The sequence below is a fragment of the Patiria miniata genome, unplaced genomic scaffold (assembly GCF_015706575.1).
Source record: "Patiria miniata isolate m_02_andy unplaced genomic scaffold, ASM1570657v1 HiC_scaffold_24, whole genome shotgun sequence".
Taxonomy (NCBI): domain Eukaryota; kingdom Metazoa; phylum Echinodermata; class Asteroidea; order Valvatida; family Asterinidae; genus Patiria; species Patiria miniata.
The window spans coordinates 8,772,263-8,916,441 of record NW_024037063.1 but is presented as its reverse complement, the minus strand read 5'-3'; the positions used below and the strand labels follow the sequence as shown (position 1 = coordinate 8,916,441).

The window sequence follows — 144,179 nt, the reverse complement described above, 5'->3', positions numbered from 1 at the left end:
TATAAATGTCGTGTCTAGTCAGGTTTTATTATACGGCAATAAATACGGTCAGCGCTCTTTTAAGACGCGCCTTCGGAGCCCTGTAGTTAATTTCTTTATCATAAATTCATGATGCACCGGCATGCTTCAATTTTGGAATGATTTCGTTTTCATCAAGAAAATGAGCCGTCTTGCTGTACGATGGAGAATATAGGTACAGGGAAGTGTATGAAGAGAGCCCTAGGGTGGTTGGACATTTTTAATAGTTTTACCAGATCCAGATGAACCTTGCTGAGGATGTGCTAGCTATCATAGCATCGCTGTTTGAGACAGGCATGCGAACAAATTATCCAGTGAGTTATTGTGCAACTGAGCAGAAGAGGGAATTAAAGGGAAAATACAACATTTGCAAACATCAAAAAATAAAACTACCAAATCATTTTGAAATACCTTGCTGGACTGTTAGTGAATGACAGTGTGCACCTGGTATACTGTCATTTTCAAGAAAAGTGGTATTTTTGTATAAATTTCCAACGCTGATCGGCCGATCAGCGTTGGAAACAACTGGCTTTTTTCCCCAAATACTGGCCCCGTGACCATCGCACTTGTTTGCAATCGATTACAAACCTATGAACGGGTACGAGCCAGCAAGACTGGTTCCCTGACCTTACAATTCCCCAATGTATGTAAACTGCTCTGTTTCTTCTTATATGGAGTCAGGTAACCAGACTACAGGAAAATGATAGTTTTTCTTGGTTTTTATAGCATTTTCGAACCCAAACCCCGCTCAAAAAAGTCAGTGTAACTATATTTGCTATATATTTCCAACCCCCCATTCCATCCATTTCTGAAAATTACAGCAAAAGCAAATGATGTGTATTCCCTTTAAGAAAACAATGGTGGAAGGAGATTAAGCTTGTTGATAGATTTATATGAACCAGTTTATCTGTTGGAGACAGAGATCCAAGGGCAGGCTAATTAGGTTCACGTGCTCAAAACAACTGAGCAGAAGGGCGGATGGCGGATCCAGGCATTTTTGCAGGGGGGAGGGGAGTCGGAGGTCAGGGCCGTCAGGTTTTTTTTTTATGTCCAATTGTTGTGGACAGGCGGTTATAAAAACTAAAACCTTACTGCCTGCAAGCTATCAGAGGGGGAAGGGAGGGGGGGGTAGGGACATACGCTTTAGAACGGCACAGATCATTACAGACTTAAATTTTCCATGTGCCGCGAAAGACAACGAATTATTTCAGGAATGATCGGTGGGTGGCAAAGTGGGATGGGATTAAGAATTAGTGGAACAAGAAAAGTACTAACAGGTAGTGTGGTTATAGATCAGTAAACGTTTGATTATGATCATGTATAATCCTACAAGACAAATTGAAAGTGCTGAATATGTCAACTTCTGTAATTAACTGGTTATGTCCCACCTTAGTGATCGTAGTAAGTATTGAGGCCTTTTAAAATCAGATTGTCTTGACTAATAGTAATATACCTATGAACCGCTAACCGTGTAACTGGTCATAAACTTGTCGTGCTATGAAAGATTCTTAATACCAATTAACAAATTGAGATACATTCTGTATATATATTTATCCTTTCGATTAGAACTTTCATAAAAATAGAAGTATATTATTCAGATTAAAGAAAGAAAGAAAAAGCGCCTGGAAATTTAGTGGGGCCTAAATCATCTATTATTAAACGATATCCATTTATAAACACTGATAATCACATGCAGTTTATAATTTTCTTAAACAAAGAAATATAAAATTTGCTTTAAAAAAATTAATTGATTTTTTTTTACAGCACGTGTCTATCCTGGCATAAGTGCTTTACAGTCAGGCAGCTTCAAAATGAAGCTTTTTCAAAACTAATCGGCTATATTTTCAAATCAGCCATATTTTTCCGTCAAAATACTTATATTACAAAATTCTGCTTGCTCTTTAACGAAATCGATCTGCTAAACTTTGTGTTTCACTCGTTTTGGCCCGAAATATTCTGTCAAATTTAGCCGAAATTCAGCTAAAACGGTCACCCTGGCTCCCGAATTATGTGATGTAGTGAATCTATTATGCGGTGTTGTCAATCCATTACGCAGTAACTCCACGTAAATGGGTTGACGATATAATGGACTGACTACATCACGAAATAGATTGACGACATCACATAATGGATTGACTACATCACATAATGCATTGACTACATCACATAATGGATTGACTACATCACATAATGCATTGACTACATCACATAATGCATTGACTACATCACATAATGGATTGACTACATCACAAAATGGATTGACGACATCACATAATGGATTGACTACATCACATAATGCATTGACAACATCACATAATGGATTGACTACATCACAAAATGGATTGACGACATCACATAATGCATTGACTACATCACATAATGCATTGACTACATCACATAATGCATTGACTACATCACATAATGCATTGACTACATCACATAATGGATTGACTACATCACATAATGCATTGACTACATCACATAATGGATTGACTACATCACAAAATGGATTGACGACATCACATAATGGATTGACTACATCACATAATGCATTGACTACATCACATAATGGATTGACGGCATCACATAATGGATTGACGACATCACATAATGGATTGACGACATCACATAATGGATTGACGACATCACATAATGCATTGACAACATCACATAATAAATTGACGACATCACATAATGGATTGACTACATCACATAATGGATTGACTACATCACATAATGGATTGACTACATCACATAATGGATTGACGACATCACATAATAGATTAACGACATCGCATAATGGATTGACGACATCACATAATGGATTGTGAACATCACATAATGGATTGACGACATCACATAATAGATTGACTACATCACATAATAGATTGACGACATCACATAATGGATTGACGACGTCACATAATGGATTGACGACATCACATAATAGATTGACTACATCACATAATAGATTGACGACATCACATAATAGATTGACGACATCATCATATTACGTTTACCCGGTAACATCATAAATTGGTACGTTTGGCGTTCCATACAAAATGGGCTAGAAATCATTTTAAGATCGGGATCCATCAGTCTATTATGTGATGTCGTCAATCTATTATATTGTAATCAATCCATTATGTGAAGTCGTCAATTCATTATGTGATGTTGTCAATCTATTATGTGATGTCGTCCATCCGTTATGTGAAGTCTTCAATCCATTATGTGATGTTGTCAATTCATTATGTGATGTAGTCAATCCATTATGTGATGTCGTCAATCCATTATGTGATGTCGTCAATCCATTATGTGATGTCGTCAATGCATTATGTGGTGTAGTCAATCCATTATGTGATGTAGACAATCTATTATATGATGTAGTCAATGCATTATGTGATGTAGTCAATCCATTATGTGATGTAGTCAACCATTATGTGATGTCGTCAATGCATTATGGGATGTCGTCAATCTATTATGTGATGTCGTCAATGCATTATGTAATGTAGTCAGTCTATTATGTGATGTCGTCAATCTATTATATTGTAATCAATCCATTATGTGAAGTCGTCAATTCATTATGTGATGTTGTCAATCCATTATGTGAAGTCTTCAATCTATTATGTGATGTAGTCAATCCATTATGTGATGTAGTCAATCCATTATGTGATGTAATCAATTCATTATGTGATGTAGTCAATTCATTATGTGATGTAATCAATCCATTATGTGATGTAGTCAATCCATTATGTGATGTAGTCAATTCATTATGTGATGTAATCAATCTATTATGTGATGTAGTCAATGCATTATGTGATGTCGTCAATCCATTATGTGATGTAGTCAATCCATTATGTGATGTCGTCAATCCATTATGTGATGTAGTCAATCCATTATGTGATGTAGTCAACCCACTATGTGTTGTGTCGAGTGCAGGGGTCAATGCAATACGCTGTGAGCTATCTCTTTATATGGCTCCTGCCAGGGTGACCGTAAGGTAAAGGCAGCATTCTGCTACAGTTGCACTTCCAATATCTGCTAGATTTATATCCCAAAACTGCTAAATCACCTATTATTACTCGAAATCCATTATGAACACTTATAAACACATGCAGTTTATAATTTCCTTAAACAAAAGAAATATAAAATTCCCTAAAAAAATTAATTGATCTTTTTTTATTGCACGTGTCTATTTTGGCATAAGTACTTTACAGTCGGGCAGATTTCAAATTGAAGCTTTTTCAAAACTAATCAGCTGTATTTTCAAATCTGCCATACTTTTCTGTCAAATCACCAATGTTACAAATTTCTGCTAGCTCTTTAACGAAATCGATCTGCTAAACTTTGTTTAACTTGTTTTTTTTCCCGCAAAATTCTGCCAAATTTAGCCGAAATTCAGCTGAAACGGTCACCCTGGCTCTCAAATTATGTGGTGTAGTGAATCTATTATGCGGTGTAGTCAATCCATTACGCGGTGTTGTCAATCCATTATACGCAGTCACCCCAAGTTTGTGAAGCTCCCTGTACTAGTATGATGGGGTAAACTCACGTGGAAGCATGCAGGCGCACGTGTGACTCTCGATATCAGACGTAATGTTATCCTAATTATCAGACACAAATTACCATGAAGACATTTTCTGTTCACTTCGGTCATTGTTATTAATTATAATACTGGAACAAAGAACATGTTTGAATTATCCCTTGAGCCCAATGTCAAGTACCAAGCACAATGTGTCACAGAAAACAAGCTCGTGCCCAACAATTTTGTTGGTGATAATTTCTAATAACTTTTTGTGTAGATTTTTGTTTTTTTGGCTTGGGCAATCAATATTGGCGGCTTTGATTAAACTTTTATTGGCAAATTCATTAAAGACAAAGGCCTGGGTTAGGGATAATCAGTATATTAAAACAGGCCCCACTAAATTTCCAGGTGCGTTTCTTTCTATCTTTCTTTAATTCTTAAATTCGAATATATACTTCTAATATGAACAGTTTCTAATCGAAAAGATCAATATATATATATATATATATATATATATGCAATAAATTCAGAATATTCTCTTTCTGAACAGACTGTTTCGTACCATAAGGCACTCATCAGCAGAATGACGAAAAATAGAATACAAGTAGCATCTTACCTTATTTCGAATCAAGCGCGCGCACGCGTTACGCGCGTTACGTCATTGAAGTTAGTACGCGTTTACGTCACTGAAGTAAGAACACATCTGTCTGAAAGCACTGCCATACTCTAACGTAAACAAGAGATGCAATTTGTGTATAGCAGAGAAGTACATAATCATATGTAGGCCAGATCTAGGTACGCTGAATAAGAGAAGCGAAATCGTCTCCAAGTGCAGGCATCGAGACAGATGTGTTCTTACTTCAGTGACGTAAACGCGTACTAACTTCAATGACGTAACGCGCGTAACGCGTGCGCGCGCTTGATTCGAAATAAGGTAAGATGCTACTTGTATTCTATTTTTCGTCATTCTGCTGATGAGTGCCTTATGGTACGAAACAGTCTGTTCAGAAAGAGAATATTCTGAATTTATTGCATGTTTATAGCTCTACAGAGATGTATCGAGCACTGTGAATTGTGATAGAAGACGATTTCATTGGATATACTAGCTCCTATTTTTATAGTTGAGCACTCTCCTGACGTCGCACTTCAAAATGGAAAGAGTGAACTTTGAATATTCGACGAAGAATATTCCGGTAGCATCGAGAACAACATACCTCAAGCGCCTGATCGAGAAAACGGAAATGTTCATCAAAAGGATTAGATGGAGATCATTCTTCTTTCTGAATCCGGAGCTGAACAAAGACAAGGCGGAGAAGGAGGAAACGTACGGATTTAACTCGCGGAAAACACCACCAGTCATTCCGGAACTGAGAGAATTCGAAGACAATTTGGTGAGTCTGATTCAAAACGTCGAATTTGAGAAGACCACTAGCCAGTTCCAACGCAAATTAAACGAAGACATAAATACGATTAGGAATGATGATAAGCTTACCGTCAAGGCTGATAAGACTACAAATTATTACAAGATGGAAAAAGATGACTATGTAAATCTTGTCAGGGCGAATGTCACCAAAACATACAAGAAAACCGAGCAAAAGGAAGTAGCGGAAATCAATCGCGAAGCGAAAAGAATTGCTAAAAGTCTTGGACTGGGCGACCGCATAGATAAATTGGCCGAGAGGGAAGTCTTCATTACTTTGAAGGACCACAAGGACAACTTCGATAACAAACCATCATGTCGACTAATCAGCCCAACCAAATCAGAGATAGGACATATAAGTAAAGTGATCCTCGACAGAATCGTCGGTAAAGTCATAAGCGCGACAGGATTCAACCTGTGGAAAAGCACGGACGCCGTACTGGACTGGTATAAGAAAATCCCAAACAAGCAAGAATCGAGCTTCATAAATTTCGACATTGTGGAGTTCTACCCCTCGATAACGGAAAAGCTTCTCCTGAAGGCCCTAGGGTTCGCGGAAAACTACGAGAACATTAGCAGCAAGGAGAAAGATATCATCATCCACGCAAAACAGACAGTGGTATTCAACGACCAGGTACCGTGGAAAAAGCGTAATGCAGACAGCAAATTCGATGTCACGATGGGCAGTTTCGACGGCGCGGAGTCATGCGAGCTGGTCGTAGCATATCTGCTGTCGATCTTGAAGCCAAAGTACGGAAATAGAGTGGGACTATACAGGGACGACGGTCTGGCAGTATTCAAGGAGACCCCAAGAAAATAGAAAACATCAAGAAGGAAATATGCCAAGTATTCCGGGAAAATGACTTAAAGGTAACGATCGAAGCCAACAAGGCAACAGTAAACTTCCTTGACATCACATTAGACCTGCGAACGGGAGGGTACAAGCCATACATGAAACCAGGTAATGTACCTCTCTATGTACATGTCCAGTCAAACCATCCACCCGCCGTCATCAAACAGATACCAGAGGGAATCAACAAGCGACTCTCCAACATCTCGTCGAGCAAGGAGGCATTCGAGAAAGCTGCCCCGGCCTACCAGGAGGCTCTGCAAAAAAGCGGGCACAAGTATCGGTTGACATACACACCGGGCAATAACACCAGGAAAAGGACTAGAAAAAGGGAGGTGACATGGTACAACCCGCCATACAACAAGAACGTACGTACCAACATTGGAAAGAAATTCCTTCAGATAATAGACAAATGCTTCCCCAAGGAACATAAGCTTCACAAAGTGCTCAACCGGAACACAGTAAAGTTATCGTACAGCTGCATGCCGAACATGAAGGCAACGATCCAGTCAATCAACAAACGGAAGGTAAAACAGGAGGACGACGTCGGTGGTAGAACATGCAGTTGTCCCCGCAATGCCGAATGCCCGCTGAACGGGGAGTGCCTCAGCAAGAACATAGTGTACCAGGCCACCGTCACGAGCGAAGGCAGGAAGGAGGCATACGTCGGGCTAACGTCCACAACCTTCAAGGCGAGACTGGCGAACCACAAGCAGTCATTCAGATCCGAGAGCAAGAGGGCGCAAACAGAGCTAAGTAAACATATATGGGACTTAAAGGACGAAGGGAAAGACTATGAAATCAAATGGGACATAGTTCTGAAAGCACTGCCATACTCTAACGTAAACAAGAGATGCAATTTGTGTATAGCAGAGAAGTACATAATCATATGTAGGCCAGATCTAGGTACGCTGAATAAGAGAAGCGAAATCGTCTCCAAGTGCAGGCATCGAGACAGATGTGTTCTTACTTCAGTGACGTAAACGCGTACTAACTTCAATGACGTAACGCGCGTAACGCGTGCGCGCGCTTGATTCGAAATAAGGTAAGATGCTACTTGTATTCTATTTTTCGTCATTCTGCTGATGAGTGCCTTATGGTACGAAACAGTCTGTTCAGAAAGAGAATATTCTGAATTTATTGCATGTTTATAGCTCTACAGAGATGTATCGAGCACTGTGAATTGTGATAGAAGACGATTTCATTGGATATATATATATATATATATATATATATATATATATATATATATATACATGTATCTCAATTTGTGTATTGGTATTAAGAATGTTTTATAGCACAAGTTTTTGTCCAGTTACACGGTTAGCGGATTCATAAGTACATGTATGATTAGCGAATTAGCCAATAGTAAAGACAATCTGATTTTAAAAGGCCTCAATACATTCACAGACTTACTACGACCATTAAACAGCTAATTACAGAAGTTGACATTCAGCATTTTCAATTTGTCTTGTAGGATTACACAAGACACACACACCCATGCACACCCACAGACGTACTTTTACACCCATTTAACAATATTTACCTATTATTTTTTATGATCGTGAAATAAACTGACGGTCCTGTGGAGTGAACTCCGAGCCACCCCCATGTAAAAAAAAAAGATACTCCCCCACCTCGGTTGTTTTTAGAATGTTTACACATTTGTTATAGACCATCCCTGGACAATTAGCTTTCCCTCAGATCTCTGTCTCCAACAGCTAAACTGGTCCATATAAATCCATCAACAAGCTCAATCTTGGAATAGTAAAAAGTTCCCTTCCACCATTGTGGAACTGGATCAGTTATATAACAACTCCCTGGACAATTATTTCTCTTTCCTGTCTCAAACAGCCCTAGCACACACAAGTTCGTCAGTAAGGACCATTTGAAAAACTGTTCAAATTTCCACCCACGCCGGGCTTTATTCTCCATCGTCATTATATCTGCAAGAAGGCTCATTTTCTGGATTTAAACGAAATCATTTTTAAAAATTGAAGCATATCTCATGAATGTACAGGACGAAGCACGTTCGTATTTCAAATATTTTTTTGAGGGGGGGGGGGGGGGTGGGGGAAATAAAAAATATTTTGAAAAGGGCACTTGCCCATCCATGGTGCATTGTCATGATCACGTTTTTTACCTCAGACACTTTGCATCCGTAAAATCAAATAGTTTGGGGTGTCAATTCTGGTGAAAAAAATGGCATATATTAAATGTAAAAGGCAGTCTTTACAAAATCGTTGGGTGCGTTTCGGGTAACAAAAAATGCCCCTTAACCCCCCACCCCCTGCCGCCTACGGTTCACAATAAAATCATCAGATAGGCTTCAAAAACGCTGACTGTAATGTCTGTATATATAGTCGTATAATAGGACGTAGCTGGACATGACATTAATACATTGTAATTTGACTTCGCCAATGATGAAATTAAAATATGTTACGTTAAGTATGAGCGACCTAAATCACGGATATGCTATACGCTATAGGAAAGAGGGTCCTGAAACACATCATGGCTACGCATCGGCATATGGAAAGGAGAGGGGTATATGGTCGATTCGGTTCCTGTCCTCAAGGCTCAAGTTTATCGATGATGTAGCACCATATTGTGCTTCCTCGATTTACAATATAAATACGCCCAACCACGCACGTAATAGTAAGAATAATAGTGTATGTCCGCCTATCCACAACAATGGGACATTTCAAATTTACCCCCCCCCCCAAAAAAAAGGTGACTGACATGAACCGCCCCTTGAAAATGCCTGGATCCGCCCCACCTCGACTGCTAAATCACCTATTATTACTCGAAATCCATTATGAACACTTATAAACACATGCAGTTTATAATTTCCTTAAACAAAAGAAATATAAAATTCCCTAAAAAAATTAATTGATCTTTTTTTATTGCACGTGTCTATTTCGGCATAAGTACTTTACAGTCGGGCAGATTTCAAATTGAAGCTTTTTCAAAACTAATCAGCTGTATTTTCAAATCTGCCATACTTTTCTGTCAAATCACCAATGTTACAAATTTCTGCTAGCTCTTTAACGAAATCGATCTGCTAAACTTTGTTTAACTTGTTTTTTTTCCCGCAAAATTCTGCCAAATTTAGCCGAAATTCAGCTGAAACGGTCACCCTGGCTCTCAAATTATGTGGTGTAGTGAATCTATTATGCGGTGTAGTCAATCCATTACGCGGTGTTGTCAATCCATTATACGCAGTCACCCCAAGTTTGTGAATCTCCCTGTACTAGTATGATGGGGTAAACTCACGTGGAAGCATGCAGGCGCACGTGTGACTCTCGATATCAGACGTAATGTTATCCTAATTATCAGACACAAATTACCATGAAGACATTTTCTGTTCACTTCGGTCATTGTTATTAATTATAATACTGGAACAAAGAACATGTTTGAATTATCCCTTGAGCCCAATGTCAAGTACCAAGCACAATGTGTCACAGAAAAAAAACTCGTGCCCAACAATTTTGTTGGTGATAATTTCTAATAACTTTTTGTGTAGATTTTTGTTTTTTTGGCTTGGGCAATCAATATTGGCGGCTTTGATTAAACTTTTATTGGCAAATTCATTAAAGACAAAGGCCTGGGTTAGGGATAATCAGTATATTAAAACAGGCCCCACTAAATTTCCAGGTGCGTTTCTTTCTATCTTTCTTTAATTCTTAAATTCGAATATATACTTCTAATATGAACAGTTTCTAATCGAAAAGATCACGTTTTTTACCTCAGACACTTTGCATCCGTAAAATCAAATAGTTTGGGGTGTCAATTCTGGTGAAAAAATGGCATATATTAAATGTAAAAGGCAGTCTTTACAAAATCGTTGGGTGCGTTTCGGGTAACAAAAAATGCCCCTTAACCCCCCACCCCCTGCCGCCTACGGTTCACAATAAAATCATCAAATAGGCTTCAAGAACGCTGACTGTAATGTCTGTATATATATAGTCGTATAATAGGACGTAGCTGGACATGACATTAATACATTGTAATTTGACTTCGCCAATGATGAAATTAAAATATGTTACGTTAAGTATGAGCGACCTAAATCACGGATATGCTATACGCTATAGGAAAGAGGGTCCTGAAACACATCATGGCTACGCATCGGCATATGGAAAGGAGAGGGGTATATGGTCGATTCGGTTCCTGTCCTCAAGGCTCAAGTTTATCGATGATGTAGCACCATATTGTGCTTCCTCGATTTACAATATAAATACGCCCAACCACGCACGTAATAGTAAGAATAATAGTGTATGTCCGCCTATCCACAACAATGGGACATTTCAAATTTACCCCCCCCCCAAAAAAAAAAAAAGGTGACTGACATGAACCGCCCCTTGAAAATGCCTGGATCCGCCCCACCTCGACTGTTTTTAGAATGTCTACACGTTCATCGGACCCTCCCTGAATAATTAGCCTTCCCTCAGATCTCTGTCTCCAACAGCTAATTAGCTGTTAAACTGGTCCGTATAAATCCATCAACAAGCTCAATCTTGGTATACTAAAAGGTTCTTCCCTTCCACCATTGTGTAACTGGATCAGTTATTATATAACAACTCCCTACCCTGGTCATTATTTCCCTTCCCTGAATCTATCACCGGAAGAAGCGTACATTTATGAACAAGGTGTAACAACGCGGGCTATAAACTTCAATCCCAATTAGTTTGAATCACAACACTACAAGAAGCACTACAGATGTTCATGGGGCTGGACATGGCAGAATTCAAAACTGAATATTTGTATGAAATAAGTGTCTCGATCACTTCTGCCTCAGTAAGCAAATATCAATTGCCAGTTTAATATACTGTGTTACTGTGAGTTTGAACATACTATAGTAGGAGGCCTGTTGATTATGATGAAACTGGACCGAGTGGATCGAGTCATGCTGAATGGGTCTTGCAAGTACGTCTGTTCATGGAGCTATTTTTATAGCTCCATGGTCTGTCTAATGTACCGGTAAGTCTGAATTATGATGTCTCTAGCTAGTGCCAATGTAGGAATTTGTTTCAAGACATTTATGTGGATCAGTAAGGAATTCCCATTACAACTTCATAGAATCAATTCCAGTTTGGACAGTTTGCATCCTCGCACATTCAACATGGAAGCTTTTTTGAAAAATCCCATGCTCTTTATAAACCGTGTCACATATGACTTGATGACAATGCTGTATTTGTTCAGCGCCATCTTTATTATCAGATCTGCCTCATCAAAAGTATAAACTGTTTGTGTTCTTTGTGTCAAATTGGAAAACTTTGTCTTCAAGTGATTTGACTGGGAATTTAAAGGGGTAAGAAGATATTGTTCATGAAATGATACCAAACATTCAGATTTAAACATAGTAAAAGTTAAATGCAAACTCATTACTTTGAATATCAAGTATGGAACTTGGACGAATTTCAGTAACACCATCTGCTCATGACTATGGGAAATTACTCGCCTAGTTTAACTTCTGCATTCGTAAATTACACACAAGTTAATAATCAACTCAGAGGATGTTACCTCAAATATTCCATACGTATACGTGATTCGTTGTTGCATGTACTCTTTGGTATTATTACAAACGTTGACTGTTAATTTTTTTTAATATGAAACGTATATTACAGACATGTACAAAAATGTTTTTGAGTTTGACTGCAACTAAAACACAACTTAAAAGGGAAACTACATCTGCTCATTTTTTTTCCTTTGTTGAACACCATATTGATTCATACAAACTAACAAGTTTGTTTCTTTTCTTTTCCAGCTTTCCTGACTTATTTCCCACCAAAGATGTTGGTACATGTGAAGAAGAAACCATGAATATTCTACCTCAAGGATCCCGTTCAAGTGGAAATAATGGTATCCCATCCAGCAATTACCACAGGAACATTAATACCGCAGGAACATTATCAAATATACATTAATACCACAGCTGCAGGAACAGGTACTACAGAAACTAACAAAGGAACATTGCCCCCCCCCCCGGCAACATTGCCACAGGAACATTATACCATGGTCATTTTTACCACAGGAACGATAACAAATGCTCCGCAGGAACATTTAGTTACCACAGGAACATTTACCACAGGAATAATATCAACGTACCACAGGAACATTTACCACAGAAATAATAACAAATGTACCACAGGAACATTACCACAGGAACATTACCACAGGAATGTACCACACACAAAGTACCACAGGAATATGTTACCACATGAATATTACCACAGGAATGGTACCACAGGAATGTTACCACAGGAACGTTACCGCAGGAATTGTACCACAGGACTGTTACCACAGGAATTGTACCACAGGAATGTTACCGCAGGAACAGTGCTGTGGTAATGTCCCAAAAAACCACAAGAACTTTCCAGTGGTAATGTCCCATGGTACCTTTTTTGTGGTAATACCACAGGACATTTTTGTAACCCGCCACCGCGATAACCGGCCACCGCGAGAGGGCGCTATCACGACCAACCAGTATCACCCTCAAACCTGTCAGAACAACGTCTAGGGCAATTGCTATTGGTTGTGTAATGCGCGCGCATCTGCTTTGCCTAATGTATGTAGCGCGCATTATGTTGCATAATTACCCCCCAAATACATGCATATTCATAGTATAATTCCCTGACGTACCATATCGCACCGTATCCCGCGCCGTATCCCACGGATTGAATCATGATGTACAATATGTGTGTATACATGTAATGGTGCATGTGTACCAAAGTGGCCGTTTTAGCCCATTTTCGGCTAACTTTGTCAGAATTTAAAAAAAAAAAAGAGAGAGTTTGACAGAAAATTTGACAAAATGGATTTTTGGGGGCAAATTTCTGGTAGAATTCTGCAAAAATGGTTGTAAATTTAATTTGATGAGAACAGCAAATTTGAAGAAAAAATGAACAAATCTGAACAACAGATTTGAACAAAAAATGATACATATTTGTTTCAAGAGGTTGTGGAATGCTGAAAATCATTTTATTTTTTATATTTTTATATTGTAGAGTAGACCCATATATTTCATAATGACAAACTCCCATTCTTTTCTAATGTGCATTTATATGTTTATAAAACTGAAATTCATGGAGTAATTTGTTGGTCGGCGAGCGCATAATTGAAATCAATAGACGTCGGGTTCTTCGTAAAATCAGAAAAATCGTGACGTAATAAATAGGACTCGTTTATACAACGACTGTTTACTGGTGCCCAACCCACCCCTTCAGCACGTGCGACTCGCAGTCAAGCAGTGAAAAAAAACAACATTTTGCAAAAGACTCGCGGAGATTAATATTCCTTCCCTTCGCTTAATTTTTTGATGAGTATATTGTACAAGGAAACGGTGACCTCTGAGCTGTTCTTCCATATAAATTTGAGCCCTGACTGCCCGAAAAAAGACCAGCGAAAACACGGATACTGCAACTGGCCAGCTGAAAACGCCAGGCAACGCGGCTCTGATGAGTGGTATAGTAGGTGTGCGACGTTTCCGTAAAAAAAAACAAATGTGTTTTATCCAAGGCCTCAAAGTATTATGTTCATTATAACATTTTTAGATGAGCATCAACAGTCCTACCGCAACTTTCTTCGTGATTTACAGACAATCTAATTCGTTATTCTTGTGAAGATTCATTCCAAAGAGACGACAAATCGTCAGGTTGTTTTCGAATTATACACGTACGGCACGCATAACGCATCACGGCAGTGGATGTGGTCGACCGTGTCCAGAACTAATGTTATACGGTTAGCAGCGTCGCGGGCCCCGGTCAAGTTCCTCGCGTTGCCTGGTGCTTTTTATGTATACGTTCGCCACAAAAAATAGTCCTCTTCTCTTTTCTTTCCTTGTGCATTTTAACCGTTTTTTTTCTTCATACGACACGATAATTACGAAGTTACTCGAATTTTGAAATTGTTAACTTTATTGTTAACCCCCCCCCCCCAAAAAAGCCGTAAAACAACGCCAGGAGACCACACATGCATGACATGGGACTTCCGCTTCACCTCGACCCGCAAACGTGGCTACAAAAAAGTTTCATAGTTATGCTCCGTTCATAAAACAACAATCTCTGGACTTACGACATGTTCTGGATCCCGGTTGAAAACAAAATTCACTGGTCCCGAAATTTACGAGCACTATCATTATTTTCAGTACCTAATTAAGACTTTATTCGAGAAATTCCAGTGGTAGAGAATATGTCATTCGATCAAAAGAAGTTCTAGGGAAAATGGAGGCCTGTCACGTTAATCAGCGCTAACGTAAGGAAAGCAACGCGGTCGTTTTTCTACGCATTTACCTTCAATTTGTGTGTGACAACGCTGACAACGATAATGGAGGATCGAGGATACATTTGAACGGGTCTAAGGTTCTTCAAGATTGGCAAATGGTCCAAAACAGTCTTCCCTATAAACCATTAACAAAACATATCTCTATTATTTCTTGTCCAATTTTAACAATTGTACAATGAATTACCTGAACATTGAAGATGAACAAAACATACATGTAGCTCTCTTGTATGCACTTTGAAAAATGGTGTGTGGTCTCGTCCGCGGCCCCGTTCTGTGGAAGGGGCCGGGCTGGCCGGAGAAAATGGCTCATCACACGGTCGCCTTATACTGTCGCGATCGCGTGGCAGTACGGCACCATTGTTTTTCTGTACAGTCGTAGCAATTCCAAATTATCTCTTGAGAAAAGAAGACTCTTGCAGTACAAATGTACAGTGCATGATCAGCGCTCTATCCATTAATTTGGCTGAAATCCGATCTCGTGTTTCGCACGGAACCCTTTCGGACAAACTGCATGGCTACGGAGGAGTTATTCCTCCATGCTGGACGGGAAAACTGGAAATTTATTGCAAACAAAATGTGGTGTGATTACAGCCAGCGACTGACACAATTGGCCTAGTGCATTCGCTACTCGTACACGTATTAACAACGAATTATTTTGAAATTCCATCACCGTTTACCGGTGTCAAAATCTACGGTCCCAGCGGCCGGGCGAGCGGCACAAGTACACCCGTGAACTTCCAGCCAGCTTTACATAGCGTGTCACGGTGATGTGAACGATCGAACGCACGATGTTGATGTAACAGACGTTTCTTACAATGGTTGGCCGTTAGGACAAACACAAAAGAATGATCCCAGATCTATAAATAAAATGATGTGTAACTATCAAAACACTTAATAATCAAAAGAAAGTACCAAAAAGTCAATGGAGATATCTTCCTATTAAATTCTGAACTTGCCCATTATAATTTCGGGGGTGAAAGCTATTGCCAACTACGGTTGAATTTATGGAGCATGTGGCTGCCCATACAAAATGTCGCCCAGTGTAGATGTGTAAACAAAGTCATGTCGTTGCGCGGAACGATTTGCAAAAAGTTTCGCTGGAACTACGCTGCATCGGGAGTGATATGGTGGCTCTTTATTAGCTATCCAGTCTTTATATAGAGATCAGTGATCGGGAGTCCTGTTTATTACGTCACGATTTACTGTGTTTTGTTTGCTGCCCCCAACGACGACTTTAACACAAATTGCACGTTCAGGTCGAAACAGGAACTGAAAAACAGCTCTCAAAAGTACCTTTTGTATTCATTTCATGACAGAAACAAACTTCGTTTTTATTTCACCACACCTTAGGCTACATATACCCGAAAAAATGACGGAAATGTCTTTGAGCATTCCACAACCTCTTTAAAAGCTTCAATCCTTTCAAACAAACCCTGGCATAATGGGACAAGTTGGCTGGTCTAGGCAGAGTTGTAATGAATCGAGTCAATTACTCGACTTGAGTCCGACTCGAGTCACATTTTTTCGTGACTCGACTCGACTCGAGTCCCTAAGGGTAAACGACTCAACTCGACTTTAGTCACTGCGAGCACACGACTCGACTCGACTCCAGTCCCTCATCAGAGGACTCGACTCGACTCGAGCGAAGGCTGATAATTAAGACTCGATCGAGTCACAAAAATAAAAATGGCATCTTTGCGAAAAGTATTCGCAATGACTTACGGTGCAAAATGTATGCTCACTTTACTTCGCGAATAGCAGTCATGTACAAATATACAAGTGTCTCATGGTTCTAGAACGCACAAAATACCAACCGGGAACCAGATTTTTAAACACAATTTCTAATTCGCTGTTTCATCATCGGTTTTTGGCGATTTATTATAAAGCTTTTGGATTTGAACGCTCGCTAAAGTTATGGCCTCCTTTTATAAATTTTGGTATACATAGTTTTCAAATAATCATGACTCGAATTGACACGGCCGGCTGGCAACCCGCGGCTTAGCCGACCGCATTCAATTATTCACTGTATGTCCGAAACATCTAGCCAGCAGTATAGCTAGCTATCAAACTATTGTGCAATTTTACGGCAGATCCGTTTCGTGAGTGCGCATGCGTGAAGAGGAAATTACATACACAATTGGCGCACGCGCACTAGTTTCCCCCATTTTTCGGGGGTAAATTTAAGCAAGTACCCTAGACGTTGTTCTGACAGGTTTGTGGGTGATATTGGTTGGTCATGATAGCGCCCTCTCGCGGCGGCCGGTTATAGCGGTGGCGGGTTATCGGCGTAGCAAACAAGAACAGCGTCTAGTTCTGACAGGTTCGTGGGTGATATTGGTTGGTCGTGATAGCGCCCTCTCGCGCGGTGGCCGGTTATAGCGGTGGCGGGTTATCGGCGTAGCAAACAAGAACAGCGTCTAGCCCCTAGACTATTGAAATGCTTGAATTGAAAGTTGCCCTCATGAGTCTACGACCCTGCAAGGTTTTAATGGCCCTTAAAACCGAGTCTCTTCTCTTATTTCCATTCATAAAGGTTTGTTTTTTCGTTGAAAAGCGTAATAATGTAGGAAAATCTATAAAATTGATCTGTTTTGTAAATTTCCAATTCCCTTCACTTGCTCATGCTCCGTTTCCAATTCACGAAGGGTCAAATTGCATATTATGCGACGTTCAAATTTGGTCCGCAGTGAAAAAAAAATCACATCCGATATGGAATGTGTGCATTTCTATGAGAAACTATTCGGATACCATTTGCACGCATTAGCTAAATGCAGCTATGTCTTTACATAGGTCATATCGCATGATAAGTTACCAAAAATGACATTCCCACTTCCTTCATATGATTTTGTGAAGCTCATTAGCCCTTCCCAGCGCCCTGTTTGCAGGGTGGGTGGGGGGGGGGGAGGGTGGTACGAGCGAAGGTTTGTCGTGAGCGTGCGCGCCGACTCGTTAACGAAGTAGTACACGCCACTCTCGATTCGAGGAAATCAGATCAACAGCAGCGAAAAAAATCCCACACCTATCTTCTCAGCTATTATAGTGCCTATAACCCACACATTTTACACAGAGACAACAAAAGAGAAATCCTCAAACATTTACCAACTATCCAGAAACGGCGGATCCAGGGGGAGGGGGGGGCAGGGGCCATATGGCCTTTAAAACAAAACGAACCCAATTTGTTTTAAGTGACGTCGCACAAAAGGCAGCCACTGCGTACAGCATGAATATTGCGCCACCGTGACCATGCACCAATGTCATAAAGAGTCCTAGTGCCCCCCCCCCCCCCCAACTTGATTTTCATATTAAATCTGGGGCGGTCAATTAGGACCCACTTTTGAAAGAACAAACACAATATTAATCTTCTTACTGGGTTACAACTCTGTATTTCTTTTTATTCTGATCAGCAATATTATGATTTTCCGTGTGGTATGTACAATTTAAAATTTATACATTCAATTGTTTCTCATTTGTTTTTCATTAAATGTTTGTATTAATCCATGTTCAAGGGGATCTCTACTCGACAAGCTCCGCTTTTTGGGGATCCCCTTCCACCATCTCTAATTAGAAAATAATGCGTCCAAAGTGTACAAATATATTTTGTAAAACAAGCTCGAACTTTATAATACCCAAAACTACATGTACGTATTTATGCCTTGTCACAGAATGAAATGAGATGTGGAAAAAATAATAAAGAATGAATGAATGAATGACAAGTTGTCGGTTCCCCGTTATTGTGTTCCTGACAGTCCCGTCGCCTGGTGGGGCCGCACCCCTCCCCCCCCCCCCGGCGAGCCATAGCCCCCCCCCCCCCCCCCCCCCCCCCCCCCCCCCCCCCCCCATCGGCAAACAACATATATGTGTATATGCTTTAATGGCAAACTGCTCTCAATTCGACCTTGCGGTGACTCGGAACACTGGGCGACTGACGGCGTTTTAAGATCAAGCTCTGCCGGAGCTGGGGGAGTGTGGCCTAGCGGTTAGGGTTCGTGAATCATGATCAGAGGGTCAGGGGCTCAAATCAAGCTGCTGGTCATATGTTGTGTCCTTTGGCAAGCCACTTCACCCCCACTTGCCTCTCTCCACCCAGGAGTATAAATGGGTACCGCCATGAGCTGGGGAGTAACCTGCGATGGACTAGCATCCCGTCCGGGGGGGGTAAAAATATTCTCAGTCATTTCATGCTACTGAAACCGGAGATAAACGCTGACCTGATGGGCCACATTGGCTCGTGACAGACTTTACCTCTTTTTTTACTCTGCCTGAGCGACGACCATAGGAAACATTTCAGTCGCCGATTTTTGGCGACATAGAGTGTAACTGCAACGATATTAAGACAATCGGTATCAGTCGGCGCTCAACAAGGTCAACAGTCACAAGAGTAGCAAAAGTTTCAACTCCTGTAACGTGTTCCCGACAGCACATGCGGGATCAATCGCAGTCGTGTAGCCAATCAGCGTGTGGTGAAAACAGCTGAATGAACAGGTGTGGCAGTGCAGTGGAATGTCGTTTGATTGTTATCAGAGATCGTATATTATAATGGAAGATAGGACAGTCCGCTGAAAAGAAAAAGTGAAGCAGGAGTACTTTTCGCCCGTACCCCCGCCCTGCAAACATGGCGCTGGAATACTCTGATGAGATTCACAGAATCTTGTGAAGGAAGTGGCCTATGACCTATGTACAAAGCATCTGGCTGCAACTGTTTAAGACCACAGTTAGCCCATGCGCGCAAATGCTATCCGAAAACTTTCCCATTAATGTGCACATTCCGTACCTGATGTGATTTCTGTTTCATTGCGGACCATGTGGACAAAAGTTTGAGCGTCGCATAATGCAATCCGACCGTTCGTGATTCGAAACAGAATCTGAGCAAGTGACGGGAATTGTAAATTTACAACACAGATGAGTTTTACAGCAGGGTGGGGGGTACGAGCGAAGAAGTACTTGTGCAGAGGTCATGATGGGGAGGACGCCCCTTGCGGTAGGTAGGTTAAAAACAGATTTCGCTCGTAGCCTCGCCCTGCAAACAGGACGCTGTGATGCGCTGGTGTGATACGCTGATTGGATAGATTTTGCGTGACCTGTGACCTGCGCGGCCACGACCCTGCAAGGAATTTAAACGGCCGTGAGACTGAGTCATCACTCTTTTACTCCCATTCTAAATGGGTTTTTTTTTCGTTGAAAAGCGTAATAATGTAGGAAAATCTGTAAAACTCTGTTTTAGAAATTTTCAATTCTCGTCAAATGCTCAGGCTCTGTTTCGAATTCACGATGAGTCAAAGTGAATGTGTTATGTAACACTTCCCCCATGGTCTTGCAAGCATTCTGATTTGTGTTCCCAGCGTACGTCATGCATGTGTGTGTGTTCATGGAGTAATAATTAAGAACGAATTCCTAGGTCCGTGTTCCTTGCTCGTTCGTGGTCCATTTTGTCTTTATTTTTGCAACCATGCGGCTTAAATAAAATATGCATTTCAAGTCTTTTTTGGTTATTGGGAGTTGTGCGCGCCACGAAAATTCTGGATCTGACTGGTACCCTGTAACTATGCATACAAATATCCTATGATATTACGTGCACCGGTACAACCCCGAAGAACTCAGCACACAAATAAAGTTGACAAAAAATGTACACCACTGCGCAATTTTGTGCATGCGTGTTGAAGCGAAATTTCCCTTTCGGAGAAGCTAGCACGCCGGAAATGTGAGACCGTGACACCGGACGCGATTTTTGTTTTACCATACCACATTTTCGCTATAAAATTATGCTGGAGGGCGCTAAACATGCAATCCTGTAATGCTTAAAACTACCTCGATGAGCGAGTCGCTTGTAATGTCGTGGATATACTGCACTGATTTTTAATCGATTAAAAAGCGGGATCGATTCCCGTTGGATCATTTTTGTTTTTGTTTTTATTTTCTTTATTTTTTCTTTGGAATTTTATTTTTTTTTAACAAATTTGTGGTTTGGAGGATAAGTGCTGCAGTTGTTTACTGCGAGTTTGTGGTATGGAAAAAATCGCCTGACAGCCCACATCCGCTTTAAAAACTTTGCGATCCGCGCTCGGCGCAGGCCTAGAAATTTGAACACCATGTTTTTGCCCCCCCCCCCCCAAAAAAATCAGCAAAGCTCCCACTTTAACACATAAAACATTTTAATATTGTTTTTGTGAGATTAATAGGCGACTTTTCCAAACCGCGTAAACGTATCCCGTACCCGCACAACACTGTGTGTGTTCGCTGTACCTGTGATTTAGTAATAAATAGTGCATGTTCTATAAGTATGTATGTTGCCATGGTCTAGTCTATTATTTGTTTTGTGCGTTCCTATAGCCGATATTTCTTTAACATTTAATTACGCCCTTCATGTGAATATTAACGCCCATTTTTCTAACACACCGATCGCCATCGCACTCGCAAGGCGCAAGCACATTATACTTCTCCAAAAGGTTCTCTTTTATGTATCTACATTTAGCGAACATCACTGATTGAGAGATATTGATTTATTACGTTTCAAGACTGTGCATGCCATTCACCAAATACTTTGTCTAATCATTTTTCGAAATTATTTGCGACATCTCGGGTGCACACACACGTGTGCAGCAATAGTACCCCCGCACTGAAAAAAAATGCCTGGGTTAATTCTACCCAGGAAAGGGTGAAATCTGGAACTACCCGGCCAAACTTGGGTTGTTCTTATTATTGTTTGGGTTAGAATTTATGTTAAATCCAACCAAAAGTTGTAGTCATACAATGACCACAAGTAGTGTCAGTAATTATATTGCAGATGACAACCGGGTTTAGTTATCATGATCCTTTTATTTTTTATAGTTTTATAGATCGTTGTCCAGGGAAGACAGGCCCCGCAACAGGCTGATGACAGCATCGACCTGGCATCACCCTCACGACTGTCAAGCTGGTTGATACGACTACATAAGCAGAAGTTCCGTGAAGTTGAAGGCTGATTAATACGTGTCAAAGCCAAATTAACGGTGCAAGAGATGGAGGGCGCTAGACCAACGCGCAAGAAACGCAAAAAGGGAAATATAAGGTAAGAAAAGGAAAAATGAAGAGAAGAGACTTAAATTCACTTTATATTTCACTGCACATTGAATGTATATTTAATACAAGAAACTCGTGCAAATTGCCCCAAAACGCGGCTATATGGATAAATTCGTTTAAATGACCGGTTTTTAAAAGCGCCTCTATATAAGATTCAAACGATGTCCAGCATCCCCCCCCCCTCCCCCGCCCTCCCGCCCGGGACCTCCATGGAATCACTGTCATCGCAAGGACTCAGTTCAAGGCCTCAGCAGTGAGAAAGTGTGGATGGAGCGTCTTCGGACTATTCAACCACACGGACTCAACATCCAGAAAGGAAATACTAACCTTTTCATAGTTTTTTTTCCCATTGTTATTTGCTAGATAATCCTCCTGCCTAGCCCTCATGGGTTTATTATCTCTTTTCTCGTCCTCCTTTTAACTTCACCCCTTGCCCAGTCCATCTGCTCCCCTTCTAATTCACCTCCTCATCCCCCCTTGTACACTAACTCTTCGTGCACGACCACACCCCATCATCCCTAACCCAGGGGCGTAGCACGGTCATTTGTTGTGGGGAGAGGTAAACATTTATTGAAAATGGCACTTGCACACCCGTACTGAAATGTAGAAAGGTTTATGTCTCCGGACACTTGGCCTCCGTGAAAAAAAATAGGGGGAGGGGAGGGGCTGGTACAATCTATTGATGGGGGCGCTGTTCAAATCCGATGATTATGCACACTAACGGACAATATATGGTGCTTAAAAAAAGGGGGGCACTTGTTCAGAAAAAAAGGAATTCTTTACAAAATATTGAGGGGGGTAAGTGCTTGTGTCAGAAGGGCATTTGAATAGAAAACGGCAGTCTTTACAAAACATGGGGGGGTTAAATACCTCCCCCCCCCCCCCGCTGGCTACGCCTATGCTACCCCCCCCCCCCTCCCCCTTTTCAGGCTTCTCTATCCCCTTCGATTATTACACTAGTGACCTGTCCCCTATTTAATGTTACTTTGTTTCTTGTACAGTAGTTTTCCTAGTTCCGGATGGCTTCTAATAAAAACCTACCTCTTGTGGATAAATCTCCAATAGTTTTTTTTCGGAAGATGTGCATTTTGAAAAGGAAAATGTAAGCTCCTTGTTACACAGAGATTTTTCCGATAAAATCTTTAGAAGAGGAATTTGGGCCAGATTTCCGACTCGCACTTCGACATGTTTGGACGGTTTGTAGAAAATCGCGGGAGCTGCGAATCGACGATAAATTTTCTCCTCAGTATATCACTTGTACTGTGTGATTTCGAATATTTTTATCATACACTATAGTCGTATAAACTCTTCCATCGAATGCTTGTTGAATCCAAATAAGTAGTAAAGTCCCTAATTTTTCAAGATTTGCCAACGAATGACCGTATGCTTTTGCCTAGTTCCGGATAGCGCGTGCACTTATGACCCAACTACATGCGCGGATCCAAAGAGCTATATGAAATTACTAGCGTTTGCAACAACAAATTAAGCTGAAATTCTGAATATATTTAGATGATATAGTGTTCAACTACTCGTGAAATAAAAATTTTAAGAAATTCCTAGAAATAGATATAAATACAGAGAGTTTGGAAAGTTTTCGAACGATTTCTTCCAGACTTGAAGGTCAGCTATACCCAGTAACCAGTATTGACGTTTCGGCATCGATGACGGCGATTTTTTTTTCACTGACAAAAAGCTAAGAATTTCTTCTTCCGTCATAATTTACCTTTTCAATCATACGGTGCATATTTTCTGAGAAACACAACGTTCAAAAGGCCATTTTTTGTGGTGCATGAATTTCACTGCTCTGCTATAGCGTCTAAGTACGTAGTCGGATTAGCTTAGCCTAAAAACGGCAGACGCTTTTCCTCAGCAACCACATGACGGTACAGGTCGGCTTTTTATCTCTAACTCGTGAAGTACTCGTAGCCAAAAAACAATATATTGCGTTTTCTGACAGTTTGGAACAACAAAGAAAATGACATAGAATACTCGTTTAAACAACTGTCAACAACTGTAGTACAAAATATCTTTATGTTAATGAAAATATTGTGTACTACAGTTGTTTACTCCGACAAAAAAATAAAATCCACTTTTTTTTCAAAAGACGGGCCTTCAATAGGACTTTGTAGAATTTCTTTAGCTTTTTAACTGAGTTTTTATGTTTAAGACAATTGTGATGACGATTCTTGAAATTGCATTTTTGGACGAAAGAGATTTTAGGGTTATTGTGTTTTAATCGTGGTATAGTTTGAACTGATTGAGCAACTAAAGTAATTTTTATCAAAAGGGGAGTTTATAACATTGGTTTTCCAGTAATTGTTTTTGGTTTTTGGTGCTACATTTTATTTTTTATATGAAATATAATTTTTGAGGTTTGGGTTCCGCTTTTTTTGACTCACCCTGTATTACAGTGAAAATCTTCAACAGATTATAGGAATGTTCATAAGGAAATACAATGAATAAGTTTGTCTTCTCAATATTTGAATTTATGCACACACATCAAAACAATAATTCACAAGATATATAGTAAAATATGATTCTGCACAGTCAAAGAACACCATCCTTATAGCAAACTACAGCTTAGACCTTTCTAAAACAGCTTCAAAAGCAATATCTAATTTACATTTGACAGCATGACATGTTAATTTCATTAGACTATATACTATTATACCGACATCCAACATTATTTTTAAAATATGTGGATTGATTTTTTTTTCTTTCTAACTGCTAAGGCACTTATACAACAATGTTGTACTACAGTTACAATCTTAAAAGTTAGATATGTTTGTCAAAAAGATTTAAGGAATGTTCCAAGATGATAATGACATCATTTTGAGGTTAAGTTTGTCTTCTGATATTAGATTTAATTCATACATGTACACATCAAAACAATTATTCACCAGACATATAGTAAAATGTTCCTGCACAGTAAAGGCACAGTATGCTTAAAGCAATTTACAGCTGATCAAAGCCCTATCTACAACGGCTTTACAAGTAATAGGCCTATCTAACGTACAGGTAATAGCATGAAAAAAAATGATTTCAAAACTGTGTAATATGAAACAAACATCCAACATTATTATCTTTAAAATAGGTAACCCAACCCAATGTCACAAGTCGCTAGAGCTAGTTTATAATGAGCCTTTTCACAGAATCTTACACAATGACAATCAATTCAGCCGTGTGGTTGCTTAAAGGTACGTTCTACTTTATTTATAATGAAACAAATGCACACAGAAACGTACTCATTCGCGGGCGAAATCTTTGAAAATCAATCACTCTTGCTTAGAATACCGTACCTTCATGCAACTTTTAGCACTTGTTTCCCATACAATGATCCACCTATGTGTTAAAAATCATTTTGATATGTTCGTATACTTTTCGTTGAAAGTAGCAATAAAGGTCCGGTTAAGTGCATTTTTAAAAGTTGTAACACTGTTGTTCGCAATATGTGTCAATCTTTTCATTCATTCAATTTTTTCATATTAATGAGGTTCCTATTCATTACGGTTGCATTAGAAATTTGCAGAATAGCCTCTTTTAGGAGTTATTAATTAATAGAAATCACCATTTTTGCCGGCTTTCATTGGTCGAAAAAGGGGCGAATTTGCTAATTGCTGTTTTTTTTTCACTAACAGCCACTTCTTTTAATTGATTAATGTTGCAAAACTAATCACCTATTTTTTTAAAAGTTTGTTACATTTAGGAAGATTGCAATCGCTTCTTTCCTCCGATACCTAAATCTTGCATATTTTATGCACCTTTAAGTTTCAAATTCTTAAATGAAAAAAAAACAAATTTAAACGCGATTATCTCGAATGTTTGTTTAGACAGTCAAATACTAAATTCGCCTCTTCGTGAAAACGGTGACGACTTTTAAGGATAATGGATAAGAAATGTATTAAAATTAAATTTCATGCACACATCTAAAAAGTAATTCATAAGATATACATGCACCGTAATATATGTTTCTGCAAAAATAAGGCAAACCATTCTTACGGCTGGTCACAGACCTTTCTAAAACAGCTTTAAAGCAATATCTAATTTACATTTGACAGCATGACATACACTCTAAAAATTAATTCGTCATTGAGGCCTCTTTGTTTGTCAAAATGAATAACTTTGTTTAGTAATTGCTGAATGACTAATTATCTGTCATGGAAGACTAATTTGCCGTCAGTGATGACTAAAATAAGTTGTCATTTTGACTAATGTACATTAGTTACGTGTATAAGAAAGTCATTGACTAACCTAAATTAGCCATCATTGGTGGTTTTGACAAATGACGCACAGTCAGTGTCTCTGAAGAAAGATCGAATACTTGTCAAAATTAGTCATATATTCCTTTTGACTAATGAAGTTTGTTATTTTCCCGCCGTTGATGTGTTTAAAAAAAGCTGGACTCATCGATGATGCTTTATAAGGCGTACGTGTATACGGATATGTTACACTCAGTTTGTCAGGCAGCTATTAAACGGACATCTTCCTTCCTCCATTTCAACCATGACGAAGGTAGGAAAGCTATGATTTCGTATGAAGTTGTTAATTGACATGTGTTATGAAATGAGAGTACGGTTGTGAGGGAAGTGGGTTGAATCAGTAAGAATAAGCTGTAGCCTATAGATACCGAGTGAGACTCTTACAAAATTGTATGCCTGTACTTAGGCACATCTTTATGCTGCAAAACCGTATGCGGTAGGCCTAATAGATACGTATAAGCCATGTCGTTGTGCAATTTCTTTGCAACACAACAACACAGTTCATGAAATATGAAATATGGACATTAAATTTTGAGTAAAAAAAACTGAGGAGATATATAAATAATATGCAACAAATAAAGAAAGATTTTCTCTGTGTGTTTCTTTTGCAGGTGTGATCATGATCATGCAGTGGTAGATGCAAGGAGCTAAACACTGGCCCTGATCCAATTGCACAACGAGTGAGATACAAGTCAGCTGTGACCCCATTGTGACCCGGAGATGTACACATTATGGTGTACCATTAAGGACACTAGAACGGACACAAAAAAGTGCTAATTCAGTGGATATTGTCTGGACTAAAGTGTGATTAGTCAGAAATTCAGTAACAAATTGCGCAAGTCGCTTGACTACAGATTAGTGGTATCAAGCAGGTTTCTATTCTTGTCATATGACTATATTTTCTAGTCTGAGTCTGACTCTTGACTAATCTATAGTCATTAGTCATCGATGCTCTGTGACTAATTTAGGTAAGTCGTACGAGACATATCACTGGACAATATTTTTTTTAGTCAAAATGACAAATTAATTTTTAGAGTGTATTAATTTCATTAATCATGTCAGTATATAGTGTAAACATGAGAGGAATTACACAATCAGAGTGATTGTAAGTACTGAACAGGTTACAATTATATATACAATGAGCACCAAGAAGTGAAACATTTGAATGTGATGATCACGTGGAAACTTTAAACTGGCGCCGCAATTAGCTACAATTTAGCAAAATCACTTAAGGACGGATCAATAGAGGGCGGGATTCCAAAAATCACAGAATGAACAGAAAACTCACAGAACAGGTCACTGATATTTGTATTCCATTCAAGCTTCGACAATTTCACACGACAGAGACACAAAACATAATATACATGCATAAGCAGCATATTCTAAGGTTAACATAACATTAGAAAAGCTGTGATGAGTCACACAGGGATCAACTGAAAAGATTTATTTGGACGAAGTGAGATGAAGCAGAAAACAGAAGTCAAGGAAATAATACAGAAAAAAACCTAGAGAAGTCAAACACAGTGGATACCCAGAACATATCAGAAGGAGAGGAAGACAAAGAAGAAGGTGAATTGCCAACATCAGAGAATATGCCAGTATTATAATTGAAAAACAGCATAGGGCACTATAATTAGTATGGACCATTGATGAATTGGTCTTCCTTCTGCAGATGAGTGAAAAAGACTAGATACACGTGAAGATAAAAGTCGAACTCATTTCACAATATAGCAATTATATATTGTATACATGTTTAGCTTGACAACCATTTAAAATGGTTAAAATAGTAACATTTGACATAATATGTGTAGGTGTTGACCTACACTTTAAAGAAATATGCCTTACTGCAGGTGAGTGAAAAAGAGGTTGAACATATTTCATTTGTTTCGGTTATAGTAAAAATAGTAAAAATAGTAACATTTGGAATATACCTCTCGTGAAAAAAAGCTAAAATCAAAAGAGCTGCTCTGCTGAGTAAAAACCATTTACATTTCACTTCAGTATTTTACACTTGATCTGCTAGGTCACGTCTGCCCGCCTTTATTAGTGCATCAATGAGCTCGTTTTGCATCTCTTCACCTCTATTTTTACAATTTTGCTTCCACAGTACCAGCATTTTGAATATTTGCTTTTCGACTGATTCTATATTTTCTTTCACAATCTTGTCAACGTCTACTTTTTTGATGCCATGGTAGGACGCTAATTGCTTCCACTCATTACCGATGTCTTTTGCTATCTCTCTCAAACGGCACTCACTCATGGGCCCATTATCTTTCGTGCAGGCTAAACAATAAAAAAAATTGAACATTGCAAGAATATATTCAATCAAATAGCTATTTCAGTTAAAATGTACACATTAATTGACTAAGCATATCTCAACACATTATGATGCACTGAGAAAGCAAGCACACACCATTCAGAGAGCAACAAATCGAAAAACGGTTTCCCTCCTTGTGGGAGAGTGTATGTTTCTAAAAGGTTTTTATAAATGTCTGACATGATCAGCAAAGTTACAAAAGCGGCAGCACCAGTATAAAGTTACAGTATAGGGGACACAAGTTACTTGGAATAAGACAGCAACACCACTATTGTGTTTTGTTGTTGTCATTTTGACGTCATACAGTGTATCCCAAAATAATAGGTTTATATGAAAAAGTTATGAACTTTAAAACTGTCAAAGTGGCTCCATCTTAAAGGGTAGTTCATTAGCTTTTCATTAATATCTCATTTAATTCGTCTTAAATATTATTGCAACTGTTTGTATTTTTGTGATGGCATCGTAATTTCTAGTGTTTTGTGAAATAGTATATATAATACTAATTATTTTTTTATTGTAGCGGTGAGCAAATGCAATTTCCTTGATCGATAATTAAAGTATTTTTTTAATTGAACTGAATTCAATTCAAGTTACTGCGTGCTGTAAAGGGGAATGTGAGAACTTTCCACCAATGACGGCCAGCCATTTACGCGTTCAGCGTGTGACGTATATCAGGCCCTGATATTATGCAGCCTGCTTCGATAGAAAAGGCGATCAACAACCATTTTTAGTTTTATTCGGTCAGATAAGACTGTACTACGAGGTTCATGCCCGAGCTGTGGATCAGGGTGCACTAGGCGTCGTTGACATTCGTCTTATAATGTGATAGTCTTTTTGTTTGGAGTTCGAGGTGTGTGTGGGATGTGGATGGTCCCCCTTTTTGGTGACTTTTTTCGCTACGTAACGTCCTGCCTGTTGAATTTCGGTCAAACAGCAGGCCGCACGCCTTGAATCCAACTTCGTATTATTCCAATGTTTGCAAGCTGGTTGTGCTTGTTTTTAAGTTCACTGCTAATTTTGACTTAGAAGTAGGTTCTTCCCGTCAAATGTATTACATTCTTCTTGTCCGTTAGAGAACCGTTCTTGGTTCTGCAAGACTTGGATTTCTTTTTTAAGTTTGCTTACCATCCGAGACTGTATCACCGCCTCCATCAGGATCTTCATTAGCTGGAGCCACACGTGGACCAGCGTCTGATGTTTGCCGCTGTACAGTCAGGTTGGTGTTGGACGTCAGCTCGAGTTCTTCCAATGTTAAGTTGAAGTCCTTGGAAGTGAATGACTTTTTGAGATATGGCTGCGGAAAATTGCAAGGTTAAAATAGTACCAAAAATCTCTACTTACGGTGGCAGAAAAATGTCCTTGGCGAGGATGACGTGCTTACAGAACAACCACAGATATTAACTGCTAGCACAAAATGGTGATCGAAGGCGCAAAACTCTGCGGTTAATAAAGCCATGAAATACATGTAGGTAGTATCATCACAGCACGTATAGCAACCAAGAACAATGCTGGAAGATAACATTGCATGTTCTAATATGCATGAGGTCATGCTCGCAGCTCGCCATCTTCTGTTATCTTGGGATGATCCAATATCATAGGGCTAGCTGCTCAGAAAACTTGCCAGGCGTAGAAAGTATTTGCTTAGCACGAAAGCAGGTGACCACTCAAAAATGTCGTGGAAATTCATATTGGTTGTGGCTGGTGTTCTGTGGCTTTTAGATTAGAGCCTCAACATGCGATGTTTCTTTTCTATATTAAGCAACTACACGAAACACACAAAGTGAGTAATTTGACTCATTTTCGTAAAAAATGAGTCAAATTTCAATATGGCAAATATTTTTGCCAAAAAACACTGTGTGTCATTTTTGTAAAAAAAATGAGTCATTTTGACCGTGTAGTGACACACTTTGGCTCAAAGAATGTCACTACACGGACAAAATGAATCATTTATTACGATAATGAGTCAAATTTCTCACTGTGGGTTTTCTGTGTAGTGTTGGACAGATCAACTCAAAGTCTGTACCTGTATCAGATTAATGTGAATCAGGTCCGAGCGTTGACTCTTGATGAAGTCCACCACAATTTGGAGAGTGGCTGTAGAAGGGAACTTCTCCTCTATACTCTGCTCCGAAGATAATCGAATCTATAATCATCAAAACAAAACACATCTGAGCCTTTAGAGAGAGAGAGGGGGGGAGAGAGAGGGGGGGGGGAGTGCTGGGGGGGGGGGCAAAGAGGTTGCTCCTCTCCCCTACTGTTTTCCTTTTCATGAAAATCCCAGCCCTCCTCCTTAATCCTCCAAAATCACCCAGGCAGTTTCGAAACATTTTAGAGGATTGAGATTGGATGACAGAAAAGTATCAGTTATTTTGAACGATGCATTCTATTGAGGTCGAAGGCTGTACCCTGCGGTGTTCATTTCAGCCGTACATAATTGAGGCCCACATACACTGAATGTATACTGGATACCATACGTACTGCCTCTATGTATTAACAGCGATTGTTTAGGGATTCAGGATTGAGGCAGGGGTCATCACCCTAGTCTGAGTTTCACCCGTTATCCACGGAGCCAAGTTAAGTCTCCTGTATTTACGTCTGATATGTCTAAACATGCAGATATATGCAAGCCGCGCGCCAGCCAATCGGATTCGACTTTACTAAATCGTGACGTCATTTCATTCCCAAATCAGGACTAATGGTTTGAATGGTCAATTCGAATGCAGTGTTTTGTAATACAACAGCCGGGTGCATATCGCGTAACATGATACAGAGCGCATGACACAGGTTTTGTTTATCCATGTCTATGACGCACAACAGGTGAATGACCAAAAACCCGATATAGAAAGCGCCCGCTGATTGGTCACAAACGAGAGGTCAAGATATGGGGTTATCTTGCATAATTAATGATCGAATCTGCTCCAATGTAATAAATTGGCGAAATCTGTTACATAGACTAGGGTCACCCATCCACTGAACAAACTCGAAAAATAACAGATGACTTCGGAGGACTAAGACTGTATCCATTTTTTTACATGGTGTCAATTGGAGGGCTTCGGAAGATTGTGGATGGTTTTCAGCTGAAAGGGCCTAAGCTGTGGAAAATTGGACAAGTGGCATTGATTTAAAAACAATCATCTTCACTCCTCTTCTGGTTGAAGTACAACCCCTGTTGCCCCTTCCGATGATCCTTTTGGAAGCTCCCGGTGTTTCTTCTTCACTTACCTTAAGCGTGCACGTGGTCGGAACATCCCCTGTAGCATCCCCTGCAGAATGAGGGAAATATGGGGTTATTAAAGCTAGAGGACAAAAAAATATGAGATTACGGAACACACCCCGCTATACACACACATGTACCTGGCAGGATGGGCTAGGCTGGTTTTAACCACTTGAGCCAAGACGTGCGTACGAAAATCGCATTTTGCACCATAAAAAAACTTTTCCAAATTACAAAAGCAGGTGTCATAAGGATTCAGAGGAGTCAACCTCATGTCCGCAAAGGTATTTTGAAATGATCAAACACACCTGACACTTACATGACCACAACACAGAAGTCCTAAACTTTACAATATCCGAAAGTTCCATGTCTTTTCATGTACTGATTTTTCTGCACCCTATAATTGAGCACTTTTAAAACCGATCCACTTCCCACTTGGCATACTCTCAGACCCCAATCTGAAGAAGCCGTGCGCGGAATCATGACATCACGATGACGTCATTGCTTGTCACATGACACACCAGTAAAGTTGCATTCTTTGCAGGCCAATAGCTCCTGAATTACTTGTCCGATTAGGTTACCTATTTGCACACATACGGTACTTTATCAGGATGTGCTAAGTGCAAAATTTGAGGCTACTTTATGTTGACGTCATCATATGGATCATTGAAGTGAATTGCTTATTCACAATTCTTGTTGTAATAGATTTGTTTGGTGATGCATTTTAAAACTTACACACACAAAGTGATAAATGTGTGACGTCGTGATGAGGTCATCGAAAAGTAAAATGGCTAAATATGTACACAGTAAGTCCGATTTGACGCTGTTTTTGAGTGGATCATGAAGCCGAAGCTTGACACAAAAAACACATATTATTCATGTAAACTTTGTGAAGTGTGATGATATTATAATACATTTGTAAGTGTTATGCGACGCGATCTTAAAGGTGAATTTCTCAAAGTCGTACACCTACAGAGCTACATGCCGCATTAAATGGCTTACCGGTACTACTATTTAGGTAAAAGTTGGGCAAAAGTTTAAAAGAAAAAGGCACAATGGAGAGACGTCATGATGAAGTCATCAAGTGATTTGATACAGATTTCAATTCTTTTGCATTTTAATGAGATAATAATAATAATAATAATTTATTCATTTATAAAGCGCAAATTCCAATATGATGTTGTTCAAATGCGCTGTACAGTAACATATTAATTAAAATACAAGAAAATACACTCTAAAATGTACCATGACGCGCTATTACACACATTAAAAATAAAAAGTAACAGCAAAAAATTACTCGCAAGGAGCTTAGATTTAGAACGACCCACCATTTCACATGTTAAAATACAAAGAAGTAACAATAAAATCAGTAAAAGGCCAACTTAAAAAGATGAGTTTTTAACAGAGACTTGAAGTTATCAACACTGTTAGCTCTCCTAATGTGAATCGGGAGGGCATTCCAGAGTGTAGGGGCAGCATTAACAAAAGCACGATCCCCAAGGGTAACTTTGGTACGGCGAAAAGGGTAGCCCAGGAGAGTGTCATCGTGAGAACTACGAAGATTGTAACGGGATGAGGGATTCTTAATGATCAGTTGGCAAAGGTAAACCGGAGCTAAACCATAAAAACATTTATAAGTCAACAACTGAATTTTAAAATTAATCTTAAACCTCACTGGAAGCCAATGAAGATCAACCATTAATGGAGTAGCATGACAAGACTTAAAAACAAGTCGAGCGCAGGCATTCTGTACTCGTTGAAGATGATTAATCTGACAGTCAGTTAAGCCATATCAAAGATTAAACAAATAAAGAAAAACCCTCCGGAGCCACGAATCTGACAAAGAAAAAATAAATTGTGACAAAAAGATAGGATCCGACTGACAAAAACAATGGGTTTTACAAGAACAAAAAACAATCGCAATTGCTTACCCGAGATTCTAACTCCGGACCTTTGGTATCACACCATGTACCAGGTGAGAGTTTTAACCACAAAATCACGCCACTCATATTACGCAGCCGGGAGGAAAACAACATGCACGTGTATTTATCATCAATTGTAGGGATAACCCAGATTTACATACACTTTTGCCTCTGAAATTGGCATTCATGTTCTGTCATTTTACTATTAAATTCTCATTCCTTATTCCTTACAACATATTTATTAGGGCAATTTTTTTTAATTTATTTGGTTTACTAGCTTATTTTCAAGGCGTAGGCGACTAGTGAATTTTAATAGTCGCGATTACTACTGCTAGTGGTAATATTTGAATTTTGTTTTAAACAATCTGTGGACTTACCACGGAGCGAGTCTTCCAAGATGGTTATTGATCCTCCAGCCGCCTGTCCATCATGCGATGCCTCAGCACTCAAGGTTTAGGTGGTGAAATAGGTATCGGATCCAGTAAGAGACTAATCCAAGAGATTACAAACCTAAAATCAAATCAAATCCAAGCAATGTCCATAGCTACAGCACTGTGACCGCAAGCCTCGACCATTCATTGCGTGACTGCAAGCGGCCTTTGAACACGATGATTGTCACCGCCTTTGTCATAACAAACCTCACTATAGCTCTTTTTTGGAAAAAAAAACATTTTAGGTTTTAACAACTGCGCAGTTTTTAGATGTGAGTTATGAAATCAAGTTATCGATGTGCAGTTGTCGGTCCTTGAAGGCGCTATCTGTTCCTGTTATTTGAAGACAAATTGGTTTTTCCCCCGATCAGTTACCATGTCTTTTCAAAACAAATTTTATTTGCAACACATCATTATTTGAAATATGACATTTTGGGAAATTTTCTAAGGTTTCCTATGAAAGGTGTATAGAATATTTTGTTCGCCCTGAAATGGTTGTTTCAGTGATGTTGACCACATTGTGAGCCAGTACTAGCCAGCTCTAAACAAACACTTTCAAAATCGTTCATTTTGGGCGATGTTTGCCAACTGCACCTACGTATGACCTGGCGCTATCCACAAAGCAATGCAAGCTCTTTGAGCACGGACCTCAATAGGATAGTGAGCAACTGAGTAAGCTGGCCGCCAGGTGCTTTCTATTGTTGCTTTCGAGCGCGGTGACGATCATAATAACTTTGAAGTAGGATAGCTCTGACTCCTGTTCCTTATTTTATGGTCAAACCCACACCCAGGCTTGAATTGCCAAGTACAAACTTCAAGTGGCTGATTAATCCATAAATTAAATAGGATATGCAATAATAATTTTAAAGTTGAACCAAATAATTCACCATGGGCGTCGCGAGGGGGGAGGGAGGCCCCCCCCGAAAAGTTAAAAAAAAAAATTAAAAAAGGGGAAAAAAGGGGGGGGGGGATTTAAAAAAAAAGGCGCGCAGTCATATTGTTGTTAATTTAGGGGGGGGGGGAATTTAAAAAAAAAGGCGCGCAGTCATATTGCTGTTTATTTATTTTCCTACCCCCCCTCCTCGAAAAATGATAAATCAAAAATATGCTGGTGTGACGTAACGTCCCCAGAGTGCAAGTCACTATAAAGAGTCGCCACGCGGACCGCACTGTACCGGAAGATTCCACAATGGTTAGGAACATATCTGTTCGGAAGGAAATACACCGGCCCAGTACTGGTTGAATGTACACTCCTAAATAATTGGCAGACATATAAATAAGGAAACCAAGAACAAAAATCTTCAGAACAACTATGCCATTTTTTTAGGTCAAAATGATGGATAGTACTTACTCACTTTCAACATGAGATACAATTTTTAAAGAAATAAAATAATGTGTGAAGATGTGATATGGTGCTCCCCAGTAGGCCTATTATGGTTTCACATACAACATTTTGTGTCCCCGTTACGTGTGAGCAATTCTGTTGTGTGAAGTGTCTTGCATGGTCACATTGTTTACTTTTCCTTGGTATTTCACAAATTCTGTCCATTAAAGAAAAGGATAAAAAACAAGACAGCAATGCTAAGAAACAAAAAAGATATGACCATTTGAAATAGCATAGAGCAAGGACCCAAGGAGTTCGTACTACAAGCCTTCAAAAGTAAAATGATGGTCGCCGCGCTCGAAAGCTACAATAGAAAGCATCTGGCGCCAGCTTGCTCAGTTGCTCACTACGCTAATCTCGACACAATAGAGATCCGCGCTCACTAATGCCAAAAAAGGAGTTTGCATGGCTTCGTAGACAGTACCATGGTAAATACGCATGCGCAATTGTCATACATCGCTAAAAATGAATGATTTTGAAGTGTTTGTTCGGAGTTGGCTAATACTGGCTAACAATGTGGTCAACATCACTGAAACAATCATTTCATAAAGAACAAAATGCTCTGTACCTTTAGTGTGAAAACTTGTGAAATTTTCAAAAAAAACCACATTTCATCAATGATATATTGCCAATTAAAATGTCTGAAAATACATGAAAGCTTATCTGAAAGAAATCCAATTTATCTCCAAATTACAGGGACAGATAACGCTTTTAAGCACCAACAACTGCACATTGCTAACTTGAGTTCATAACTCACATCTAACAACTGCGCAGTTGTAAAAACCTATCTTGTCGTAAAATATATTTTTCAAAAAAGAGCAGCGACGTGACATGACTTATTATGCAGCATATAGGGAGGTTGTTGGTTACCAACTAAAAAGGCGGCGATGATCATCGTGTTCAAAGGCCGCTGGCATTCACGCTTTGAATGGTCGAGGCTTGCGGTCACAGTGCTGTAGCTACATGTATAGACATTCCCGAGGGATTGGTATGTTAATGGTCAAAATGTAAATCGCCCAAGAGTTCTGACTCTTTGGGTCCTTGCTCTATGGTAAAAGGGAGTATATTTTGGTTACTTGCTCCCTTAGTCCTTTCATCCCACAAAGTTTAAAGAAATTCAATTTTTTGAGCGTGGACACTTATATGAAGTATTTACACGAAATTACTCTTAATCATACGCACGGCAGCCATCTTGGAAATATGCAAATTAGAGCATCATGGGACATTTTGTTTGCCGGCAACATCAAAATTCTTTAGGGTGCATACCTGCAAATAAACTCCCATAGACACTAGTGCTAAATGCCCGTACTTCAAAATTCTTTTAAAAATACTCAAAACTCTCACAGGTATTCAAGCTGCACAGAAAAATGATGATCAATGTGTCATCTTTCATTTTCTTTTCAATTTATGGTGGGTTGACCATTGACTTTTCGAGATATTTTCACGCAAAGAAGACGACCCCTATAATTCCCCAAAGCGGAAAAGTAGCCATCTTGAAAAACGATCCCTCCACAACATGGCAAAATAGCGCCACTTTCGAGCCCAATAGCATCCAAAATGCTCAGAATTGGAAGCCCCAAGTCCGGGCCAGAGGTTCACTACCATATCCCTTCAATTCCCTAATTTTACGGCGCTCAGAACTCTCTAATATAGAATATTTTGAGGGTATAACTTTTATTCATGAGCTTGGCGGATCGATTTACCGGTGTGTACCCTATAATAGCAGGCAACTTTTAAATTTTAGCACAAAATCACATTCAGGACAAGCAGAATATCTCCAAAGTCAATATTTTGAAAAAAAAAATGAAAGAAAAATATTATCCGAGGTCGATATTAAGCCCGAAAATAGTGATTGTTTTGCCCCTGCTAAGCTGTAGAGCGCCCCCAGCGACAATAAATTGAGTTCCAGCTCCTTTAAAGCTCAAAATGCCCCCCCCCCCCCTTTTCAACTATCAATTGTTGTAATCGGGTGATAGCCTACTGCTCCCTTATGATTTGGAAGCATCCGTTACGGAAAAAACCCTTGTTGGTACCTTTAAAACAGCTTTCCCCCCTCCCCGTAGGTTCCGCCCACTGAAAAGACCACTGCCGCGGCACAGCGCATGCGCGAAACGGCCATCTTTGTGATTCTTTATAGGGTGCATACCTGCAAATAAACTCCCTCAGACACTAGTGCTAAATGCCCGTACTTCAAAATTCTTTTAAAAATACTCAAAACTCTCACAGGTATTCAAGCTGCACAGAAAAATGATGATCAATGTGTCATCTTTCATTTTCTTTTCAATTTATGGTGGGTTGACCATTGACTTTTCGAGATATTTTCACGCAAAGAAGACGACCCCTATTTTCCCCAAAGCGGAAAAGTAGCCATCTTGAAAAACGATCCCTCCACAACATGGCAAAATAGCGCCACTTTCGAGCCCAATAGCATCCAAAATGCTCAGAATTGGAAGCCCCAAGTCCGGGCCAGAGGTTCACTACCATATCCCTTCAATTCCCCAATTTTACGGCGCTCAGAACTCTCTAATATAGAATATTTTGAGGGTATAACTTTTATTCATGAGCTTGGCGGATCGATTTACCGGTGTGTACCCTATAATAGCAGGCAACTTTTAAATTTTAACACAAAATCACATTCAGGACAAGCAGAATATCTCCAAAGTCAATATTTTGAAAAAAAAAATGAAAGAAAAATATTATCCGAGGTCGATATTAAGCCCGAAAATAGTGATTGTTTTGCCCCTGCTAAGCTGTAGAGCGCCCCCAGCGACAATAAATTGAGTTCCAGCTACTTTTAAGCTCAAAATGCCCCCCCCCCCCCTTTTCAACTATCAATTGTTGTAATCGGGTGATAGCCTACTGCTCCCTTATGATTTGGAAGCATCCGTTACGGAAAAAACCCGTGTTGGTACCTTTAAAACACCTTTCCCCCCTCCCCGTAGGTTCCGCCCACTGAAAAGACCACTGCCGCGGCACAGCGCATGCGCGAAACGGCCATCTTTGTGATTCTTTATAGGGTGCATACCTTCAAATAAACTCCCATAGACACTAGTGCTAAATGCCCGTACTTCAAAATTCTTTTAAAAATACTCAAAACTCTCACAGGTATTCAAGCTGCACAGAAAAATGATGATCAATGTGTCAGAACTCTCTAATATAGAATATTTTGAGGGTATAACTTTTATTCATGAGCTTGGCGGATCGATTTACCGGTGTGTACCCTTTAATCCCATGTCCTAGGGATTCTAAAAATTATCTTTCTTTTTTCAACCTTTCATGAAACACTCTGGCATTTCAGAGAGTAGGCCTACATGTATTTCATCGCAAACTTTCTCTGTCTCCTCTCAACGTAAACACACAACATCATGTAAAGACACAGCACATGTTGAATTACAACGGCTGTTTATTGTTGGCTAGTTTAATTTCTTCGTCACATATGAATCTATACAGTGCAACATTTGACTAATTCCTTAAACAGCCATTTTGTAAAAGTAGGAGGCTGTCATTTACGTTAAAAATCTTTTGAAAAACTAGTCAATTAGCTACCGTTTTAGAAGGTCTATTATTTGTCTGTAGTTTTCATAGTTTTCTCACCTGAAAAAAATCATGTTAGAATTATTCCCTCGAAATGGTACCAATAAATTTGCTGTCTCATGGACTATTGGTATAAGACTTCCGATGCACGCTACAGGTTGCAGACCAGTAAATAAACTGCCATGGGGGGGGGTGCTTTACCCCCTCTAGAAAAAAATCCTGGCGACGCCCATGTAATTCACTAGAGGGTTGGGTTTGAACCCGACACCAACTGAGCTTATCCTGCAGGCAGCCCTATAGAATTATGTTTGCAGTTCTCCATGAAGTGTGTTTGCTCGAGGAACGCTATACAGAAGTAGCCAGGGATCATGCCCCATTAAGTCACGATTCCACTGGTAGCAATGCTGCAAACCTGGGATCACTCAGAGAGAGGTTTATTTTCCTGCGGTACGAAGTATAGCAGGAAAAATTTGTCTCTGTTACTCACAAGCTTGATGCTTGAGTGAATAGGATGAAGAATAGGGTTAATTTGAATAGAATGTCATTGAGCACGTAATAGAGTAAAGAGCGTGTGTGGCCGTGGTATGGCCATTCTAGCCTGCGTCCACCACGCGCTAGGTCGGTATTTTTCATAACGACCATAATACATGGTATATTTCATTTAAAAGAAGAAGAGACACTTTGAGTATGTATATGTACCAGTAAGTTATGCATTCAAGAATTACACAATGTATATGGGACAGGCCACAAGGTTTTCAAGAGTTTTACCTCATAGAGTTTTATCTCTGGTTTTTCACCCTGGGCAAAGTCAGTTATAGAGCGAAATCATAGATCTATACTAATACAGTACATGTATTAATTAAAATTTAAGTTACAGCAGCGTTATTGAAAGTGAGCTATATACGAAGACCTCAATCGTGGAAAAAGAGCTTCCATCGAATGTTTTTGTTATTACAATGTATACAGCAATTTGAATGTAAACATGTGATTTTTGAACTGTATTAATGAACTGAAAATAAATCAGCCGACGCTAGCCATGGCGACGGGCTACATGCAACTAATTGTGATGTTAGCATGTATAATTATTGAGTGGTGAAAGGGACTATTAGCGCAAGTAGTGCGCATAGAACAGACGTACAGCTTTTTATGACACGTCTTGCTAGCTGTACGGTACTATGGAACGCCAAAGAGGCATTTAATGTGATCATCGAATCGGTGATGCACTTTTGCAATTGGTGATGCATATTCACGAGCGGTGATGGACTTTCGTGATCGGTGAAGGACTTTGCGATCGGTGATGAACTTTTGCAATCGGTGATGGACTTGCACAACCGGTGATCAACTTTGCAATCGGTGATGGACTTTTGCGACCGGTGATCAACTTTGCAATCGGTGATGGACTTTCGCGATCGGTGATGAACTTTCGTGATCGGTGATCAACTTTGCAATCGGTGATGGACTTGCGCGATCGGTGATGGACTTCTTGATCGGTGATCAACTTTGCGATCGGTGGTGGACATTTGCGATCGGTCATGTTGGTCATGATATGGACTTTCGCGACCGTGTGATAAGTTTTGCAACCAGTTGTGTGCGGCGTCTAATCATTTGCATTTATCACACTGATTTTTCCGTTCCAAGCTTCATGATATCACCATGGCTTTATGATATCACCATCTTTAGAACTGGAGCAATTTTTAACAGATTTACATCATTTGTAGATTTTATTAAACTAGTGAATGCATTAATGTGGCCATTGCGAATGTGCAGAGGTGCAAAGACTTAATTTGTCGGTAAGGTAGGTTACTGTTGTAGTTGTAGTCCTATTGGGAAATTTTATTTCGCTTTTTTTTAACATTATACAACGTTTTCCTTTGAAAACTCCGATATGTAAATACCCCCAAAAAATTAAAAGACTATGCACACCGCGGTGAATCATTATTTATTAGTAAAAGAATATGTAACCATTTGCGTTGAATAGCGAATGTAATTTTTGTTTGTTTGCATTACACGTAATTAAACATGCTCGGCCAAAATAATGATGACTCTGGGTACATGTTGAATATTTCTGGGCTACTGAAAAAAATCCAACAATAGCTGTCATACAAGCAAGGGCATATTACGTTACCATATCTTGGAATGTAAACACAACCACACATATTTGAGTTCAAATTTCCACGCGTTAATTAAGTGCAAAAATTGAGCTCAGTCCTTTCTCTTTTGTTTTGTTTACAAGTAAATAATGATAAGCCAATAAAAGCAACAGGTGATTTATCCGCATATTAGGAGGCGGAAGCCTGAGTAAAAAAAAACACGTTTATTTGTCGGTATGTGACGTATGTGTATGGGGGGTGTTTTAAAGTTAACAACTTCCAGTCAACTTTATCGTGGAATATGAATTAAGAACGATTTTGATCCATGACAACAGAGCGCAGCCAGTGCTGTAAAAACCCTTCCCTTTTAAGAAACACCGTGTGTTCTGTTGTTGGTGGCTAGAAAACCCTAACTGATATTACACGACCCGTCCACTTGATGTTTGCTGCATGGGCCTCGCATTCCTGGGCAAACCACAAAAGGATAATGCAGAGGCCGGGGTGGTAAAACAAAGTCAGTCAGCTGGAAGAAAACCTTATAATGAATAATAATGAAGTAGTGAAAGTTGATATGGAAGTATTCTGCAGAGAATTGCAATGTTGTCTTAGACATACAATGAATACTCATTACGAAATGTACACGGTATAAAAGTTGGATAAAACACTGTTGGGCAATGTAATTTACACAGCATGAAATTATACCTCATATTGCGTGAATTGGGTAAAAACTGTCAAACATTAGCGGGGAAGAATTTGACCAAGACTTCACTACACAATCGGAAAAAATGAATATTAATTGCAAATTTTAAAAATGAAAACAATCTAAATTCTTGCAGAAAAAATACCATTGACTATTGATACATTAAAAATATAAGCAATTAAAAAAACTCTGCATCCAGGTTATATTATATAAATTAACGATAATGTAGCTTGTAGCTGACGTTGTGAATTATTTTCCTTTTCTTATGGTTCGTCTTTAATTTGTACCATAATCATCTCTAGGTTTAGAGAATATGTTTCCCTTATCTACCATGTCTGCACAATTTAGTGTAAGATCCCTTGACTTCAGTCCCCGATCCCTCGACGACCTTCAACACTCTTCCAGGCGCAGGCCTGGGTGGCGGTCCCTGTAGCAACCTCTCCAATCAATCCCGGGACATACCGTTATTTCGTTTTAGGCCTACCGTTTTGCATTTCCTCAAAAACAAAAACAGTAAACGTACCGTTGACCGTTTTTTCGTTTTACAGTTTTGTAAAACGGTCAAACGGTATTAGGTCACAAAAAAACAATGACCTTTTGTTGTTTTTCTTAATTGTTGAAAGCGATAAACGGTTAGTTGCTTCATTTCAGAGTGTTGTTTTAAAAGAACATGACAATGAAAAACGGTCAACAGTCCTGTCGACCATTTTTTGATTTAGGTTCGGCAATTAAGCAATGCACCTAGGAATGTTAATGCGTCCTCATGGGATCGAGTCATTGCCTGGGACCCAAATTACCCTCCTCACATTTCGTTTCACGACATAGTTTTCGAACTGGCTATTGAAGAGCCACGCCGAACTCCAATTTCCTTCAAATATCTGCAACTTCTTCGAACGTATTACCATCCTGTATCCATTGTAAAAACTAATGTCTCCCAACTCCAGACCAAAACATGTCCCTAGTGTACTATAATTCATCCTGCTAGGGCACTGTGCATTTGACCACAGTTTTAGCCCTATTCCCAATGTGACAGAGTCCAAGTTAACACATCCATGCTTTTATACACATAGATACCTAATTTTGGCAACACCCCAACGTACACAACCTTCCTTTCATCAAATCTTCCATCAAAATTTAATTTCTTCAAACATTGCTCCAATCCATGAGTCTTTAACCCATAAACAGTTTTCAATACTGAACCGTGTTCAACTGTAATAAAGGAAGCGTATAATTATATTGTACCATGGGACCAAATCTAATTTCTTCATAAATTTACCTGCAAGTCTGTAGACGGCTGTACAGCTAAAATCGCTTATTGATGCCAAATATGATTCGAAAATTCCATCGGTTATGTACTCTCATGAAGTGACTTATCACTAGCGAAATGCATGAAAAAATAGAAGAGCAAACTATATAAAGTCTCTGCACATTTGCAATGGCCACATTAATTAATGCATTATCTAGTCTAAAAATGATATAAATTTGTAAATTCTTACAAGTCAGTGATATCATGGAGCAAGGAACTGATAAATCAGTGTGAAACGTGTCAGTTGACTGGACGCAATACACAACAACCGATTGCAAAACTGATCACACGGTCGCGAAAGTCCATCGCTGATTGCAAATGTCCATCACCGATCGATAAAGGCCATCACTGATTGAATGCCTCTTTGGCGTTCTGGACACCGGTCATTTTCAGTGCTGTTTATGTCATATTGAAGCTAGTCTGGTTCCCAGACCAAAAGATTCCGACTATTCCTGATGAATCTTAGGTCAGGTAGCCTCCGGTAATACAATGTATTACAATTTACATCACGTGACTAAAACGGGAGGAATTCCTCCTTTTTCCGAAACTGTCAGAAGTTTGCCGAATTCATTTCGTAGACAATCGGATAGTGTCCGAGTATTTCCGAGTATAAAATAGGTTTTATTAACTGCTAATTGCTTATTAAAAACTTTAAAAAACTAGTTGATAATTAATATCCATTGCTTTTATTTAGAAAACTTGAAATTCAACGACGATTTTGCACTCGGATCGTATACGAGGGGCGAACTTTTTGCTGCGTCATGCACTAGTTTGAATTTGACGACCGTTACCGGCATTTTCCAAAACGCGGCGTGGTCTCAATTCGGCTCCGCCTGCTAACAGTGCTGTTTGGGTGTCCAACTTTGAAGATTCCAGGTTAAAATTAGTCTATGTTTTTTTACAGAAGTATTAAACTGTATATCACAACTGTATGATATATGAAGCAAGTGATTTATTTTTAAAAAAATTATCGGAACATTAAAAGCTTTATGTAATAAAGCGAGTTCGGAAACGAAGTCGAGCTTTGGAAAAGGGCCGTCAATGTCGTCATGTTTATTTTTAGCTACGGAGGCGGCCTGACCTACAATTTAGACGTGTAGACGTCGGGGGAAATTGTCAGGTCGGGGAACCAGACAATATTGAAGCTAAAGCGCGCATGCTCAATGACGCAAACAATGCAAGAAGGACCGGTGTGTTTGCTGCCACCAACATCACAAAGTCTCCCATTGTCAAGGTTAAACTGAATGTAGGCCTCTCCTATGAAAAAAAACAGCAGCCTGAATAATGAAAACTGACAGTTCACCATGTTCACAATATTCAGGATTGAATCAAGTTATGAAACCTTTTTAAACCTTGTTTTGTGTGGCAATGACACCATATGTATTATGTGTAACAACCACCTTGTGACTCGTTTTTGATTAATTCAGACAGACATAGAAATTGCATTTTATCACAAAATAGACATTTAGCAATTTGGTATATGGTATATTTGGTATACGGTATATTTTATTCACATTATCACATTGTAACCCGAAGGTCAAATTGCATGATAATTTACAATATTAAAAACATCAAAATCACTGTAAACATGAATTAAACAAATTAGCCTAAGAAAAACCCATACAGGTTGGTTGAGAATCTAAAAAGAAAAAATTAGTACATTGCACATACCTGTAGATTTGAATCTGAAATACACGTCAAAATAGCAACTTTGAAACTTCTTTATTTCAAAAACGTTTGGCCAATATTGATTATTCAAAAAGATTTGTTCTTTTCCCCAGACCTTTCCATAATATTGTAAAGAGAAAAATCGGTTGTTTTTTTTACTTGTTTTCCTTGACGTTGACAGTCATACGTAAATAAAATTGAGAGTCCCAAATTTTCGGACTATAGAAGTATAAGACTATAGACGTAGCTTTGCCATTGGAAATTCTAGCCCTATACAACTAGTAGGCCTACTGGCTATCTTTGCTATGGGCCTACGTCTATTCTTATTTACAAGTGAAGAGTGGAACTCTAGGATATTCACATTTCGACTACGGTCGATCGTACTGAACGAACAAAGTCAACATTGTGTTGAAAGAGAAAAAAAAAAATTATATAGCGCCCAATCATGTTGGTCTGGGTTTGATAACAATTTGTTAAAAGAGAGCCATATTACACTCCTACTTCTAGGGTATGCTAGACTATTCCTCCATGGCTAGACCCTTATTTCGTAAACATGGCAGTATAAACCGGTTTTATACCGCCACGTTATGGTGTTAATACTAATGCCGCCCAACGGGAGAGGTCTAGATCGTGGCCCTTGGCTTAGGCTACTCACCGTGCACTCCCCAGCCGGCAACTTGTCCACCGCGCACGGCCGAGCAAAATCAAAACGAGAAGACGGTGTTTCTTTTGGAAGAGCACGACGGCGACTATCAAAACAAGGTGGCATGAGCCAAGTATTCCAGGAAGTGTCGCTAAGGCCAAAAAAAAGTCTCCGGTTTCTGGTATGCGCCAAACTCACTGGTTTGACTGGAATCCTGCTGCTGCACAATTTTAACGTGTTTTTAGATGGGGTTATGATCGAGAATAAGCTTTATGTGGCCTCTCTGGACTCCCATATATTTTCACTAAGTTTAGACAGGCACCATTTGCAGTCATCAGCCGACATTTGAAGCAAAAAAGTCAGGTAAAAAAAAAAGCCGCGTCGCCGCACCACTTTTTGGACAAGCTCCATACTAGAAACCGGAGACTTTTTTTAGTTGGCCTAACCGTCACACTCGTAGTCGTACCGTACGTACAAACTCTCGGGCCGTTTAGGTTCGAACGAAACCGAGGCCGGGGTTTTCCACTGTAGCGTGAATTTAGGACTCAATAAAACACGGAGTCATTGGCAGTATTGCGCATGCCTCATTGAAGATTGTGAACGTTCAAGCAACTAAAGGATAGACGGGATAACACTTCATAGGAGTCCGATTTTCATTATGACACCGCATTCCCCGCCAGATTCCTGTGCCCAGCCTATCGATGACCTCCATTACTCTGTATTAATGGAGATCAATAGAAGTGCCAGCTCCCTAATAAATTCAAATTCATGCACGGGATACGCATAAATGGGCCGTGAGTCAAAGAGCGAAGGCAGCCCATTGAAAACTAGAGGTCCAAACAGTCATTTTTTTCTCATTTTCACCAGGATTTGTCCTATCTTAGGAAAAGTCCCTGAATTCGTCATAGGTATTACTTTCTAGTCTAAGTGCTTTTTTTATACAGAAATATTGGTTTTGTCACATGCGCACAAGGTCCAGGGTATGGAATTCCATCTCTGCCAAGTTACACGGCGCATGTTTGGGAGATCCAATGTCGCATTGTCGCATTGTCGCATAGTCGCATTGTCGCATTGTCGAATTTTATAGGGGCCTATCTTGAGTTTCGTCAAATGAGGGCGCGCTCAGCCTTGGTGTTTTTCTCTGCTTGCTAGCCTGAGCTGAGGCTGTGCTTCAATCATGGACGATATTTTACGTCAATGTGTTTAATAGGAAGGGGCGTAATCATACATGTCGCCACTACATTTTAAATTAAATGGAATGGAGTTTGGCCGCCACCATGCGTTTAAATTTTTATCAGACTTGTGTTTTCTTATAAAGAAGTGGTTTTCTGGCTAGGAATATAGCAAATAAGAACCGGTTTTGTGCAAGCAAAATTCAGGGAACAATCTGTTGATACTAATAACTTGTTGGAAAGTTCCAAAGTCATTCCAAGAAAGTTGCCGCAGTGAATTAGGGTTTAAAACAAGGGAGGAGGGTGGGATTTGCTATCAGCATCAGCAGGTCCGTTCCTCATTCCTTTCTTTTTATGGGATGTATGATAAAATTGGAGTACGAGGGGCTCTGCGAGCTGATGAATTTTTTGAAAACATTGTATTTGCAACCAGCTAGGGAAGATTTCCGTTTAATTAAGACTTAGTAGCCAGGAATTTGGAACAGGGGGGGGCCCAAGTCCAACTGGCCTTTACAAACCCCAACCAGGGGCGCGGGTGGAACCAGGATTGTCCTAAAGGGGGGGGGGGGGTTGAAATGTAACCAGCAGCAATGCTGAAGGCAAGTTGTGGCGGATACGCTGAAGGCCAAAGAGGAGGGGGCATTGATGAAAAGTATGCGAGCGCGTGGCGCGAAGCTGTAATGCCGCCCTGTGTCGGGCACGCTTAAAAGCCCCTGAAAATTTTGGATTCTAGATGTTCTGTGGTGCGATCTCAGGCATTATCAGACCACTTTAACCATTTTTTTAAGCAAAAGATCATTATTTAAACATCGAGTTTGGAGTCATTGAATCAGCTATCCTGAGAACTTTAAAATCAAACTGTAGTACATGTAGGCTACAAGATTTATTTGGGGACAAAAAAAGTGAGTGGGACAAACCCCCCCCCGATCCGCCCTTGGTACTTGACGACATTATAACCGTAATGCCGCGGAGACGCAAAATTCTAACAAAAGTTCCCAAACATGTTTTCCTTGTTTCGGACCTACGGGCAAAATATTAAAAAGTGGGGGATGATTTATAACACATTGATCATCCCCCAAGGTCAAAAAGTGTGCGTGTGTGGGGGGGGGGGGGGGGGATATCCCCCATCCCTACGGTAGCAATAGCCTATATTATAAATAGGCCTATTAATAGGAGAGTGACCTGTCACGTGCGCATGCCAGAGGGATTAACCAATACATGTTATAGGGAAAAGGAGTTTTGAGATGGTCTTGCACTTTGCACTTGAACTTTGAAGGTAAGACCTTGTTCAGTAATTATGTGTTTGTAGGCTAGTGTTTGACTTAAGTTTTGTGCAATTCGAGTGCACGTCGTCGATCGAATAGATGCGAGTTGGTTTGTGTGGTACCGAAGTGGACTGGGGCTACTAACGCAATCCACTGCATCTCTCTCAATCTCATATAGAGCAAGGGTCCTTAATCAATCCCGGTACATACCCGTTATTTCGACAAAACGGTGAATGGTTCTTTTACCGTTTTTGTTTTTGACTAAAACGGTAAAACAAAATAACGGCATGTACCGGGATTCTATACATTACTAGGGTCTGCCATTAATTTTCGTTGTTCTGGAGAAGGTGCAATTATAAATTTGGTCAAGTAGGCCGTCAATCGAATGTAGGATTGTATATCTTTGTTTCCGGGTACTAGTTTTCCAGCTGAAATTCGGTTTATGCTGAGCTTATTGGGACATTTATTGATCAATTCAGGATCGTTGACAGAATAAATAAAGTACATGTACACCCGTACCCATTGGAAGTCCGGCAATATTATTGTTTCAGTCATAAAAGTTAAAGACTGTGTAATCTTATACATGTATACGTATCCAAAAACATTTAAAATGCACAAATGCGGATTCATTTTTGTTTGTGCAAATAATGCATTTCTACAAAATGAACTGCAGTGACAATCTTTGATAAAATGTTCAATTCATAGTAACAAAAAGGAATGTTCTCAGATAGAAATTATAATCACTTCATCCTGATGTATAAGTTTGTCTTCTCAATATTTGATTCCATTCGAACACATCCAATCATGCACCAGATATCGGGGTATACAGGGCGAGTCATAAAGAAAGTGATCTGGAGTAATGATTGTTTTTCTTCAAAGGCAATCAAATTTGATGCACCAATAAAGTATTTCTCAAAACATCATGCTCTTCCACTCACCTGACTAAAATAAATACTGAAATTGCTCCATGCTATCAGAAGTTATGATGTTTTTACTAAAAGAATCTATTTTTATAGCTGTCCATAGAGTGCCATTGGAAGCTATTGAGCTGAGTGGGAATTACAGATTGCACACATGCTTTTAAATACAAATGAAATTTTAATAATTTGAGTCAAAACCGAAATATTACTTTTACTGTCAGATTTTGTGTTTTTAATACGAGGAACAAGTTGACCCTTTTTCCCCCTGAAATATTGATTTTTGTCTTTTGCCTTTTGCAAATTTTCATGAAATGGAGCAACGTAATTAAAAAAATACTTTCTCTTGACTCCCTCTATATAGCGAAATATATTTCGGCACAATAAAGGCACATACATGGTTACGTTTCATACCTAGTGTGGACATTCCTTTTTCTTCGTGTAGACTCATTGTACTCAAACTGTGAAAACTCTTTCAACCCATTTTCCCCCTATGATTCCCTGGAATATTTCTCTTCATTTTGCGACGGATAAACCTCTTAACCTGTTTTCCAGAGAGGGGAAAACCTTGTGTGGACGTGAGCAAGTCCACATAGCGTATCTGAAAACTGGTTTATGTTGACATCTGTTGATCGGAAGTCCACACAGTGAATGTAATGCTTGTACACCATCCATGCAGCATAGTACATCTGGTCAGAGCCCTTTCTAAAACAGCTTGGCAAGTCATATGTAATTAACATTTGACATCATGACATATTATGTTCATCAGTGATGGCATAATCAATACAAAGTACTGGGTAGGTACATGTACACTTAGCTGCATCAAGAAGTGAAATATTTTAATGTTATAGTAAAATAAAAACTTTAAACTGGTACTGCAATGAGCTACAAATTAGGAGAAGAAAAAATCGACCATGATTTTCGCTTTGGAGAACTAAAAGAACATTGACAACTCATGGTCAGCCATTAGTCATTGGCCCCTACATTGGGAGTCCAACGCATATGTTGACCAGAGACTTAATCATATCCACAAATGCCTAAACAGTGGAAGTAATAACATTTCACAATGTACCAATTAAAAACTAATCATGACAAAAAAATAATTAATGAGAGAAACCTCACACCCTGAAGAAGGACGTGTCCGAAAATTCGGCTACAACTTCTCGTGAGCACTATGCTTAAATTTACATTTTCTTCTTCACTAGTGCTACGCAGCACCCCATTTGTTAGTACATGTAATCATACAATATTGCAGATAGATTGTATCTTTTATGGAATGACTCAAGCGTCATCCAATATTTTAAATAAGGCACTTCAACAAATCACAGAAAATTCACAGATCAGGTGACATTTGAATTTCATTCTACATTTGAAAATTTCATACGACACATAGACACAGAAAAATACAAAAGATATAAGTATATGTAGTATATATTAAAAGTTTGGTCACACACCACGTTCGAAAGGATTTGTTTTTGGCATTACAAAAAAATAAAAAATAAACAAACAAACAAGACTTCGTGCGAGACCGATGATGGCCCCCTTTTGTATCCTCTTGAAAGCCCAAGTGGCAGGGGGAGTCGCCACATTCGCGTACTGGTTAATGTAGTAATGGCTCAAAGTATATGCATGACTAATTTTATGCAGTGTGCAAAAACCATTGATCTTCATTATGTATCTGTTATGGAGATCAATGGCAAAAATCCGTAATGCCTAGCGCGAGCGTCAAGCGCCGACAGTAATTCGTTCGAAGGTATCTCCAAGTGGTCTCCCTAACTTTGTATTTGTTACCATTGAGGGTGTAGGTTAACAGTAGTGGACACCTATGTTTCAGAGGAAAAGGTCTACAAATAAAGCAGAAGGTGAATGGACGACAGAGAACATGCCAGCGTTGCATGGGAAAGAACAGCACAGGACAGAGTACAATGGGGAAAATTGTTGAAGAGGCCTAGCTTGCTCCTGCATGTGAATGAAATAGATATACATGTACCGGTATACGTTGAACTTACATAATTTCACAATGTTTCAATTGTACACTTTTACACGGATTTAACCCGACAATTCAAAGTGGTAAAAAAGGTCATATTTGGTACAATATTTATTTGTGTGGTTTGATTGTTGACCTACAAATTGCTGAAGAAACCTTCATTTTGCACGCGAGTGAAATTGAAGTTGAACTTATTTCACATACATGTATTTTAATTATACAAATTTAACCCGACAATAAATCCATTTTGAATGGCAACAACAATATTTGGCACAATATTTATTTGTGTTGTTTGATATTTCACATACATGTATTTCAATTATACAAATTTAACCCGACAATAAATCCATTTTGAATGGTAACAACAATATTTGGCACAATATTTATTTGTGTTGTTTGATTTTTGACCTACGAAATCGTTACCAATGATTCTATTTCAGTGGTTTACATGTACATTTATCTAAATTATTCAAACACAGACCGAATAATGGGGTCGAAATAAACAATCAAAGACAATTTTAGAATGCACCAGATTTCTAATGATGCACACAAGATTTTGTTCCAGTCCTGAATTTTTAATTGGGCGGAAATTAAATGAGAACGGGAAAAATTTAATATTGCATAAACAAAATCGCACACACGAAAAAAAAATATATATTTTACGATATAAACATTATGCAAATCTGAGACAAGATTATTTAGGAGAGTTATGGAAGACTTGCAACTTTTTAAAAAGTTTTACCCACACTGAATATGGTTAAACATGGGTGATGAACAAATATACATAAGTGAATTAAACACCTGAGAGATGCTTTCTCATGTGTCACGCAAGTTGTAATTGTCGAAGCTGTTTTTCAATTAAATATCCCTATCATGCATGTCAAGCAAATGCCTTTCACACATTAGTTATTAATTTATAGTCTTCATAGTCTGAGTTATACCTCTCTTAAAAAAAAACTTAAAAAGAAAAGATCTCTTCTGAGTTGACAGATGCACATATGTTGGCCGCAAAGAGTTACATTTCAGTTCAGTAATTCCACACTTTATCCGCTAGCTTAGGTTTGTCAACCTGCCTTAATGCACCGATGAGCTCTTTTCGCATCTTGTCCACCTTATTTCCACTTTTTTCACTCCACTGTACCAGCATTTGGAATATTTGCTCATTGACCCCTCTATGGTCAATCTTAATCTTGTCGACGTCTTCTTTTTTGAACTTCAGGTATGAGGCCAACTGCTCCCACTCTCCCCCGATGTCTTTGGCCAGCTCTCTGAAATAGATATCACTCATAATGGGCGGTCTATCTTCTGTGTGTACAAAACAACAGAAACCAAAAAAGTACACATCACAAAAATATACTACATGTACATGAAATGAAATGATAACTTCAGTTCAAATTTACTCACAAAATTAAGCACTTGGCAACACTACTGATGATGCAGGAAGGCAAGCAGACGGCATCAAGTAAGCAAACAATGAATATTAAAGTTGATTACAGTCAACTCTCATTAGTACAAACTCTGTTAATACAAAATTCTGGTTATAACAAACATAAAGCCTTGGTCCCGACCGTGCATTTATGTGCACAATGAATGGGACTGATGTTCCTCTTAATACAAAATTCTGATATAACAAACAATTTTGCTAGGTCCGAACGAGTTTGTTATAATGAGACTCGACTGTACTGATAATTTATCAAGGTTGACTCCCCCCCCCCCCTTCTTGTGGCAGAGTTTCTGTTTTCAAAGATTCGTGTCTGTTGCACATGATCAGCAAATTTACAACATGGTAGCACCAGTACAATTATTGGATCTGTACAGGAGACAAATGTGCCTCAGAATAACCAGGCAAGTCACAAAACTAAATGAGGAAATTCAAATCATGTCAAGACTCTGTGCCGTGTTTTTCAAAATTTTATGGCACACATAGAAAATGCAAAAAAAAAAAGGGAATCAGCTGATCCAAGGAAAAATTGCACTCCTGAATAAGACACCAACATCCATTTCACCAATAAAGCAGGCCTCGGGTCGAACTGCGTTTTTCTTGCGCCGCAACACAACTAGCCCTGGTCAAACCATTTAGCAATAGTGTCCGTGATGGTATCTGGTTGTAAAAACTTAAACACTAGCCGTGCCCTATACATGTACACAGCAATGATGTAGTGCCTTGATGCTGGGCCTTGGCCTTAAGGCTGCCTTAAGGCTGGATTTTAGGGCCTTGGCCTTGGCCGCGAGGCTTGAGGGCAAAAGCCTTGGCCTTGGCCTTGGCCTTGAGGGTTCAGGGCCTTGCAATTTTGAGTCAAGGCTCTTCAAGGCCCATAGATTTTTGCATTTTCCAGATAAATCCGTTCAAAATTTTGCTGTTACCATTTTAATTGTATTACCATGGAGGAGGGAAGCACCCTATAAATGTGTGTGTTGGGCACACTTCCACTTTTGTAGCATCACATCTTGTTACCATTGTAGACTTGCTGCAAAAATATTCCGTACACTTGTGTGGATAATGAGAAGATCACTTTAATTGCATATAACTATGGAATAGATCTGATTGGTTGTATATGTCTCCCTAAAAAGTGCTAAAGATTTGCATGTATCAGTTTTAGATAATGCTGATATTTCTGACCATGTTGGCCCAGCAAATAAAAATATCCCAAATCAGTTTCTTGGACCCCCCTTTTGTTACACTTGGGAGAATTGTGTGTCAATATAGAAGTAAATCATTATTTTGTTTAGTAAAACCATATTGAAGACCTGAACTTATACTTTAATAGATACAGTGCTGTCATAAAACGGTGTAGGCCTATGCGAGCATGTTGATTGCAATTAAAGAAATGTTGTTCTTCGTAACGAGCAATTTGTGATGATAAGGGCGGATCCAGGGGGGCCAAAAGGGGCCATGCCCCCTCCCCCCAAAAAAACAAAACCATTTTGTTTTATGTGACGTCGTAATAAAGGCAGGCAATGAGTACACCACCATCTTTTCCTCAAAAAACATTGGTTAAAATGGTCAGAAATTGCCTCAAATCGCACCACAGAGCATCTCGAATCCAAAAAATTTCGGGGCCCTTAAGCGGGCCCGAAGCCAAAGCCGTAATTTTTTGACCCACTTTTGGGGGGGACCAACATTTCTTTACCCCCCCCCCCCAAATTGTGTTCTGGGTCCGCCCTTGCGTGATGATGTGTCACTCATGTGACTATAATTAGTTCTATATCAGTGTTCATTTCATAAAACAGGGCCTTGGCCTTGGCCTTGGCCTTGAGGGTTAAGCCTTGGCCTTGGCCTCGAGGCTTGAGGGCCAAAGCCTTGGCCTTGGCCTTGAGGGTTAAAGCCTTGGCCTTGGCCTTGAGGATCGAAGCCTTTGCTCCAACACTGGTACACAGTTAAACAGCAATCTCACATAGCTACAATTATGCAAATCAGTTGATAAAGAACAAACTTGATGCACAAAATCACAATGGAATGGACTTCTCTGAGCCAAGTACATCTTCTGTATTCTTTATCATTTTTAAAATTTCCCAAAAATAAAAATAATAAAACTGCTGCAAACTGCTTATTTACCAGATTGACCTGAAATATACCAATCAAAACAAATAAAGGTTGCCTGACTTTCTGATCTAAACAACCTAAGGTTTTTCTTCAGAGGCACAATTGTCTCCAAAGATCTTGTTGAGATTGGAATGTCAAGTGGCCTTTAATTTTTCTGATTTCCCAAATAATATTAAAAGCAGCAACAAGCCACACAATCATTAATGCCTTCACTTACCATGAGGGGAATTTTCTTCCTCAGAGCTTTCCTGCTTGAACATGGCTTGATATTTGTCTGTTCTGATAAGAGCTTGAGGATTCTCAAAGCGGCAAGGAACTTCTGTCTTTTTCAAGCATTCATCCAGTGGTAGAAAGTGGGGAACCTTGTGTTTGTTGGGACACAGGACACTAATGCAGTAGTGGATCCGCTTTATCCACATGTCTTGCAAGTTATGTAGGTTCTCTTCAACAAAGCCATGTACCTGTTGAAGAACGTATGAATTCTTTTTACTGATTCCACCTTTTGACTCTAACTCCTTGCAAATGCAACAACAAGTGCCTTAGATGCGTGTCAAAAGTTTAAAATGTACAACAGTATAATGTATAACAGCGCTACTGCAACAGACAACATTTGACTTAATTTAAAACAATATTCCCTACAAAAAGCAAAAATTCCCCAATTCAGAAGAAAATTTTCATTCTACTAACAAGTTTTCTATATATGTATACTTGCTTCAAACAATGCCAATAATGCCCACTCTGAGAAAAAACTGTGACTTAAACACACCACATCATTCAAAATTTAATAAACAAACCACTGTAGGTTTGATTGTGCTAATTCTTGAGGTACTTTTGATAGGTTGTTTTATATCCACAGCAAAACAAATTGGAGTGAACACAGAGAAGTATTTCCCTAAAAAGTTCATATCTGTTACTTGCTCGAGTTTTGATACTATTTTGGTGCCACTACAAAAGTACCTTGGATGTGACATCTGGTGAGGGTGTTTTCCTCATATTTGTCTTCTCGATTTTTGAGTGTCGTCTTCGGGTATGAACGACTGGTGCCCGCATGACACTCACCTATGACAATCAGGAAAGGTCACTCATAAAAATGTTCATGTGAGAAAACAGAATTTTGTCTAATTTAAAAACGCTTAAAGAACACAAACTAAAAGTCTTTCCTCTTATCCGCTCCGTACACAAGTACCCCCTCACCGGCAAAGAAAGTACAGTTGGGGTGACCGACCAACGCCATCTTGCTTGACTTCAATTCATTTGCCGCGAAGCGTGGCCACTGTGTGTACATAGTACAAATCCTGGTGTACGTGTGTCACACACAAGGAACGGTGCGCGTCAACCAGCCCATGGGACGTCATTGCTAGGTGAAAGGGCGCCCTCTCTGTCGGCGCACAGAGCCCATACAGTAAAAGGTTAACTAATTAAACATAATTTTTATAACACAAAAATTATTGAAAAACGAACCTACTCAGTTCTTTTTATCATGTTTTATGTTGATCCAAGACAATTGTGTTACACATGCATTTACAATAACATGCATAATTAAAGCACCCTGTACAATTTTACAAAACATGTACATGTATTTATATTTTTATTATGAGTGGCAATTACATGTATACAAAGGAATGGACTTTTCACTTGTTAAAATGGATGTGCCTACCAGGCTGAAAAAAACCACTCAGTGTAAGGGGCAACAAACTAAGACACAAAGATGGGCACAAGGCAGGGTCACTCATTTAACAGAAAAGCACACCTGAGGAGTGCATAGAGGGATGTGCTATGGACAATGATGGACGACCCATGATCTGGAGACATCGGGACTTGTACACTTTGTCAGCACAGATGTAGTTATTTTACAGGGTGTATAGAAAAGGAAACCCAGAATAACAATTTATTCAATTTTGACACAGTGATTTAACCACTCTCATTGTTGAAGTTAACCCTTTTATCATGGCTCGATGCCTTCAACGTGGCCACCACCTCTTTCCACACAATGCTCTGCACGAGGTGTAGTCCATTTCAACATTTGGGGTGCTGTGGTCCAATGGTTACAGTGTGGATTTGTGTGCCGTGGTACATGGGTTTGAATCCTGACCGTGGGAACATGGTGATTGTGCTCTCAAGCAAGGCACTTTACCATTATTGCTTCGTCCTTCGGATGGGATGTAGAGCCGTAGGTCCTGTGTGTTGTGTAATGCACATTAAAGAACCCAGTAACACTAAGAGAAGGGGTTTGCCCCGGTGTTTCTGTCAGTGGCTGCAATGTGCGCCGCAGCACCTTGTCAACCCTTATAAGGTGCTACATAATCGGTCTCATATTTCTTGTATACTTTATTTACCTTTCTTTAAAAATAGACATAATTTCCAGCGCCTTGAGTACCCAACTGTTGGTAGATACGTGCGCTATATAAGACTCCCGTTATAGTTATTATTATTATTATTATTATTATTATTTGCATAACAAACCAGCTAGCAATCTTAGCCAGGTAAAAACGTGGCCCAGTACAGGTTCAACCCTTGACAAAGTAACAAAGAGTGCTCAGTCATCCGTGGCCACAGACACACAATCAAGGTATCATCGGAAAGAGGACACAGTGGCGTTTCACATGATCTTTAACTTATTTGAAATTATTTATTAGAATTTTTAAAATTTACATTTACATCTGGGTTTTTTACACACCCTGTTTCTCTACTATATCCCCTTCTCATCAAGTTTGTTTTGTTAAATTAAAAACAAATGCATTCAAGAGTTGCTCTTGCTTAACTTGAAAGAACTCATGGACCAGTTACTTACTTTAACGTATGCAAGATCTTTCTTGCGCACCATTTGCAGCACAAATTCATGTTGGGCATCTACAAAGAAGTTTGCCGCATCGTACTGTAGCCCAGGGTTGTTTCCACCTTTATTTTGAGACCATCTCAATGCTCGTACAACCAAACGATGGAACAATGCATCTTTGGGAAATAAGAGCAAAAGTTTGCAATTACTTTTTGTGAGACAGACCAATCAGTTAATTGCCAAATGTATGCAGAAAGCTTACTGTTCAGCAAATAGAAATTTGATTCATGCAGTTGCACATTTTGCCAATGGGGTCGACTAATATTGGTCCTTATGGCTTTTTGGGGATGCAATTCTTTACAGGTACAATTACTGCACCCAATAATTTATTATGGAAACTGTGACGAATTTGTCCATAGTTCTGCATTCAAATTTCCAGATTTCACAGTGACAACCACCATGACAATTCAGACATGGAAAACATGCTCCAAACTTTAAGCAACCAGTTGTGCAGCACTAGCTGTACCGGTGTGTATTAATCATGTTAATCAACAAAATGTGTGGTCTAGTGTAGGTGTAGTCTCGTTTATAATTCCTATTTCAACTACACAAAACTGTACAATGTTTCCTTACCTGGGAGGAATCCATAGAAGTCCACGTAGAACACGCTTGCGTTCTTAGGTTGCTGCGACTGATTGCTTGTTGATGTCTGCCGTTGCAGCATTGAAGGCACGTAGTACGAGACCTCATCTTTAGGACTGGTCTTTGAATGCTGTCGCTGAAATGTTGGGGGTGAAGTAACAGCTGCAGAGGGGCTACTGCAATCTTCCTCTTGTGTCTTTGTGGAAATTAACAAGAAAAAAATGGCGCCCCTTCAACAAAGATATTGACTAATTTGGGAACCGCCAACATAGGTACAATTACAGCACCCAATAATTTATTATGGAAACTGTGACAAGTTTGTCCATAGTTCTGCATTCAAATTTCCAGATTTCACAGTTTTTAATTATTTTTTAAGTTATTGTAATATCTGTAAAGCGTCTGGGAGCATTCTATTTAAATGGATTTGGCGCTATATAAATGTATTTTATTATTATTATTACTATTATTATTATTATAATTATTATAGGGCTGGACAGCTCAGGTGGTACAAGCACCGGAACGGTCATCCAGAGGTCCCAGGTTCAAGCCCCACTCCAGTCACTTTCTTTGTTCAACTTTTCAATGAAAAATATGACTGAAATACAGTTGTCACTAAATCTTTTAAAATTCCAGCAGAACGTTTCCGTGTGTATTCGCCACAAGTGCAAGAAGAGGCAATTCTTTTGCTGTAAGGGTACGTTTCCATGAACACAAATGAGTACTTTTTCCATTATTACCAGCTCATCAGTTTGATGGGTACACTTATTCCCAAATACTTTTTGCTGTCAGACTAGACATTTAACATTTACCAAGGAATATTCTTTTGCTGCATGTTCCTCTACAATCGGTTAAAATTCCAGCAGAAGAACAATTCTGTGCATGCTTTGCCATAAGTGCAAAATGAGGCAATTCTTTTGCTGCGAGTATGAGACTATGAATATGCGTACATTTTCACATGAGTATGTGTACTTGAGAAGGAGTACAAGTACAAGCATGAGCACTTTAACACTACCAACGGTCAATGTAAACTAAAATATACCTGATCAACACGCTCACAAAGTAGATCAAACTTGTCCATCAGATCCAGCAGGGCCTTTTTGTGGGGAAGGATCTCTCGCCACATGTAATCAATAAGCATATCCTCCAAAATGCCAACTTCCTTGAGGCGTTTCCAAGACCGGACGTGGTCTGCCATCTTCATTGAGAGAACAAATGTCTCAGTATTTTGAAGATAAATTCAACACAGTAACGCTTTCTCAAAAATTACATTTCTAAAATTGTAAAACAGGCGTTTCATACAGACGTCATACAGACTGTGGGCAGCAATTGAAACAGTCAATCAGTCACAACTCCCTAGGGGGTGTGCAAAATCATATTAAAAATTGGAGGATTCAGGACTGTTAGGGCTATGTCATTGCAAGTCATCTAGTCTGCACTCTGCAGTTATTTCACAAGCTATTTAAATGACCTGCAGCATACCTTTGTCACTATTCATCCACTGTTACTTATGAACTGAGTTGTGGTTTGACATTAAATTTGTGATGACTTATAATGGACTTAAAGAGGTTGTGAAATGCTCGAAGAATTTTCCGTCATTTTTCGGGGAAAAAAGCCTAATTTGTGTAAAAGTCTTCGTCACTGGGGGCAGCAAACAAAACATAGTAAATCGTGACGTAATAAACAGGACTCGTTTATACTACGCTGCATCGGGAGTCCTGTTTATTACGTCATGAGTTACTGTTTTGTTTGCTGCCCCCAATGACGACTTTTACACAAATTGCACGTTCGGGTTGAAACGGGACCTGAAAAACAGCTCTCAAAAGTACCCCTTTGTACTCATTTCCAGTGTTGGAGGTCTCGAGGCCGGCCTCGGCCTCGAGGCCGGCCTCGAGGCCGATTTTCATGGCCTCGGCCTCGGCCTTGGCCTCGGGGGTGCAAGGCCTCGGCCTTGGCCTCGGCCTCGGAGCCTTCCGGCCTCGGCGAATCGGTCGAGGCCGGCTCGAGGCCGCCCATTTTGATGTGTTTTCTATTCTAATTAATTAATTTTTTACCGTATCAAACCCTCGAGATTCTGCCGCAGTGGGTTCCGTGAAACGAACGCATATACAATGTACGCACGAATGAACTGGAAATGGTTGCATTGAATGTACTCACGTACGTAGCATCTTCGCCTAGCCTGCGCTTCAGCTTTCCACGTGCGTGCAAGCGTTATAACTGTTACCGCGTGCCAGACTACATAAGTCTGGCACCAATCCCATTTGCGTACAAAACATGTGGTAGTAGACTAATCTGGTTGCAGTGTTGTACAAAAATAATTTTCTCGTTTCGCCTCTGTACCCCGACCTTTAAAAATGATTTGCGGCAAACAAGGTGCGGCAAGCTTAATCATTTCTTTTTATAGGCCACTGTTTCAGTAAAAGTCTGAACTTTCTGGGTACAATCCAGTGTACTAGTCCGTACCATTTTTTTTTCATAAAGATATGATAAAAACAATTACGATTTATCAAAGTAGACTTTATTTTTACACGGTGATTTGAAAGTTCCGGCTCACACGGTAATGTTTGGCGCAAATGGTCGATATGATATGGAAAGCGCGATTTCAAAGTTCGTTTTTCCATCCAAATGAATGCAAAGTTCTGAATGAATGTTTTAATAATAGGAGTCAGTATTCCTCGTGGTACCAGGATTTTTTTTTTGTATTTTTAGAGCCATGTTGATACTTATTACATGTATAAGCACGGTTTGAAATCGACTAATTTTGCGTGGTTACAGATATACGGCCAAAACCTCTGGACTCCCTACCTCTTGCCATGATCTTAAAATACTTTGAAGCCAAGTTGGATTCAAATCGGATGATCCGAGAATTCATGGTCATTTTGATGAACTGAGTGATATCATGCACGCATGTTCCGTGTTGCCGTGTTGTTTGGAGCGGGATTGGCCATTGACAGACTTTGTCTGGTACCGCGGTATTAACAGTGATGATGCGTGGACACTTATCCCGTTGTGTGAAGCGGGATTGGAACTATGCTTTGCCCGTGCGTAACGGCGAGCCGTCTGGCATTGTCTTGTCGCATCGCGGTGTTTGCTCGGCGCGCGCCTGGACAGTGCGAAGGTCAGGGGGGGGGGGGGAGGTCGTAACTTTTTGGTTATGAGTGGTAAAAACCTGATTCAAAAATCAAGTTGTTGTTTATTTAATGGGGATTCCTATGATATTAAGCATTTTGATAGGTTTTGAAAATAAGATTTATAAAACATGCTAAAAGTAAATGATGTAAATCTTACAGAATAGAAACTCAAAATTTGGCCATTTAAATTGTTGTAAATCAAAGGGCAAACACCGATGAGCCTGATTTAAACGTCATTGATTTTGTTGTGTAATTTTCTTTCAGTGATACAAAACTTGAGATTTCTTTCTTTAAAAAATAAAATTCGCCGGACTCCCTACAAGAGGAAACCCATTGCAAGCTGTAAATTTATAAGCCAGGCACTCCAAAACTCAGTGAATTCAACTAAAAAGATGTTAAAACTCCAACATAATCTTATCCTTGTTTTAGTGATTTATATTATATTACGTGTTTTGATAGCTGGCCTCGGCCTCGGCCTTGGCCTCGGAGGTGTTGGCCTCGGCCTTGGCCTTGGCCTCGCGGTTGTGGCCTCGGCCTCGGCCTTGGCCTCGAAGGTTGTGGCCTCGGCCTTGGCCTCGGCCTCGGAGGTTGTGGCCTCGACTACAACACTGCTCATTTCATGACAGACACAATAGTCGTTTTTATTTCATCACACCTTAGGCTACATATACCCGAAAAATGACGGAAATGTCTTCGAGCATTCCACAACCCCTTTAAACTCCAACTGTGGAACTACTATTGTCTTCCTAAATTTGAAAGGGGAAGGAATTTGACACTGTACACATAGATAATAAGGCCAAAATAAAAATAGTCGGTCTCTGGTCAGACCCAAGTTCCGGAATTGATGCGGCGACGTGGTTTTTTTTTTTGGTGGTTTTTTTTTTTTTCAAGCTTGTATTGTACAGACAAGGTGGGTACTATTTTGCTTTTTTGTGTCGTTATACATTGGTGTCCTCCATAATTTGCCTTGGTGCCCTTTATCATTTGCCTTGGTACAATTTCCCCATTCCTTGGTACAAAAATTTGAGGAGGCGCGGCAATAGAGGCGCTGTTGTAGCTTCCGTGTTAATTTGAAAAAAAAAAAAAGGTTGACGCGCGTGATTAAAATCGACACGCGCGCTGACCAGAGACCGAGTATTTTTTTTTTGGCAAAATAGTAAGTAATACTATATTACTAGCAGGTCTAACAGGGCGACAGGTTCTGATATTAAATTTGTTGTATAGGGCGACACACCTTATTAGGGCAATGTGTCGCCCTATTATGAAAACCGGCATTTTGACAAGGGCTAGGGCTAGGGGTTAGTGGTTAGTGGTTAGGGTTAAGGCTAGGGTAGATTTTGTGCACAAGTCTATGCAAGTGTCGCCCTATTGTGGTTGTAAGTATAATAATAAAAAGGATAATAATGAAATTTATAATTCGCAAATTGCATAACAATGTTCAAATGTGCATAACAATTACAATAAATTCAGTTTAAAATTCTGCAATTGAAGATTGAAAAACTACTGTTCACTATAAAATTATACAATAATAAAATCAAAATGACAAAATGGACAGACACAGAATCAAAATAAAAGTATTTTATACAATTATTTACAAGTGTGCCTTCTGGAATAAAAACCAGTTTAACTGTCACTTGGCATGTGACAGTTAAAAATTATTTTGTCAGTTCATTTTGTCCAGGAAGTTTTGTGTGTGATTTCACCCTCTGACTCACGAAGGACCAGTGAAAGACGTTTATATCAATATATATCATATTACAATATGCTGAGCCTACCTGTTTTCTTGGAGGTGTAATGGTGATGACTTTCTTGAGCGCATCAATCAGCCACTGTGGATCCAGAATGACCACATCTTTAAGCGCCTGGCTTTTCTTGTCACCATCCCCGCCGAAGTATATAATGTGGCCAAGATCGTGATAGAACTTCAGCATCGTCAATAGTTCTGTTTCATCTTTTACACCAAAGTCATCCTTTACCTAATAAGACAGGTAAATTAAGCACATTATTTATGAAAAAGCCTTCTCTTCAGCACTTACAATAGCCAATCAGCACAGGGTAGAATGAAAGGAGAGTTTGTTTTGGCAAATATGGCAATGGGAACAAAACATGGCAAAGGGTATCATGTTAAATGGTGTACAAAAACTCACAATAAAAAAAATTGCTACTGCAATGAACCAATGATTAATACATAAATAGATTATAAACATTATCATTTGAAGTGTTTTTTGGTGATTCACACTTTGAACGTACAATACACATCATGTTTGTGTCTGCAAGAAGTCGACTGTTTCTCCTGCCGGTATGTCAGTATGCCACAGCCACAAGGAAAGGTTTTCTGTTCATAAGATGGGATTTGCGATCTTCACTGGCTCCCAATATCGTCTAGAATCATCTACAAACTGATGCTCATTGTCTTCAAAGCACTTAATGGGCAAGCATTACATCTTGGACATGCTTAATATATACAAACCATCTCGCAACCTTCGATCTGGAAATAAATATCTTCTTCAAGAAGTCAAATCTCATCGTACCTGGGGGGACAGATCTTTCTCTGTTGCAGCACCACATCTCTGGAATCAACTACCTCTTCATATCAAAACCTCCACTTCTATTCACTCATTCAAAACATCTCTCAAAACACACCTCATGTCGAAAGATCCGTTTTTTCGTAATTAAACTGATTTTGTTTTGTTTTTGTTTTCATTGTAATAGCGCCCTGAGCACCTTGGTGGATATGTGCGCTTTATAAAACTTCGTTATTATTATTATTATTATTATTAATCTTTATTTTTCACCTATTCATTATAAAACAATTTATAGGTTTCCTATTTCTATTTATCTAAACCTTCTATGGCATTACATCCATCAGTGAAATATAAACTAGAATCAGACACTGGCAATGGTGTACTACTGTCTTCAAATGCAAACTTTTTAAAACGTGGTTTCCAAAGGTATGTTGAGGCAACTCTGTGTCACATATCAGAATACAGTCATTACCTGCTTTAGTGTCAAAACAGGTGTTCTGTCTTTCTTGGCGACTTCCTTCAGTTTTTTGTCATCAAACTGCAGCCAGCGCAACGGTATCAATTGACCCATGTAAGGCTCTTTCCTTGCTGTGCTTTGTATGTGCTCTCTAAGTCTGGCAATCTGTCGATCAATATAATTAATCATTTGTAAGCATAATGAATTTTTAGTCAATTCTTGGTCTTTCTTCAAGTTAGCAAATGTTGGTTTGCTACACAGGTACACGTACTTATGATGCAGGCCTCAGAACTGTTAAGTCAATATTTAAACATTTAATTACTTCTTGTCTACTACAATTTAAACAATTAACTGCTTATAAGTCATATGTTCAAAATGTGCCTAGGCATAATGGGGTGATGGAGAAATAAATTATTGATTTATACCTTGCTGTTGTTGGTTTCTAAGGAGTTCTCAATGGCGTAGAAGTTTTGAACCACAAATCTGACGTACGGCTTGTTGCAGATCTCAGTTCGGATACGAGTGAATATCTTATCAATCTATATTTTAACACAGGAAAACAAAATTAAGGGTGAAATAAATGATTCTCTTTAAAGAAAAAAGGGTATGCGAAAAAAAGGTTGAAAATGAGATATATCAATGCACTGATAAACGTGACACAATATTGTAACGTGCGTCGCCAAATAGGTTCCCTGCCTGTCTGGACAGGTCCCGATGGAGTTAAAGCATGTGTGGTGCTAGGCCACAGCACCAATTGATGTCCAGCACTCCAAACTCTTTACCACTGGGTGGGTGGGATTGAGTAGATTGGGTGGATTAACCTGTGGATTGGGTGGATTAACCTATGAATTGGGTGAATTAACCTGTGGATTAGGGTGGAGTAGCCAGTGGATTTGGGTGGATGACCAGTGGTTTTGGGTGGATGACCGGTGGATTAGGGTGGCTTTAGAGGGAGACGACACCTCTAATCAGTAACAATGAGACACAAGAGATTTGTTTGAATTCTTTGTCCCCACCTCGAAAAGAAGCGAAGAAGTGGAGTTATGCTCACTCACTCTGTCTTTTATAGTCCGTGGGCTATGGGGCGTCCCAGTGCACCCCTCCCCCCAGAACCCACCACCACCGATATTTTTTTGATCCTTGGCATGTCCCCAATAGGAAAAAAGATGTTAACAGTTAAAATTTAGGGATGCTCTCTCTCAGGAGGCCAATTATTGGAATTTCCTATGATTGAGCTTAGAAGGCATTTTCTTAGCACTAGGTTTGGAAGGGGACGAAACAAAATGCCATAACCTGAGCAGACCTTGACCGATCTTGATCAAACTCAGCACACTTATCCTTCATGAATGGGTCTTTCAAAACATATCTTTGGTTGCCATGGAAACCAACTATAGAGGGCACTACGATCAAACGAAATATGTTTATTTTGAAAATTTACCGAAAAGTTGCTCATCATTAACATTACAGCTTACTTTTTGTCTGGAAAGCCACCAAATCGTAAAACAGAAGTTAAGTTATGATTATCCAACTTCTGTTAAGGTGGTAGGTCTTGGCAAATTGAAAATTATATACATTTTTAATAAGTTAAACAATGTCCTGCTGAATCAAGGTTCTGGTATTCTTAGCCTTTGGGTTGGTAGGTGTCAGGTCCATCTTCCAGATACATGGACATACCTTTACCAATCTTGCTTAAGTTTGACATGGTATATGTTCATATATTTATCTTTCTAAAAATGCTTCGAATCGTCATGGAAACTGTCTACAGAGCCTGACTCTATACCCAGATAAATATATACATTTTCAATAGGTAGAGATTTTGTGAATTTTAATCTAAGTGGCAGTTAAATAAAAGGAAAATCAAAAACGGCAACATGGATGTGATCCATTCTAGCCTGTTGGATCCATACTTGTAAATACAAATGGGTAAAATATTGAAATGACTTAATTTGTGGAAGATTCTGTACATATGTCATTGCAAAACTATGCTTATGTCGCTAATCCAAGCATAGATGGGAATATTCTTAGCTCAGCAATGGACATATGGGAGGTACCGGTACATTGGTCAACATACACATGTAAATATCCACAAGGGCGGATCCAGAGTGGTTATTGCTGGGGGGGGAGGGGGAGGCTGTCCTGGGGGGGGGGGGCCTGAAGGGCTCTCACAAGTGACAAACTGCCTTATTTGTGAACTTTTCGGTCACTGCCGGGGGTGGGGGGGGGGCCACTCCAGCCCATGTCAACTCCCAAGACAGCAAAGTCACAGATTCTTGTCTCCTAAAGAGATCACGGTCATGGGCTTAGGTTAACTTTGCCTCATTCCTCCAATCATCGCAGTCAAAGAGATCATCCAGTGCACCAAGCTCAGCCTCTGTCATCTTTACAAGTCCATCGCTGACGAGGTCCACCTGCAGATTCACCGAGCCCTCCGGAAACACAAGCCAGCCAATCCCAAAATCTACAGACAAGATCGTGCAGCCATCACCTCCCTTTGTCAAGACAAGTCCCATCACATCTTCTAAACTGACAAGAGCAGCACCACTTTGTCAAATGCAGACTTTATAATAACTGCAAGGTGTGGGATATCCTTGACTTGGGTTCATACCGTCCCTATTGCAAGGACCCCCACCATCCACCGAGAAGATGTTCCAAGGCAAACTGTTCATCCTCCAGCCAGGGTTCTGGCAACATCTCCCAATCTTTGTACAGGCAACTTGATCCCACCCAACAGCTCGAAATACCTAATCTTTTACAGACAACCAATGATACAAAGCGGGATTCTCCAGTGCGCCCTGTCAAGGCCTCCAAAGGGGACCCTACGCACAACACAGCCAGACACCCCACCAAACTGCTTCATCCACTAGTCAGCAACACCAAATACCGCATCAAGAATTCTGAGAGTTTGCCATCTTCACCTCAGACCTCACCCTCCAGTCAAACGCTGTCAGAGTAGTCCGCTTGGGAGTCATTTCTCTCTTTATCAACATACTCAGTGCCAACTGACCTGTTGCATCGTGAAAAGAAAGACTTTAACTGGATTCTACGCACAAGGATACTACAGACCCCACACCAGACAAGTTTCATGGTATTCTGCTTACCTGTGTGTCATCTAAGTCAATGGCATCTCTTATGTCATTAATTCTAGCCAATATATTCATGGATAAAATTGAGCAGACCACCAACATCACGGCAGAGCACAGACCACATGTTTGACTCCTTCATCGTCAAGTGATGACACCTTCATCATCTGGCAGCATGGGTAAGAGAATCTACTGCTCCTCTACTTCCCCGACCAAAGGTTCTCCAATACCTAAAAGGCCCATTAATTAGGGTCACATGCGAAAGATCACCCCCTTCCTTGAATGAGAGTTGTACTTTCAACGCATCCTGACCAGAAGCATGGCATCAAAGCTTTCATCATACAACACCCCCAAAAACCACAATCTGCTGCAATCTCACAAGAACCAGCAAGACCTAACCTTCAGACTCAGAATCATCAGAATCCTTTGTCAGTGTAAACAAAGTGTACATCGACGAGGCTGTTATAGTGACCTCCCCACTTCTACTTCTACGTGTACTCAGCTGCCCAAGACTATCATAGAGTTGTCTATAGTGATCTCCAACCTTCCCAATCGGATGCAAGAGACCAACAGTTCCCTGGAGATACTGAACAGTCTGAGGATAAACACTGGGTCTATTCCAGGACATGGTACCCCAAGATATTGGTTCATCTATCAGTGACATCTGGTGCCCTATACTCTTTCAGACAATCCAATGGGCCACCTATACGCACGGAAAGCTAAGGTCACACACCTTGTAGTCAGTCTATGGGTCTCCTGGCCTATACCACTGACAACCTTTATTTCACAACTTCCTTCTATCACACTAATACCCCAATGATCAGCTACATGTACATGTAGCATCTCCTGCCCCAGTCCTCCTACATGTACATTCTTTGGGTGTTGGAATCTCTCTTACTCCTGACGAAGAGCAGAGTGTACTGTCATATGTCCCAAACCTGGAGTTTACACTGGTTCTTTAAGACCCTCACAAACTAGAAAAAGTCTTGTCTCTTTGTTTAATCTTTATAAACTGATTCTTTCAGGGTATAAATACAAAATGAACCACATACAGGTGAACCACGCTGACATAAAACTTATCTACTCTTGGGGTACTCTCCATCCGAAGCAGTGAAAAATGTAAACAGTTGCTCAACTTCAGTGGGACAATGATTATTTGATAGTCGCATGTGTTTCTGTTGACTAATGTACCTCCCGTACGTCCATCGCTGAGCTAAGAATATTCCCATCTATGCTTAGATTTATAGCGACATAAGCATAGTTTTGCGATGATAAAATCTTCCATAAATTAAGTAATTTCAATACTTTACCCCATTTGTGTTTACAAGTATGGATCCAACAGGCTAGAATGGATCACATCCATGTTGCTATTTTTGATTTTCCTTTTATTTAACTGCCACTTAGACAAAAACTCACAAAATCTCTACTTATTGAAAAATGTATATATATTATCATATTTATCTGGATATAGAGTCAGGCTCTGTAGACGGTTTCCATGACGATGCAAGGCATTTTTAGAAAGATAAGTATATGAACATATACCATGTCAAGCTTAACCAAGATTGGAAAAGGTATGCATGTATCTGGAAGACTGAACTACCTACAAAGTACCAACATAAAGGCTAAGAATACCAAAACCTAGATTCAACAGCACGTTGTTTAACTTATTAAAAATGTATATAATTTTCAATTTGCCAAGACCTCACTCTCAAATTAGCTCATCAGAAGTTGGACAATCATAACTTAACTTCTGTTTTATGATTTGGTGGCTTTCAAGATGAAAGGTAAGTTGTTATGTTAACAATGAGCAACTTTTCGGAAAATTTTCAAAATAAACATGTATATATATATTTCGTTTGACCGTAGCGCCCTCTATAGTTTGCTTCCATGACAACTAAAGATTTTTTTGAAAAACCTATTCATGAAGGATAAGTGTGCCGAGTTTAAGATTGGTCAAGGTCTGCTTAGATTATCGCATTTTGTTTTGTCCCCTTCCAACCCTAGTGCTAAGAAAATGCCTTCTAAGCTCAATCATAGGAAATTCCAATAATTAAATTGGCCTCCTGAGAGAGAGCATCCCGAAATGTTCACTGTTAACATCTTTTTTCCTATTGGGGACATGCCAAGGATAAAAAAAAATTCGATGGCGGTGGGTTCTGGGGGGGGGGGTGCACTGGGACCCCCCCCCCCCCATAGCCCACGGTTTATTAACTTACAATAATGCAAATCATTACCCAAAGTACAGAGGATGAATTAAATCAGATTCAATGACTTAAGACACGCCCCCTACAGTGCTGGCCAATTGGATTCTGCCATTCTAGCATGAGGTATTTAACACTAAAGAATGTCACTTTTCACAGTTCATGTTTATGTATAAAACATTTAGTTGATGACTAATCACAATACATCAGATCTGCAATACATAGGAATAGTACGATTGATGGGGGCTGTATTCTGTGAAAATAGCCACTACTAGAGGGAAGCATCAGCCATATGGTTGCGAAGGGCCATTTCTAAAGGTTACGTAACACTTTATTTTGAATGAAACTACATGTACACACACATGTTCACGTTGGCGGGCGAAACGTTTGAAAACAAATTTCTGCCGTTTGGAAGACCGTTTCTTCATGCAACTTTCAGGGTTTATTTCCTTTATCCATGTGCTAACAATCGTTAGAATATGTTCATTACTTTTCGTTGAAATTGGAAAAATAGGACTGGCTACGTGCATTTCTGAAAGTTGTAACACAGGTATTTAAAATGATCTGTCAATCTTTTCAAGCCTCACGAATATTAATAAGGTTCCGGTCCATTATGGTGTGCAGCATAAAATTGCATAAAAGCCTCCTTCACGAATCATTATTTAACAAATATCACCCTTTTTGCCGGCTTCCAACGGTCGACACCATGACCCCCGCCAAGTCACGCCGAGTGACACTAATGAATATGCTAATATGCGCTTCGTGTTTGTGTGCCGAGCCGAAATCGGTCAACCATAATGCCTACGGCGCTATGGAAAACCACATGTTGTTTTGGTCGGGAAAAAATCCTGGTCGAAATTTTCCATGGATATAGTTCGAGGTGTAACACTAGCGTCTGCAACAGCTGATTAAGCTGAAATTCAGATATACTTAGATGATATAAGTGTTCAACAACTAGAATAACAACTTGAGTTGATTCCTAGAAATTGAGGTAAATACATAGATTTGGGGAAGTTTTCAAACGATTTCTTCCAGACTTGAAGATCAGCTTGACCAGTAACCAGTATTGACGTTTCGGCATCGATAACGGCGAATTTTTCACTTACACAAAGTTTAGAATTTCTTCTTTCATTACATTTTAACATTTCAATCACACTGAGCATACTTTCTGAGATACACAACGTTCAAAAGGCCATGTTTTTTAGGGTGCATGGATTTCACTGCTCTGTTATAGCGTCCAAGTACGTAATCGGATTAGCTTTGCTTAACAACTAGAACGCTTTCGCGTTCGCAACCACATGGCTGGCACTGTTGTAAATCTAATAGGCTAATTTGTATGTAATGACGGTAGATTGGAGATCTCTTATTTTTCCACATTATGCTCCATTTGTGGTCCCATTTGATGCAGTCAATTGTGTAATTTTATACTCTAGAACATATCTTCTATTATAACACCTCACCCACAGATTCTGTGTCTTGAATGGCCGAGAGCGAGTCACATGGTACTTTATATTTTTGCTATATCTTTCAGTTCATCTGTGGATGAAGTGTTATAAAACAATATGGAATGTTTTATTTTGTGGTAAAGTAAAACTAGCCTCCCTCGGTGATCCAAGGAGCACTCTATTTTATGGATCACCTCGGGCTAGTTTTACTATGCCACTCGAAGCATTCCATATTTGTATACTATTTGTTGTCAGTTTAAGAAGAATCAGGTAATATAATAAACTTATAAGTTTATCCTTTTAATTAAAAGGAAAGAAAGAAGGGCCTACCATTTGTTTGCGCTCATAGTCAGGCAAATCCACTCCTCCGACGCTATTTCTGTGCGTCCCAACTATGAAGATTGGCGGGGACTTCTGCTCCAATCGCTTCTCTGAGGAGTTTTCTTTGGTATATGTAAATATTGACCGCATCCAGAAATCCAGATACTGGATTGGTGTCATCCTATCAGTGTAGGAGCTGCTCGCCTGATAGACATGAATGGGAAAAGAAGGCAGTGCTTTCAATGTCAATACGAGGTGCATTTACATGTACAGTAAGTTTTAAGCTGAACAAAGAAATTGACTTGAAAAGGATTGGAACCTGAGGCCTCTAAATTGCTGTTATACGGCACTCTTCAACTGAGCACAATACAGGCTTGGCTTCTGACTTGAACAAAGATGTTCATAAAATGGGGAATCACCAATATAGGTCTGGTCCACTTTCAAATGACAGTGACAAATAAGACAGATTTCAAGGTTGTACCTACTAGTACTTCAATAAACATATCAATACCAAACATCTTCACTCAGTTAAGTTGTAAAATTAAAAGAAAAATGCATTAATTTGTGCTGTTCTTACCAAGACGTGGGTTTTCATTTCAACTGATTTTTAAAATTATCACTCTTACATCATCAGATCTTGCGCTGGCTGGAACTGGCACAGGCTTGTCCAGATCTTGGCAGAGGTTGAATACAACCAGGTAGATCGCCCGAGAAGACAAAAATGTCTACAACACATACAAAAAAAAGAATGCTGTTGACCAAATAACCAGCACCAAACCATTTCTCAGTGGAACCAAAATATGTGCATTGTGCAACTGCTATTTGCTGTACACAAGCCAAGTGAGTGATTTAAGCATTCTAAGCCTCCTAACGCGAAGAAAAGGAACGAAAACCTACTTTTATCAGAGGTCAAATGAACTTCTGTCACAATCAATATGCTTGAGAAGATAATCTCATTAAACAGAAATGTAAAACGTTATTTTTCAACATTTTTAAAAGGTTTGCATACACGGATTCCAGGAACGTGAAGCTTCGAGTATGCGTTGCTGTCCACATAGCATAACCTAAGATCTCTATTATTGCAGACAACTTTTGAACCATCTCATATGCTAATTTGGTAATATGTATCAAACACTGACCATGACCAGGCACCAATTGCTATAAGTGGATCATGCTGGTAACCAGCGGCGGCCGAACTGTTTTCAAACTGGGGGGGGGGGGGGGGCATCACCCAAAAGGGGGCCAAAAGGGGGCACTTGCTCAGTATTTTTTTTTTTTGCATACATCCGTGCTGAAAGGTTGACACGTATTTTTCACCAGACACTTGGCCTCTGTAAAATCAAATAGTGTAGAAAGGAGGGGGGAACTGGTTAGGCACCGTCGATATCGTGCTTCGGCCGATACCAATATATCGGTTTTTTTTATATCGATATTATCGATATATCGATATTTTTACATCTAATTTTCAAGGTATTATGATAGGCGTGAATAACATGGAATCTACTCTTTCTTTCGCTTAAAAATAAGGCCCGACACCGAAGCTGCATGGGGACGTATTAAGTCGTGAACCCCAAACACGACGGGTGATGTAGTCAATGTGCAATGACAACACCAGACCCTTAATTACAGATTTCGGAATCTATATATCATACAGTACACCTTTCCAGTCACAGTATCAAAAAGTGAAATTCATTTTTTGCACCAAAATGTCCAGGATAGTGCAACAGATGTCATCATTAGTGATTCTGCATCATTAATGATTCTTTCTTCAATTTTGTACACATAAAGTCTGAAATGTTCAATCAATCATTGTTATTTTAGATATTATCAACAAATTATTAGGTTTTTAGAGTGGCCAATGCATCTTTATGATTATGCAAATAAGGGCGGAGTTTGCAGACCGATGTCAATGGAGAATACATTTAACTGCAACTAATTACCAAGAGGCTTTGAGCACTGGTATGAGAGGGGCAATGAAGCGGGCCTACAAACTTCCTACCGACATGGTGTTGCTAGGCAACTGTATATCCATGGTGAAAGTGCATTTTAAAGAGGCTATGGATGGGGGAAGTACAGAACAGAATGAAAATTAAGCAAAATACGACACATCACAAGAGGTTATTTTGGAACTCATCATTACTTTGAGACCGTGAATTCCAGCAAATATCAACAGAAAGTTCCGCCGCTCGGCATTTTGTAACGTATATGGGTTACTCCATGAAGTTCGGGCAAAAAGTGTGACATTGGGTCAAAGTTCCCAAATGTTGATCTGAATATTGTTTTTGATAGCTCAACTACTATATTTTTAGGAAAAAGTATGCTTTTCCCCCAAAACATAAAACTGAATTTGTGGTTGATCTTTATATTCATGATGGGTAATTCAAAATACCTATGCTACATGGACACCAAATCTAAACAATTGCTCTGAACATTTTTGAATGGGTTAGGTTATTTGTCAGTTTTCTTGTTGTTTAAGATTAACTTTTAGGGTATTATCAAAGGAAAAAACAAATGGTTCAGCAGATGCTCAAAATAAGTTGATACAACCCATTGTAAATTGAGGCTTTTTGGGTAATTTTGACAAAATTGTGCTTGTTTGGAAAAAGTAACCAAATCAGCTAGAAGAGATCTAAAATAACATTTATGAGTAAAAGTTTGACTTAAATGACACAGTCAGTGAACCACCTTTCTAAAATGATGTTCAAAATGTATGCCTTTGCTCGTCGTGCTGAGAAATATGGCTGACTATGTGTCAATTTTACCTATGCTACATGGACACTGTGTCCTGTAAATAGGTAGAAAACAGCACAACTTATGGCTAAATCATGTTTTATGGCAGTGGACATGCAAACCGAATACAGAAGCTGAATTTTGGATACATAATTTGGATGTATGTATGAATTATAGAGTGTGGAACAATACCTATGCTACATGGACACCGTGTCCTATTTATCAATTTTCACTTTAGATGAGCAAACCCTTATGTAAAATAGAGTTCATCTGTATCTGATTGTTATTAATTTATTGTAATTAACCAATTTCTTGGTTCTAACATTAAAAAAATAATTTGTCTACAATCATAGCTTCACAACTAAAGGAATACTCCCTTACCTACACTACATTTTCTACCTATGCTACATTTGGATGGACACCATGCTATATTTTGGAACATAAATCTTAATTGCTGAAGAACAATTTTCCAAAGCATTTGTTGATATTTTCGAGGCAAAGTGTACGCGAATTTTGAGTGCGAGACTAAGATAGGTGACTGAATTTATTCTTCAAATGTCGCCGTATACACCGCCTGGAATATAAGCTACAGGGACATTTTTCACTCAGCGTGAGAACCAACGTAAGCCGTGGCTTATTGAAAATTAGGGTAATATGACGATGTACTTTTGTATTTTTTGATAAAGTTCGTTCCTAAGTAGCGATATTTTCGATGTATTTTTCAATATAGATGTTTTCGAAGTTTCGATATTTTCGATATTTCTCCAAAATCCGATATTTTTGATTTATCGATTTTACCAAATAACTAACATCGGCGATATCGATATCAAACCAATATCGATAAAATTGATATATCGATATATCGACGGTGCTTAGGACTGGGGTGCGTTTTGGCGGTCATAACCAAGAATTGGTTCGGTGGTTTCTCTTTGGTTAATTGTTTTGGGGATTTGAGTACTCAATGATCATGTGTAATTCTAACCCAATTAAAATTGTTGAAGAAATTCACCGACAAAAAACCACCGAACCAATTTTTGGTTATGACCGCCAAAATGCACCCCTGGTACCATCTTCCAAAATAGGGGGCGCTCTTCAAAACCGGTCATTTGGCCAAATAAAAAAAAAAAACATGTTTAGCGTCCTGCCTTTTTAAAAAAAAAGAAGCGGGAGGCCCTTCTTTCTTTTTTTTCAAAAATGGCCGCCTGACCGGGCTATTTTTCAAGATGGCCGCCAGTTTTTTTTTAAATGGCCGCCATTGCACTCAGCCTGGAAATGACATAGGCTAGATGCAACAGACAAAGAGGCCAAAATGATGTCACTGTTTAAAATGTATCTTTTTTTTTCGTTTAACAAAAAAAGAAAAAAAAAGGCGGCCTTTAAAAAGGAAACAGGCGGGGACGCCAAACATGTTTTTTTTTTATTTGGCCTTATGCAAACTACGTAATATGTGCCCACTTTAAGGACCCATTGTAAGGATTTTGGGGCTTGGTTTTCATATTCCTCGTTCACATCAAAACTATCCATACCATTACTCTGTTTCCCATCAAAATGTACCATATTTGACTGACCTTGTGCAATGTATAATACAACTCTTGACCAGCAAAGTCCCAGACACTGAAAACTATTGGTTCTTCCACACCAGAGACATGCCTTTTTCTAACTGATATCTGTGGTTTCTGGGCTTGCTCGTTTTCTGGCGAGTTTCTGTCTTTGCCGTCTTGTTGTGGGATAGCTGTCTGAGGTGGAGAAGCTGTGGAATATGATGGCACAACCCGGAATGTGATTTTAGCAAGCATGGACGTCAATCGGTGGGGGTGGGGGATGGGGGGGAACAAGTTCCCCACTTTTAAAGTGGGGCGGATATATCGTTTGTCACCCCCCCCCCCACTTTTTCGTCCCCCAATAAAAATTGTAGCCAACGTAAGCTCAAAATAGCTGATTCAATGATTCCAAACTCAATAATAATGTTTAAAAGTTTAGCTTTTGCTAACAAAAATTGATTTAAGTGGTCAAAAATTTCCTCAGATCGCACCAACGAACATCTAGAATCCAAAAAAGTTTTGGGGCCCTTTAGCGGGCGCCGGACCCCACACCCTTAGGACTTTGTGCTTGCATGAACGCTGATCAAAGAATGTCCCCTCCCCCCCCCTCCCCTCCACTTTTAAGAGGCGATTGACGCCCTTGTTAGCAAGCATTTAGAGAATTGTTTTGTGTTTTGTTGCATTTTAATTACATTTTTTTGGTTTTTTACTCTAACCTGCTGCAGGTAGTGTTGCCTGATCCACTGGATATGTAGGCATAACTGGCATCCCAAGTGGCACCTAGTTAAAGTAAATCACATCAATAAAGAGCATTTTATACTGAGATGCAAGATTGTCCCATGATCAACACGTAAATAAACATTCCTTGAAGTCAACTTGGTTAGAGAGCTTACTGTTCTCCATCCAGTAAGTTTAGGCCCAAAAAAAAGAAATCCACACTGGCAAAATTAAAAAGGTTTTTTTTTTCAATGTGAATAAGATGATGTCTCAAAACCGCCAAACTCACTTGTTTGACTGGATTCCTGCTGCTGCACATGTGGCCTCTCTGGACTCCCCTATATTTTGCACTAAATTTAGGCGGGCACCTTTTGCAGACAGTGTTGTAATTTTGTAATTGTGCATCTGGAAGCCAGACTGAAGGAGAGAGGGTCGGGTATCTGGAACCTGTAAACACTTTTTAATTAGTGCAATATGTTTAAGGAGCAGACTAATGACCAGCCTGGCAGCACATGCACAATGTTGCGATGTTTCTGTATGGTCTGACGTTACCGTTTTCTCTGATTTTTGTCTTGACTATCTAAATTTCCCGAAGATTGTTCGTGTCTTTGGAGATCGTAAGTGGGTGCAGAATTCTCAAGCCTTACTGAGGTCACCTCAAGCTCCATACTGAAGGCTTCAATTTTTGAGAGTTTTAAGGGGATCAAAGCGTCATTTGCAACATCAGCCGACATTTTTTTTTAAAAACTAGAACGGCGAAGCCGCCATGGCTCGCTGTCCAAGGCAGAAAGGGAGGCTGAATGAAGGGTTGGGGATGGGCATGATGGACGGGGATCAGGATTCTTGTTGATGTGCCTAGGTGTAGGGGTCAGTTTTTAAATGTCAACATAAAAAGTCACCAGATTACCTAATAAATACATGTGTATAGGTTAGCCGTCACTGTATTATGGGGGAGTTTTCCATTGTTAGGGTAATAGGACCCAGTTGTGGATTTTTGCAGCCCCAACAGTGTCTTCTGCTCCACATACTTGTATTACCATGGGAAAACTCTTGTGTAGTCACCACAAATGAAGAACAAGAATGGGTATACATGTACATGTACATGTAGACACAGCACCATCACCACCTCCCCCAAACCTTACCCCATCCCAAAACCTTACCCCATCCCCAACCCGCCCCCTCCCTCTCCCCCACCCAACCCCCTACCTACACCCATTCCATCCTCCCCTAACCATCCCCACCCTATCACCTACACATCCCAACCCCACCCAAACTCCAATCCCTATCTTCTTCCCCCTCCCCTGACCCGTACCCTCCCCTACCCCAACCCCCTACCCTATCTGTCCTTACCCACCCTACACATCCCCACCCTAACCCTTACTCGAATTCCAATATCCCGCCCACCCCATTCCCCCACCCATACATCCCCACCTGACCCCATGCAACCCCTACTCTGATCCCTATATACTGCCCCCTCCCCTTATCCAACCCCTACAACCCATCCCTACCCATCCCTACACATCCCCAACCCAACCCCTACTCCGATCCTATATCCCGCCCCCTGCCCAACCCCCTCCTAACCCAACCCCTACATCCATGCCCATCCTCTCCCTACCTGTGTCTCCCTACCTGTTCCCACCTCACCCCTACAAATCCCCACCCCACCCAAACCCAGTATTCCAACCCCTCTCCCCACCCCAACCCACCCCGCCCCACCCATACTAGCTCGGCCCCTACTCATCCTACTCATACAAACCCTAACTCCAACCCTATCCCCCGACCCACCCCACCCCACCCTCCCCTACCCCATCCCTACTCCAACCCCATAAACTAAAAGATCAAACCAGAAGTTCATGCACATCCCCAAAATGCATAATGTACATGTACATGTTATACCGGTATACACATACGTGCATGTTATACCAGTATACATGTACATGTAACAATTAAAAACTTTAACATTTCCTTGAATTAAAGTTCCTCAATAAAATCATCAAATTTACTGCAATGATATAAACCTAACTGAAGTTATAGAGATGATACAAGACAACTGCATTTAATTTTTTTCCCCAAGTTAACTAGAACCAAAAACTTCAACATTTTTATCTGAACGCGGACGGACGGACGGCGCGCCGGACAGACGGACGGAAATTGGTATTACATAGGCTCGCATCTGCTTCGCAGCTCGCCAAAAAGTAGGGGGGAAAAAAGACAAGTCGCTGCACCGCTTTTGGGGCAAGCTCCATACCAAAAACCGGAGACTTTTTTCGGCCTTAAGTCCAGTAGAATGCTCACCTTCTACAGAAACGTGCAACAGTAAAGGACAAGAAAAAATATAAGGAGGACTGCATACAGTTGTCCGATATGATGTGTTGTATGTTGTTTTGTACATTGGGTGCAGTACTAGTGTTTGCCTAGACTGAGTATCACCTATTATCCACGGAACCCCACGGAGCCCTGACTCCTGTCTAAAGTCTGATACATCAAAACCTGCAGATTTATGCAATCTCGTACCTCAGCCCATCGGAGTGGACTTTACTCAATCATGATGCCGTTTCGATCCCAAATCAGGACTAAATTACGTTAGTGATTGGTCAATCTGAATGACGTGTTTTGTAATACGACACCAGCTGTGCACGTATCGGGTAACATAATACAGAGCGCGTGAACACAGCCTTTGTTACTGTGTCAAATTTTATTATTTTTATTTTTTATTATTTAGTCATTTTTTTTTTATTATTTAGTCATTTTTTATTTTTTACGCGACAACAGGTGAATGACCGAAGACCCAATATAGAAAGCACTCGCTGATTGGTCAAAATCTAGAGGTCAAGATGCGGTTGTCTTGCATAATTAATAAGCGAATCGGTTCCAATATTATATTACATGGACTAGTGTTTGCCCCCGAAGCATGTCCAAAAAAAGGACACACTATTGCAGGAAACTTTTTTGGCAATACCATGGCAAAATTTCCATAAACAATTGGGGACATGCCAACGGCGCAAAAAAATAACGGTGGTGGTAGGTCAGGGGGGGGGGGGGGGTGGGGGAGGGGGTTGCACTGGGACCCCTGTAGCCCACAGACTTTTAGGCATGCCCAATACTTAGGGAGTCCGTATTCCTATAAATTTACACAACACAGGCACCGCAGCGTTCTGCGCCACATTGCATGTATGAATGGGAATAAATATGTGCTTATTGGCCGGTATTTAAACAAGTACTTTTAAAATGGCCAAGCATATTCCCTCAATAACATTTTTTTTACTATACCTCATAAATATTTATCAGGCAACCGCGGCATTTCATTGGTCCATTCCAGCAACTCAACCGTGTGAAAGTTTTTATTATCAGCCCGCGTCTTCGTACGCGTGCGTGACGCGCAAAAACCAGGGAGATACTATCACACACCTGGGTCGCAGCCTTAGATTTGTTCCAGTACTGTGTTATCTCTTTACCAACGACGCATGCGCTTTACATGCGTACCGTGGAGAACAACAGTGAGGACAGTTGCATGTGCCAGTCTTTTACGGGCATACATCAAAATGGCGACCAGTGGTACTGGGTGACATTTTACACAATAATAATAAATGCAGTGTTTTTCGTGAATGTTAAAGTTATTAAATGACACAAAATTAACTTTCTATTCTGTCTGTTTCCTTCAATTAAAATAATATTTCACTTTATCCAAATACTGCACGATCAAAACATGGTGGAATGGACGAATGAAATACCGCAGCTGCCTGATGAATATTTATGCGGTATAGTAAAACAAATACAACATGTTTTTGCGGGGAAATAGTGAAAACAAATTACCCCTTGGGAGATCATCCAACACCTCGGGGTAATTAGTTTTCACTATTTCCCTACAAACCATGTTGTATTTGTATATTACATCTTTGCTTACCTCAATATCAACTGGGTAGTTTTGCATGAAGAAGTTATGAAAGTTGAAGCTCGCCTCACTTCTCAAAGTGTTTTCATATTCACGCCTAAAACTGGTTGATTCATCTATCAACAATGATGAATGAAATGAAAAAGAAGTTTAGTGCCATGAATTTGAAAAAGGCCTCAGATTGATATGTATGTATTGAATGCCTGTATACAAGAAGAAATAAATTGTCATTCATATTCAGAAATTTACCCATTTATACAATCTAAACTTGTTTTCAACTAGTATTTTGATTATGCATGAAAATACCACATCCAGAAATCATGACTTCATTGTTAGAGCTCAAGCTAAAATTTCAAATTATGTAAGGGTTCTTACCTGCCATATAATTGGAATTATATGAGGCCGAGGAGGAGAGACTCACCGTGTATTATTGTCCCTGGTAATACGGTTTGCACCACCCTTTGAAGAAAATGGATCATTCCTTCATTCATAAAAATGCAAATTAGCCCTAGCACGCTGGGTATAAAGCCCCCAAGAAACCATTGAAGCATGTCTCTTTGTAGATCTAAGGTATTGGTCCTGGCTGAGGACTCAAGATGGGTGGGAGGCTGAAGAGAACTGAGGCACCGAGGGAGGGAGGTGAGTCTCTCCTCCTCGGCCTCATATAATTCCAATTATATGGCAGGTAAGAACCCTTACATAATTTGAAATTATATTTCGTCCTCGTCGTCGAGACTCACCGTGTATATTTCACAGCTAAGCCGAAGACAGGACTGCTCTTCCATATTCCTCTGAACATGGTACATCTCGCTTGTAAAACTTTCCAAAGGTGTTCACCGATGACCAGTCTGCTGTCAGTAAAATCTGAGCAGTAGAAACTCCTACTCTTGCTGCAGCAGATGTAGACGCAGCCCGAGTAGAATGTGCTTTATAATGTGAGACATCTATTCCTGCCGATGCCATCACTATTTTCAGCCATCTAGCAATAGTAGATGAAACTACTGGATGATGAGGTTTCCCGAATGATAGAAACAGCCTTGTAAAGCGCTGATTATTTAGGCGTCTAAGCAATCGTGTACGATGAATATACACCTCCAACATTGAAAAAACACATAGTTTTCGATCTGCTGGATAACGGGCCAAAACAACACTTTGAACTGGCCTATGTGCTGAGGAACATTTAGACTGGCTGACTGGTGCAAATTCAAAATGCTGTCCTGGACTTCTTCATGTGATGTAAATCCAGAGCAATTAATGATGAGCAACGCCCTGCTGTCACGAGAGCGACCAGCATGACCAATTTGAGCGTCAGAAGCCTCAAACTGAGCTTCCTGTTTGATGAGAGTGAACCAAGGTAACGGAGAACTTTCCCAGCATCCCAAGTAAATGAATACCTAGGTTTCGGTGGTCCAATATTAAAAATACCTTTAAAAAACCATGTCATTAAAGGATGTTGTCCAATAGGGATATCATCCACCTGAACATGGGCTGATGAAATAGCAGACCTGTAGACATTAATTGTCCTATATTGTAGCCCATCTTCTAACAATGTATGGAGAAACTCCAACACTTCTGCTAAAGGTGCTTGAACTGGATCCAAGTGTCGTTGATGACACCAGCGACTCCAGCGATTCCATGCCGAGTCAAATTGAGTGTTCCTTTTCTCCATGATGCCATGATAACTGAGGACACCTTCTGCGAAAGTCCTCTTGCTGCGAGTGATTTCCTGATATCACCCAGGCGGCCAGCTGCATCACCGTGTGCATGGGGTGTTGTTGACGATTGTGACATAATTGAAGGAGATCTGGGCGCTGTGGTAACAGTAATGGTGTTTTTACTGTCAGTTTTAACATTAGTGGATACCACGGTTGTGTTTTCCAAACTGGTGCGATTAGCAGAACTGTGGCTTCTTCTACTTGAATTTTCCGAAGGCACCTTGAGAGCAGACTGAAGGGAGGAAACAGATACCCTGCCATGTTGCACCAGTTGATGGTGAACGCGTCCACTTGCCATGCTTGTGGATCTGGGTGCCATGATACGAATCTTGGAACCTGTCTGTTGAGCCGTGATGCAAACAGATCGATCAACGGTTGAAACTTCATCTTTTCTACCACTGCTCTGTAAATTTCGGGGAGAAGATGCCACTCTGTGCGGTCGTTGAAGTTGCGCGACAATTCGTCTGCTATGACATTTTGTGCTCCTGGGAGATATTCTACTGACAATGTTATTTGTCTGTGTAGACACCATGTCCATATCTTCACTGCAAGGGATGACAATTCTGGAGAATGAGTCCCCCCTTTGTGGCTGATGTATGACATTACTGTCATGTTGTCCACCTGTAGTCGGATGTGTAGGTTGCGTTGATCGTACACTGACAACAGTTCTAGATTTTTGATGTGTAGATTCTGTTCCAATATCGACCATCTGCCGCCTGTGCGGATTTCGGATGTGCAAGCACCCCATCCTTGGAGTGATGCATCTGTCTGGATCACCACATCCGGTGTTGGATTGAGTAGTGTTTGGCCGTTCCAAATTCTTACGCATTGTATCAGGCTTTTCAACTCCTCCTTGGAGGCGTGGGATAGGACTACTTCCGAGTCGTAGGAATTGCTGTGGTGAAGTGCCGTAATCTTGTCTTGCTGCAGATTTCTGTAATACAATGGGGCTGGAAACACACCGCTTGTATGCTTGAGGACAACCGACCGATGAGCTGAGCTAATTCGCGGACAGTTAAGGTGTTCGCCTGCAGAACTTCTTGACAATGATTGACGATATGGTTGACTTTCTCTACTGGTAGAGACAATGTCATTGTTTCGGAGTTGATTTGAAACCCGAGGTATGTGATTTGCTGTGCAGGTTGGAATTTTGACTTTTCCTGATTGATGACGAATCCTAGTTCCTGAAGTGTAGTTGCCGTGAACTGGAGATTCTCGGTGCATTCTTTCACAGAACTGCCCATTATGAGTATATCGTCGAGATAAAACACACATCGAATTCCCTTTGCTCGGAGCTGCCACTGGCTTGAGAACTTTCGTAAATGTTCGAGGAGCACTTGACGGCCCAAATGGGAGGCATGCAAATTGGAACAACTGGCCTTGCCATATGAAACGAAGATACTTTCGATGATCCTGATGAATAGGAATCATAAAATAAGCGTCTTTGAGATCAATGGAACCTAGAAAATCACCTGGTACTAGTAAATCCTTTACTAATTTTATTCCTTCCATCTTAAAGTGTTGATATTTAACAAACTTATTCAACGAACGAAGATTTATCACTGGGCGGAGCTCTCCCGACTTTTTGGGGACCAAAAACAAAGACGAAATAAACTGACCAATCACCGGATCTTCCACGGTGACTGCCCCTTTAATCAAAAGCTTTTGTACTTCCTCCTGAACGATCTCTACTTGAGATTGAGAATTCATTTCTGTTACAGGTATTCTGTGCTGTAATTGAAACGGAACTTCTAAAAATTCTATTTTATGACCAACAACTGACTGGAGTATCCAACTGTCTCTTGTTAGGGATTTCCAGTTACAAACAAAATATTGAAGACGACTTGTCTTGAAAGGAATACATGAACATGTATCTACTTTTTTGATTTCTGATCAAACGAACCTTGCTCTGATCTGAATTTTCCACGGCTTGAGGATGCAGATTTATAGGCTGCATACTTTGGCTTGGTAGTATAGCCCGATGATCGCCCTTGAAAGGAGTTGTTGCCCCGAAATCTTCTGTTTACCGCAGAATAATAAGGAGAAAATTTATTCCCCTTGTACGGCCCTGCAGTAGATGTTGCAGTCTTGGTGACTTTGGCTGCCAGTTTATTTGCTTTCTCGGCATCCTCTATGTCCTTGACTAGGTTTCCACCAAAGAGATGGCTCATCGACGGTGAATTTCGTTTGAGGCTTTCGAATCTTCTGTCAAGTAGCTCATCAAAAACATGTTGTCTTGAAAGAGCTAGACTCTGGCTTGCAGACCCAAGCAGTATCAATGCCGAGGTGACATGATCTTTAACCATACTGGCGTCAACTGTCTGTGGACAGGATGGGTCCATCAAAGCATCAAAAAGATGGGTCAGTGGCAAAGCTGCTTTCAGCAGATGATTATGAGAGTCTTTAAGCTTGTCATCTTGAGTTACTAAAGACGATCGAACTTCCTTGACGGATGTCTTTACCTGACTTGGTAATTCTGGAGCCTTGAAATGTGGTTCCTGTTCAACTGGTACTTGATTGGATAGAGTCTCTTCTTTGAACTCTTCATGTCCCAATTTGTTCGAACGCAGGTCTTCCCACCAGGAAAGAACTTTATCCGTCACTGGAATACCTGATGCCTTGCGATGAGGGTTACGAAATCCACTCGGATTGAGAGATTCCGATTCAGCTTCAGCGTCACCACCAATCTCCGATAGTGCCGGTCCGACACTCACGGAGTCCAAATTCGCACCCGTACCAGGGCCCGAATTACCGCCCCAAATGTTCGGACTCGCCGGCGGAGGAAGCGAGAGCTGTCCAGGGGTTGAAGGATTTCCCCGATGTTGATGATACATCTGTTGGGTAGTGTTAGGAGGCCACTGTTGTGCGTAGTTTAACCACGGAAATGACCAATACAGCGGAGCCATGGGCGCCGCCATATTGAATGACTGCTGCCCGCTAGCGGTAGCATTGCTGGCTGTAGGCGGGAAATTCCATTGTTGTCCGGGGAAGAAAGACGGCCCTGGCTGATTGTGAGGGACGACCCAAGGCGAGGTCTGTCCGGGCTCATTTTCTACTACACGTCTAGCCTGTGGTGCTCTAGACACTTGCGGTATATTCTGCGAGGAATACACCCTCGTGTCGGTGGCGGAAATTGGGCAAGGCGGCCCGCTTTCCAATTCTTCTGCACGTTGACCACCAGCCCATGGCGAGGCTGGGGCCTGTGACTTACGCACTCGTTCAACCCTAGGCGAGGTTGACGAGGCCGCAGACGGTCCCGAGGCCGTAGACGAAGATCTCAAGGCTGAACCAGGCACATCTTTAGCCTGCTTGTTGTTGTCTTTTCCTTTCTTGGTCGACATATCGAAGCAATAAACGTAGAAAAACCGAATTGGTTGTAGCTAAAATTGACTAAGTACGTGAAACTGAAGACGTAGTGTAAAATACGTGTGTGCTAAACCGTACCACAAGAAACAAAGACATGCTTCAATGGTTTCTTGGGGGCTTTATACCCAGCGTGCTAGGGCTAATTTGCATTTTTATGAATGAAGGAATGATCCATTTTCTTCAAAGGGTGGTGCAAACCATATTACCAGGGACAATAATACACGGTGAGTCTCGACGACGAGGACGAAATATAATCAGACATTTTGTACATTACTTTGTCTTTCATTGCAACGCAAGCAGGAAATTCCATTTTTTATGTAAAAAAACCCCAGATCTTCCTACCTCCTTCTTGGTGCAGACACCAAGACGTTGCGTGCTTGATGTCTATTTTGCAGACCGAGGATTCAATGCCTTCTGTGGGTGGCTCGTCGTTGTTAAACCTGTGAACAAAAGAAAGAAGATCCATTACAGTTGTCCACATGTGGTGGTTGAAAAATTCAAGTTGATATTATCCACTCACAGCCTTTATTGCAGCCTGTGACATGTGATATTCCTCTTTGTACATGTAGCCCCAAAATGTCTTGTATTATGACAAATAATGCATGTAAAATTAATGTACAAGAAACTCATGGGCAAATGTTTCCTACACACTGAAACAGTATGCAAACCTTTGATGTGTGAGACTCCTCTTAAGACTAGTCTTCCCAACTCGTTCCTGACCGACGATCATGAGTCGTGTGCGGTGCACTTGCTTGTGGCCTTCCTTGAGTGCCTTTCTGTAAGCTTCTTGCTCTTGCTGCCCTCTTAATTCCTCAGGTACGTGGACAAATACAGCTTAAGGAAGAAGAAAAAGTTTACTGAAAAGCTAACACTCACTACTTCAAACAATACAAGGTGTCTCCAAGTAATTTTATTTTTTAAGTGTATTATCAGAGATGTACTGACTATTTCAGAAAGATGCAAAGATGTACAGGGCAAAGGCTATAATGTCCTCTATCCAACGGTATTAACTTCATTGTGTCATTGCCATTGATGACTGTGCAATCACCGCCTCTATGAAAGAAATCAAAATCAGCACTGTGACAAGTTTTAACCTTGTGGCAAAGGGCAGACAGGTGTTATTCTTTTGCTGCTACTTAACTTAAGGTAGGACAGGCCTGCCTAATGTAGGCATATCTGGATATGATCAATGAATTAATGGTACTACAGATGAAGCCAATCTTCCCAAGACAGCGACGCGTGTAGCATGCAGATGGGTGTGGCAGGCATTCTTTATTTCTTTCTTCCACCGAGGTGAATGGCCCCTAGATCACCAGATCTCACCCACTCTAACTTTTGCTTGTGGGGTCACTTGAAAGACAAGGTTTCCATCACGCCCAAGCTAACATTTAGGAGTTAAAAAGCAGAATAGTGGATGAGGTGAAGCAGCGTCAAGACCAAGCGTCAAAAGCAGCGTCAATTCATTGGTAAGACCAATGAATGGTAAGACCAATGAATGGTGACCAATGAATGGTAAGACCAATGAATGGTAAGACCAATGAATGGTGACCAATGAATGGTAAGACCAATGAATGGTAAGACCAATGAATGGTAAGACCAATGAATGGTAAGACCAATGAATGGTAAGACCAATGAATGGTAAGACCAATGAATGGTAAGACCAATGAATGGTAAGACCAATGAATGGTAAGACCAATGAATGGTAAGACCAATGAATGGTGACCAATGAATGGTAAGACCAATGAATGGTAAGACCAATGAATGGTAAGACCAATGAATGGTAAGACCAATGAATGGTAAGACCAATGAATGGTAAGACCAATGAATGGTAAGACCAATGAATGGTAAGACCAATGAATGGTAAGACCAATGAATGGTAAGACCAATGAATGGTAAGACATGCTGTCAGAGACATGATGCAACGATGAGCTTTGTATTAGAAGAATGGCAGTCATGCACAATGAGGGCACATGAATTTACCTTGTAGGCCTATAACTACATGTACCACAAAAATCAATCAAAAGATTAAATAATTAGAAAGATTATCTCATTTCATTCGAGCTCTGTTGTACATGTATTGTGTGCGTAGACAGTTGTGAACAATACATTGGGTTTCCTTGCCCACGATGTGCGCGCGCTTCTGTCCATGAAGGGAATGAGATACATCAAATTGTTGGTGGCGCGACCCCTTGCAAGCCAAGACACCCCCCCCCCCCCCCTGTCTCCAAGGAGTCATAATTTTAAGCTCTTTCACTACTTTAATGTACTTATTGTTAAAAAAAAACACTCAATGAATAAATAAATAAGCAAAGTTTAAAATACAGAACTGACAAATGACTGATAAGGCCAAAAAAAAAAAATAAGTCGGTCTCTGGTCAGCGGGCGCATCGATTTAATCATGCGTGTCGATCTTTTTTTTCCCCAAAATGTTCCACGGTAGCTCCAACAGCGCCCTCTATTTCCACACCTCCTCAATTTTTTTTACCAAAGAGCACCAAGGAATGGGAAATTGCACCAAAGGCAAATGATCGAAGCACCAAGGCAAATTATGGAGGACACCAATGTACATGAGGACACCAAAAAAGCAAAATAGTACCCCACCTTGTCTGTACAATCCAAGCTTGAAGAAAAAAAAAAAAAAGCCGCGAGGCCGCGTCAATTCCGGAACTTTGGTCTGACCAGAGACCGAATATTTTTTTTTTTGGCCTCAGCATCCAAACTGGCTTAAAAACATATAAAAATACCGACTGATTTAAAGCACAATTGATCTGCTGGTAATTATGGTAGATGTACTCACTTTGTGATGCCCAGTCTATCTTCACTCTTGGACCTAACATGAACATAGAAAATAAAAGACTTGAACAGATTGCCTTGTATGAGATTTGTGTCGGGGTGAAGCAATCCATAAAGTTACTGACGTAATTACTGTTGAAAAGCTTACTTGGTTTAAAGATAGTAATGGGACTAAACTCCCTGTGAAATTATTCTTTCTGGCAAGCTGTCATTTTGAAGAAATCAATGAAAGAAGGCCTTTCCAACAATGCGTCTAAAGACGCATTGTTGGAAATGTCCGCTGGTAGTTCGTTTTTATATATTCTGCAAAGAGGGTGCAAGCATTGACACGGCGCACACGCACACGCTATAATTCGTCAGTTCAGTACGCAATTAACATGGCGTAGCTGCAATCGTCTCAGCGAGAACGTGCCTCGGACGCTGAATTCAGGCCCACTTCAAATCATGACTCAGCAACTTTAGATTTCAAATCGAGATCCTAGAATATTGTTTTCTTGGAATATACAGCATTCACTGAACTGAAATTTCATCAGGTTAGTTGTTCAGCACTCTTCTTTAGATAGTGAGCACCTTTGTTGCTTCAAACGAACAAAATGCACAAATTACAAATAATGGACGCTACCTTTAAAATAAGGATTGACCTTTGCGACATAATTTTCTACATAGAATAGGCAGTGTTGTCCAAGATCTTTTGAGGAAAAAAATATTAAACGTGTGCTAGGATCCAACTAAATCTCAAGATTCTGATGCCGGTACAGTATCAATCGACCAGTTAATCCAGCAAGATTGGCGGAGAAGTGGTTACGATATCTGCACTAGCAAGCAGAAGCTCTTGATTTCCAATCTCATTTGTGCAAACTTGAAATTCTTTTCTGGCAAGCCCTCAGACAGCAACGAGTATTGAGTGCTTAATACAAAATTCCATTGTTGAAGGCAAGAACTTATCACAAAATGCCCTTGATGTCTTCAAAAAGCCATTAGTGACCTTGGGTAAATGATCTAGTTTAAAAAAACATGTAAACTGATGGTTTGAGTGGGCTTGTCGTGATGTGCTCTTCATCAGGTCAAGATCGCCCTCCCTCAACAGAGACCATGTGACCCAGTCAACCATGGATGACGATAAGGGTGTCAATCGCTTCTCAAAAGTGGGGGGGGGGGCCTACCTTGGTGAGCACTAATGCGAGCACGAAGCCCTGACGGCATGGGGTTAAGGGCCTGCTTAAGGGTCCCAAAAAAATGTGTATTCTACACCCTCTGTGGTGCGATCTGAGGCAATTTCTGACCACTTAAAACATGTTTTTGGGAGCAAAAGTCCGTCTTGTAAACATAATTTTCGAGTTTGGAGTCATTGAATCAGCTAACTAGGCTACCTTGTTTTATTTGGGGATGAAAAAATATGGAGGACAAACGATATGATATCCCCCCCCCCCCCCCACTTTAAAAGTGGGGCCCCCCCCCCCCCCCCCCCCCCCCCCCAACGATTGACGCCCATGGCTGAGGAAGCTTCGGTGAATGCAAGACAAAAGTTTCATGCTTCATATTTATTGTTGTAACTGTTTAATTTCATCACAATATGCAAACTGTACTTACCAACTATATTTGACATCTCCTTATTAGCAGACTTAATATCTTCAAGAATGTCTCTCCGAGACAGGTGCTGCATAAATGCCGCCAAGTTTTGAAACACATGAAGGGTGGCAGGCGATGCTTTCCTATTCATTAAACTGAGAAACTTTTGCACTGTTTTTGCTCGATGCAACTCGTCTTCAGTGATTCCAGTGTGTGTCCATAGATTGTTTTTGCGTATGAATGTTTTTACCTTATCTAATTCAGAATTGCTAAGCTTTTGACAGACTACAGAGTATAACTTTTTCACAACTCCAAGCGCCTGTTGGTTCTGAGCTTCTGAAACTTCCATTTTGCGCTTGGTAGGTTGGACGAATCTATCTCACAAAGCACTTGTCTTCCTGTAGATGGAAAAAGAATGAAAATCAAACATTTACACCCTTAGCTGAATGGCCCCTTGGCCGACTCGCCCCCTGAGTTGGAAGCTCCGATTTTCAATGGAATTTATGGTAAATGGTTTTGACAGAGAAATAGGGACTAAAATGCTTGTCCAGTAATTTGATTTAAAAAGGTTACAGAAATTTTAAGATGGTAGCAATGAAATCCTAAAGTAAAAAAACTTGAACTTTTATAATTGATTTACAGCAGTTAATAACGAGTTAAAAATCAGACCCAAAAGTCATAAGTAACACAGACAAAAATTGTACCATAGAGAAAGGACACATGATCGAACATAATTATACCAGCATCATGCAATTATACCCCTAAATAAAAGGTTACCCGTATTAAACCAAATACACGGAGAATAGTTTTTGTTATACCTCTGTCTTGAATACTGTATTTTCATTGGCCTAGAACGATCAATTGTTAAGTTATAAAAAGTCATGGCACACTCCCTGTGGGATAGGGAGAGTGCTATGACTATTAGTACGGTACATAGGGTGTGAAACGCTTGTATCGATGGTACCACCGTATCCACACTATTTTCGACATGTTTTCACACATGAGTGCGAGCACAGCCAACTAGCAGACGACATGGACTTTCAGCTGTACTATATTGTGATCATGAGGTCCGCCCTCTTGTGTGCGCTCTTCACCCGCGGCGGCGTAGTGCACGTGATGCATACATATAATTAGTAAAACAAAATGGAAGACAAGCCACCGAAATCGTCAAGATTTTTCACTTTTTTTTTTGTGGTCGGTTTCAAGTCGATCATTAGGCTTCGTAAATGAACTCTGGGGTGGAATATTAGAGGTGAAAATGAACAATTTTTGAGAGGCCATTTTTTTTAGCTTGAGTAACTCCAGCTGACATGTTTCATATTCATTCACATGTAGTGCTGGAGGAATAACCTGTTCGTTAGAATGTGGTAGCAATTAAGAGACCCTAAAAAAACGGCCTCTCCAAAATTGTCCAAATTTCACCTCTTTTATCCCACCCCAGAGTTCATTTACATACATGTACCTCATACATTCAGCAGTCATTTACGAAGCCTAATGATCGACTTGAAACAGACCACACAAAAAAAGTGAAAAATCTTGACGATTTCGGTGGTTTGTCCGTCTTCGGCTGTCTTCCATTTTGTTTTACTAATTATGTAAATGTATGCATCACGTGAAGACATCAAAAAAAATCTGCACGCGCGATGTATGTGGGTACCACACCGCTTTCAGGCGCCGCAAGTGAGTTCAATTTTCGTCTGGTGCGTTGTCGCGGAAAGCAAGACAACGAGAATGCTCTCCACGGCAACGCACCAGACGAAAATTGAACTCACTTGCGGCGCCTGAAAGTGTGTGGTACCCACATACATCGCGCGTGCAGATTTTTTTTGGATGTCATCAAGTGGTGCATACATTTACATAATTAGTAAAACAAAATGGAAGACAGCCGTTAGAACTGGCGTATTTTTACGGACAATTAAGCCACCGAAATCGTCAAGATTTTTCACTTTTTTTTTTTGTGGTCTGTTTCAAGTCCATCATTAGGCTTCGTAAATGACTGCTGAATGTATGAGGTATGGGGTGGGATAAAAGAAGTGAAATTTGGACAATTTTGGAGAGGCCGTTTTTTTTAGGGTCTCTTGCTACGTCTTGCTACCACATTCTAACGAACAGGTTATTCCTCCAGCGTTACTCCTAGAACTATGAGTACTCCAGCGTTACATGTGAATGAATATGGAACATGTCAGCTGGAGTTACTCAAGCTAATTTTTTTAGGGTCTCTTGCTACCACATTCTAACGAACAGGTTTTGCCTCCAGCGTTACATGTGAATGAATATGGAACATGTCAGCTGGAGTTACTCTGGTCTCGACGTCTCAAGCCAAGCTAGGCTTATCCATGTTATCAGAAAGTGCTGCCTTTTTCAGATGTCTATTTTTCGTGAAATTGCATGTTGAAATTTTGATACGCGAACATGTGCAAACGAATCTGGAAATTTCACGAAAAATAGACACCTGAAAAAGGCAGCACTTTCTTCTGATTAGCCTATAAAGGGTGAGTTAGCCCAGGTTGGACTCCGTTGTGTACCACAAGCCACGGCCCACGTTCACGGGTCTACTAGGCCCTAGCCCCACTAGTGTGGCCGTCGGTATGCTGCGCTGAACCTAAGGCCACACACCGTGGTCCGCGCACTACTGAGGGCGTTTTCATAAAATTTGCAGGGAATTTCTTACACATGGTTGTATTCTACGATGTCCCATCTATCACTTCTGGGATGCTTAGGTGTAATGATGTTCAATTTTCCGAGATATTCTTGAATCGTTCTGGAGCCCATATGCACTCGTGAAACGTCCGGTGATGGCAGCCATTTTGATTGTGACAAGAGATGACCTCAAGCTGTGACGTCGCGTTTATGCAAATTGCTTGTCGAGTGAGGGCGCGAGTTGCAAATGCGACGGCTGTTTCCTGTGCCGTAGATTGCTGTAGATCCTGAATAGAGATCAGTGCACGTGGCCCCCAGACGATAAATGCATGGTACAGGAAACAGCCGTCGCATTTGCAACTCGCGCCCTCACTCGTCACTTGGCGCATGACGTTACGCGGAAGCGTAACACCCGATGACTGTTTCATGCACTAATATAAGGTTTACCACTCGCATCACAGCTTTGGTACTGGAACCGCAACCAATAGTGCATGAAACAGTCATCGGGTGTTACGCTTCCGCGTGACGTCATGCGCCAACAGCCAGCACAGCCGGCAAAACCGAGTAGTTGACAGCGATCGCTCTCTGTGCCTGTTAATCGACCGCCATTCATATGCATTGTACACAATTCTTTTTTTGCACAAACCAATTGCGGTCCTGGCCATGCCAGCAAGGTTGTCAGGTTAGCGGTTATTCCTCCTGTTTTCACTGCAATTGTAGGCTGAATCTTCATCGTGGATCGTTTTTTACTTCAAGGACCTGTGTAATGGTTATTCCAGGCAAGTTTGGGGTGAGTTGCAGTTGCAATTAATGTGTAACGGGGACAAAATTGAACATTTTCCAAACATTTTTGCCTATACTACAAGTTACGAGAAAAACTCGCTCCAGCCCTAATAGTAATAGACAACCCAATGATAAAACTCAGGGCTGGGTAACTCCAGCTAGGGCTAACTTGGCCCTAGACCGTCAAGTCAAGGATACTTTACCTTTGGCTTTGCCTTTTGTTTTGGCAGTTAAGAAATGTCATTCAAGTTCTAGCGCCGGCTGCTGTCCAATCCAGTTTCACCAGCGCGGACACATTAATATTAAATATAATGCCCACTTAATCTAAAGCTTTATCCACGTCTACGCCGCGGATCAGCTCCGGTTAAGGTTTCCTGGCCCTCCCGCCAAAACTTCTTGAGCGAATTTCACGACGTGGGAATTTCCCGGAAAGTATCAAAGTGCGCCCCCAACGACGTGAAAGTTGGTCGAAATTTCGGATCCGTTCCAGCTTCGTCTTCATCGCCAGGTAGCTGCGCCGGAAAATTGGTTAACTGCGGAAAGCAACACCTTAACGACGTTACTAGCCTCTGGTTATATTTTTTAATCTTCAACTTCATCTTGATACATTGGCAACAGGCCAAACTTGGCCCATGACGCCATGGGGTGCAGAGTGTGTTCAATTAAGTCCAGGTTGGATGGCCCGCCTTGAACAACTCAAAGGACTTTAGGGAGGTGATGGACTGGGGGAGTTCTTTCCACACGGTCTGGGGGAAGAAAGAGTTTTGGTACTTGGTAGTTCTGGTCTCAAGCCGGGTACGTACGCATCCTGGTTGAAGTGGCGACTGGATAGCCCCATAAATGTGGCCAATTTACTGGACTACCTCGATCCATAAAGGCCACACTTGGAACATGTACAAAAACATGTCGAACTTTTTCAAATTTTGATTTTCACATTTAGGCTTATATAGTTTGTAGTTTATTTTTGCTTTAGAAGCATACTTACCCTCTTTATAGGCTAATCAGAAAGTGCTGCCCTCTTCAGATGTCTATTTTTTGGAAATTTGTTGAAATTTTGATACGCAAACGTTGCAAACGAATCTGGAAATTTCACGAAAAATACTAAGGCAGTACTTTCTGATTAGTCTATAAAGAGGGTGAGTATGCTTCTAAAGCAAAAATAACCTACAAACTAAGCCTAAATGTGAAAATCAAAATTTGACAAAGTTCTACATGTTTTTGTATATACGTGTGCCAAGTGTGGCCTTTATTTACTACGGAGGCAGTCCAGTAAATTGGCCACATTTATGGGTGTGGATTTTATAAAAGTGAGTAAGTCTGGTATTTTTCCGCCTATCTGCTTAGGAATCCCATTTTAACATCTCGACCATCTTGGTGACGCTGGATGTACGCCGGTAATCTTTGAGAACAAACCGGACAGCTCTGCGTAACCTTGTCCAACATCTGGATGTATTTGGCTTGGTAAGGATCAGTAACTGCAGCGGCGTATTCATGGGCGACGCCAGGATTTTTTTCAGGGAGGGAAGCAAATTTTTTCCCAAAAATTCCTTAACTTTTTAATTATATTCTCAATTTATCATTTTTCCGAGCGTGAGCAGGGGAGCATTTGCCCCCCCCCTCCATCAATTAAATAAACAGCAATATGGCTTCGCACCTCTTTTTCCTTTTTTTTTTTTCCTTTTCCCTTCCCCCCCCCCCCGTTTTCTAGGGGGGGGGGGGGGGGCAAGTGCCCCCCTTGTCCCCCCCCCCCCCCGCGACGCCCATCGGCGTATTCAAGAATTTTACTAACGGTTAATATTATGTCATGCTAATATTATGTCATTATGGCAGAACAAGGTTTACAACTGAGCCGGAATCTCCTCCAGTTAATGGTCGAGGACCAAAAAAAACATCCAAAAGCTAAAAGTTGCAAAGCAACATGAGAGGTTATTATCAGCAACAGTGGTTTCACCTCGCACGCCGCTGCCGTAAATATTACCAAAGCTTAGGAAACCCCATGCAGCCTCAAGTCATTCTAAAGGTTCATGACATCAGAATCTCGCCATTAGGCCCTAAATGTCAAATTCGACGGTATCATGAGAAAGGGCATGGTAAGCGTACTAAATGCAACCTTTGGGTTAAAACGACTGGAAAACGGCCGCTACAATCGGCCATCGATAATCCCATAGCCTAAAGCAAAAAGAATTCTCATCATGCATTAAACAAAGCGTTAGGAAGGACATTTTGTCAGACGTCCTTCAAACATTCTACAAGATTGAACAAGTTTGGAATTAAATATTATATCAAAATGCATTTTTAGACTCTTGGTGTTTGAGAGAGGATGTTTGAAAAGTATGATAATATTGGGGTTTTTTTAATCTCCTTACAATAATGCATGCTTTGATAAACCCCATTCCCATCTCTACCCCGGCTCCGTCGTCAATCACAAAAACAGGTTCCCGTTCGTATGTGAACCTAATATTAAAAAAAAAAAAATCGAGACTTGACTTGACTTGGAAAAAAAATTGACTTGAGACTTGACTTGACTTGCTAAAATTTGACTTGGGACTTAACTTGACTTGACTTGACTTTGAAAAAAATGCCTTGGTTACAACTCTGCCGAACTGATTTGGGTCTATGCGCGGTTCAATGTCCTCCATGAGCCACTCCAATAACGAATAACACTGCGACTTTGGCGAAATGATCAGTTAATGTAATAGGTCGGAGTTGACTCCGTGTACGGGGGTGTATTTCCTCTCTGTGGATTTTAGGTACTGGAACGACAGCTACTTTCTTCCTCTGGGGAGGAACTACTGATGCTTTTACGAAAACGTCACAACGTGGTAGTATTTTATCCTCTAGTCTTAACTACCACAAAAATACCAAGAAACCATTTTGCCGAGCCTCCAGATAACCGGTGATACCTTCGATATATGTACCTTATGGTAACTGATTGTTTGACAATTGAGAATACATGTATATTACCTGAATTTATAGCTACATTGGCTAATTCCGAAGAATATTTGTGATGGGGTATGAAACAGCCCTTGTAAATAGCCCTTGAGTTGTGGAAATAATGTTTGGACTCCGTTGAGTACTACCCGCGGAGTTTACATGATTTGGGCCAAGTATCTTGCATAATTTGCGCAATGTTTACTATAAAGTAAACCAAATATTTTGCAAATAGATTTGTTGAGAAAAGACCTTATTATTCACGAGGAATCCATTTTGATTGTGTTCTCTGAATGTATTTTGTGATGGTCACCGTACCCGACTATGCGTTCAAAAATGTGACTTAAAACATACTAGGCCTAGGGTGTGTTTAATCACAAATTGTAAACTATTCGTCAGACCACACAGGTGTAAAGTTGTAATTAACTTCATTTTATTGTTTAATTTCATTTCTATTCCCAAGTTTTGAATGTGTACCTCGCTTTCAATTTAATATGGTCGACTCGTGAATAAGGTGCTTTTATATTCAGGGTTCTACTGTGGGCGAAGGACTTAATTGCTGTCCAGTCTCCAGTCAAGGCCGTTGCAAGGGCAGCTGGGACCGTCTAGTCGACTCGGTGAGGGAGGGCCAGGAGTTGCCGTTGCCACACACACTCTGCACCGAGCCTATGGTTCCCCTTATCAAGCCATGCCTAGTATCAGGTAAATCAACCATCGCCCTATGACGGCAGAACCGTCATAGTTTGCAGACTCAAATTGAAATGGACAAACTCAACTTCAATTTACACTGACTGGAAAGAAATTACCAGCTCAACTCAACGTTAGTGTATTGATGAATTTATCAAAAAGAAATGTCCTTAATTAGTAAAAGCTTTAGCAGGTAAGAACAATTTACCAACAAACCCAATGATTGAATGTGAAAAGAACTGGTAGAAAACAGACCCCCATCCTGTGAAATTATTCTCTCGAAGTGGCATTTAAAGGTGTGTACGCCAGCGGTTCTAGTTTAAACAAAATTCACTTTTAAAATTTGAGGATATTAATTATATCCTGCGATGATAACCTATGCACTGGGACCTTGACGTCACAAAGTGGGTGCAATTCAGATATTACATGACAAATGGAATCAAATCAATTAAGATACCAAAATCTTATTGATGCCGCTTTTTTTCTCAAAAAGTAAAATATCCATTGAGCTGAAACTTCATCAGTGTGGTTCAACATATGAGCTATTTTGTTTTGCTCCAATGAATTAAAAAAAATAAACCTAGGTAGGTCTACCCTACCTGATCGAGTTTTCGGGTAGTAAGGGAAATGATGACTACTTAATGACTAAGTAGAATAGCGTGGGGAAAGTCAGACAATACGCGAAAGCCTGTACTGTCCCTTCACCGGAATTCATGTAATTACATGTTCAATTATAAAACTCTTGATTGCTCAAAATACCTATTAATAACAAATACGAAATATGAATAGACTAAAAGTTAATAAACTGAAACACTTCAACTTGAAGATTTGATAATTATAATAATAATGATAATAATTAATTTTATATAGCGCATTACATACGAAATCTCAATGCGCTTTACAAAAAATTTACTCCAATACTTATAAAAAGCTAAATATATATTACTAGTCCATTAAAACGTTTAGTTTGAATGTTATTAGAATACATTTAAAAAGCTCATAAAACTACTAATACATCAAAAAGTTAATTAAAATATACGGTAAGACCCATAAGAAATGCATTAAAAAATCACATTCACCTGGCTGGACGATTTCTTAATAAAAATAATGATAATACACTAATAATTATAATAATTATACACTACATGTTTGACCGCAATCAAACCACAATGAACACTTGGGTTTGCCATTCTTTATTCTGGACAGGGTGCAGGTATCCTTTATTTTGAGCAGGTGTTTCATTTCAATTCAATTAAACATTTATTCCAAACTCCTTCTGGAAAATACTTCGATAATTAATCGGTTCATAGGAAAATAACAAAATCAATATATATCGAATAAATAATAAACAAAAATAATCTACGCTTGGAACTAATAATAAAATAAAAAGTATTTATCTATTTATACAAGAGAAAATAAGAGCACGAGGCTGTCAAAGTAAGCCGAGGCTTGTGGAAAATAAACAGCCCGTACAGACAAAACAAACATAACAACAAACACTACAAACGAAACAGGGACGGAAAAGACACGACAGAAAATACATGACAAAAGCTGACGGCAAAATAATACAAAGAAGGAATGTAATAGCTGATGACGGCTAAAAATTGTAAAGTATTGAAGTATGATACCCATAATTATACACTACACGAATTTAGTCAAGTACACAACCACCTGCAGGATTATACAGGGTGAGTAAAAAAAAAAAAAAAAAACGAAACCCAAATGTCGGGACCATTGTTTTAGTGAAGTTCTTTATGTAACACTTTCAAAATCTAGGATATGAAAGCCCAATTCATAAGCTTTCTTTTAGTACAAGTATCATTCAAATCATTTCACTGAATGATGTAATTTTCAAGTTACGGAATTTTAAACACAACCACCGTTTTAAAGTTTTGTCCACGAATCATAAAAAGGTAAGTGTTTTTTTCAGCAAAACGACAACAAATTTCCCATAGGGATGTTTGTGAATTGTTTTCGTTTTGCTGAAGGACCTAACACTTTTTTTGGTGATCCGTGGACAGAACTTTAAAACGGTGGCTGTGTTTAAAATTCCATAACTTGAAAAGTACATGATGAATTGGGCTTTCATATCCTAGATTTTAAAGGTGCTACACGCAGAATTTCACTAAAACAATAGTCCCAACATTTGGGTTTCGGGGTCTTTTTACTCACCCTGTAAAGCTTAATTGTTTCTAAATAACGGACACTGCGTTTCCAGTTGAAATTAAGTTTTCTGTGCTGTAATGTTTTCTTGAACACACATCAAAACAATCATTCACCAGATTATATACATTAAAAAAATGTCTCTGTACAGTAAAGGCACATCATCCTTACAGCATGTAACAAGTGTCATACATCTTTCTTAAACAGCTTATCTAAAACAGATTCAAATGCATATCTAATGCATGTTTGACAGTATGACATAATTAATTACATTAGACTGTGAAATATAATATAGCCATCCAAAACTATTGTTAAAATAGGCCTAGGCCTATATGTGGATTCATTTTTTTTACAACCATGTTGTATTACAGCGAAAATACTCAGTTTGATTACGTTAGTTACAAGAATAAAATGACTGTTCCAAGATAAGAATTATATTAGCATCATTATGAGGTTGCGTTTGTCTTCTTAATATTATTTCATTCAAACTCATAACAATAATCCATAAGACATACAGTAAAATATTTCTTTAATTCTGAGGTATAGGCACATCAGCATACTGCAGCTGGTCGATGACCTTTCTTAAACTACTTCAGAATATATTCGGCATCATGACATATTAAATATATTTGTGATGGCATAGCATATGAGGATGAAATACTAAACTGGTGTGATTAAAGTACTGCTGTACAGGACACATATACACCGAGTTGTATCAAAAAGGGAAACATTTAACGTGTTGGTAAAATGGGAGCTGTTTACTCGTACTGCAATGAGCTAAAAATGAGTAGCAAGTATAACAAGATAGCCTGCATACTGTGGCAACTTTGATCAGCAATGGTTTGATAAAAAAACTATTGCTTTTATACTTCCCATCATGTCTTAATCTATTAAGTAGAACTTCTAACAGGACAAACAAAAAACCTTGAAGTAAGATCGATGTTGTTGTAACCTTTAAGACATACATTACTCTCAAGTAGGTTACCCACAGGTAACATATTTATAAAAGCGCTATTGGCTTCAGCCCCCCCCCCCCCCTTCCACCGGGGAAGGGAGGGGCAGGGGGAATGGCAGGGGGTAGAAGTTGATCCCCAACACAGCCCCAATCCCAGTCCAGTGGAAGGTCAAGGATTTTTTTTTTTTTTTTTTATTTAGTTACTGGCCGAGGTGTTGAAGTCGATGCATAGACAGACTACAGGATTTAAGCATTTACTTAAGATTCACAATGTTGTATGACCTTATTCTTTCTCTAAACTTAAAAAAAGGTCAGAACTTTCCATTAAAATATACCTAAATCATCAACATTGGTCATACTGATGGTATAGGGCGGGGAGTGGGGAGTATGGGGGAGGGCGTATATAGCCCAATCGATCACCCCATGAATCTGCCATTCGATCTGGCTCTCCACTGTACACTACCGGAAGTACAAATGTAGGGCTGGTAACTGTTTTAGTATTTTTGCACCTTACCAGCCAGTTCGTTTTTATCAATTTTTCCAAGTGCCTCTGCCATCTGTTTCTTCATCTTCACCACTTCGGAGTCTCCTCCCTTGAACCTCTGCTTCCAGTTTGTAAGCATGGAGAAAATTGCATCGCCAACACTACCTGGGTGATCTGCCTTAAACGTGAATATTTCTGCCGGTGTGAAATCAAGGTAAGTGGCCAACCTCTCCCATTCTCCACCGAGCTCTTTAGCTATCTCTCTCAGGTGGATGAACCTAAACGGTTGCTTGTCCTCTGTTTCCACAAAACAAACCAATTAAATCAATCATCAAAACCAAAAATATGAAAAACAAGTCAGGTGTGTTTACAAACACAAATGCCCCGCAACGGTGACAGTTCCCATGACATTACACCACTCTTTTAACATCAACTTACATGTACCTTGGTCACATGGAACATTCATTGACAGCATTAGTGTCTTCTGTAGGTTTTATATGAATTAATCCCTAATCCCTATAATCTCAGAATAAATACATGATTTCTATTGTTTTAGCCACTGTGAACTTGACCCTTGACCTTTTGGCCCCAAATTCAACAGGCTTCTTAGGATTACCAAGAACAATCCACAAACCAAATTTGAAGTTCATATGTTAACTATTTCTCAAGTTATCGCGCTGACAAGATTTCTATTGTTTTAGCCACTGTGAACTTGACCCTTGACCTTTTGGCCCCAAATGCGATAGGCTTCTTAGGATTGCCAAGAACAATCCACAAACCAAATTTGAAGTTCACATGTAAAGTATTTCTCAAGTTATTGCGCTGACAAGATTTCTATTGTTTTAGCCACTGTGAACTTGACCTTAGGCCTTTTGGCCCCAAATGCAAAAGGCTTCTTAGGATTGCCAAAAACAATCCACAAACCAAATTTGAAGTTCACATGTAAAGTATTTCTCAAGTTATCGCGCTGACAAGATTTCTATTGTTTTAGCCACTGTGAACTTGACCTTTGGCCTTTTGGCCCCAAATGCGATAGGCTTCTTAGGATTACCAAGAACAATCCACAAACCAAATTTGAATTTCATATGTTAAGTATTTCTCAAGTTATCGCGCTGACAAGATTTCTATTGTTTTAACCACTGTGAACTTGACCTTTGGCCTTTTGGCCCCAAATGGAAAAGGCTTCTTAGGATTACCAAGAACAATCCACAAACCAAATTTGAATTTCATATGTTAAGTATTTCTCAAGTTATTGCGCTGACAAGATTTCTATTGTTTTAGCCACTGTGAACTTGACCTTTGGCCTTTTGGCCCCAAATGGAAAAGGCTTCTTAGGATTACCAAGAACAATCCACAAACCAAATTTGAAGTTCATATGTTAAGTATTTCTCAAGTTATCGCGCTGACAAGATTTGTCCGGACACACACACACACCCATATACCCACACACCCACCCACACACCCACCCACACACCTACCCACGGAAGGACAAGGCGGAAACAGTATGCCCCTTCGGCTTCGCCGCGGGGCATAAAAATGAAGAAAATGAAAAGGGTACACCCTGCTGATGAAAAGGGTACATCCACATAATGAGGGAAATCGTGAAGCAAGTGCAGAACCCTAACAATTAAAGTGCATCATCGACTGGCCACAAATTAATCTTGCTATTGTGGTAGTGGGGTAAGATAGTTACTATCTTCAATGAATCAACACTTCTGCCTGATACTCCTACACTGATAGCAAACAGCGGGTTCACAACTTAACACATTTGCGGTTTTCGGAACGGATATGGCAGATAAACACAGAGCAAGGCCGGAAATATCTGTCAGCGACCCGCTCGCAGCGAGCGAGGCCAGGAATATCAGGGTGTGCTACCCGATGACGGTCTGAACCCCTCTGGGATGGAGGTTCGTGAAAAACAATCCTGTGCCTGGGTCCAGTCACTGTCAAAATAATTCCGCATGAACTGGTTAATTGTATATCAGACATACAACTGGGAATTTACAAGCAAGAGGAAAATGTAAGCTGTACAATTAGACTCTGCAGTGCTTTTCAATTTTGAAGGGAATACAAGAGAAGTAGGACAAATTGTATGCCTGATGTATAGCAGAAGCCAACCCAAAATGTAAGCATCTTTTGCATGTTATTTCGCCCACATCAATATGAACACTTTTCAACCACTCATATTTCAAAAGATGTACATGCAGTGTAGAAGATAACATTTTGCCGAAATTTGCGTGACGCCCACATCTAATTTTGTAAGCAAATGTGACATGGTCTATTTGCAACTACAACACACAATGTACCTACCAATAGCTGTCGGTTCTTCCTCAGAGCTTTCCTGGTTGAACATGGCTCGGAATGGGTTTGTTGGGATCACTTTTTGAGGTGACTTCTCAATCCTGCAGGAAACCTCCGGATTCTCCAAGCACTTGTCCAGAGGTAACAAGTGAAGTGAGCCGCGCTGGCACGGGCATTCAACGCTGAGAGTGTAATTGATTCGCTTGATCCACATGTCTTTTAGGTTTTGTAGATTTTCTTCTACAAAATCATGGACCTGTTTCAGAAGAAAAGTTTATCTTAAATTATATAACAGCAGCCTTCGGAACTTACTTCAATTGGAGGAACATAGTATAAAGCCAGAAGCATTGGGATATTTGAAAGATGGAGGAAAACAGATGAGGTTTGCTGTTTTCATCATTACACCGTCACTAATACTGTAAAGAGGTGTTGGATATTTGAAGCAACTCAGTGGCAAAAAGTCAAAAATTTATTTGGATTAGAAGATGCAATTTCACTTGAACAAGTTATTATAGTTGTCCATTTACTTTAAACTCCCTTTCCCTTCAGTTTATTACAAAACTTACTGGTCAGTGGAAGGAATTATAGTCTTTGGCTTTACATCTTTTTGAAATCCTCTTTAAAAACTTTGGGCAGATCCAAGAACTATTCAAATGGAGTAAGACGACATGTAAAAGTCAACCGCCATTGAGACCAAAGACCTCCAGCAATGACACGCAATTTTACATTTTGTTAAGATTTTTGTCCCGAGGAAGGAGTGTGGAATTGGTTTCCTCAGTAACAGAAACAATTCTTATGCATAAACCAACCTTAGAATTAAACTAAATAACAACAGTACAGCACCTTTTTGGTGATATCTGGTGATGGTGTTTTCTTCCCAGTTGTCTTTTGTTGTTTGAAAGGTCTTGTATGGACGACTTGTGCACGCATGACACTCACCTTTGTCAAAAGGTCACACAAAAGACATGAACTTTTTCTTTAAGGCTACATCAGTAAAGTCATAATTATATTAGGCCAAAAAAGCCTCCAGTTTCTGGTCTGTGTGCACCATAGCCATGCGCATCAGCAAAAAATTTTTATGATGTCTCAAAACAGCCAAACTCACTGGTTTGACTGGAATCCTGCTGCTGCAAAATTTTAATGTGTTTTAATTATAAGATGGGATTAGGATCGATTAATAGCTTTATGTGGTCTCTCTGGGCTCCCATATATTTTGCTCTAAATTTTGTTGAGCACCATTTGCAGACAGTGTTGTAAATATTTTGAAATTGTGTGTCTGGAAGCCAGACTGAGGGAGCAAGGTTGTGTATTCTTGAACCTGTAAAGGCTTTTTAATTAGCGTACTACGCAAGGGAGCAGACTAATGACCAGCCTGGCAGCAATGCACGATGTTGATGTCGCTATTTGGTCTGACGTTATTGTTTTCTCTGATTTTTGTCTTGACTATCCCAGTTTCTCGAAGAATGTTTGTGTGGTCGAGATCGTAAGTGGGTGCAGAATTATCAAGCCTTATGGCCTTACTGAGGTCACCTCAAGCTATTTTTTGAGAGTTTTAAAGGGATCAAAAGTGTCAACTGCAACATCAGCCGACATTTGAAGTAAAAAAAAAAGTATGGTTACAAAAAAGCTGCGGTGCCGCCGCCGCACCACTTTTGGGGCAAGCTCTATACCAGAAGCCGGAGACTTTTTGGGGGGCCTTAAGGTTGAATAGAGAATTGACAGGAGCAGGGTTTATACCTCCGGATTGCCGTTTCAGTGCTCCATCAACTGGGCTCTCCTGTCCTGTTTTGGCATCTGCCCGATTTGTCAATGTCCAAAATGTACACATTTCAACTCTTTGAGGTTCATAAAAATGTTAACATTTGGATGTTATCCAGCACACCTTGGAATAGCTTTGCCCTCAATTTTTGGAAGTTGGCTTCATCAGCTATTTGCACAAAATTGTGAGCTCATAGTTTCTCCCAATATTATGAGGGAACAGTTGTTCTGTATGGTGAATTTTGTAGCGGTGGGCTACATATGCACGGTGTGTAGATAAGTTGGTTGGATTCCCAGTGCTGGGGGGGGGGGGGCAATGCACATGACATGCCAAGCAGTGAACACTGCCCTAAGGATATTCAAATCAAAAAGTAAAAACGGCAAGCTCTCCGGATCCAATAAGACTTGTGCTAACTTATAACCTGGCCCCCGTAGCAAATGCTGTTTAATCATAACAATAGATTAATGCACTTACATTTTTTCAAACACACTGGACTAAATCAAATATTTACTTTTATGAAGGCAAGGTTGTTTTGGCGAGCAAGTTGGAGCGCAAACTCGTGTTGGACATCAACATAGAAACTTCCACGTTCATACTGCAGATTGGGATCTTTTCCTCCCAGATCCTGAGACCATCGCAACGCTCGTACAACCAACCGATGAAACAATCCATCTATTGCAGGAAAGACAAACGTTTGGCCCGTGAAAAACTGTGCATGAATAGCATATAGGTGGTGCTGTATACAGGGTTGCCCCTGAAAAATCGAAACGGCATATATACTTCCACTACCTTGAGACTCACATTACACCACCTGTACCAATGGATTGAGAATCTGTTTAGAAGAAATTTGATACCAAGATCTCCTGATGTGGTCCAGTAGTTTTGCTTCAGAGCCATTTAAGGACACATCTTTCATGTGGGTATTATTACATAACAATTAATCCCTCTATCCAATTAAATCAAATTTGCGGGCGCAGTGTAGCAACTCATTGGGACAAAATGACTTCCGACTTTGTTTCACAAAAAAGGCTCTAGAACAAAAACTACCTGACCGAATCGGGCGATCTTGGTATCATATTTCTTTAAACAGAATTTTCCATAGGTTGTTTAAGTCTCAGGAAATATTGCAATGCCGTTCCTTTTTGGGGGGGGGGGGGGTCCACCCTGTATTATGTCTTCTTGTGAAATTGGCCTCAGGTCAACCTGCGATTTGCTTGTGCCTTGACAGAACTAGCCTGGTCAAGGCTTTCGTCGATAGTGTCCGTGAAGATATCTGAAATCAAACACTATAGCTGCAGATATGCACTGTACAAAGTGCAAACAGTGGCCTCATATGGCTAATATGCACGTTAGTTGGATACATGCAGTGCACATCTTTCTTTTTAGAGGCCATATATACCATCACAAGGTGGCAGTGTGAAATTACTGGCCCCAAGATGATGGTTGATTTGACTACCTCCCAACACAAAGCAGGAGATTGTCAAAAAATGGGAAGCTCACCACCACACGCATTTCCTGCATGTATATTCTGTGAACCTATTTTTGCTTACCTGGAAGGAATCCTTGAAAATCCACAAAAAACACGCTGGCGTTGTCCTGCTTGTCACTCTCCTGGCTGACTGAGAACCGCTTCTGCAGCATCGAGGGCACGTAGTAAGAAACGGTAGGGCTAGTGGGATCATTGTGCTATTGGCAAGAAACAATTACATACTGTGGGTCAGAACAATCGCAGTGCAATAACAGATTACAAACGATAAGCACACTGCTACTTGCCTATGCTTGAAAATTAAGCATCCTGTCACGTATGGCATTGCCTCATGTATGCAATGTGCACTGAAATCACCAACATAAAATGTGCACTGGACAAAACAAGTACAACATGCTAATTTGCTGTTTGCCATGCTAATTGAATTTTTTAAAATTTCCTCATAGCTAAATTGGAAGAGAGAGCATCAAAGCATCAATTTGTTACAGTTCGCATTTTTTACTGTGACAGCAATTAACTTGAGTAAATGTTGTTTACCTAAATTTGTTAGCTTTCTCATTTTTTTCTAATTATTTACACTCGGTGACATTACATATTGGCATTAGTCTACTAGATGCAAGTCAATGATTTCAGTGATATAATATTGTGGCTAAAGAATAGTGTTACCCAGCTGTCATGTGGTAACGTTATTTCTATTGGGCAAAGACAAAAGAGAGCACTGTTGTAAGTACGTCTGGTCACTTTGCCAAAATATGTGAAAGTGTTTATTCAAACATCATAATAAACAAACAATGTACAAGAAAAGGTTAAGTCAGTTTCCTAAATAACAACGCTTTAAATCAGTATGGCCAATACTATCAAACTTCAGGAGAAACATCACTTTAAAACTAAAGGCCAACTACATGTACTATCTAACCTACAGGGGAAACTTAACTTAATAATCTCATGGCCACAACTACCAGAACTCTTATCTGCCATGTCTTAAAGATAAACACACTACTCAGGCTGGCCAGCACCCTTGTTGCTATAGCAACAGACTTTCCACTGTATGGCTCAACTCCAGCCAAGTCAATGGCCTGGGGCATACTACTGCTCCCCCAGTGCTACCCTTACTGTGTGACAGGTGGTCTTTCCATACTACACACACAAGCACATCATTGTTCTAGCTAGCCTAATTAGTATTCACTCTCCACAACGTGGCAAGGCCATGCTTCAGCTTATCTATATACACTCAGTGCTTGCAATGGAAGTTTCCTTGGCTAAATGGTGAAACTTACATTCAATGTCAAAATCCACAAGCACAATTTAAAAAACATACATGGTCCAGATTCTTAAATGAATGAAATCCAAGTTATCAATTCCACAAACATTCACCAAACTTTCCTCAAATCCAGGAAACTTAGTGAAACCTTCCATGAATAACTGAAGTGAATAACTAAAGTAAAGTTGCTAAAAACTAATCAAACTTATATCATCTTAAATCTCATCCAAAGTTACAAAAAGTGAATATACAAACAATAATGAAAATATCTAAGCATCATAAAACAAACTTCAATCTTGTCAATCTCTAGATAACTTGGCAAAAGAGTAAACTTGACAAATTCAAAGAACAATTTACCTTCAACCAACTGATCAACTCAAGTAATTGATTGTATACTCCAAGTAAATGAAAATGTGAACAACAGAAATAATGGAACCTAGATGTGAATAAAAAGAAAGAAACATTTGTACATACCTATTGGGCAAAGACAAAATAGAACACTGTTGTAAGTACGTCTGGTCACTTTGCCAAAATATGTGAAAGTGACCAGGCACACTCACATGCACTCTGTGTTGTCTTTGGCCAATTCCAATTTTTTATGGGGGTGTTACTTTCTACAAAAACTTCACTCTGGAGGGGTTGTACTACAGAGGGGTTCTACAACAGATATAGCATGGTTTAAACTTCTCCACTGACTTAGATGTTACCATATAAGGCAATCGTATGTTATGCAGATAAGATGCAAAGCCATGGGAGGCTACCCTCCAATCCGGAGAGAGGAGGCACAACTTTTAACCAATGAGAAAGTTTGCTGTGTCTATGTACACTGATGAGGAGTGATGAGTTGGCTTCATAGCCCCACAGCCTTTTGATCTAACAACATGTCTACAAATTAACTGCAACATGAATTGGAAACAAAATTAGAAAAACAACTATGGGGAAAGTGGATTGACAAAATATGACCCTAAATAGCAAAAAGACAGTAGTACCTGATCGACTCGTTCGCAGAGTAAGTCAAACTTGCCCATCAGATCCAGAAGAGCCTGTTTCTTAGGAAGAATGTCTTGCCACATGTGGCGGATAAGTATATCCTCCAAAATGCCATCTTCCTTGAGGCGATTCCAAGACTGGACATGATCAGTCATCTGAGGATAGAATGATTTATTAATACAATAACTGTTAGACTTGGTTATGATTGAGAAATACCCGCAGTGGCCAAATATGACTCTCAGAGGCGGCAGAGGGGGGGGGGGGGCACTTTCCCTAAGTGACCCTTTGTGAACATAAATGTGCCCCCTCGAGCATATATAAGCTGGAGATGAAAAATACCTGCAGTGAAAACAAAAATCTGGCCGTAACATCTCATATAATTTGTTTACAACTATTTCCCAAAATGGTATGGAGATTTCTGGTATGTACGAGGAATATAAAAACCAAGCCCAGAAACCCTCACAATGCACCCTGAAAATGGCCACGCAATGCATAGTGTGCATATTGGCCGGTTTCGAAGAGCGCACCCTATTCTGGAAAATGGTACCAGGCCCCCCATCCCTCCTATTTGATTTTACGGAGGCCAAGTTTCTGGTTACAAAAACGTGTCGACATTTCAGCAAAAATTAATGTTGGATATACGCTGCTGCACCGATGGAAGATGCCTTTTACTGAACAAGTGCCCCTTTTTGGTGATCCCCCCCCCCCCCTCCAGTTTGAAAACTGTTCTGCTGCCGCTGACGACTCTTGGGATTAATAAAAGATAATCTAACCTGTCTTTGAGGGGGCGTAACTGTAATGACCTTCTTGAAGACATCAATCAGCCACTGCGGATCCAGAATGACCACATCTTTCAGCGCCTGGCTTTTCTTGTCACCGTCCCCTCCAAAGTATATTATGTGGCCAAGATCATGGTAGAACTTCAGCATCGTCAACAGTTCAGTTTCGTCTTCAACACCAAAGGCCTTCTTTATCTACAAAGCCATAGTTAACATTAAAAAGACAATTAAATTGCAAGCTAATCACCGAAAAATAGATTGTGAGTTATCACAGAAACAATACACATCACGCTTGCCTGATTATTTTACTGGTTTTTTTTCTTCGACTTCTCACATACTTCTAAAAATTCACAATATTTTGGATTTCAATATTTTGCAAGTATGAACGTACACTGACCTCTAATTTCACTTAGCAAATAAGAATATAAACCATAATTTGTAAGTTCATAAAGGGGCAAACAATATACACAGTTTGTTATAAATCTGTAGCTAATCTTTTAAAATATGCCGACAGTTGGATATGAGGCTTGTCAAATGTTTTCAACAGTATATTTGTCACTGAAAAGTAATACATTTTTACCTATGTCTATATGAACAGCAATTTTGGCTGTTGATATTGTTTCCATGCAGAAGCATGCCAATGAAAAAAATAACAATTAGTGTGGAATGACTATGACTTGCCACCCATATATTTTGTCCATGCAATAAGCATGTGAGAATCAATTGCTCCGGTGACTGCATGGTCCAAACAGGCCATCTACATACTCCAAACTGCTTCAAATTACCTGATTCAAGTTCAGGACGGGTGTCTCTGTGCCGCGCGCGGATCGGATGGCTACCTCTGTCATTTTGTTCCGATCAAACTTGAGCCAGCGCAGAGGGATCTCCTCACCCATGTAGGGCTCTTTTCTTGCCGTGGCCTCTATGTGATCTCGTAAGTGGGAGATCTGTTTGGATGAGAATTCATGCAAGCTATTATGGACTCTGCATGCACAAGTACTGCCTCATTACTCGTAACAAAAAGAGAGTTAAGCCCGGTTCATACTTCAAGCGAAAGTGAATGCGAAGCGAATTTGACGTCACGAAGCAATTTCGCTGCGAAATTCGCCCAAGTTGAAATATGTTCAACTTTTACGAATTCGCAGCACGAATACTTGCCATGACGTCACAAATTCGCTTAAGCAATGTGTCCCTCCATAGGAGCTCTTGTGGGCAGTCCTGAAGCACCCTCCACTGTTCATGCACACAGTCCATTAATAAAATTGAAGAGCACTGACTCAATTAAAAAAAGGTGTAGAGTGTTTAAAACATGTGTGACATGCACTTTGCTTATCTATGAAAATTATTTGACATCCCTTTTTGGTTATTTGTTATTAAAAACTGCACTTCTTTATTATTTGTTCCATGCTTCTCCCGACAACAGAGGGCAAAGTTGCTGTAATGTCATTAATTTAGGAAGACACAGCTCAATTTTAGGCGTTTTCCATTCCAATTGTGAACCAACAAATTTGCTCATTCAAAACATTTGTCAGAAGTTTGCTAATTGGCTAAAAAACACCAAAGAAAAGAAAATGCACACATAAAAACAAAACATTTTCTGAGAAATTTGGTGAGAAATTGCTGTATGGGGTTTCTGCCTAAAATTAGTCACACTTTTGCTAATAAATATGGAAATTTGTATAAGCATAAAAACAAAGGACGTACCAAAATACCCCTAACATGACCATATTAAAATTAATAATAAGGTACAATGGGACACATTAAAGGTGATGTTCAAGGATTGCATTAAAAAAATATGGGCCACTTAACCCTTTATTTGCACTCCTATGCAGAGGCACTGAACGATTGTTTTTAAGCATTTATCTCAAAAACATTACTCAAATCCTGTAAGATACTTGCCTTTTTGCTGTTTGATGGGAGAGAGTTCTCTATGGCATAAAAATCATTCACCACGAACCTCCAGTATGGCTTGGTGCACAGCTCTTTTCTTATGTGAGTGAAAATGTCATTTATCTGCAAATTGAAAAAATCCAAAAAAAGCAAGACATTTTTATAGAAAGGTCTTTCACTGTTGTTCCTGACCCTAAACAATATTTTGGGGAGAATCAGATTGATCTAAATAGAGTGCGTAATCAAAAAACAAACTTTATACGGAAGCAATAACGCCACGTCAGTGTAACAAGGTCATAACTCCATTCTGTGAATACGCTCCATGCAACAAGTTCCTATCTCGACGTCCGTTGACATTTTGTGTACATCCAGGTTATTTTTAGTGAGATACAACCTTTTGACATTCTGAAACTCATGATTCACGTACGGCCCATTTTAGGAGATACGACCTTGTTGCATGGACACGGTCTCAAGGCCGGCCTCGCCCTTGAGGCCGATTTTCATGGACTCGGCCTCTTCCTTGGCCTCGGAGTGCAAGGCCTCGGCCTCGGAGCCTTACGGCCTCGGCGAATCGGTCGAGGCCGGCTCGAGGCCGCCCATTTTGATATGTTTTCCATTCTAATCAATTTTAATTTTTTACCGTATCAAACCCTCAAGATTCTGCCGCAGTGGGTTCCGTGAAACGAACGCATATACAATGTACGCACGAATGAACTGGAAATGGTTGCATTGAACGTACTCACGTACATAGCATCTTCGCCTAGCCTGCGCTTCAGCTTTCCACGTGCGTGCAAGCGTTATAACTGTTACCGCGTGCCAGACTACATAAGTCTGCGTAACCAATCCCATTTGCGTACAATAACATGTGGTAGTAGAATAGTCTGGTCGCAGTGTTGTACAAAGTTTTCTCGTTTCGCCTCTGTACCCAGACCTTTAAAAATGATTTGCGGCAAGGTGCGGCAAGCTTAATCATTTCTTTTTATATGCCACTGTTTCAGTAAAAGTCTGAACTTTCTGGGTACGATCGAGTGTACTAGTCCGTACCATTTTTTTTTTCATAAAGATATGATAAAAACAATTACGATTTATCAAGTAGATTTTATTTTTACACGGTGATTTAAATGAAAGTTCCGGCTCACACGGTAATGTTTGGTGCAAATGGTCGATATGGAAAGCGCAATTTCAGAATTCGTTTTTCCATCCAAATGAATGCAAAGTTCTGAATGAATGTTTTAATAATAGGAGTCAGTATTCCTCGTGGTACCAGGATACTTTTTTTGTATTTTTAGAGCCATATGTTGATACTTATTACATGTATAAGCATGGTTGAAATTGACTAATTTTGCGTGGTTACAGATATACGGCCAAAACCTCTGGACTCCCTACCTCTTGCTATGATCTTAAAATTCCTCGAAGCCATTGGATTCAAATCGGATGATCCGTGAATTCATGGTCATTTTGATGAACTGAGTGATATCATGCACGTTCCATGTTGCCGTGTTGTTTGGAGCGGGATTGGCCATTGCCAGACTTTGTCTGGTACCGCGGTATTAACAGTGATTATGCGTGGACACTTATCCCGCTATGTGGAGCGGGATTGGAACTATGCTTTGCCCGTGCGTAACGGCGGGCCGTCTGGCATTGTCTGGTCGCATCGCGGTGTTTGCTCGGCGCGCGCCTGGACTGTGCGAAGGTCGGGGGGGGGGGGGTCGTAACCTTTTGGTTAAGAGTGGTAAAAACCTGATTCAAAAATCAAGTTGTTGTTTATTTAATGGGGATTCCTATGATATTAAGCATTTTGATAGGTTTTGAAAATAAGATTTATAAAACATGCTAAAAGTAAATGATGTAAATCTTACAGAATAGAAACTCAAAATTTGGCCATTTAAATTGTTGTATCTCCAAAGGGCAAACACCTATGAGCCGGATTCAAATGCCATTGATTTTGTTGTGTAATTTGCTTTCAGTGATACAAAACTTGAGATTTTTTTTTTTTAATAAAATTTGCCGGACTCCCTACAAGAGGAAACCCATTGCAAGCTGTAAATTTGTAAGCCAGGCACTCCAAAACTCAGTGAATTCAACTAAAAAGATGTTAAAACTCCAATATAATATTAGCCTTGTTTTAGTGATTTATATTTTATTACGTGTTTTGATAGCTGGCCTCGGCCTCGGCCTTGGCCTCGGAGGTGGTGGCCTCGGCCTTGGCCTTGGCCTCGCGGTTGTGGCCTCGGAGGTTGTGGCCTCGGCCTTGGCCTCGGCCTCAGAGGTTGTGGCCTTGACTACAACACTGGTAAACACAGCCTACCAGGACTTTGCGTTCCTTGTCTGGCATGTCCTCTCCCCCTACGCTGTTTCTGTGAGTCCCAACTAAGAAGATTGGTGGGGACTTCTGGTCCAGTCTGACTTGGGAAGGGTTCTCCTTGGTGTAGGTGTACACGGAACGCATCCAGAAATCCAGATACTGAATGGGGGTCATTGCCTGTCCCTGCTTAAAGAAAAGAAGATGAACAAAGAATCATCAATATCAAATCTATAATCACTATGTTAAAAACAGTGACACAAACATTATACTGACACGATAATAGAACATTTAACAACTAAAAAAAAATACCAAGTTAATCAAAAACAACTTACAATCTGAAAAGTTGATAAGTCTATATAGTTGTTGATAAGCCAATATAGGGCAAGTTCGCGCAAGAACTATTGTTGACCTTAGCCCGAACTCTGTCTGGTTGACGGTGGTTGACCACGCTGGTCGACTATTTGGAACCAACCTACTGGGGCTGGTTGCATCGCTGGTTACCAATAGCCGCGCGCATTCATAACGCTAGCAGAGAGCCAGGATCCAGAAGTTTTGCGATGACATTTTGACGAGTGTTTGACTAGAGACATTCGCACATTGCTACAAGTGGGCAGGCGTAAGTTACGTCACAAATCAACCACTAGTCCACTAATGGTCCTTGCCCAAGTTTGCTCATTGCTGTTATGTTTTTCTCATTGGGTTACTGAAGACACATATTACAAGGCGCTTGCTGAATGGTCAGAATCTTGAAGTCAAGACGCCGCGTTGTTTGTTTATTCTGCACTCATATCATTATATATGACTTGAAGTGTTACATGACGGATGAGATAGAGTAGAAAGATTGCGGATAACAACATGTGGAAAGAAATCTCTTCTTGGAAGAAGTGTGGTTCTGATAAGAACCGGTTGGTTGAGTGTAGAATTCAACCTTTCGGAGAGTGTGCTCTGTCCGTCATCGGGTGGGTGAGGACGGACAGAGCACACTGTCCGAAACATTGAGTTCTACACTCAACCAACCGGTTCTTTTCAGAACCACACTTCTTCCAAGAAGAGATTTCTTTCCATACGTGGTACCCGCAATTTTTCTATTAATTTTGACTCTTACTATTGCTGTGCAAGCGTCTAGTAGCTCCTAAAAAGACTTTCTACAAACGAACCCCACTGGAAATGAAGTCTTCAGACTTTTGAGGACTACCCTACCGATTTTTATCTCATTAAGTACAAATGTATCAAACTACAAAACATATGAATGTGTGCGAAGTATGTCACTTTTCAAGAGTATGTTTCTTACCTGCGCAGTTGAAGAACAATCAGGAACTGGTTTGTTGAGATCATGGCAGAGATTGAACACCACCACATAGATGGCCCGGGAAGACAGAAATGTCTACAATAAATGGGAATAAAACATGATTACGCACGTCTAGTAGATTAAAGCTAATCCCAAACAAATTTGGCCCAACAAGGAGTTTCCATACTAATTAACCCCAGTCAAATTTTAGGGCGGAAGTTATTAAGCAAGTCTAATTCACAATTGGCATTCCGTCTGTGAGACGGTCAGCGAGAAACTTGTGAATTAGACTTGCTTAATGACTTCGACCCTAAAATGTATAGGCTGGCTCTCTGGAATGAGCAAAGTCACATTTTTGGGCCACGGTAAGGCTAAATCAAGTCTAATTAACAGTGAGAGAGTCAATGAGTGAGTGAGTTGGTCAGTCAGTGATAGAGAGGCAAAGACGACTGTGGGCTGGCCCTCTGGAACTTATAATACGTCAGAACATATCGTATATCAGAGTTGTAATGACTTGAGTCAATGACTCGACTTGAGTTTGACTCGAGTCACGATTTTTGGTGACTCGACTTGATTCCCTAAGGGTGACTCGACTTGAGTCCCCAAGGGTAAGTAACTCAACTCAAATCGAGTCACTGTGAGGATATGATTCGACTCAACTCGCTCATCAGAAGACTCAGATATTCGTGACTCCAGCTAAATATTTGACTCGACTCAAGTCGACAACACACTGTGACTCGACTTGACTCGACCTTCTTGACCTAATGACTCGACTCGACACATGTCACTTCTTTGAAATGACTTGACTCAAGTGACAAAAATGAGCGACTCGTTACAACACTGACATTTCTCTCTTACATTGCTGTTAAAAAGTATTCAAGACCAATTTCTGTACTTTTCGGCAGAGTGAAGAAATGAAAGATACCTGATGGGTAGTGTAATATAAATCTTGACCAGCAAAGTCCCAGATGCTCAGAACTATTGGCTCCTCCATGTTGCCGGATTCTTGTCTTCTCCTCAACTTTTTTTTCTTGATTTTGTCTGCTGTAAAAAAAAAAATAGAAAAATACATTTATAGATATCCCATACACATCATTTCAATCTCACATTTGCTTTTTGCTCTTATCTTGTTTTTTTTTCCAATTTAATTCAGATGTGCATACAATAAGGCTATGTGGGAACCACAACTTTTTTCCTGAATGTGAACCTTAACTTAATGTTAAAACAGGGTGTAGACAGTATTCTGAGCCAAAAAACTTGAAATTGCTATATAGGCCTATGTGAGTCATTCTATAAATTGGGTGTCCACTTTTTCTCATCCCTGTTACATTTTTTTTGGTATTCTTTATTTTTTATTCTTCCTTCTTATCTTTCCCTTGTTTTCCCCTTTGGCCTTATTTTCTGCCCTCCTTTTTTCCCTTTTTTTATATAGGACCTGGTTTTCCTGTGTAGGATGGCTCTGTAGAGGTACTAGCTAGTCACCTGTTCCATCTTCCCAGTCACTGGCTTAATTTGTTAACAGGCAATAACTCTTTTTTTTAACGATTAATTCTCTGTAATTTTAATCTATGATTCTGTATATATCTTGTAATGTTTTTTTATGTCGGCCAGTGGAGAAGAGCAATAAAATCAAAATAAATAAATAAATAAATAAATACATGTGTCATTTAGAAATTTATAATTCTTGCTGCATTCCTGATTAATGCAGTTCCCACAAGACTAAACTCAACAAATAAAGCATCTTTCAAAGTCATTCTTAATGATACTTGAATAGAAAATTACAAAGTTCAGATGCAACGTACAGGGACAAGAACAATGTCAAACTTTGGACCCAAAATTGATAGAATCACCCATGTAGGTATATAAAGCTTGCAATTAAATTATCATTTTGCTTTAGTCCAACCTTCAGTATGTGTTGCTGCCTGTCCTTGTGAAGAAAGTGGTTCTGATCCTGCATCGCCTGAGGCATTCTTGGTACAACACAAACAAATAGCATTGGAAATGTGTCATTGGAGTTTTAGTGCAAGCAGGAATAAAAACATCGATGTTATACTAGTTTTATGTGGCCTGTGAACAATACACATCAGTGTGCTTCACTGTGGCATCTTCGAAATTCGTTGCTGAAGCATCACATTACAAGAAAACTGGGATCTTAATACAAATGTAGATTAACGTACATCATAAGAACATTGTGTGTTTAAAAGTTCGCTTTACAATGCTCTCATACCCGTATTAGTTTTTCATGAGCTAGAAGTTGTTCCATCACTTTCTGATTGATATTGTAGTCCACTTCACTGGCCACACCCTGCTTGTATTCCTGTTGAAAGCTGGTTGGGTCATTGGACTCACCTGAAGAAAATCAAACAGTTTGCAGCAATTATTTAGCTGTTAAGGGCATACCGGTAAATAGGCCTAAACCCGTCCGCAGAGCTCATGAATAAAAGTCATACCCTCAAAATATTCTATATTAGAGAGTTCTGAGAGCAACAAAATTGGGGGATATTGGCAATAAAACTCTGGCCCGGACTGGGAGCTTCCAATTCTGAGCAATTTGGATGCAATTGGGCTCGAAAGTGGTGCTATTTTACCATGTTGTGGAGGGATCATTTTTCAAGTGTCTACTTTTCCACAAAAAAAGAGGCCGTCTTAATTGGGTGAAAATTTCTCGAAAATTCATTGGTCAACCCACCAAAAAAAATTAAAAGGATATGAAAGATGACATGTTGATTATCATATTTCTGTGCAGCTTAAATACCTGTGAGAGTTCTGAGTATTTTTAAAAGAATTTTGAAGTATGGGCATTTAGCACTGGTGTATGGGAATGTTAATACAGGGGTGCATCCTTTGCCCCTTCTTTAGTGAGCTATATATAGTGGTATGCAGGTGAGTAAAGCCGCCTTTGAACATTGTTTTAAGTCAAGCTATCAAGCAGACCCAGGTGAAAAAGTAGAACAGTTAAAAACAAGTTAAAAGTAAAACTTTGGAGGATAAGAGTAGGCTTTCGCAGGCTTCCAAGATTAGTTTTCATCGATACTAACCCATATCCACAGCATCGTAAGCCTCATTTTGGGCATGTTCTGTACTCACAACACTAGTGCCAGATCCTGAACCAAGCTCTTGAAAGTACAGTTAATTTCAGTGCTCCTGATCAGAGCCCAAGCCCTTTGTGATTAACGTATGACAGTGTGTAACGCTGCTATGAAAATATTCAATGAGATATTATTTTTTTGAGTTGTGCATCTGGGACAAAAAAGTAGGAAAAAGTAAGAATTTCAAGAAAAAAATAGGGAAAAAAAAGTCAGAAAAAGTAGGAACAGGCCTATACTTGAAAGCCTGAAATATACAACAGACACAGAATAGAATGAAAATGTACATTTGGACAGAAGGTTTCAGTGATTCACATTGATGGTACCCGGGCCTCTTATAATAACTGATTAACCTAAATTATAACATGTATAATAATTTTTAATGAACTTACTTTGTTCAGGGGGTTGTTGCTACTCGATGATGAAAATTTACACTTTAGTTATTGCTATATCTTTTCTACCTATAGTGAGAATTTTTAAGCTCTGGCAGAAGCTTCTTCGTGGTCGGTCGGTTGGTAGGTCTGTCCCCGGAAAATTGACCAAAAATGAGCCCTCTAAGTTTCAGCTATGTCTAAGTTTCAGCCACAGGGGTGTGAGTGGCCACTGATAAAAATAGCTGAAAACAGCTGGAAAAGGTGTAAAAAAGCTGAACTTTGGAAATCTCCTGAACACACAATAAGTGAGGGAAATAAAGCTGAAATCCAAAACAAAAAAGCCGAAATCAGCTTCAAAGCTGAGATTTCACACCCCTGCAGCCAGGTAAGTTCAGCCACGTGTATATCAGCATTACAGGGACCAATTTGTGCTGAATGAATTTAAAACGGGGAATTCTCTACCTCCTTCCTGGTGCAGACGCCAAGATGTTGCATGTTGGATGTCTATGTTGCAAATTAATGATGACGTGATGCCTTCTGTTGATGATTCATTCCTGTTGAAACTGAATGTATCATGAACATAAAAATGCATTTTCACTTTGTACCTGATGGACTTAATTCCACCAGCATCTGACTTCCTCACTGGCTGACTTACTGTCAATTCTGTCAATTGTGAACTACAATAGCTTATACCAGAAATTAAACTTAAATATCTATCATTTCGCCCAAACGCCTTGGGCAATGGGCTTACCTGAAAATACCGGGAAAAAGTGTACAGTCTATGGAGACAAGTCCAGTGCATTTTCAAAATTGAAATGTTTCTCAGTCCGAGATTCGTATCTTTTCAATATATTTGCAATGACCGACCTTCATTATGAAATCATTAAATGATGAAAAAGTGGCGTCATCAGGATGCAACATTCTTTTCGATACGCCAATTAATGGACAAAATCTGATCCCATAAATATGTCGGCTGCATAGATGAAATAATTTGCAGTGAATATAGCCATTCTGAATTAAATGAATAGATTATATAGTACACTCTGGGACTAGTTTCTCTACGTTTGCCTTGTCTATCTTTTTTGTTTAGGGTATGTACATTCTTTGCATCAGTGCCAGACCAACTACATATCAACATGACCAACAACCGTGTAGTAAAATATACTCATTAAAAAGAAATACTACAACACACCTTTGACGAGTAAGATTCCTCATCAGGCTTGTTTTCCCAACCCGTTCTTGACCAACAATCATGAGCCGTGTGCGGTGGATCTCTTTACTTCCTGCTTCAAGTGCTTTCTTGTAAGCTTCCTGAGCATCTGGCTCACTTATTTCAATAGGGTAAGCTGGTTGACTTATCCCAATAGGCAGAGCTATATAATAAAACAAAGATACATTGTACATTCAAACTTATGTAACACTGATCACTTTTCGCTGAAGCTGGCATTTCAGGGGGCTTTTTTTGGTACAAAAGTATGCAGGCCACTGATACGGCAGTGCGATATGGTTCAGCCTACGGCTCAGTGGCGTAACCAGGCTTGAATTTAATAGTTAAGTACAGCGATTATTTTTTTGCCAGCCTTGACTTCATGGATGTGTGTGTGTTCCTTCACTTACCCCTAGCCATGAGGACGTGGGCATCGCGAGGGGGGGGGGGGGGGGGGGGGGGGGGGGGTGGAAAAATGATCAATCGAGAACATTCTTGAAAATTACAGGGATTTTTTTTTGGGGGGGGGGGGGGTGGGGGGGGGGGGAATGTATTTTGCCCCACTCCAGCAGAAAAAAAATCCTGGAGACACCCATGCACGCATGAGGAATACGTAAACAACGTGGCTATTCAGAGCATACTGCGAGTGTAGTTTGAAGACTGCAAGCCCTATCCTGTGCATCACGTCACGTACAACATATTTTTTCACAACTGCGCAATGAACTATATGGATTCTAGATGCATCGTTTTTTCCAAAAAAAACCTGTATCTTGTATTGCTAAGGCAAAGCGTCTGACGTTGTTAAGCAAAGCTAATCCGATTACGTACATAGGCGCTATAGAAGAGCAGTGGAATTTATGCACCACAAAAAACATGGCCTTTTGAACGTTGTGTTTCTCAAAAAATATACCAAACATCATGTCAGTGAAAAAAATTGCCATCATCGATGCCAAAACGTCAATACTCAGGTTTCTGGTATAGCTGACCTACAAGTCTGGAAGAAATCGTTCGAAAACTTCCCCAAATCTATGTATTTATGTCAATTTCTAGGAACTTCTCCAAATTGTTATTTCACGAGTAGTTGGACACTTATATCATCTAAGTATATTCCGAATTTCAGCTTCATCTGTTGTTGCAAATGCTAGTACACCTTGAACTATCTTCAAGGAAAATTTCGACGAGGATTTTCTGCAAACCAGATTTGTGGGTTTTTTTGCGATAAACAACATGGCAGCCATCGCGTGTATTTTTGTGCGAGATCCGGCCAAATATACAGAAAAATCTATTCATAACAAAGCTGAAATCACCATTTTATTAATCATTAATTGTTTTCAATATTGAAAAACATTGTACGAAGTTTTGCGTGCTTGCAGGGCAATTTCCTCTTCTGTTTCAACTACAAAGCTGCATGCTGGAAACCTGGAAAAGCCATTGAAAACTCCTGAGCATTTGACCTAAAATATCTGTGCCATTACTTTGTTCTTCAGTGTACATGCCGATACATGTTTATTGAATAATCATTCAACAATTAAAATTCCAAATTTGGGGGAGGGTGGGTCCAAAATAATTAAGAACAAAATCTAAATGTTTTAACATTTGACTTTTCTGAATGGCCCATACAAGTTTTATCTAACTACATTGTACATCAAACCTGTAGAAACAGATTTTTGGGGATTCTAAAACTAAAACCATAAGGTGATTTTCAAGTCACACCTTTTCCAAACCAGAATTTTGTTGCTTATCTTTGACACAGCCCATGTACCAATATCTGGTTAATCCCTTCATTTGCAAAACCACAGGTGATGGGCCAGTCCATCCTCTCTGGACACACACACAAACATTTGTGCACCGATTTCAATGATGAAAAAAAGAAAAAAAGGAAAAGATGGTATCAATTCTTGACATAAAAAAATTGTACACTAGAAAATAATCTATTTAAAATATGTGTATGTTTAATTAGGCCGCTCAGGAAGGATTTAGGCAAACCTAACAAGTGATATACTAATTGCTTCCTGCTGGTTGTGAGCATTCGACCAGGAATCAACTCCCCCAGTGGATACAATTTTGAGATAAGAGAGAGTTGATATCCTGGTACGTTAAAAACCGAATATGAGCCTTGTCCTCATGCAGGTTTGTCTTAAAAGAGCGATTCACGGGATGAAAATGGCGTTTATCAAGTTTTGGAAATAAACTCTTCTTTGACATGTGCCCCTCCTAGTTTGCCCTCTAACTCCGCCTTGTCACACAAGTCAGTTTCACAACACAGAACAGACGGGACTCTAATTGTATGAGTCTTTTCTTAACTTTTGTTAACTGTTGAATAAGGAAATAAATCTGTGCTTGGCCGGTTTTAAACATATGTTTAAGACCGGTTGGAGTCTGGATGCTGATGATGAGGGTAATTATCAGCATCCAGACTTATTAGTGGTATTAAACATAGTTTTTAATACCGGCCAAGCACATATTTATTCCCATTCATAAATACCTTTTCGGTCAAAAAATCAAAACATGTGGGTCAAAAAATTACAAATTTCTTCTGACGATTCAACAAATTTACTTTTTTCAGGACAGCTGACCGTACTTTTCGGAACATAGGCTGTGCGGAAAATAAGCCGTAGCACGCAATAATCTGCAAATTAAGATTTGTAATGGTTTGTCCAGTATTGCGAGTGGTGGTAAACAGCATCTTATATGGAGACTAGCGCGCACACGTCATGCGTACTGGCGCAGAATGCAGCTGTGTTTCGGTGTGTAGTGAATTTAGGACTATGAAATGCTGACTCGCTGGTAGTGTTGTGCATGCCCACATACTATGGGTGGCCAAACGGGCAAAATTAATAAATTTTAAAGGACAAACAACAATAAAAACAAACTAATGACAATTAAAGGACAAAGCAGCAATCAAACAACAAACACCAATATTTGTCCTTCATTTAAAACCGGCCACGTGAGAGGCTCTAAAGTCTCGACCAATAGGAATGGCTAAACTGTCTTATCGGTTGGAATTTATGAATTAAAACTTTCACCTAAATATTTATGAAACTCACACGATAACATCTGCTGCATTTCTCCTTGGTGTGCTTATATGCAGAACAAAAGGAAAAAGCAAAGAAAATAATCATGATGTAGTGTAAATGTCCAACAGCAAAATTCACCAGATAAAAATGAAAATGCTAAAAAATAGTTAGTGGCCTGACGTTTCGACCCTAGCAGAGTCTTTCTCGAAGGCTAAATGACAAGACTATAAACATAAACTGTTTATGTTTATAATCTTGTCATTTAGCCTTCGAGAAAGACTCTGCTAGGGTCGAAACGTCAGGCCACTAACTATTTTTTTGCATTTATACTATAGGTCCTTTTGGTTGGTAAGCAGTTTGCAACAGCTAATTCTATTTTTCAAAAATGGAAATGCTGAACATATAACTGAAAGACATACACAAATTTCTAATTATTGGTATTTCTAAAAATGATGGTATTATCGATTTAAGAATGCAAAGTTTCGAGGTTATTGTTTTTCACAACAAAACAATAATGAAATAGAACACAGTACGTTGCAGGTAATAAGTTAATTAGGGAATAACAATACGAGAACCCGGTCTTCACTGTGTGATAATGACAGGGTTGGGGGCATAAACAGCAGCCATTAATAAATATCTTTTTAATGAAATAAACAGTTAAAATGCTCCCAATTTGTGACCTTGTTTTTTTTGGAGGGGGGGGGGGCTATAATTTGCAGACTTTTTGTGTTCATGTTCTGGGGCCATAATTTTACCTTATGCATGCTACCCTAGTCTCTTCAAAATGCGTGGTTATTATCACCCTAGCCAGCCCAGGTTGGGCAACGTCTTCACTGACGTAAAGGGTATGAACTTTTGCTGCCATAGCCAAAAAAAATTCCAACAATTTCTTTTTCATATTTTTACCTGACAGAGGAAGCTAGGCCGATTCCTCACGTCCACTAATTAATTATGTCATGTGAAGACTTAACATGTGCTCATGCATCCGCATAGCAACTGTGTTGTATACACGCACGTAAGTCTTCACACGATGGTTGTTGAGCGCAGCGTACTGCTGCATTGTTACAAGCTACCGTAGGACTGTTGTATACATTTTGCCAATAATATGCTTGATCAGTGCTGGTTCAGGGGCCATTTATTGGCTTGTTCTGGAAGCTCCCTCTTAGTCACATGTTAATATACCCCAAGTGATCGAGTACCGACAAATAGCTATCAACTCTACAAGGTATTTTTAATGCGTGTTCAACCAATACGGGCCAAAACAATTTGCAACTGAAAGAGTACAAATTAATCAAAAAGAGTACTTACATTTAAAATATTCATTAATCTTCGATAAAGCCTCTGCTATAATTGGAAGTATATCAATCCGAAAAAGCACACGTGCGATCCATTCCAAGGCATCAATAAATGTAATGGCTGGTAATTTCCCTGTCAAAATTGTTTGTTGTGGATGAAGCAGTTCCAGAAATGCTCTGAGCGTTGTTACATTATTCAACTCATTCTCGGCGAATCCAAGTGCATTATATATATCCAGAAAACCTTTGATATTGCTTGTGCGTATTATTTTCTTTATTTTGGGCAGGTCTTCATCACTTAATTTATTACAAAAGGTGTTGAACAGTTCATCTGCTATGTCATTCAGGTCATTTGTGTGTTGAATCATATACTCCATCTCTATACTCCAAGAGTTTCCAATCTCAACCGTTCCAACTTAGAGAAGAGGCATCACTTCCTGTAAACTGACAGAAAAATGAAAACATAAAGATCATATTTCAGTGTCTGAGAGTGCACACAGTACAGAGACACTGAAACACCATCATATGCTGTTGGGTCGAGGAGCACACAATGAATGTATGGGTAGGAATGTCAACACTGTTTGGATATTTGTTCCCCCAGGGTACACAAGCGGTAAAAAAAAATTGCATTCATAAATACCTCAGACAGTTTACGCATTTCTATTGGTCGAAAGCCCGTCACGTTGCCAGTCTTAAACGAATGATAAAGACATGGCTATAGCTGGTCTTAAACACTTCTCCAGTGTCACATGAAATTTGGACTCCCATGAAATCCGGTGCCTTTTAACGTTTCATTGGTTGAACGTTCACATTTCTCACGTAGGCATGCGCAATGTACTACCAGTGAATCAGTGATTTCATAGTCCGAATTTCACACTTTGCGTGACATGGCGCAGTACGCGCGACGCACAGCCCAGTGTCCTTATAAGGTAACGAGTTGTGGAGGGGCACTCCATATTATATACCGGTAGGGGTGTTTCGTAAAACATGAAGTAAAATTGTTTAACAAAATGGTTGGCAACGTCTAGTTTTTGACTTGTTTTGATTTTTGGACCGAAAAGATTTGGGGTTTTTTTACCAAAAAGGTATTTATGAATGGGAATAAATATGTGTTCGTCACTCTGTTTAAGCCAGACTCCCACCGGTCTTAAACAGAGTGTTATAATACCTCCCGAACACATATTTATTCCCTTATTAATGGACTGTGTCGACAGGGTCATTGGGCTGCAACTGTAGTTAAACATTGAGGTCAATGCAAAAACGACAAAAAGCAATGAATAAAGATTTTTGGAGTATTTAGTGACGACATGTTTTAGGGAAACCATGGGAAACTTATTGGATTTTTTACCATTAGGCCTTATGTAAATAAATAACAGTCATTTTATTAGGGGTCAAATAATACTTGTTAAAGGGGCACTACTGTGTCCTGAAATCCCCTAAGATTTCATGTTTTAGATTGTTTACTAATCTTATTTCAAACATCTGGTTGAAAGGAAACCAACCTTATGTCTTACCCTTCCCGAAAAAAAAAAAAAAAACATGATTGTTTACATCGAGCACTACGGAGTATCAATATACGTGTTTCCTGTCGTTTTCTTTCAATGCACGATATACGTTGTGTGTGTCTAGTATCACACACGTACACAGCACCATGCTCATGAATGGCGGTGACCAATCACAATGCACAAAATGTGATTTCTTACACGTCTGCAAAAGGCTGGAATCACAACTAGCACGAACATCCCGACTTTGTGTTGCAAAAGTGGACCCCGAAGGGTGCTCTCGCACGAGTAACACAAGAATACTTCAAAAGCACCCAGTTTTTAAAGGATAGTTGTGTGGATGTTTATATACTACTTTTAAATGTTCTTTTCATTTAACATCATTTCATTCAAAATGTGTTTTGTAGCCTAATTGGGCATGTTCCAGGAGTGTCCCTTTAATTTTGTTTTCTAATGTTGCTAGTATTGTTGATGTACCCTAACGTGGCGCACTTTGATTTTTCGCCTGTAGCGCCTAGCTAGAGCAAAACTTTGAACTGAAATTTCACAAAAAAATTTAATTTCATCAAGTTCTAAACACTCCCATTCATAAAATGCGAGTATCTAGCCATTATATTTACAAAGTTAGAAGAAAAATGTATTTTGGCGGGATTTTCCGATTTCATTTTGAAGTGCACACAGTGAACAGATGAACCCTTTGAAAATGCCCCCAAAATTAAAAATAGGAAAATAATTTTCTGACAAATTAACTTCTTACACTTACACTTACAGTTTGATGGGCAGTAAATTAGGCCTTGGCCTTTTGAAACCCCATATCTTCCCAATGCCTGTCTAGCTCTGACTTGAAGGAATTTAAATTCTTGGCGTTTATGACATAAGGTGACCGTTCCATGCATTACTACCACTCTCTGTGAGAAGAAATCCTGTCTACATCCCATTACATAGCCTTGGTTTGAACAACTTAAAAGACTGTGTCCTCTAGTGTCTGTGGATGCCAACTTGAAGGTAGCAGACCAGTAAATAAACTTCCATAGACCCCAATGGTAAATGCTCCCACTTCAAAAATTCGGGAAAAATACTCACAACTCTCCAAGGTGTTCGAGACGCACATCAAATTAAAGCTTATTTCATCATCTTTCATTTTCTTTTCAATTTTCGGCGGGTCAACTGATGACTTTTAGGGGAAATTTGCATCTGAAGATGATCACCCCTGAAAATAGTCCTGAAGCCCATCGCCATTTTGAAAAACGATGCCTACACTCCATTGCAAAATAGAGCGCTTTTAGGGTCCAAATTACATCAAAATTACACAGAACTGCAAGCTCCCAGTCCTGTGCACGGCTTCCACCCATATTTTTTACAAACCCTCAAGTTCATGGCCCAAAGCATGCCCAAATACCGAAGATTTTGAGGGCATGCAAATCGTGATTTGGCCGGCGCAGGTGTGGCAGGGCCACATAGTTAACTTGCATTAGCTTTTGGTTTTCAACATAGGAGTCCCTCCCCCTGACTTGCATGGCTTAGTTTGTGTTGTAGCCCTCTTAAGTTAATTAAGTAGAAGTTTATGACACAGTAAAATAATAGCAGTGCTGTAGGAGGATAGTAGTGTACGCCCCCTGGATAGAGTAAACATTCCTGTCCAGAACAGAGACCCCCTTATCTGTGAGACCATGTGGTCCATGCCTCATTTTGCAGACTGGTAGAAGGCAGGGCAGCATCATTTAGTTTTGCTCTGCAGATTCCCTTGAAAATCTATGGCTTTTCTACCCTGAAAGTTTGGTCTGCTGCTGGATTCGGTAAGCTCAAGTTTTTGTTGTTTTGTTAACTAAGAAGTGAAAGTACATTTAATAGATAAATATTTAGTGATCCAATTGGTACTTTTGTTCTTGTGGCCTGAGATTGAAATTTCCTCGTTCTTTTCTTGTTATACGGAGTGTGAAGTTCAAGTACACTTGGAGTTTAAGATTGATTCACAAGAGAGTTACTTTTGCGCGATGTATTTTTGTGCATTATACTACATGTATGTCGTATCCGATGGTTAGTCCCATGGTTTACAACTTTACTTTTTCGTTGTATGAGAACTTGAGAAGAAAACAAGTGATCTTTTAAGTTTTGCACAGGTGTATTTCATCTTTTACATAGCTGGATTTTTTATTTTAACCAATAGTGTTAGAATTTAGATAGTTGGAAGTAAATCCTTCACTTGTCATTTATTCTGTATAATGAGTCCCTACTTGTGCACATGTATGATGCATTTCTTTACTTTACTGAAGGGACATTGCCCAGCCACAGTGTCTTATTTTTATCAGGTTGACCACCAGTTAAGATAATAGGGCCTTAGACTTTGCCTAGTCCACTGAGCAGTTGGTTGATGAAATGCTTTGTATGTTTTGTGGTAATAATTAAGGCATAGTGGTTCCCCAGTGTACGTATGCAAGAAGTGCTAAGTGACTTGTAAACTCTCTAGCTGACAGCCTGGGTGGCTGGATTTGGCCACAGAGCCTAGTAGATGACCTTGGAGATAAACACATGGACAAGGCAAGACTCATTAGTATGCACAAGAAAGTTAGTGTTGTTACCTGGAGCACACATAACTATGCTTGTGGCAACTCAGCACTGTTGATTGTTTATGCAGTGGCCAGAAGTTCTTAATCACATTGATAAGGATGAGTGTGTGGTATTGCCAGAATAGAGCACCTGTTTTAGGTTGGCCTAGTTATTATTAGGATTTATAATGTACTCATTTAGTCCTATACTTACTTTGCGTTTTTTATTATTTCTACAGGTTGTTTAAGCTGTTGTTTTCGATTTATGACCTTCTTTTGATGCTGTATTGGTTTTAATTTTAGTTGGTTTTAAATCTTAGGTTTTTATTGTTGGTTTTAATTTTAAATCTTCGTTCTAGGTTTTAGTTGTTGGTTTCTTTTTTTTTTTTATCTGGTTAATGGTTTTTGGTTGGTTTATGGCTTGAAGTGATTAAGTTGTTTTTTTTGTCTATTGGTTCGTGTCATTTTAGAATTGTTTTTGTCTATTTTTGCTTCATTTACTTAGTTTCAGTTGTGATCAATATACTGAGGTTTTTTGGTTCATAGCAGTTTTTTATCTTTAGGGAAAGTCAAAGGTCATTTACATTTGTTTGGTTAGGAGAACATCAAGGTTGGTCGAGTGTCAGGTACAAAATCAGTTGTTCTTCGAGTCTCATAATTTTATTTTTGGTTTAGTTTTTTTTTTTAATTGTCGTTCAGGAGAAATAAATGCGTTCCAGTGATAGCTCTTGAATCTCTGTCTCTTTGCCAACTTAATTTTCCTCGCGATTTTCTAGAGATCCTAGGTCCAATTCCTTTGTTCCATTTTTCTGGGTTACATTTTTTTCTTTTAGGTGGAAGATCCGGGTACTAGTGCACTGTTTTTTTTATATAACTTAGCCAGGAATTTTTAAGGTAGGACATAGAGACAGGTCATAGTAAGGGAAAACCAATACAGTGTCGAGAGTTGGGAGTATATTGATTGCAATGACGCAGACGCCGAACCAGCACCGAACAGCTCACCTGATATCGGATACCCCTCCGCAACTGACGCCCCAGACAACATACGCAGTTACTCCTGGGCTTGGTCAATCACCGAACATGGAAGGAGCACACCGTCAGTACCCACATTTGGTTCCTCCATCAGAAGGAGTGTCCCCTCTACGTCTTGCTGGTCTAGATCCACTCCACACCGCGGCAGAGCAGAGAGGACAGGGAGCTCCAAGGATGTTGACCACGCATCAGGTCAAGAGCGTGCCAACATTTAGCGGGAAGGAGCGACACGGCCCCCGACTGGAGGACTGGATCCGGGATATGCGGTTCCTCCTTGGATGCAAGGGAACAGCCCCAGGGATCCTCCAGTTTCATGAGGCTGTCAGACACACAGGAGGAAAAGCGAGAGATGTGCTGCTGAACCTTGAGAGTAGGACACCAGAGGGTCTAGACGCGGAGAAAGCCTTCGTCGAGCTGCTGGAAGAATACGGGGAAGACAAAAGTGCCCTGTCTCCCGTGGCCAAATTTTACGCCAGGGTGCAGCGGGGAAACGAAACCCCAATGGAATTCGCCATTGGATTGGAATCGACCTTGAGGGAGGTTGAAGAGACGAGGCGGCGCCGGGGACAGAAGTCCGAGGAAGAGAGCCGAGACAAGATGTTGGCAACCCAGTTCATGGTGGGTTTGAAGAACCTACACTACAAGCAGAGATTGGCGCCGATGCAACCGAGGTTTATGGCCTTCCGGGACGTGCGCCGGGAACTTCACATTATTGATGAAGAGGAGAGACAGGCAGCAGACCTCAGACGACAGCAGACGTCCTTCTCAATGAGCGAGGTGGCTCAAAGCCTGCCCCAAGTTAAGGCCCAGGGTAAAGACGTAAAGGGGCCAGCCCAACCCGTGAAGGAGGTCGTCCCGGTCCCACTCGGGCCAAACGACCCCAACACTCCGATAATCCAGCAACTCATGACGCAACAACTGGAGGAGATGAAGGGGATGCATCGTGGTCAGATGGAGGCCTTGGACAGAGTTCTCCAGGAGCAACGCCAACATGGTCAACGCCTTGCACGACTAGAGGGTGCTGTTTTCCAACATCAGCCCACCCGTCAGCCCCAATCGGGCAAACCCCCATATACTGGATGCTTCAACTGTGGAGATCGCCGACATCTAGCAAGAAATTGCCCCCAGCTTAACCACAGTGAGCAACCACAGCAGCAGCAGGCCCCCACCACTCAGCCTATGTTAAACGGACAAAACCTGCGGATGTAGGGCAGTCGGCGGGTTTAACAGGGAAGAGCCCACTTAACACTAATACATATACATCCATCAATAGCCATGTGAAAGAGGACCGAACGAGTGGTGTGGAGAGGACAGCTGAGATACCAGAAGCTGGGCCTGTCAACAGAACAGAGATTGGGTTCTCTGGAATTCATTGTTTCGCATTAATAGATACAGGTTCGCAAGTAACCACGGTGACCAATGAATTCATCCAGAGATATCCTGAGCTCAGACTCCAACCACTCCGTACCTCCGACGTGTCCATTTTAGGAGCCGGAGGACAAGTTGTCCAACACCTAGGAGTCATAACGGTTGATGTACATGTTATGGGTCAACATATCCGAGGGGTTCCGGCCTTTGTTGTTCCGGCAACTTCGTTCCGCCTTGACACCCCTGTACTCATTGGCACCAATGTCATACGTGCCAGTCGGGACAGGATGAAGGGCTCTCATGGGTCGAAGTTCATGGAGAAAACACAACGGTTGTCCCCCAAGTGGTTCCAGGCTTTCCAGGTTGTCAATGAAGATGGGGCAGACCATGCTAAGGAGAATGGAGACATTGGCATTTGTAGATATGCAGGCAGACATGCGCTGGACTTGTCACCTGGAGAGAAAGTTGCTGTTCAGGCATGGCTACCAAAGTCTGTGCGCAAAAGAAGTATCACTGCCATGTTAGACAACAGCCTCACTAAGGAGCTGGCAGTAGGCCGCACACTGGTTCAGGTGCAGGGCTCCAGGGTGTCAGTCCAACTCTGCAATTTGTCTGATCACCGGATGACTCTCCGGAGAAATTCAAAGGTAGCGACCCTCTCCTGCTTCAAGTTGGTCAGTCCAGCGGCAGTGCAAAATGAGAAAGAGACAGTCATCATGGAACAAGTTGCTGTCGACACCAGCCCAGTGCCAGAGGTTGATCTGCAGGGTGCTGACTTGACCCCATCTCAGAAGAAGGCTGTCGACGTGCTTCTATCTCAGAATGCAGATGTGTTCTCCAAGGGGCACTTAGATGTGGGTTCGACTACCACAGTGGAACATGAAATACCACTGAGTGACCCAACTCCATTCAGGCTCCCCTACCGGAGAATTCCCCCAGCCCAGTACCAAGCGGTAAGAAGCCACATTGAAGAGCTTAAGGAGGCAGGAATAGTTCGACATAGCCAGAGCCCTTTTGCGTCCCCCATAGTTGTGGTAGAGAAGAAGGATGGAACGATTCGCCTGTGTGTCGATTATCGGAAGCTGAATTCCAGAACCACCAGGGATGCATTCCCACTCCCAAGGATTGACGAGGCCCTTGATGCCCTTGGGAAGGCAAGGTACTTTTCATGCCTAGACCTCACGTCCGGCTACCACCAGGTGAAAATGGCACCAAAGGATCAGCCGAAGACAGCATTCACGTCTCCCATGGGGTTGTATGAGTATACCCGCATGCCCTTTGGCCTTGTTAATGCTCCAGCTACGTTCCAAAGGTTAATGTCCACTGTATTTGGTGACATGACTTTCGAGAGTCTCCTCATATACCTTGATGATATAGTGGTTTTCAGCAGCACCATAGAGGAACACATGGAACGTCTAGGCAAGGTCTTTGCTCGGCTGAGAGAACATGGACTAAAGTTGAAACCCTCTAAGTGCCAACTGTTCAGGACCAAGGTTCGATACTTAGGCCATATAGTGTCTGCCAAGGGGATTGCCACGGATCCTGAAAAGGTCTCCATCATGAAGAGTTGGCCTGTACCCACGTGTAGGAGAGGTGTGAGGAGCTTTTTGGGGATGACTGGCTATTATCGGAAGTTCATCCAACACTATGCCAATATAGCAGCTCCTCTCTTCGCCTTAACTGGGGGAAAACGAGGTGGCAAGGAGCCAACTTTTGTCTGGACCACTGAGTGTCAAGAGGCCTTCACCACACTGATGTCTAAGCTGATCTCTGCACCCATCTTGGCGTACGCTGATTACAGCCTCCCATTTACAGTGCAGACTGATGCCTCCAGAGATGGTCTAGGAGCAGTTCTGACGCAGACACAAGAAGGCAAGGAGCGAGTGCTTGCATATGCTAGCCGCTCTCTGTCCGCCGCCGAAAGGAAATATCCAGCACACAAGATGGAGTTCAAGGCACTTCACTGGGCGGTGACAGATAAGTTCAAGGACTATCTGTATGGTAACGAGGTGACTGCTATGACGGACAACAATCCGCTCACGTATGTGTTGAAGAAGGCCAAGCTAGATGCCCATAGTCATCGTTGGATTAGTGACCTCGCCCAGTACAACCTCAGCATTGTGTATAGACCAGGCAAACTGAATGCAAATGCCGATGCATTGTCCAGAATCCCCAGGAATGATGTACAACAGATCCTGAATGCAGTTGACGAGGTAGACAAGGAGACTACTCAACATCCAATAGCAGCTCAGCAGATGGTTCCTCAGGAAGGAGACCCGAGCACTTCAATGGCGGAGCGTACGTACTCTGAAGAATGCGCTTCCTCTGGGTCATGTGACGTGTCTGAAGGGCCTGAGGCCAGGGAGCATGCAACAGTGGGAACTGTACTTGAACAGATACCAGGCGTAGCAATGACACAGCAGGACTTGGACATCAGTCGTGTGACAACTCTTAAGTTGACACGAAAGTCTAGACCAAGTAAGAGGCAGATGAAGGCTGAAGCTCCTGCAGTCCGCAGATTGTTGAGGTCATGGGATAACCTTCACGTGAAAGACGGTGCACTGTTCTACGTCCATATCACAGAGGATAGAGACAACTATCTGCCCATCCCCTCGAAGTCACTGCGACCCCAGGTCCTGAAACATCTCCATGACAAGATGGGACATCTTGGATTCGAGAAGACAGTCCAGCTAGTACGAGACCGTTACTTCTGGCCCGGCTTATATTCTGAAACGAAGGCATATGTCGGGAAGTGCAAGCGATGTGCCCTAAGGAAACTACCGGACACTCGGCGACAAGCACCCCTTCAGAGCATCCAGACAACCCGACCATTAGAGTTGGTCTGTATAGACTTCTTGTCACTGGAGAGGTCGAAAGGTGGTTTCGAACACATCCTGGTAGTGACAGACCACTACACCCGGTATGCACAGGCGTACGCGACGAGAGATGAGACTGCAAATACAGTGGCACGAGTCTTATGGGAGAAGTATATCAAGAACTACGGCATCCCTAAACGTATTCACTCTGATCAGGGGAGATGTTTCGAATCAGCTATAGTGAAGGAGCTGTGTAATCTCCTCGGTACTGTGAAAAGTAAAACGTCTCCCTACCACCCCCAAGGCAACGGGATGACGGAACGTTTCAACCGGACGCTATTGTCTATGATGGGAACCCTTGAACCTGACCAGAAGCCTAACTGGGCGATGCACTTGCAGTCGATGACTTATGCCTACAATAGTACGAGACATGAGACAACAGGCTATAGTCCATTCTATCTGATGTTCTTGAGGGAACCTAGGCTACCCGTGGACCTTGTAACTCCAGGGGAGCCAGAGTCAGAGGAGAGCCGTCCCCAGTCCCTGTACGTCCAGCAGATGCAGAAACACCTCCGGAATGCCAGCGAAAAGGTGAAGCTCGCAACCGAGAAGGCACAGCACAAGCAAAAGTTGAACTATGACAAAAAGATTCGTGGAACCGAGAGAGAACTTCAGCCAGGAGATCGAGTCCTTGTCGCCAACAAAACACCAAGAGGCAGAGGTAAGCTGAGAGACAAATGGGAGGAAATACCTTACATCGTCCTTAGGCAACTGGGAGACTTGCCAGTGTATACCATTCAGCAACGTGGATCTACGAAGACGAGAAATCTACATCGAAACCTACTGGCCATTTGTCCTTTCGAGGTAGAGGATGAAACAGATGAGGGTCTACTTCCACCCCTTCCGCAGTCCCAAGATGTGGACGGACCTCAGGTTTATCTACTTCAACCTCCTCCACAGTTCCAGGATGAAGATTATCCTCCGCATCTCCATCTACCCCCACCCCTACATCAGTTGCAGGATGAAGAACCAGAGTCATCCTATGGTAGCAGTACAGCTGATGAGTCTGAAGTGTCCACTGATAGCTCCGCTAGTTCTGACAGTGTATTGGAGGTGAGGACCAGCCGACGACCAAAGAGAAGCATCCGTCCGCCTCGCAGGTTTGGAGACTGGCAGTGAATAGTTAATGAATTATGCCCATAGTGGTCACACAATTTTCGAGGACTCTAGTAATAAGTCTTGACACTCTCCTTGCGCCATTGCTAAGGATAGCAATGTATTTTAGTTGGCGAGTGTGTGGCAGGGCCACATAGTTAACTTGCATTAGCTTTTGGTTTTCAACATAGGAGTCCCTCCCCCTGACTTGCATGGCTTAGTTTGTGTTGTAGCCCTCTTAAGTTAATTAAGTAGAAGTTTATGACACAGTAAAATAATAGCAGTGCTGTAGGAGGATAGTAGTGTACGCCCCCTGGATAGAGTAAACATTCCTGTCCAGAACAGAGACCCCCTTATCTGTGAGACCATGTGGTCCATGCCTCATTTTGCAGACTGGTAGAAGGCAGGGCAGCATCATTTAGTTTTGCTCTGCAGATTCCCTTGAAAATCTATGGCTTTTCTACCCTGAAAGTTTGGTCTGCTGCTGGATTCGGTAAGCTCAAGTTTTTGTTGTTTTGTTAACTAAGAAGTGAAAGTACATTTAATAGATAAATATTTAGTGATCCAATTGGTACTTTTGTTCTTGTGGCCTGAGATTGAAATTTCCTCGTTCTTTTCTTGTTATACGGAGTGTGAAGTTCAAGTACACTTGGAGTTTAAGATTGATTCACAAGAGAGTTACTTTTGCGCGATGTATTTTTGTGCATTATACTACATGTATGTCGTATCCGATGGTTAGTCCCATGGTTTACAACTTTACTTTTTCGTTGTATGAGAACTTGAGAAGAAAACAAGTGATCTTTTAAGTTTTGCACAGGTGTATTTCATCTTTTACATAGCTGGATTTTTTATTTTAACCAATAGTGTTAGAATTTAGATAGTTGGAAGTAAATCCTTCACTTGTCATTTATTCTGTATAATGAGTCCCTACTTGTGCACATGTATGATGCATTTCTTTACTTTACTGAAGGGACATTGCCCAGCCACAGTGTCTTATTTTTATCAGGTTGACCACCAGTTAAGATAATAGGGCCTTAGACTTTGCCTAGTCCACTGAGCAGTTGGTTGATGAAATGCTTTGTATGTTTTGTGGTAATAATTAAGGCATAGTGGTTCCCCAGTGTACGTATGCAAGAAGTGCTAAGTGACTTGTAAACTCTCTAGCTGACAGCCTGGGTGGCTGGATTTGGCCACAGAGCCTAGTAGATGACCTTGGAGATAAACACATGGACAAGGCAAGACTCATTAGTATGCACAAGAAAGTTAGTGTTGTTACCTGGAGCACACATAACTATGCTTGTGGCAACTCAGCACTGTTGATTGTTTATGCAGTGGCCAGAAGTTCTTAATCACATTGATAAGGATGAGTGTGTGGTATTGCCAGAATAGAGCACCTGTTTTAGGTTGGCCTAGTTATTATTAGGATTTATAATGTACTCATTTAGTCCTATACTTACTTTGCGTTTTTTATTATTTCTACAGGTTGTTTAAGCTGTTGTTTTCGATTTATGACCTTCTTTTGATGCTGTATTGGTTTTAATTTTAGTTGGTTTTAAATCTTAGGTTTTTATTGTTGGTTTTAATTTTAAATCTTCGTTCTAGGTTTTAGTTGTTGGTTTTTTTTTTTTTTTTATCTGGTTAATGGTTTTTGGTTGGTTTATGGCTTGAAGTGATTGAGTTGTTTTTTTTGTCTATTGGTTCGTGTCATTTTAGAATTTTTTTTGTCTATTTTTGCTTCATTTACTTAGTTTCAGTTGTGATCAATATACTGAGGTTTTTTGGTTCATAGCAGTTTTTTATCTTTAGGGAAAGTCAAAGGTCATTTACATTTGTTTGGTTAGGAGAACATCAAGGTTGGTCGAGTGTCAGGTACAAAATCAGTTGTTCTTCGAGTCTCATAATTTTATTTTTGGTTTAGTTTTTTTTTTAATTGTCGTTCAGGAGAAATAAATGCGTTCCAGTGATAGCTCTTGAATCTCTGTCTCTTTGCCAACTTAATTTTCCTCGCGATTTTCTAGAGATCCTAGGTCCAATTCCTTTGTTCCATTTTTCTGGGTTACACAGGCAATTTTGGACCGATTTACTGGTCTGCACCCTATAGAGAAGCGAGGTTTTGAAAAATTTCCCCAAACCACTTGTAAGGCACGAGGAAGGATGGATGACTCATATTTCATCAAAAAATAGCAAGAAAAAAAATCTCTGACTGCGATTTCTGGCCTGAAAACAAGCCCTCTGTTTGCGGCTACCTTACTGTAGGGCGCCCCCAACGGGCTTAAATTGAGTTTTTGCTCTTTCCGACCCCAAATTACCCCCCCCCCCCCTTGTTCGCTTGAAATTGCTGTGATCGGACGACGGTCCATCGGCCCTATTCAGATTTTGGGCGCATTTGTTGCAGAACCGCCATTGGTGACCCCTTTTGAAACGCTGCCCCCCTCCCCCCAAGGTTCCGCCCCCCTGAAAAAAAAACACTCCGCAAACATTTGACAACAAACGATGGAAGGCGCCATTTTGAAACTACAGGTAGCACACCAGTAAATAAACTTCCATAGACCCCAATGGTAAATGCTCCCACTTCAAAAATTCAGGAAAAATACTCACAACTCTCCAAGGTGTTCGAGACGCACATCAAATTAAAGCTTATTTCATCATCTTTCATTTTCTTTTCAATTTTCGGCGGGTCAACTGATGACTTTTAGGGGAAATTTGCATTTGAAGATGATCACCCCTGAAAATAGTCCTGAAGCCCATCGCCATTTTGAAAAACGATGCCTACACTCCATTGCAAAATAGAGCGCTTTTAGGGTCCAAATTACATCAAAATTACACAGAACTGCAAGCTCCCAGTCCTGTGCACGGCTTCCACCCATATTTTTTACAAACCCTCAAGTTCATGGCCCAAAGCATGCCCAAATACCGAAGATTTTGAGGGCATGCAAATCGTGATTTGGCCGGCGCAGGCAATTTCGGACCGATTTACTGGTCTGCACCCTGAAAAATCTGTCTTGGTCTAGCTCTTCTCTCTAGACCATTCAGGATTTTGAAGGTCTCAATAAGATCACCTCTTGTTCTATGGGTCATTCCACCGGGTTGGGGAACAAAGTGTGACAATTATGACCATATTAAGAAAAGCATGAATACCCTGCTAGCAGGTGCTCTACATAATATTTGTTGTTGGGTGTTTCACTACTGTAGCAAGTTTGAAATCATTTCAATGTATTTTGCCAAAAATATGAGCAAACAAGTCAGGTGTGTTTATGTGGCAGGTGTAGAAAGACCCTGTGTTGATGTTAGAGTTAATTGCCCTTCCACTGTTTACATTTCCCCTTTAAGCTCTTCCAGCACCCCAATTTCTTAGGAATCCTGTGTAATAAACAATGAACCCTCTTACATAATCCTTGGTAGTGTGGTTGGTCACCCCTATAATGTACATGTACTTCAGTTAGCAGACTGGCAGCGCAAGGGGAACACCCACACTTGTTCTCCCTTCCCAAGCTTTGATTTTTACTCTATAAGTTTTGCCTGCTTCAAGACCTTACTGCTATATGGACTCGGTAAGCTTAAACTTTGTTTTATTATTTAGTTGTTTCATTAGTTGATTAGTTTGACAATCATATTATTCCTTTATTTCTTTGGAATTTCATTTCTAAAGTTGTATTTTAAAGATAGGACTTGGAAGTATCTTTTGTTATAAACTTAGTTTGGATTCAATGTTTAAGACTTTGTGTTTCTTAAATTTGATTGAAGAAGTGTATTTTAATCGATTGTATTTTTTTGTTGTTTTATTTAACAGGTTTGAAAGCCATTTTGATTTTAATCTGTAACTTTCTTTGGCACTGTGTTTTTAATTGTTTCAATTCTGGGTTTCGTTTAATAGTTTTACTGTGTGTTGGTCTTGGTTAAGGTTACACTGGTTTGGCTTTTGGTCATTGCTTTAGTATCAATAAAGTTATTTTTCTTATTTTTGTTTATTGAGGAAACCTACATTTTGAGTCACTGTCCCACTTCTTGCATTTCCTCGCGTCTTTACCCTATTCGATCATTAGATTAATTGAGTTTTCTTAAGTGAGTTCCCCCAGCGTTTAGTTTTATTTAGTTTAGTCGAGCGGTCCATTTTTCCCGATTACATTTACAAACACAAATGCCCCGCAACCGTGACTGTTTCCATGACATAACACCACTCTAACATCAACTTGCATGTACCTTGGTCAAATGGAACGTTCATTGACAGCATTAGTGTCTTCTGTAGGTTTTATATGAATTAATCCCTAATCCCTATGATCTCAGATTAAATACAAGATTTCTATTGTTTTAGCCACTGTGACCTTGACCCTTGACCTTTCGACCCCCAATGCGATAGGCTCCTTAGGATTGCCAAGGACAATCCACAAACCAAATTTGAAGTTCATATGTAAAGTATTTCTCAAGTTATCGTGTGGACAAAATTTCTTTTGTTTTAGTCACTGTGACCTTGACCCTTTACCTTTTGGTCCCAAATGCTATAGGCTTCTTAGGATTACCAAGAACAATACACAAACCAAATTTGAAGTTCATATGTAAAGTATTTCTCAAGTTATCGTGCGGACAAAATTTCTTTTGTTTTAGTCACTGTGACCTTGACCCTTGACCTTTTGGCCCCAAATGCAAAAGGCTTCTTAGAATTGCCAAGGACAATCCACAAACCAAATTTGAAGTTCATATGTAAAGTATTTCTCAAGTTATCGTGCTGACAAAATTTCTATTGTTTCAGCCACTGTGACCTTGACCCTTGACCTTTCGGCCCCAAATGCAAAAGGCTTCTTAGGATTACCAAGGACAATCCACAAACCAAATATGAAGTTCATATGTTAAGTATTTCTCAAGTTATCGCGCTGACAAAATTTCTATTGTTTCAGCCACTGTGACCTTGACCCTTGACCTTTCGGCCCCAAATGCAAAAGGCTTCTTAGGATTACCAAGGACAATCCACAAACCAAATTTGAAGTTAATATGTTAAGTATTTCTCAAGTTATCGCGCTGACAAAATTTCTATTGTTTCAGCCACTGTGACCTTGACCCTTGACCTTTCGGCCCCAAATGCAAAAGGCTTCTTAGGATTACCAAGGACAATCCACAAACCAAATTTGAAGTTCATATGTTAAGTATTTCTCAAGTTATCGCGCTGACAAGATTTGTCCGGACACACACACCCACCCACCCACCCACGGAAGGACAAGGCGGAAACAGTATATGCCCCTTCGGCTTCGCCGCGGGGCATAAAAATGTCATTTTGGATGTAACATTGACACGTACCGTACGTGTCAGTGTTACATCCAAATATGTATAATGGTAATCCTAAGAAGCCTATTGCATTTGGGGCCAAAAGGTCAAGGGTCAAGGTCACAGTGGCTGAAACAATAGAAATTTTGTCAGTGCGATAACTTGAGATATACTTTACATATGAACTTCAAATTCGGTTTGTGGATTGTCCTTTTCAATCCTAAGAGGCCTTTTACATTTGGGGCCAAAAGGTCAAGGGTCAAGGTCACGGTGGCTAAAACATAGAAATCTTGTATTTAATCTGAGATCATAGGGATTAGGGATTAATTCATATAAAACCTACAGAAGACACTAATGCTGTCAATGAACGTTCCATTTGACCAAGGTACATGTAAGTTGATGTTAGAGTGGTGTTATGTCATGGAAACAGTCACGGTTGCGGGGCATTTGTGTTTGTAAACACACCTGACTTGTTTTTTTTTTTTATTTCTGCGAAACATTACCCAAATTTGCTTTGCGTACTTCTTTCTATAGATGCAACACAATAAGAAAGCTTTTGTTATGGTAGTCAGACATCAAATCGTCACCGACACCACGAACCGACACCCGGTGGTCAGCGTTGCAGAAATACAAATCGGAGAAAAACACTTATAAAGGTTTGACACAAATTTACTCAGTAAAATAATCCATCTGTCTTAGAGGTTTTAGTATCACTTAACGTGATCATGCTTTAACTACTCAATTATAAAAGTTATATTTTGAAAATAAGCTTAGTTAGTTAGCAAGTAAATGATTAAGACGGGTGTCAGTTCATGAAAACAAAAATGTATGTGTTTTCAGAGAGTGCACGCATGCAATAGCATAGTGAGTGTCAGTTCGTGAAAACAAAAATTGACGTGTTTTGGGAAAGTGCGCGCACACACTGCTATTGCATGTGCGCACTCTCCGAAAACACGTAAATTTTTGTTTTCACGAACTGACACCCTGTGCAGCGTCACTTCGTGGTAACAAAAAACACCAGAATTGACCAATTTCTTGAAAATTCATTAGTAAAATTTGGTTATTTAAGATTATTTCAGCAATTTAAACTTCGTCATGTTAAACTTCATGATACAAACTGCTAATATCGGCAAAAAAAGAAAATTTGAATTTTAATTTTTTTTGTACACATGTGATGCAGAGGGTGTCAGTGACGAAATGGAGCAGAAATAAAAGCTTGATTGTGTGGATGTAACATTTAAATTTACACGGTGTAAAACTCAAATGTCACACTTCCATTGAGTGATTTTTACACCATTACATCCACACTTGACATGCTTGAGGTATTGTTTCTGCTATATTTGAACCCTGACTATACCAAAACAAAAGTTTTTCTTGGTGCTTAGGTGTCCAGTTGTAAATATGCAATGTCAGTTTGGGTAACATTTTACATACGTGTAAAATATGGCAAAAAATTTTTTTTTTTGGATGTAACATTGACACGGTGTCAATGTTACATCCGAATTAATATATTTTTGCTCATATTTTTGTCGAAGTACTTTCACATGATTTCAAACTTTCTCAAATATTGAAACACCCTAAGTCAAATGTTATGTTGAGCTATTGTTTTGAATGCATTGATACTTTTAATAATATAACCAAATATATGGATGTACTAACATGCACTGCTTCCAAACCCGGTGGAATGACCCATATATGCTGTTCTAAACTTTAATTTACAGGCCTCTCTGGATGGGTGAGGTGTTTGATGCCTGGAACTAGTTTTGTAGCTCGATCTCCATTGAACTTTTTTAAGCGTTGCTATGTCTTTCTTTAGTCCTGGGGCCGTATTCACAGAACTCAAACTAAGAGAATACTTGAGTCGGTCTTAAATCTAAGCACCCTGCTAACTTGAGTGGGGCGCTTAATTTGGTATTCACGGAAGATCTAAGCACCCCACTTATCTTAATTAGTGCTCAACTTAAGTGCTTAAAGCAATCACTCATGCGCAACACATTTACGTCCTAAACGTTCCTACACAGTGGTATTTCAATCAATTTGTGCGTGCTTCCTTAACATAATCATGCGCGTGTGTATTCAGCGACGCTGTTTCCAAGCCCAAGTTAGCACGCGGAAAATTACTGCATCACCAACGCGTTCAACGAGTTCGTCATGCACATTGTATGCATGCACTCAATGCATGCATTTTTTCCCCCAACTTTTAGTGTTTCAACAAAAATTACAATGAAATGTTAGCTTTATTTACTATCGAGTGTGATACAAATTGTGATAGTGATTTATCAGCATTGTCTCATACATGCTGAAGGTAAGATAATTATTCTGAATTTAATAGTCAGCAGTCACTGTGGTATCACTGCATGCCATTGGTTACATGTCATCAATCGCAACTGCACCGCCCGCCTAAAACTCAACAAATAGGTATGCAACTGGGAATTTAGAAAAACCGAGGAAATTCCAAACCACACAAGACTTTGTACAGTGTTTTTCAGTTTGTAATGGCATTCATGAGAAGTAAAAAACGAGGAAATCAGCGGATCTGAGGAAAAGTTGCATGCCTGAACAAATCGATCGAAAATATCCGGTAGAATGTCTACTACTAGTTGTCACACATTAACTTAATTTGTTTTCCTTTTACAATAATTCGATATTGACGAGATTTCCCTTAGCCCGTAGAAAGTCCAATTTTGTGCCCAAAACATACAAATTAACAGAGAGAAATAAAGCCGCCATGAAACACTAGTGCCCCACTTAACTTGACTCAAGACAGGTCCGACCACACTTAGATTTAAGTAATGAAAATAAGCAGGGCGCTTAGTGCAAACGTTCCGGGAATACGTACTGCTTAAATTGTAAGACTAGTCTAAGTTACATTTAAGTGGGGTGCTTACGTTTTTATGACTTAAGTCGTTTTGTGAATATACGTATACGGCCCCAGACTTGGACACAATATTCTAGGTGTGCGGTGTGGTCTTAATTACGACGAGTAGAACAAAATTGTCTTGGTTAATGTACTTGAAAGAACGCTTGATAATTGTTCTTTGAAAGCTGTTCATATAATTGCCTTTTGTGCTGCTTTTGTACATTGATTTGCAGTCGTTGATAGTGCGGCATACTCTCAAATGCTTCTCTTGATCAATGACCTCTAATTTGGTTCCATCCATATGTAGTAGTCCACCATAGGGTTATTGTTACCAAAATGTACTGTTTTGCATTTGCCTGCGTTGAACTTCAGTAGCCAGATGACCATTTTTTCAACTCTTTAATATCCTTCTCATCTGAAGTTGTACGTGTCTTCTGGTGAGTCAATAACTGCAGTAAATATTTTGGTATCATCGGTGAACATCTGAGTTTGACTTGACATGGGTTGGTACATGTAGGTCGTTTATGTTGAGGATGAATAGTAACAGTCCGAGCACTGAGCCCTGTGGGACACCACTTTGTACATCTGCTTGAGATGAGGCAGCATTTCTGTTACTGTTTGCATTCTCCCCATTAGGAAGTCCTGTATCCAATCTAGTACTCTGCCTTATTTACACCCGTACGGTACGCTCTTAACTTGTTCATCAGCCTCATCAAATGCCCTAGCATATTCAAGAAATATTATATGTGGGTTTGTAAGTAGAGATAATAATGGTTTATCAGAATTTATCAACTTTACAGATATTCTTCAATGTTAATTTGGAATGTTCCAACATTTATTCAAGTGCACCACATTAACTTTTAAGGAACACTCAGCTGATTTTGTGCCCAATTTCCAGACGCCACCGTTTTTGAATTTAGGATTAAATTTCATGACACCGAAATTGTTAATAGAGGTTAAATTAATAGCAAGCATTAATAAGGTAAAAGTACCATTATTTCACTGAATGAATTTGAAGTTTGTCAACAAAGAAGTTTGGAAAGGCTAAGCCTACATGAGGAGAGTCAGGGTAAATGTCGAGGTGCGCCACATTAGGGAACAGTATGTTTGTTTATTGGCAGTGGATATTTAGCCGGAGACGGCAAACCTTTAGTAAATGTTAGCTTGCCGGATATGCACAGCACTGAACATGCGCAGTTACTGGTTTTTTTTTTACTCCGACATTTTCCGTCGACAAATTTTAGTCTGGCTCCATGCCAACGTTATCGCAATAGCTACGTATTCACAAGATGGGAATCAGACCATTTTACAATTTTGGACTTTATTTCCCTCTAAAAAAAATCCTCCAGAGCCACAAATCTGAAAAAGAATACTCTGCAATAGCCTTGGTCAAGGCGCTAGTTTTTTTTTATCCGGCCGTAGTGCGGTAATGCATGCAGTACAGTGCATTCAAAATACAGCGCGAACAGCGACCTCACGCGGCCACTATTTTTATGCAAATCAGTTGGACCCAATATAGCGCCTTGGTTCAATCGTCCATGTGAGGTTTTGGGGGTGGTGCTCATTATGTTAATAGCCTAAGCTGACCTTAAATGTCGTATTCTTATTGGTCGATCGTTGTGGGTAAACTTGCTAAACGTGGCACCGTACATAATTCCATACATGTACACGTACACGTATGTGTCTCTGCACACGGCACCAATGCACAAAAACTGTGGTTCCTGTCACGTCCGCAAAAGGCGAATAGCTAGCTGCAAACAATTTGATGACGTCCGGATTTACCTAGGTGTGATTGGACACTCCACATATTAGCCCCGCCTACACTTATCTGTATTCCCATACGAGGTCGTGCGCTAGAAATCCAGCGCAAAATAAAGAAAAACATAAGCTTTTGCCGACGATTGAACCAATGCGGGATATTGGGTCCAACTAATTTGCATAGAAATGGTGGCCGCATGAGGTTGCTGTTCGCGCTGTATTTTAATGCACTGCATAATGCATGGCCCTAGCGAGGATATCGTTTACGCGCCACAGCTGAGATGAATAACATTTAGCGCCTTGACCAAGGCTAACTCTGCAATAAAATTTTTGAGACATGTGAAAATAATAAAAGAAGAATATTCTTCTTTTTTGGGGATGGGGAAAAAAAACTTAAGAAATGTCGCCAGCGCAACGGGGATCGGGATCAAACCCGGGTCTTCCCGCTCATGAGATTCGTTGCTTATCCACTATAGACCACAGTTAATTGCTACACGATCGTCGGTGATAATTTAATATATCTTATAATTCAACCGTATCTTAGAGAGTACAGCGCCCTCTGTTGACAGGGATTGCCACCGGCAAACCTTTAATAAACGTTATTAGCTTGCCGGGATTACCGCCGGCAAAATATCCACTGTCTTTTTTATTTAATAAATCTAATTTTCGTGAAATTTCATGTTGAAATTTTGATACACAAACATGTGCAAACATGAAAATTTCACGAAAAATAGACATCTGAAAAAGGCAGCACTTTTTGATTAGAGGGTGAGTAATGATATGCTTTGTGAAAATCAAAATTTGA

General features: G+C 40.2%; 3 protein-coding genes and 1 long non-coding RNA gene across 5 annotated transcripts; 2 read left to right on the top strand and 2 right to left on the bottom strand.

Moving 5' to 3' along the window:
• Nucleotides 1-48,576: 48,576 nt before the first annotated feature.
• On the bottom strand, nucleotides 48,577-93,236 carry LOC119731681. Its single transcript, XM_038204888.1, has 19 exons — nucleotides 93,027-93,236; nucleotides 89,422-89,798; nucleotides 87,836-87,868; nucleotides 85,707-85,872; nucleotides 85,381-85,478; nucleotides 79,970-80,073; nucleotides 76,065-76,128; nucleotides 75,376-75,557; nucleotides 71,704-71,802; nucleotides 71,087-71,281; nucleotides 64,456-64,569; nucleotides 64,046-64,195; nucleotides 62,824-63,024; nucleotides 58,960-59,115; nucleotides 57,912-58,116; nucleotides 57,294-57,454; nucleotides 55,460-55,561; nucleotides 54,720-54,963; nucleotides 48,577-52,263 (listed from the first exon to the last, which is right to left on the bottom strand). The coding sequence occupies exons 2-19, from the start codon at nucleotides 89,747-89,749 to the stop codon at nucleotides 51,986-51,988; spliced, it is 2,880 nt and encodes a 959-aa protein (XP_038060816.1). The 5' UTR covers nucleotides 89,750-89,798; nucleotides 93,027-93,236; the 3' UTR covers nucleotides 48,577-51,985.
• A 5,339-nt stretch (nucleotides 93,237-98,575) lies between these two features.
• On the bottom strand, nucleotides 98,576-118,929 carry LOC119731680. Of its 2 annotated transcripts, none has more exons than XM_038204887.1 (16): nucleotides 118,755-118,929; nucleotides 118,025-118,125; nucleotides 116,330-116,451; nucleotides 116,006-116,072; nucleotides 115,028-115,146; nucleotides 114,106-114,198; nucleotides 112,818-113,000; nucleotides 110,519-110,632; nucleotides 109,405-109,566; nucleotides 108,614-108,814; nucleotides 107,840-107,995; nucleotides 105,654-105,789; nucleotides 104,615-104,775; nucleotides 103,188-103,283; nucleotides 102,354-102,600; nucleotides 98,576-100,340 (listed from the first exon to the last, which is right to left on the bottom strand). In XM_038204887.1, exons 1-16 carry the CDS (start codon nucleotides 118,814-118,816, stop codon nucleotides 100,054-100,056), a joined length of 2,307 nt encoding a protein of 768 aa, XP_038060815.1. In that variant the 5' UTR covers nucleotides 118,817-118,929; the 3' UTR covers nucleotides 98,576-100,053. The 2 variants fall into 2 exon arrangements, with proteins under 2 accessions (XP_038060815.1, XP_038060814.1); XM_038204886.1 differs by having other exon boundaries at nucleotides 112,818-112,997; nucleotides 118,755-118,906.
• A 9,127-nt stretch (nucleotides 118,930-128,056) lies between these two features.
• Nucleotides 128,057-129,370, top strand: LOC119731892. Its single transcript, XM_038205176.1, has one exon. It carries the CDS (start codon nucleotides 128,096-128,098, stop codon nucleotides 129,368-129,370), a length of 1,275 nt encoding a protein of 424 aa, XP_038061104.1. The 5' UTR covers nucleotides 128,057-128,095.
• A 7,481-nt stretch (nucleotides 129,371-136,851) lies between these two features.
• On the top strand, nucleotides 136,852-137,481 carry LOC119731679. Its single transcript, XR_005271479.1, has 2 exons — nucleotides 136,852-137,051; nucleotides 137,291-137,481. It is a non-coding gene; the product is annotated as an uncharacterized LOC119731679 (long non-coding RNA).
• Nucleotides 137,482-144,179: the final 6,698 nt, after the last annotated feature.

Bases quoted from the DNA above. Each gene is read 5' to 3' on its own strand.
- LOC119731681 (XM_038204888.1), bottom strand. From the start codon at position 89,749: ATGGAAGTTTCAGAAGCTCAGAACCAACAGGCGCTTGGAGTTGTGAAA. The intron at 64,196-64,455 runs GTATAAATCAAT...ATTGATCGACAG, and splicing joins TAGAAACCAACAACAGCAAG to ATTGCCAGACTTAGAGAGCA. The intron at 57,455-57,911 runs GTAAGGAAACAT...TATTTCCCAAAG, and splicing joins CTTCTATGGATTCCTCCCAG to ATGCATTGTTCCATCGTTTG.
- LOC119731680 (XM_038204887.1), bottom strand. From the start codon at position 118,816: ATGATTGTTGGTCAAGAACGGGTTGGGAAAACAAGCCTGATGAGGAAT. The intron at 118,126-118,754 runs GTGTGTTGTAGT...TGATACATTCAG, and splicing joins AGGAATCTTACTCGTCAAAG to TTTCAACAGGAATGAATCAT. The intron at 113,001-114,105 runs GTAAGAAACATA...CTTTTCTTTAAG, and splicing joins ATTGTTCTTCAACTGCGCAG to CAGGGACAGGCAATGACCCC.
- LOC119731892 (XM_038205176.1), top strand. From the start codon at position 128,096: ATGACGCAGACGCCGAACCAGCACCGAACAGCTCACCTGATATCGGAT.